Below are 118,620 nucleotides of genomic sequence, written 5' to 3' on the forward strand. Positions count from 1 at the left end.
TCAGAATAAACATAAACCATTTAGTAGTTAACTTACCTTTACAATGTAATACAGATGACCGAATGACTTTGATAAGATAACATCATGGTCATCATTATCACGGGTAGTAAGGTCGTCATATCGAGGAGCGTTTAGTACAGTGATTTTGTCATAGTTTGGATAAGTTTGACATGGTTAATTTATGTTACGTTTCTAAACTATTGCCTCTGTTCTATTCACACAAGCAGATGAAGAGCAAATAAGATGTTTGAATCTGTATTGGATGTCAAACGATCTACATTGGAATTGTTGTTTCACGAAATTAATGCAGAATAAGCAAGATATCGGAATTGCTATGGTTTTGTTAAGCGATTAACATGGTTCGGTTAAGAGTCTAGAAATTCGTCATGGTTTTGGTCAAGTTTGTCATGGTTTAGATCGAAATAAATACATATGTGTTTCACTTTAATACTGAAAATTTGTTTGATAGCGCCTGTTATTGAACGAAGTTACACTATATATTAACTGCCTAAGAAGAAAAAAAGCCAAATTTATTGGGTGTAATTGTCAAAGCGTAAATTAAACATGTCATGTTACTTTTCGTAAGTTTTCTACAATATAATTTTAAAAGTCACTGCTCTTTCAAACTAGCTCTCGATATAATTATACAAATCAATACATAGCGCTGCTTCTGTTTCACATAGAATCTTTTCTCTGTATGTCCATGCTAGATTCTGCCAAGGATATTGTGAGCGGCATCACTAGTCAAATAGCTAAAGACTTCTACTTTAAAGTTGCAAATTCTTGTTTTTACATTTTTCCTAGAAATTTATACATTTGTTTGTTTTTCTTTATTTCAAATTTTGAACCAGTTTATGATGAATAAAAGGAGATGTGGGGTTATAGGTCCATGATACAGTAACCCTGCTACAAAACTAACCAAAAGATATTGAGAGGCCATCATAAGTCTTCAACCATTTATGAAACAGAATCGTTACGCGTGACATGAACACCAGTTTTAAAACATAATGGTTTTAAAACTATATGTGAATTAACAATAAAAAAATACTTTCAAAGATCGAATTTAAAATATGAAAGATCACAATTTCGATTTGGATTTAAGCCGACATAACGTTCAAGTTTATCAATTATTATTACGAATCAATAAAAATCTTTGTAATCAGTGTATGTAATGTGCGAATCCTGAAATGCCATTTTCACTGTATCCGTGATGAATTTCTTATGTAGAATGATAAATAAACAGACGACAAATTCACGATTTTTGAATAAAATAAGATATAATATACAATACGTACTGTTTTTATAAATTCATGATAACAGTATTTCATGCGGACCCTACAGCCATCCAGATGTAAAATTGATACACCGATTGATAAATATTAAGAATAGTTAACGAACAGAGCGTACAAGAGTTTTAAAAGTAGCAGTCAAGTTTCATTTGTAGAAAAATGTACCTTTTAACATGATTAATAATGTAGTATAACTTAAAATAGGGTTTGTTGTTCAGCTTGTTGATATTGAATCAAATTCCACTTTGTTGTTTTTGTGATGCGATTCATGTTAACTGTTGAATAATAATTTCATTTTCACTGAAGAGCGATTCATTACTGTTGTGTATGCGATGCATTTTCACAGAAAAATTTTAATTAATTTTCATCGTAATTTAGCCGACTCTCTAACATAATTTATAAAGTCAGAAGGATTGATTATATATGCATACTTTGTGAGTGTGAAAGTATGAGGTAATATATCAATGCCGTAAAAATGGCATGTATTGCTCATTGTTGAAACCCGTATTTTTGCACAATTTCTGTGTCATTTAGGTCTCTTGTAGAAAGTTGTCTTATTGGCAATCATACCACATCTTCTTTTTTATATTGTCAATATTCTCTGATAATTTGTTCAGACCCAGATCTATATGTAAGATTAAATATATCCTTTCCTATGACACGCGGTCGCCATCATTTTATACATAAAATTTGGACAGCTAAAGTAGCTACCATTTGATTTTCTGATGGGGGACGGATAGGGCTTTGGATTTTGTTTACATTGAGACAAAGTAAAATGTATTTTTTGTCCATGCAAAATAACCTGAAAATTTTCAAGGCAAAGTAACTTGTTTTTTTACCAGGGCCAATCAAAAACATTTTTTTTCACGTAGTGATCAAAACCTGCTAGGAGGGTTTGGGTAAGTTGGTTATACCCGTGCATATTCAAGTGATCATCTACGACCAGCTTGCTTTTTAAATATCATCAGTATTAAAGTAAATTTTAAGACTATTTACAGTTGTTGCATTTCGAATTATCATATAAAATAATAATGAAAAATCATCGCACCTGCAAAAATTCCACATCAGAAATGATTGCACTTTCAGTGATAATTCATCGCAATTATAGTTAAAATGAATAGCATCCATACAACGATATTATGGATTCAGCTGCTTTAATTACACCTTTTGGGACTTTAATCTTGTGACTATACATTAGAAAGTTATATTCTTATTTAATTGTGTTAAAACATTCATTTAAATCAATTATTTCGTACTTTCAAAAAGTAAACAAACGCAGTTTTTCCCGTCATATCCGAAAATATCCGAATGTTTACATTTTTGCATTGATTGTCATCAAACACACTTAACACCGTCATGTCAAATGTATCCAAACTATGACAAAATCACTGTACTAAACGCTCCTCGATAAGACGACCTTACTACCCGTGATTATACGTCGCTCAGGTTAAAAATGCAGTTTTTAGATATATGGGCACATAGGCCACCGTAGTAATTTTGAGTAGTATGGTCTCTTATTAAGTAAGCAATAAACGTGGTTGTTAAATGTGATATATGCTTTTTTGTGCTTCTTTGTTAAATATTTGTTTGTTTTTGTTCTGATGAAGATTGTGACGCGTTGTACACTGCTGCACCCCTATTTTGATATTTTTGCCTATTATGTCTGTTTGGTTTTTTTTCACGCATCGTTTTCAAATTAATGGGATTCGATGCGACTGTCATACAAGTGATAGGTTTAAAGCTATAAAACCAGGTTTAATCCACCATTGTTTACACAAGTCAGGAATATGACAATTAATGTCCATTCGTTTCATGTGCTTTAGATTTTGCCATTTGACCTGGGACCTACGGTTTTGAATTTTTCTCAAAGTTTAGTATTATTTGTGATTTTAACTTTCTCCTTTGCTGTATACTTAATTTGTACTTTTTTTTTTATATCAAATCGCGTTGACATTTTTGAGAATTCGTGTTCTTTAAATTGATTAATGTGCTTTCCTTCGAGTCATTCACAATAAGCATATTTGTCGTAATAATTTCACTAAGAGTTCTTTTAATATATAAATATTCAAGGACAACTTCACATGGAAAACAAAGTCCTTAAACTTCATCCTCCGCTATCTTTATAACATGAAGATAGCCTATGATACATTCATCTGTGCTAGCAACTTGATATAGCTAAGTGTTTTATCATTGGACTTGAACCTATAAAAAGCTATGTTGGTAATAATTTTTGGATATATCTAAAATAATAAATAATACAGCAACATCATCCGTTTTTTTTTCTAAAAATCAATAGACAACGTGAAGGGACTTTTATTTATATGATAAAAAGTAAGAATGTAACCTCTGACCGCGTAAATGCTTGACTTGGTTAATATCAATCTACAAAACATTGTCTTTAAAATCTAAGGTATGTTTAGGACATACACATTGCTCCCTGTATTTCCTATGATCGATAATATGTTGAGGAATAATTTCCGACAATTTGAAAATCCAAAGCTACTTAGAATTATTTAAAGAGCTATAAACTAAAAGGACCAAAAAGTATAGCCAAAGCTGGGCAAGGAATCAGAGCTTTGTATGAGGGGGACATATTCCTAAATTTTAAATACTTTTCAAAATGTAGCAGTAAATTCTAATAATACAAAATCCTCAGATTTTTTTTCCAATTTTTTGTTGTAAAGATATTTTTTGTTAAAGTTTCATTAGTACTTCAACTTATTTCATTCTGTTTTCGGAAAGAAATCTGTGTATAACTGAGAAATTATTACACCAGGGTTTTCGATATCAAAACTAGCCAAATCATTTACTAAATTTTATCATGGACGAAAAGAGCGCATGCAAACAGGGAAAGTCGAACATTTGAAACCTCCGAAAAAAACTTCCTATTTTTCAGACACCAAAAACACCTGGACAAATTACAAAAAAATCACTAGAGAATGTCAGGCTTAATGTGAACAACAATGTCATACTAGCAGGAGACTTCAATTGTCCCGACTTCATATGGGACACAGCTCTTTGACCAGACAGAGAGGAACTAGTTGACATAGCGAAAACACACAACCTTACACAAATACACACATTATCAACTCGTAAAGGTAATCTTCTAAACCTTGTGTTTGTAACAAACATAACAGTAGTTAAATCTTCAATCAATGAACCAGTTATATCAGATCATTGTATGATCATCATCGACCTAAAAACAAAGGTCAAACAAAAACGCTAGCCAAGGAAATGCTACAAATATAAGAAAGCAAAACGGGATCACATCAAAACAGACCTGAAACACACATAGAAGAGGCCATTGGCACTATTACTTCATTTTGTATATCTGCATAAACCTTACAATAATTCCATAACCAAATAAAGTGTTGGAATCTGTTTCTCTAATTAATTTATTATTAAATAATATACATGCAAACTCTTTTCAAGTGATCTGCAAAAATGTGTTCTTTTATGGGAAGTCATCAGGCATAGTCACCTTTTCCGTGACACCACAATAGAAAATTCAGAGGAAAGCAAATGAACTTGACGTCATTATCGGATTTTGACCAATGAATAAAGGCAACAGTAGTTTACCGCAGTTCAAAACGATCGAGAGAAGACAAATCCAGATTACAAACTAAAACCATGGGCAAAATAGAAATTATAAGAGGAAAATAATGAAATAACAGAACACAGAAGTGCAACAAAAAACAAACAACCATGCAACATTCATAGAAACGAACTGTTAGATTATATCTGCCATATAATATTCCTGACTTGGTTATTGAACCATACATTGCTTAAATAACAAAATAAAAACATATTCGGTAAAGAGGAAATCGAGTAAGAATTACTCTAAATATCAGCACCACCTTTTTTAATTCTACAAATACTGTAAACCAACTTAATTTCGCGTGCTAATTATTTTCGCGTGATTCGCGAGTAGAAAAATAACGCGAATATAAATCGTCGCGAATAAATAAAACTTTGATCTTTGCTTATTATAATACATCCAGTAAATTGACAATCTCAAAATTAAATAGCCGCGAAGTGGTCTAGAAATGGTAATACGCGATATAAAGTATCCTCGAAAATAAGTTGTAGGAAGCATATTTTTATTCTTCCCTCGTCAGTATTCAAACTCATATGCTATTGGGATATCGAGGCAACACCGTCTGCATCATTCTAGACCACTCGGCAAACTAAACTGACCTTATAATTCAGCTTTCGGTGACCTCTTTCATCATTTCTTCGTTTTTAGAATCTAGAGTTGTTACACAGTACATGATACAATATGCATGTTATATACATGATAACTCTTATGCACTTCAGTTGATGCTGTTTCACACATTGGCGTATAGACCAACGTAAATCTTCGTCAGCAAAAAAAACAGACATACGCTAACATACGTTACTTGAACACCCGATAAACGCTCATGTACGCTTCTCTTACGTCCTAAATATGCTAAAAGCTCGTTTAGCACACGATACAGATATGATTGACAAGTTAAATTGGTCCAAAATTACTAACCCATTAGCAGAATAGATGGTATTTGACCACACCCGCGTACGTCGGTGATATACGCTGATGTGTAACTCCGGTATTAGATGGTTAAGAGGTCTAGAGCGCTTGACACAATACAGGCCATGTTGCCTCGATATACCATTGTTGTGCTAATATTTAGAGTAATTATGAATGTAATATGTGTATTAGCCGTGCATCAGCTTCACATGTGATCCAAAAGATGAATATGTCAAAGAGCTGAGACTTGTTTAGACGTACTTATATAATATATAATTAATTCGTCTAAACACCAACCTAACAATGTTAGATCTGTTAAATGTTTTTTTTTGTAATTGCCTCGCCGGGATCCGAACTCATGCTACCGAGATATCGTGGCACCAAATCGCTGTGTACAATGCCCAACACGCTAGACCACTTTACCACATATGCTCTACTTATATATTATATACCGGGATACATATATTTAAGGACAACATAACATGAATAATCAAGTCTATTTAACTTACACAGCCTTCATTACAAAAAGATACCATTTTAATAATTACTTTTATCTGACCTAGTCACTTTAGACAACAAAGTAATTTATCCTTGGACTTGAACCGATACAAAAAATAAGACATATGAAACGATTACATCTGATTAACATAGAAGTTATAAATAAATACTTTATCTTTTTTTTAAATAAGTGTCATTAATGATTTGTTGCGTTTACTTTTTTGTCATTTAAAAGTAAAATTACAAAGATACTAAACTCCGAGGAAAATTCAACACGAAAAGTCCTTACTCAAATAGGCAAAATCAAAAGCTCAACCACATCAAACCACTGGATACCTTATCACTGCTTTTGTACGGCAATAAGAATCGCTGAATATTTTTGTTTTCCTAGTTAAATTGCCAAAATCTTGATTTTTTGTTGATAAATATACATTTGAAAAAAATATAAAATTACAAGAAGTAATACAGCACATGAACTTATTCTTAAAAACAATTAATAAACAACTTCGTATAACATTTTATTCATATTGTTCAAAAGTAACACTTTCACCTCAGACCTACTTAATTTTTAAGCGTGATTTGTTATTATCGATCTACAAATAATTGTAATCACAACTAATATATATAGGAAGATGTGTTATGAGAGCCAATGAGACAACTCTCCATCCAAATCCAAATCACAATTTATCGGATCAAATTAAACTAGTATAGGTTAAGCTACGGCCTTCAACAAGGAGACTTGGCTCACACCGAACAGCAAGCTATAAAGGGCCACAAAAAAATTAATAGTGTAAAACCATTCAATCGGGAAAACCAACGGTCTAATCTATATAAAAAACGAGAAACGTGGAACATCAGATTCCTAACTTAGGACAGGTACAAACAACTAAAGCGAGTTTAAATGTTTTAATGGTACCAAACCTGCATCACAACATAGAAAGACACACTATAAACTATCAATTGGAATGGCTTATCTCAATCAAAAGACGTAGTAACACAAATGAAAATACATTGAACGAATAAACTTGATCTATGAGATAATGCAAATACAAAGTTAATAAAAATTAGGGATGAATAATTGTTGTTTGTTCTTCCTTTCTCAACAATCTTTTCAGGCAAATTTCTGACGTAACACACATACGTTTGTGTCGGACTTTCTTTTTTTTTCCCCATATATTTGTAGTGAAGATCTTTTTTGGTTCAACATACTCCGACTTATTTCATATGTTTCGGTATTGAAGTTTTTCTTTCAACATTCTTTTCTGTTTCAAATTTCCTTCAATTTTAATTACATGTCAGTGTTCCTCTAATCCATGCAAACTCCTAATGTTTTTGTGTCATATAGACAAAGCATCATCCCTAGACTTCTTCGGTCCCTGCAGTAAAACCATTGCTTACTTATTCTTAATTAGTGGATGTATTTCTGTGCAAGATGCAATAACTCTCAACCATGTTCGATCGAAATTTGGACATTTAATTTACCTCCTCGTGAAGGAAAAGGACCATTCCAACAAATTCTGAAGGTACTTGAGTGGTTTGTTGCAAGGCAAACATTCTGTAGGTATCCAACATTACCTCATGTTTTTTTGGATTCTAACGTTCTTCTCTTTTAATCGCTTGCAGATTCTACCATTTGTATTGACTCTTGAGTTGTTCTCGGCCTTAATATGCATGAAGTAATTTCAAATGAATACTAAGCAAGCCACTGATTGGTTTATAAAAAGGTCACTGAAGAAAGTGATTTGAAATTTCCCCTGAAACAATTTACAACAGCAACTTACAAGATAGTTATTCTATTTTCCTGATTTCATTGTTATATCAGATTAAGAAAACATTCTTTTCCATTTTTGTTTAAATTTCATTCTTTGCTTGTTACCTGAATAAACATGTCCCATTAAAAAGAAGCCACTAGTGAAATAAGTACGTTGACAAAGATATCATTAGCTTGATTTGGCACAACTTTTTGGAATATTTGGTCTTTAATATTCTTTAAAAAAGCAATTGGTTTGACATTCCAACCTTTCTGGTTCAAGAACCACAGAAGAGTCTCGGTTAAAGGAACACCTAAGGGAGTATAAGATAATAAGTCTGGTATTCACATTTGTTTTTACATAAAACAATATTTAAGTAAAGCTTAGGTGTTCTATTTATTAAAATTGTGTATGTGAAATGTTATTTTATTGTTAATGCTTTATAGACAACCGAGTGTGATTTGTATATCACTACCGTCAAGATCCGTCATTGTACTTATGTGGTGATACTGACTTAAGGTTTGTAGGTTGTACTGTCGTGGAAAGCTTCTGGAACTTTATTCTCGTATATATCCATAATCATGTATTTGTGTTTCATGATATTGTATCAAAACTCTGAAATAAACAAATATAAGTTTACCATGTTTACACTTTTCTATCTGCACACAACTAAATAAGTATGACATCGCAATCGATTACTTTTACACATATGCTCTATTATGATTTGGCATTTGCCATTTCCTTCAAAAATTTTGATATGTGTAAAGCAGATATACTAGTGCTTTTCACACAGACAAACCAAAAATTAAAAAAAAGATAAATAATAAATAGTGAAAAATTTAGCCTCCTTCCCAATACAAACCCACACAAGTCCGTTATGATGCACTAAATAGAATACCGTATGTTAACACCAAGATATTACTGGGTTGCTTTGTAATCGACAAATACACCACATCTTTTTTTTTCACGCAAATTTGTTTTGTTTTACAATGTTCTTTTTATAATCAGCAAATACCGTTATTTCTTGCCTATATTGCTAAATAATAGCCATCTTTTTCAAGTGTCCTGTCTTAACTGATTTATATGGCAAGAGACTATATAAAATATAAAATTTCACTGTAATAAATTTGATAGTTTAGAAAACTTTCAATTAATTAAAAGTATAAAATTGAGAATGGAAATTGGGAATGTGTGAAAGGGGCAACAACCCGACCATAGAGCAGACCATAGTGTATGTTAATTAACTTTTTAATTTTCCAGATGATATTATTCAGTATATTATCGTTCAGTTGTATGTGCACAAATGTATCTTAATTAATTTATTATGCTATGATAATCATTGTGAAATTGTTAGATTGTAGTATACTAGTATGCTCATTGAAGGTCTATGATTGGTTAATCAAATCTGTGATCTATTGTTCACGTATTTCACTGAGGTCGATGTTTATAAGCTATAGCGCTACCATCAAGCATAAATACCTAGACAAAGGCAGTCTTAGTTCTTTACAGAAAAACTTCAGGAACTGACGAGAATATCCTGGATTGTTTTTCTCATTGAACCTGTCACAAGTCATCATATCTATAAATGCCATGGGATCACTACTCCCATTGTGGCTCATTCTATCTCCTCTGGTGATACTGACGTAAATATTCTGAAAATATTAATAGCTCAGAGCTAATTTTCGTTCTAAATTTCACATTGATATAAGGTCCAAAGTGGGGTTTTTGTCTTGTTTTTATGGTCTTTTGTAGAGGGTTGATTTCTCGTTTTATTCATGTTTAATTTCTAATCTAATATTGGTCGTAGCAGATTTACTTGACCGTTGAAATGAGAAATATTAAAGGTAAACAATAGAACTAGTTTCCACCAAATAATGCTATATACATCAAGAAGTTTAGACTTAATAATCCTTCCAGGAATAACTTTACTATCCAAAGCTTTGTCGGAATTCAAATCGTAGTCCTCTGATAGGCGTGTGCTTTTATCGTTCTGCTTAATGTCAAGATTGCTGTCACATTTAGGAATATTTAACATTATTTAATGTGTAGATGGATTGCTGCCTCGCTGAGGTGTATCTGAAAATGTTGGAATGTACAAATGTATTACCGTCTATTTGCGGTGAATAACACATTGTTGAATATGTCGATGAATTACTTAAGGTGTATCACACTGTGTTGAATGCTTAAATGGATAACCGTCTAATTGAGGTGAATCCCACATCTGTTTGATTTAAGAATTGAATGCGTCTTTTTGTAAATTTATTGGGATGCAAAGACGTTGACTGTTGGTACAATCTACATGAAGCGTAAAGTTCTAAAAATGTGCACACGGTCAACGCTTTCCTATAAAATTACCAAAGAAGAACTAAAAACTTTTAATTGCTTATATTTTGCTTGACTCACGAAAACGTGATTTCTATCAAGTTTTTCTTTTATTTACATGTGCACGTTATGGTGGAATTAGGCTCGTATCATCAAGTAAAGTTACATATCATTATGAAAAGAAGGTAAATTTCAGTGTGACGCAAGATTGCTGTTAGCCAATCAAATTCACGAATTATAATTCAAACATGTATTGTCATTATTTTCATGTATTGAACATGTTTGCGATATAGAATAAAAATGGTCTGTACTGAATTTTTATTATTCTGAACTACTAAAATAAAAGCATACTCATATGCCTGTTCTTAATATCGAACTTCCTAAGTGGTCGTCTATTACTGTGGATTCATTATTATTCGTTGGATACCAATTTTTGTGGATTTCGTGGGAATAGGTAAACCACAAAATTACATGTTCTATGAATGGCAGATTTTTTATACGCTTGTTTGCAGATCTTGGCTGCACCACGAAATTGAATACCAACGAACATACAAGTTTCCCTTTATCCACAAAAGTTTGTACCCATGAAAACAAATGAATCCTTACTGTCAATGTGTGCTTTGATGGTAGCAGAATCGACATATTGTATAGAAAGTAGCGTGGATGAATGCATCTAAAGATGTCTCTGATATTGTTTTACTGTTCTCTCGATATTGTCCTATCCAACAAATATACATAAATATTACCTCTGTTGAATAGTTCACAACCTCGGATACCTTCACCGCCACTGTATGTTCAAACCCAGCAGGAATATCCTCATCTTTTAAGTTTGTGTGGATGATTATTTTTGGCATGATGATAACTTTTCACTGTAAGAATACACAGGTTTCATAAAATATGGCAGTGAAAATATAACCATTGCCAGCATGTCAAGATATAGATATTCTTTTGACAGAAGAATGGGGTGTTTATTACTTATTACTTTCCTACTACAAAACTTTGAATATTTCGAAAAACTAAGGATTTTCTTATCCCAGGAATAGATTACCTTAGCCGTATTTGGCACAACTTTTTGGCATTTAGGGTTCTCAATGCTCTTCAATTTTGTACTTATATATATAAGTATAACTATTTGGATCTGAGCGTCACTGATGAGTCTTATGTGGACGAAACGCGCGTCTGTCGTATTAAATTATAATCCTGGTACCTTTGATACTTATTACCACATATTTACATACAAGCCGACATTGTTTGACTAAATTTAAACCAAAAGCTTACAGTTTGACAATTTCTCTTCTAGACTTCAGAATAAGCATAAACCATTTACACGTACAGTGTTAACTTACCTTTACAATGTAAGACAGATGACCGAATGACTTTGATAAGATACAAACCGCTATCTTTATAACATGATAACTATAATGCATTCATCTGTGCTAGCCACTTGATATAACTAAGTGTTTTATGATTGGACTTGAACCTATTAAAAGAAATGATGGAAATAATTTTTAGATATATCTAAAAAAAAAAAAATAATACAGCAACATCATCAGATTTTTCTAAGAATTAATAGACAACGTGATGAGGGAATTTTATTTATATGATAAAAAGTACGAATGTAACCTATGACCGCGTAAAACGCGTGATTTGGTTAATATCAATCTACAAAACATTGTCTTTAAAATATAAGGTATGTTAAGTACATACACATTGCTCTCTGTATTTCCTATCTCGATAATATGTTGAGGAATAATTTCCGACAATTTGAAAATCCAAAGCTACTTAGAATTATTAAGAGCTATAAACCAAAAAAGATCAAAAAGTATAGCCGTTCTGGGCAAGGAATCAGAGCTTTGCATGAGGGTGATATATTCCTAAATTTTTAAATAATTTTCAAGAGCAAATTCAAATACTAGTAATACAAAATCCCAAGATTTTTTCCATTCTTTTGTTGTAAAGATCTTTTTGGTTAAAGTTTCATTAGTACTTCAACTTATTTCATTATGTTTTCGGAAAGAAATCTCTGTATAACTGAGAAATTATTACGATATGTTTTATCGGTTTACGATATCACAAACTAGCCAAATCATTTACTAAATTTTATCACGGACGAAAAGAGCGCATGCAAACAGGGAAAGTCGAACATTTTAAACCTCCGAAAAAAACTTTCGATTTTTCAGAGACCAAAAACACCTGAATAAATTACAAATAAATCACTAGAGAATGTCAGACCCAATGGGAACAACAATGTCATGCTAGCAGGAGACTTCAATTGTCCCGACTTCATATGGGACACAGCTCTTGGACCAGACAGAGAGGAACTAGTTGACATAGCGAAAACACACAACCTTAAACAAATACACACAGTATCAACTCGAAAAGGTAATCTTCTAAACCTGGTATTTGTAACAAACCTAACAGTAGTTTAATCTTCAATCAATGAACCAGTTATATCAGATCCTGGTATGATCATCATCGACCTGGAAACAAAGGTCCAACAAAACCGCTAGCCAAGAAAATGCTACAAATATAAGAAAGCAAAACGGGATCACATCAAAACAGACCTGAAACACACATAGAAGAGGTCAAAGAAAAACATCAACAAGGAGCAGATGTACAACAGCTTTGGGACACTTTCAAAAATCAGCTTCAAAACCACTGTGCTTAAACGGCTGTGGGTAACTTAAGTTACCCACAGCCCAAGATGGCGGACTCTAAACTCGTTGATATTTAATTCATACAAAATGTACCTTTTGCGACGTTTTTCATGCAGAATGTAAATATTTATAGAATTATTGAATAAAGAAATGACTAACAATTACCATAAATTTGTTAATATAGAGTTCACTAAAGCGCAAGGTCAACTTTAAAAAATGCATAAGATGTCCGTAACTTTTTGATCGAAACTAAGCAGACTGTCCGTAACTTTATTTTTAGATGTGGGTAACTTTTGATTTAAAATTTTAAGAATTATAATTTCAACAATTAGAAGACAATTAACATCATAATTTGTAACCTTCGCGGCCGTTTATACTACTCATTCACCACCAAATGTGATTTTATTAACGCATCATACTTACACCACAGACTTTTATGTGGGGTTTGTGGTACTCCATCCTGGTTATGGTTTGAACTTTTATTTACTGATGTGCGTCTTATCGACGTTTTTCGCTTGTCAGACCAAGGCTTTTCCATACTCTTTAATGATTTGAGTTTAATTATATGTGTGCGATTTACCTTCTCAACTGTTTCTTTCTATGTGTATTTTGATGAATACTCTTTGACGCGGCTCGGTATTTATACATCCCACCAGTTAGTTATAGTGTTAATTTTTTGAATATGTTACCTAGTATGTATTTTTTCTCTCTTTCTATGTTATCAGGGGTTGTTAGACTATTAAATTACCCTGTTGTCCTACGTAGTTATTTATATTTTTATATACTATGTCGAATTGTTACACTATGTTGACTGCTCTTTTCCTTTTATTGTCACTGACTTTTACCTATTGTGTCTTTTAGTTTTATTCAGTTTAATGAGATTTAATGCAACTTGCATACAAATGAAAAATGCAGCTAGCTGTAAAACTAGGTTTATTCATTTATACAAAATGTCCTTTTTTTAAGTTTTCCCATTTACTGTAAATCTTGGCCAGGGTGCCGCAATATCACCGTGCGCAACGTCCCAGTGTGTTCAGATTGACACCCCTTTTTTTTTTTACTGTCAATGCTGATGGGATTTGTTTTTGTGGGGATGAGAGAAAAGTGTTTTTGGCTTTTTCAAAAAGACGGAAAAAGTTTGTGCACTTAAGTCTCGTATAGTCTATCCACTGCATGCCTGGGCAATTTGGGTTCCCCTCCAAAATCCCGGATTCACGCTACCCTTGTCGTTGCTGGCAGAAAATCAGTAAGTGTATACATGCTACATGTATATGTAAAAAAATACTTGTGTAGCCTACTTGTTCAAAAATAAAAACGAACAATGATGTTTCAACAGTTTATCTGCTATGATCGGAAACAACCCTCCGAACTAGGCGATTCGGGTACCCCGACGTTATACAAAATGAGACCCGAGTTTTGCGGATTTATCGTGATTTTTTTCATATTTTTCCCAATTTTGTCTTCCATCGATACAATGAATTATATCATACTAGACATCTACTTCGTTTTGTGAATATGTTTTCGATGCAATCTCTATCATCAGTTTAACATTACATCCGCGTATGTCGATTCTTTGAAAGTTACGGACATCTCTATTGGTATGATGAAAAAAGTTACGGACAAGTTGTTTTGAAGTTACGGACAGCCTAAGTGTTTTTTTAAATCGTGCTGTGATCGTTTATTTTGTAGAATTTAATCACCTTTCCAGTTTAATGGTTTCCCTAAACGATTAATACAACTTTTAAATTCAGTTGTTTAATTGATGCATTCGTGGTATTGTTATTCTATAGAAGAAAAGTATCTAACCGACGCAAGGCGGCTCCATCTTGGGCTGTGGGTAACTTAAGTTACCCACAGCCGTTTAAGCACAGTGAAAACAGAATGAACACAAACATCCCTCATAAAGAAATAAGATTGAGAAACGACATCCCATGGATAAAACATAAAGAGTGAAAAATGCTGAAAAATAACCCAGAGCCTATAAAAACATCTCAGGAAAGCAGAATACGAATACGTCATTCAAAAAATCTTCGAAGGCCTGAACATCAACGATTGAAACCCGTCAAATCAAAACGTCAAGACTCTGGAGGAATAGCACCGTTATAAAAGGGTCCAAACCTTATCAGCGACAATGAAGAAGGTAGCTGAACTCCTAGAATAATTCTAGTCAGTCTTTACGACAACATCAGACAACAACCTAACAACAACAAGAATAAGAGCCAAAAATAACATAACACCAATAACAATAGACCGAGAAAGACTGGAAAAACTCTTAAAAACAACCAATTTAAACAAGTCATCTGGATCAGACAACATCCCAAACTGCATACTAAAAGAATGCTGAACAACCAGTACTAATCCTGCAAATTATAATGCAATGCTCGCTCGACACATGAGAACTACCAAAAAACTGGAGATATGAAAACATATCCAGCATCTTTAAAAAAAGAGACAAACACCTCATAGAGAACTACAGACCTGAATCTTAAACATCCGTCACCAGCAAATTTTTTGAACATATCATATGCAGGCACATCCTCAAACTTCTGGAGAAAAACAAAATCCTAACCAACCAGAATCATGGATTTAGATCAGGATATTCATGATCTCACTACTAACATCAATGACTTCTTACAAGAGCATGAAAAGGGACATTAGATAGATGGAGCATTACTAAATTTCTCCAAAGCCTTTGATACAGTACCGCACAACAAGCTACTACACAAACTAGACGTATACGGAATCAAATAAAACACACACAAATGATTATCCAACTTCCGGACCGCCAGATCAATGCGTACTGAAGTGTAAGGAGAAATATCGGGAGAAACAACAGTTTTCTCTGGGGAGCCTCATGACAACGTCTTGGGTCCAATCTTGTTTATTTATCACATAAATGACCTGCTAGACAGCGTAACATCTTCAGTTAGACTCTGTACAGACGATTGCTTTTTATACAGGACAATTAAGAACGACAAAGACCATCAAAAGCTGCACTCAAATTTGGAACAACTTGACATTTGGGCCGACACATGGTGGATGCAATTCAAATGGTATGTCTTATCCATAAAAAAAATAAAAAGATTCTACACTCTGAATAAACACATCTTACAAGAGGTACAAGTCAATCCATACCTAGGATTCCAAAAATCCACATTAACTACATTAGCAAGAAAGCCAACGCCGCAGGATTCATAACAAACATGAGACGAAGCTAGAAATGGAGACGCTAAAGGAAAGAAAGACACAGCTTTCGTCTGATCCTGATATACAAAGGGGTTAACGGTAGGTGCCGGCTCTGACAGCCGACTTTTTTTTTTTATGGCAGTGGCTATTTGACCGGCACCGGCAAAATAGCAAATTTGCTATTTAGCAAGCTCTGATTAATTTATATCTCACTGGAATTAACATGTAAGAATAATATCAACAGAGATTATATGTTGTTCAGAGCATTACACATTTTTTGGAGTCATGGGAAGAAGTGTATGGATCTTGAAGTTCTAGAATCTGTTTCTGTGTAAAGTACAAGTTCTAGTGCAGTAGTGGCAATGAACACGAACAAACAGACGTGCATGTTAATGAGGATATTGAAAACATCAATGATGATATAAATGTAGCAGACAATACGGAAAATGATACTGATAATGTTCATATATTCGAAAATTCATGAAAACAAGTTTCGCAAGAAGAAGAACGAGATACAGCTCAACAAGAAGAACACCTACTGGATTCCAATTGTTGTGGATCGCGTGTTTCGCATATATCACTTCCACCAATATCAAGAAACGTGGAAGGCCAAAAGGTTTGACCCAAACTGGCATCGGTCTTCCAAAAAAGTGTACGCGAAAAAGCAATTGTGTGCCTTTTTTTATCACTCCAGTAAGACAAAGAAGAACAATCAGAGCCAAAACATTTGATATCTGTGAAACAAACATTTTAATTGAACGGCACGTAATAAACAACAAAAAAGGGCTTAAAGTGCCAGACAGCAATACAAATACTCATTTTTTGTAGAAACAATCGTCAAATGGAAGCAGTTGCCAGTTAAGGTAGTAAAGGGTTATTCTGAAGAGACTTTTAAGACCGCTCTACAGGAACACTGCCCATAACAACGGCGCTCTTCTCAATTGTGTAAAAAGGCCTATGTAGGATTCTACACGTACCAATACAGATACAGATCGGTGCAAGGATTTCATTAGTAAATATAAATCAACATGCAGACATCTTATACGTTCAGGTATTTTACATCCAACTTTTATGGTAATATTCTTTACAAAGCACGAAAATGTCGACATTCACCCCACAAGCTAGCCAAACCTTTAAACAGACTTATTCACAAGGGATAGTTACGATACTGTTGTCGGGTCATTAAGAATTGCATATTTTGGTATTAACATTGATTCACTCAGAGTTTTTTGCATCGGAAATTAACACATTCATTTTAAAACCAGTAGTTTGCATGACACGGGTTATGTTCTTATATTTTTTTATGATGGTATGACACTAAATCCCTAACGGGAGTATTGTGATTGATTGTCATATTAAGAAGAAATTATCTTCTTGCTTAAGTTTCTTTTGTTACGTATTCTGACCTCAGACTTCTTTTAAACTGAGTTTTACATATGGGCGTTTTTCAATAAAAACGTGATTTCTTGTCCCAGCCACTTTTAAAATAATGTCTTTGATCTTTACAAGTAATTTTTTGTGCAGTCAGTACATTGAATTAGATTTAACATTTTCAAGCAAAGAAACAGTCTATTTTTTTAGAGGGATTAATAAGATATTGATTCCTGAATGGTCCAAAACAACCAAAATGGCATGTCCCTAGACCGCCTGTTCAACATTCATACTCTAAAATATCGTAAACAAATGTAGAAATAAATGTTAGTTTTACTTAATATAAGTTCTTTAATAATTCAAAAGTATGTTTAGAGCCAACATATTTTAATAAATAGTTTTTAACATAGGATTTTTAATTTCAGAAGGTGTGTGCCTGACAAAATGTCCACTACGAAACGAAGTTTTTAAAATTTGCTAATAAACAGTTTATAAATGTAATTAGATATAAACATTAGGATCTTACAAAAAAAGGATACTTTTGTAACGGCAGTTTAATTTTTGGTAAGAAAAATTGATCACATCAAATGGACCAGAGTGTTACCGTATTTTTTGTTAATGTCCACTACGAAACGGGTCAAATCTCCTTCAGTATCTGGTTTTAAAATTATGAAAAAAATATCAATGTAAAGCTTAATACATGCGTTGATGAATACAATCAGTCTTGTAACTATTGATATATAGGGATTGTGGGGAAAAAATAAAACATGTGAATATGTCCCCTACGAAACGGTCACCTACGAAACGTGTACAAGTATGGGAGAAAAACGTTTCGTAGTGGACACTACCACTACCATGCAGTCTTATTTTACTCTTTATATTATATTATATTTTAATTATATTCGTGCAAAACAAATAACAAGGGTTAGTTTCATGTAATTTTTAGTATGTTTTTATTAACATAATATAGGGTTGATGTCAACTACGAAACGGTTTTGTCAACTACGAAACGCATCAAAATGTCCACTACGTAACATGAGTTGTACCTTCATATGTGAAGTACTGTCTAATCTTTTTAGATAAAAAATGGTTCTCCAATTCAGAAAAAAATGAGATCTTTCTAGTATATAAGGTAAACAAACTGGAATGTCTACAGGAGACATTTAAAATTGCAATAAGATGTGTGTTTAGAAGCAGTTTCGTAGTACACAAATGTCCCCTACGAAACAGTACACAAATTATGAAAATAATATCATTTTAAAGAGAAGTTAAGATTGCACTTTTTGTTTACAAACAGGTCTATAATAGAGGTATTCAAAATAATTCTTGAAATAAAATTTTAGACAAGTTGATTTTCCATTTTTTTTAGGTCTGAAAGTCACGCTTTTATTGAAAAACGCCCATATATGTGAATTGCTGTGTTTTTCTTTATTTTATATTAGCTAGAGGTAGAGGGGAGGGTTGAGATCTCACAAAACATGTTAAACCACGCTACATGTTTGCGTCTGTCCCAAGCCGTTAGCCTCTGGCCTTTGTTAGTCTTGTATTTCTAATTTTAGTTCAATTATATGTTTTGGAGTTTAGTATGACGTCCATTTTCACTGAACTAGTTCACATTTTTATTTAGGGCCATCTGAGGCCCACTTCCAGGTGTGGTATTTTCTCACTGCTTTGAAGACCCATTCGTGGCTCTTTTGTCGAGTTGTTGTCTCTTTGACATATTCCCCGTTTCCATTATAAAGTTGATTTAGGTACTGCTTGTACATTTTTTTTTGGGGAGGATGACAATAGTGGTAAAAATAACATCTTAACATAAACAGTCACACAAGAAAGTCATCTGTGAAAACATTACTGGCCCATATCACTCCAATTCAGACACATAGAGAGATGCAAAATACTGCCACTTATAGGAAGTAGCGACCACGACATAGTATTAGTGGACATATCAGCAAATATCAACAAACCGATACAACAGAGAAAAATATACCTATGGAAGAAAGCAGACAAAGAGTATAGGGAAACATCTTAACAGCCAATTTGATACTTTCAAAAAGACAAATTTTGATGATATTAACAACATGTGGACATCAATAAAACAAATAATAAAGGAATCCATGGGGAAATACGTACCAACAAAAACATCACTTGCTAGACAGAGCCATCCTTAGATGAATACCCAACTAAGACATTAAAGCTAACAGAAAAAAGAGCTAACTCCAAAGCTAAACTCAACAACTCACCAAAGGACTGGAAACGGTAAAAAAACCCATCAAATCTGAACTTCAACGAGTCTAGACGAGTATATACAAAATGCATGCAATATATAGTCAGTGGTTATTTATACAAGAACCCAAAAAGATTTTGGTCATACATAAAGAGTAGGAAACAGGATTCCTCAGGTATAACAACCCTAAAAAATAAAGATGGATACCTACACAGCGACACACAAACAAAAGCTGCTATACTAAACAGCCAATTCCACTCAGTATACACCCAAGAAGACCTAAACAACATGCCAGATAAAGGACCAAGTCAACATCCAACAATGAGACCAATAAAAATCAGTCAGAAAGGTGTAACATTACTACTTCGAGGACTAAGACCGTTTAAGGCACTGGCCCAGATGACATACCAGCCTTCATCCTAAAGAATACTGCTGATCAACTATCACCTTACCTGACTAGACTGTACCAACTGTCAATGGACCAGGGGTCAGTACCAGAAGATTGGAGGACAGCCAACATAGTCCCAGTCCTTAAGAAAGGGGAAAAACATACAGCTGCAAACTAACGTCCAGTGTCCTTACATTCATCTCATGTAAGCTGCTATAGCACATAGTTCACAGTTCTATCATTGACCACTTTGACCAAAACAACATACTCTGCGACGAACAACATGGGTTTAAAACCAAACGTCATGCGAGGCCCATCTGGTAATAACTATAAATGAAATAACTAAGAACATGGCGGACGTCGACCAGACAGACATCATCTTGTTAGATTTCGCAAAGGCCTTTGACAAGGTTCCACATGCCAGACTTCTTCGTAAAATGAATTATTACAGGGTAAGAGGTTTCCAGCTTGAATGTCTAACAGAACTGTGTGTGATTCTCGAAAACCATAAGCCTCAAAAACACTTGGCTTCTTATGGAGAAATTTTGGTAGGTGTATTCCAGCAACAGATGCCACAGCCTACTCTACGCTCGTAAGACCAATCCTGGAATATGCCTCCCCAGTATGGGATCCTCACCAAATCACCACCATACGCGACATAGAGCAGGTACAAAGACGAGCAGCTCGCTTTGTTTATAGTTACTACCAGGACAACTCTCCTGGATGTGTTACTAAGTTACTGGAGCAACTTCGGTGGGAATCGCTGCAGCACAGACGATGATACAGAGCCTGGTGCTGTGTTACAAGACTCAACACCAGTTCATTGCCATTGATCCAGCCAAATACTACACAACAGGGGACAGTAGGACCAGGGGCAACCACAAACTTAGACAAACTAGAGTGAAGAGGGATGTCTACTGCCACTCATTCTTCCCAAAAACAACTAGAGAATGGAATAAAATCCCCCGAATCTGTAGTGGAGTCCGGATCTCTAGAGGACTTCAGGGCCAGAGTGAATTCCTTCCCCTGGACCCAGCCACATCTGAAATAGACAGCAGGATAACCAGTGTACATAGATGTAATTAAGATCAATATTTTATTGTTATTACCATCCAGTTCTTTTCCTGGACTTTTACTTTTGGCTAGAGGAGTGGCCTCCTGTCTGTTTGATATGCGCTCAAGTCAATTACACTTTACTACCGAGTTCGACTCGTAACAGGAAGAAGAAGAATTCCTATGCAGTAAACAAGTCAAACTGGGATATCATAAATCAAGTTTTAACACTAAAAACTGACCTGTTAGCAATTGATAAACAGGTTATCACAGAGAAATTCTTGCTTTTTTAAAATTACGAAAATGCAAAAGTTGAAAATAGCAACTTTTTACATGTAAGTTTTGCAAATATTCAAAGTCAATGAACCATTACTAGTTTTAAAAATCACCTTATCACAAAATAATACATGATTCTAAGCAAAAGTTTCAAAGTCAATAGACAATAACTGAGGGGGCGGGGTAAAATAATCTCCATAGTAATGAGATGTGCCAATGCTTATACAACTGCAAACCAAATATCTTTGACTTACCACTAGTGGTTCACCATAAACCTAAGCAAACTAATACATTGTTAACCGTCGATGAAAACAGCATACATATGTCTCGCTTTTTGGCTTCATCATGGGAGACAAAAAACTGATCAATATAGCCACAACCTTATATCAATTAAAATCAACTGCATCTACTAATGACTAAATATCTATCACGTAAATTAACCTTTGTATGGCATTTGGTCGCTGGTGGAGAATTGTCTCATTGGCAATCATACCACTTTTTTTTTTATTTCTTTATGTAGGTTCTAATATTAAAGTCGAATTTCATTGTTTTTTGATAGAATTACTGTTAATTCAGAAATTATTGCGTGCATTTATTATTGCGATTTTGTCATTTTAGACTTCAATGCGATTTTAATTTTTAATTCATATAAAATATTTCTAAATGCAAGTTTAAATTATTGAGTTTACAACTCTGTCGCATTTTTCGCATTAATAACCAGATGCTCCGCAGGGCGTAGCTTTATACGACCGCAGAGGTTGAACCCTGAACAGTTGGGGCAAGTATGGACACAACATTCAAGCTGGATTCAGCTCTAAATTTGGATTGTGATTAAATAGTTGATACAGCATAGGTTTCTGACACAGAATGAATGTGTTCTAATGAACTTAAAATTTTTGTTTTCTCTTAGAGCAATTCACTATGCTGTTGAATATTAATCCTCTCAAGATTTAAGTTGATTCTGGACAAAGAAAGATAACTCCAATTAAAAAAAAATCTTGCTATTGCACAATATTTTGCAATTAGATATTTCTTGCTTACTATTCTGGACAAAGAAAGATAACTCTAATTAAAAAAAAATAATTGCTATTTCACAATACTGTGCAATTAGATATTTCTTGCCATTGCGCAATACTGTGCAATTGAAAAGACTTGCTATTGCACAATACTTAATATAATAATTTTAGATCCTGATTTGGACCAACTTGAAAACTGGGCCCATAATAAAAAATCTAAGTACATTTTTGGATTCAGCATATCAAAGAACCCCAAGATTTCAATTTTTGTTAAAATCAGACTAAGTTTAATTTTGGACCCTTTGGACTTTAGTGTAGACCAATTTGAAAACAGGACCAAAAATGAAGAATCTACATACACAGTTAGATTTGGTATATCAAAGAACCCCATTTATTCAATTTTTGATGAAATCAAACAAAGTTTAATTTTGGACCCCGATTTGGACCAACTTGAAAACTGGGCCAATAATCAAGAATCTAAGTACATTTTTAGATTCAGCATATCAAAGAACCTAACTGATTCATTTTTTGTCAAAATCAAACTAAGTTTAATTTTGGACCCTTTGGACCTTAATGTAGACCAATTTGAAAACGGGACCAAAAGTTAAGAATCTACATACACAGTCATGACAGTTAGATTCGGCATATCAAAGAACCCCAATTATTCAATTTTGATGAAATCAAACAAAGTTTAATTTTGGACCCTTTGGGCCCCTTATTCTGTTGGGACCAAAACTCCAAAAATCAATACCAACCTTCCTTTTATGGTCATAAACCTTGTGTTTAAATTTCATAGATTTCTATTTACTTATACTAACGTTATGGTGCGAAAACCAAGAAAAATGCTTATTTGGGTCCCTTTTTGGCCCCTAATTCCTAAACTGTTGGGACCTAAACTCCCAAAATCAATACCAACCTTCCTTTTGTAGTCATTAACATTGTGTTTAAATTTCATTGATTTCTATTTACTTAAACTAAAGTTATAGTGCGAAAACCAAGAAAATGCTTATTTGGGCCCTTTTTGGCCCCTAATTCCTAAAATGTTGGGACCAAAACTCCCAAAATCAATACCAACCTTCCTTTTGTGGTCATAAACCTTGTGTTAAAATTTCATAGATTTCCATTCACTTTTACTAAAGTTAGAGTGCGAAAACTAAAAGTATTCGGACGACGACGACGACGACGCCAACGTGATAGCAATATACGACGAAAAATTTTTCAAATTTTGCGGTCGTATAAAAACCTCGCAATAATTTCTGAATTTACAGTTTACTTTCAAGTCTGATATCGATGGAGCTGACAAACGTATAATATATATCTGGTGTGAACTAATTTTTTTATTCATGCCTTAATGCAACTGCACAAAAATTACCAATAATGTTCATGCCATTTAAAAGTATTTAACAATGGCGCGCATTTATTATTTCAATTTTGTCATTTTAGACTAAAGAGTGATTTAAATTTTTGCTATATTGAGAAAAATCCTGTTTAATTCTAAAATTATTTCAAAATGCGAGTTGAAATTATTGCAATTATAACCCTGTCGCATTTTACGCAATAATAAAAACATGGCAATAATTTCTGAATTCACAGTAAGTTGAAATTAAACTAACAACGCCATGGCTTAACAAGAAAAAGACCAACAGAAAAATAAAAGAATACAGAACACAACATAGAAATTGAATGTTGAATGTTTGAACTTTCTTTTTTGAAACAGACTTTTTCCACAAAATCCTATAATCCTATACACCAAATATTGGATAAGCATGTTTTGCATTCTGCAACAATCTTCACCACAGGTAACAAAAATCCAACTCTCTTTTGCAAATGTAATGTATATGATAGTACATTTGTAATTAGGAAGAAACAAATGTGAAATAAATTATGAAAAAACATTGAGTAATATGTGTAATATATTGAATAAAATGTTTAGGGACAATGTAAAAATGATGTATATACAAATTCATAAAACAAACAATAAACAAATAACTTTCAACATTATATAACACATCTATTTCTAATACTTCTTACAATAAGGAACATACATCATGTTGACATAAATTGAGCAAATAAAATATATCATCCCATAGTAGCATGTTAGTATTATTCAAATCTTAGAAACACAATTGATTGGCAGAATTTTTGCTGATATCTGTATATTTAGATCTAGATATATAACTCATTTGTAACTTTGTTGATCTATAGCAAAATTTTATTTACAATATGCGGATAAATTCATAATAAAATAAGTAGACATTGACTTAATAGAAGAGATAATTCTACAGAACAGTTATATACAGTATACTTAACTACTTTAAATTGAATTTCATAGGAGTAAATGAACAAGTATAATGGCCCATTTTTGTCTTTTTATTAACTAAAAATATTATGTAAAAAAATTCCAATTTTTTTTTGGAACCCCAAATTCAAATGTTGAAAGAAGTTTTCTATAGGCTGATAAGCAGTTTGGCAAAACCACAAAATTAAATATCCAAGAAAAATGGGACCCACCAAAACAAATGAATCCACAGTACCCTAGTAATAAGTTATTTAAGAGATCATAGGCGGATCTAGGGGGGCCCCCCTTTTGTGGGAAAAATTTGGTTGATTATATAGGGAAACATTGAAGCATGACTGGAGCGCCCCCCCCCCCTAGGTCAGTCAGCGGGCCCCCCTTAGGAAAAGTTCTGGATCCGCCACTGCAGATAGAATAATAACTTCACTTGACAATTTAATAAAAACATTTTATCATTTGTTGGTCCAACTAATAATATGACATACTACCTTAGGTCTGTACCATGTCTCAATATAGAATTCATTTTACATCTATGATGACTGCAGTTTGACTTCAAATAAACACACGAAATGTTTTCAGAAATTTTACCACATACTATATCATTTTTCTAACAGTTTATATAACTGCAAAAACTGCAACAGAATAGTTAAATAGTTGCCAAAAAAAAAAATTGCACTTTAAAATTTTATAGATTTATTTGTATGTAGCATTTACTGAAATAGCAATTTTGAATCGATTTTTTTTACCCATTCTTCAAAAATCACAATAATCAATCAAAACAACAATTTCTGAATTTACATTATACATAGAGAATTAACAAAAAAATAATTAAGGAAAATTTGCTTCAATACAAAAATGACAAAAAAGCATTACAAAATGTACTACCATTTGAAAGCATAACAATAAGTTAATTTTTGCTTAAACATTAAGGCATGGTGACAAAAAGATGACAAAAACCCAATTTTATATCAGCTGGTATATTTATTTATAGCAGGTATTATAATTAAGAATTCATAGTTCAGATAAAAAAAAACAAGCAAAACTATTGATATTGTTCAAAACAACAGACAAATAACACATAATGGAATTTATCAAGTTAAGCAGACAGTTAAAACATTTCTGTGGATGAATAATTCATTGGACTAAAGGATAATAAATAAATCTCCAACTAAACATGATAAAACTTTTTTCCAATCTTTTAAACTTATTAATTTTTAGGGTTTGAACTTAAAAATGATGAAGCAAAATGGTTTACTTTAGCTATAGGGATATAAAGTTTATCATCAATAATAATTAAATATCAGATAAGTTAAAAGATACCAATATTTTGTCCTTCCTTAACCTTATTGCAAAATAAATAAATCGTTCAATAATAATAATTATATACAAAAACATATTTACCTATACTTCATTTCATATGAAACCAGATGCTCCGCAGGGCGTAGCTTTATACGACCGCAGAGGTTGAACCCTGAACAGTTGGGGCAAGTATGGACACAACACTCAAGCTGGATTCAGCTCTAAATTTGGATTGTGATTAAATAGTTGACACAGCATAGGTTTCTGACACAGAATGAATGTGTTCTAATGAACTTAAAATTTTTGTTTTCTCTTAGAGCAATTCACTATGCTGTTGAATATTAATCCTCTCAAAAAAATGTTTGAAGAAATTTTCTTTTTTATTTATGAAATTTCAAATGAGAAAAATTGAACCCAATTTTTTTAATCACATTCCCCTTTCCCTTATTCCAAAACTAATCTCAATTAAAATTTCTAATGGAGTTTGCAACAATAACTACTCATTTAAATACATCATAAAATATTAAGATGTAAAAAAAACTGCTTGTTATCACTGAATGGTAAAGATTATTTTAATTTATCAGTTGGTAGTAAAAAGTGAATATACATTGTATATTGTATATAACAAAGATTTAAGTTGATTCTGGACAAAGAAAGATAACTCCAATTAAAAAAAATCTTGCTATTGCACAATATTTTGCAATTAGATATTTCTTGCTTACTATTCTGGACAAAGAAAGATAACTCTAATTAAAAAAAAATTTGCTATTTCACAATATTGTGCAATTAGATATTTCTTGCCATTGCGCAATACTGTGCAATTGAAAAGACTTGCTATTGCACAATACTTAATATAATAATTTTGGATCCTGATTTGGACCAACTTGAAAACTGGGCCCATAATAAAAAATCTAAGTACATTTTTGGATTCAGCATTTCAAAGAACCCCAAGATTTCAATTTTTGTTAAAATCAGACTAAGTTTAATTTTGGACCCTTTGGACTTTAGTGTAGACCAATTTGAAAACAGGACCAAAAATGAAGAATCTACATACACAGTTAGATTTGGTATATCAAAGAACCCCATTTATTCAATTTTTGATGAAATCAAACAAAGTTTAATTTTGGACCCCGATTTGGACCAACTTGAAAACTGGGCCAATAATCAAGAATCTAAGTACATTTTTAGATTCAGCATATCAAAGAACCTAACTGATTCATTTTTTGTCAAAATCAAACTAAGTTTAATTTTGGACCCTTTGGACCTTAATGTAGACCAATTTGAAAACGGGACCAAAGGTTAAGAATCTACATACACATTCATGACAGTTAGATTCGGCATATCAAAGAACCCCAATTATTCAATTTTGATGAAATCAAACAAAGTTTAATTTTGGACCCTTTGGGCCCCTTATTCTGTTGGGACCAAAACTCCCAAAATCAATACCAACCTTCCTTTTATGGTCATAAACCTTGTGTTTAAATTTCATAGATTTCTATTTACTTATACTAACGTTATGGTGCGAAAACCAAGAAAAATGCTTATTTGGGTCCCTTTTTGGCCCCTAATTCCTAAACTGTTGGGACCTAAACTCCTAAAATCAATACCAACCTTCCTTTTGTAGTCATTAACATTGTGTTTAAATTTCATTGATTTCTATTTACTTAAACTAAAGTTATTGTGCGAAAACCAAGAATAATGCTTATTTGGGCCCTTTTTTGGCCCCTAATTCCTAAACTGTTGAAACCAAAACTCCCAAAATCAATCCCAACCGTTCTTTTGTGGTCATAAACCTTGTGTCAAAATTTCATAGATTTCTATTAACTTAAACTAAAGTTATAGTGCGAAAACCAAGAAAATGCTTATTTGGGCCCTTTTTGGCCCCTAATTCCTAAAATGTTGGGACCAAAACTCCCAAAATCAATACCAACCTTCCTTTTGTGGTCATAAACCTTGTGTTCAAATTTCATAGATTTCCATTCACTTTTACTAAAGTTAGAGTGCGAAAACTAAAAGTATTCGGACGCAGGACGACGACGACGACGACGACGCCGACGCCAACGTGATAGCAATATACGACGAAAAATTTTTCAAATTTTGCGGTCGTATAAAAATCTATGTTAAAAGGAAACAAGCCGTAATATGAAATCTTAATATTAAAATAAGGGGATGCCTGGTATAGTTGTCAATGAATCAACTATACCCCTTATATTAAAGGGTGAGTATGTAGACATTTATAAGCCTATTATAAATGTTTAAATCTGATGACATCAATTTTTGGAGCTACTGTCACTTAAGCTAGTATCCTCTCCACCATTGACAGTATCTTTACTTTGTGAGGAAGCCTTGGCACGTCTATTCCTGATAAAAGCCATACCATGAGTTCGTAAATGTGATTTGACTGCAGCCTCATTTTCAAATACTTTAGAACATACTCTACACTCCAATGGATTGAGAGGTTCTGCATCCTCTTCCACATCCACTTCGTCACTTTCACTTTCACTTATCAGACCTTTTCTGATTTCACTGTCATCCATTAACGCTTCAGGTAATTCAGATATATCATTTTCTTTACAATACTTTTCAAAATCTCTGATCTTATGTACCATAAACAAATGTTTGTTTAAAGAAGGCATTACAGCAAAATTAAGCCCACATTCTAAACACTGAACGGAATTCTCCAATTTATGTTCTGTTAAATGAGTTACAAAGCTTGTTCTTTCATTGCTGGTGAATGAACATTTTGCACACGTGAAGAGCGCTTCACCATCCACCCGTAACTTTTTGAATGGACCAGAATTGTCCAGTTCACCATGCTTACGTTTGACAGATTCATTTGCTGCATCTGATTCTGAAACAGTGTCAATTAAATCAGTATCTTTTACCACAGTGTCAGAGTCTGGGGTTTTATGTCGGGAATTTTTATGTTTCATGGATAAATGTTTTTCAAGTCTTTCTTTAGAGTAAAACATCTTCTTGATTCCCCGTTTTTTACAGACATGGCATGACAGTTGTACTTTCCTCCCTTCATGGGTCACCATTATATGTTTTCTCAACATTTCCTGTGACTGGTATGTTGAGCTACATAAATGACAGGGATAGATTCCTGTATCGCTGTGATGTTCTTTGTGGTGTTTAGCTAGATCTGTTTTGTTGAAGCAAGAAAAGCCACAGACATCACATGGGTATTCTATACAGGGAAGTACTTGTTTCTTCTTTCTTACCCTTTTCTTTTTTGTATCCTTCACATCTGTTTGTGTTTCAACCTTCTGTGGACAAACTCTTTGATGTTCATGTACTGCTGCTAAGGTAGAGAACTCCTGAAGCTGACACATATAACAGATCAAATCTCCTTTAGTCTGATGATATAACAGATGACCTTGTAAAGATTTACGAGATGTCTCTTCTTTAGAACATAATGAACATATAAATGGACCACTATCCTCCTCCACCTCAGATTGAATGGTACCTTTCTTCACCAGCCTTTTGTCTTTCATTGCTTCAAAGTGTTTAATGGTTGCTGCCTTGGTTGGATCTGGGTTGATACAGTAATGTGTCTTATTTCCACCATTACCATAGAAAATAATGAGTCCACATGTGCGACATTTGTAGTTTGTCATATGTTGTTCTGATGCCTTGACAGAATGCATCAACAGCTCATGCTTTAGGATTTCAGAAAGATGTTCGAAATATTTTCCACAATCTTGACATTTACAAGTGTACATCTTATTGGCGCTACTATTTGGCTTGTCAACTATGCTACCATGTTTGTTTCTTGTGTGTACTTTTATTTCTGTGCGTGTTTTGAACCATTCCTTGCAAAATCTACAACGGTACTCCACAATACTTTTGATTTTTGCCTCGTTCACATGTTTTGTTATGTGTATATCCAACACAGATTTATCATCCATCACTGAATCACACAAATGACATCGATAAATCACCTTGTAGCTTCTTTTAGTGCCTAAATTTTCATGAGTTGCTAAATGTTTCTGAAATGATTGTGGTAGTTTGAAAGCCATTGGACAATGCTGACATTTGTAATACTGTTCTAACTTTTCTGATAGATGTAACTGATAATCCTGGAGAGAAGTACATATTACATCATTCTCACATTTTGTACATTTGATTTTCCTCATACGACAGGTGTGGAAACAGGTGTAATACACATGATAGGCAAAGGACTCTTTGGGATTAGACATCTTGTCGTCTACGTACAATGTTGAGAAACTTTTACCACATTCTGGACAAATGTATGGTTCCTTGTCGTCGTGGATTCGCTTGTGTGCTCTTGCTGAACAAATAGTTGGATGTAGTTTCTTACATGTAGTGCACGAGTACTGTGTACACATTTCCTCGTTATCATAGCCAAAATGTTTATACACTTGTTTATAAATACCTCCACACTCATGGCATCTATGAAATCCTTCTTCCTTCTTTATCGTAGTACTTTTTACTGGTTTTGACAGTGACTGGTCTTTTGCAGGACAATGAACAAGTACTGTTTTTTTCAGGACTTCTTTTGGTTTGACCACTGACTGATTCACCTTTGGTCTTGTTGGAAGTGACTCTGGTTTTGTATCTATATCATCAAGCCATTTGAACAAGTAGTTCATGTTTGAACCATGGTCCAATGTTGTTATGGAAATTGAGTCAGACTTTATATGAATAGGCACAGCTTGTGACTTGTCAATATTCAAATGATTTCTCAAATGCCCTAAAAACTGACATTTGTTGAAGAAGATCTTTGTTGATTTACATTCTTCACATCTGTAGCTTAAAGACATACTTGTTCTTGATCTATGAACTTTCAAGCTAGACTCGAATAGGAATGTATCTCCACATTCATAGCAAATGTTTTTGCACTTTTCTTCTGCAATAATAGATTTTAAATTATCTGGAACTGGTGGTGGTTTATAGTTAGGTATTGGGTTTTTCCTGGCTATCAGTTCTGTTATGGCACTTAACCCAACTGTGTCGATATTGATTGTAGTTTTAGATAATGGCAACTGTTGTGAGGCAGCTTTAGAAGTACTTGTTGATGGACCTACTTTGGTTACTGTAAACACTGAAGACGCTGGAACATTTAATGTCTTTCCGTTAGACACTACAGTTAAAGTTTGAACCTGGGTGGCTACAGGTCCTGGTTTAGATTGAACAGGTTGTCCTTGTCTGGAATGTACAACTTGTACACTGGGTACAGGAGGTACAGGATATAACAAACTAGAAGATGACACAACAATTGTTGGTGGTGCCTGTGGCTGCAGCATTACCCTTGGTCCTGCCTGTATAACATTAGTAACATTACTTCTTGGCAGCATGCTGGGCTGTATCTGTAGAGGAGTGATGGACACATTATCATTGGGATAGGAATTACAGCTCATATCTACAGGTGGTGTAGGCTTTGGTCTTCTGTTTGAATGTGGTCTCCCTGTTGTGCTTTTTCTAGCTATATTGTGTATTCTTGGCCTTACTAGATTATCGACTTGTCTTGACAAATGCTCAAGACTGTTTGATGTTGAAATTGCTGGTGGCATTGGACTGGCCATCATATTGGATTTATTGTTATAAGTATCAACTGGTTCCTGTTTTATTCTGATACCTGCAGGTGGATGGAATGTTCCAGATGTTGAAACTGTTGACAATGGTGTATTACTTTTATCAGTTGGACTAGAATTTGTAGTCGATGTTTCAGAGTTTGTTGGAGCTAAAATATCTAGAATATCCCCAGATTCTTCCATTGGTCCCAAACTAAAACTGTTTTCGGTTTTAATTGCAACTGTTGGTAAACTTGTAGTTGCATCTGACTGACTTGCAGGTATTAAAGCCTGCATAAATGACCTGTCCCCTTCAGTCCTAAGTGGTGAAATAATTTCTGGCTCATTGGTTTTGTTTGCAGTGTCAACTGTTACTTGGCTACTAACTGAAGAAGATGACTGAAGACCTGGTGTTGGACTTTTGCTATGATCAGGTTCATTTTCATTGCTGTGTTGATCTGGTAGTTCAGCATTAATTTCTGTGGTTTCTTTACCATCTAAACTTTCTTCCAGTGAAATAACAGTGGTTTTATTTAAAGAAATCTCACTATTCTGAACTTCCACTGCTTGAATTTCTTCTGACGTCTTAGGCATTTCTTTATCAATCTGAGTTTGCTCATCCACGTCTGACATTTTCTCCTTAGAATATGCAATGTCCATTCTATGATCAGAATCTTGGATAAAAGTATCATCTTTTTCAGAATTTGAGGTATTCTCATGTGTAATTTCTGCTCTCAGCACAGAAAAAATATTATCTCTGTCTTTCTTTTGAGCTGTAATAGATTTTGAAGAATCAATTTTTCTGATTACATTTGAGATTTTTTGTAAAAAGTTGCTACTGGAAGGTTCAGCAGTGATGTCCTGTTTAGAATGAGTTCCCTGAGAGGCTGGTTCAGAATGGGGGTCCTGTGAGTCAGGTTCCATTAGCTGATCATCATCATCAGCTTGTTTTTGAGTACTTTGATCTCCTGTAACTTCATGTTCCCTGCAATCTTCATTGCTATCCCCTTGAATTTCTATAGAGAAGTCCATAACATCATCATCTGTAGTTATCTCCCTTTTTGAGTCAGACATCTTGTACTCAGAAGATGCCGGGTTCACTGATGGTTGTAACTCATTTGTTATTGGCTGATTCTCTAAATGTTTCTGTGTACATGAGTTATCTCCCATGGAAGGAGTTTCAAAGCTACTATTAAACTGACCTGTTTCTTGGAGTTTGTCCCAAATATTCTCATTTTGTTTTGATTTAATGTTTGGTTCTTCCTCATTTTGATTATCTGAGCTTGAAACTGTCTGATCTGAAATTTGCTTTTCCTCCACATTCGGCAGACTGACATTATTTGGACTGCAACTCGTGGAGGCATTTGGTTCATCCTCACTGCTTTGATAACTCTCTTCAGAGTCATTTATATCATTTGCTCTATCAAAATTAGTAGAATCTGCTATTTGTCTGGATTCCTGGACATCCAACTTGTTATCAGTTGTTACATGTGCTTGATCATTCATAGAAAACTCATCGGCACAATCATCTCCAACCTGAAATAAATTAAGAACATCCATTATGTATTGGTATAATTTCTCATTAGTTGTTGGGTGTTTACAGTTACATATATAAACACAATTTAATTTTATTTTATTTACTGTAATATTATAATTGTAAGATTTAAAATGAGGGTTTTTGTGTAATTTACCCAAGGAAATACAAGTGTTGACAGAAAAAAACAAGAATTATATCACAGACAAAATTTAATATTTTTCTCAGTTTTTCTTTTGATTATCTCCCTTTGATTAAAGTATTTATCTTCTTTTCATTAAGTATTTCAAACATCTAATTTCTGTATTGCTGTTATGTGATACATTCTACAAATAAAATATCAATCCTTAATTGTTTATAAAAGATGACTTTTTAAAAACTATTTCTTACAATTCAAGCAGTTATGAAATTAAAAATCATTGATGAACATACTGAAAGACAAAAAAAAAAGTAAAAAATAATTAAAACTATAACTTCTAAAAGAATAGAGTAAATTCCTCAACACTCTTCCTTTTGTACCAAGTTAAAAAAAAAAGAAAGACTGTTAATTACATGAAGCACACCAAAATAAACAATTAAAAAAATCACAATGCTTGATTTTTTAATATTTTTTCAAATTTTGCTTTGATTATTGTGTGATGATTTTCCATATCAAGCTTTTCAAATTTACAAGTGATGGTTTTTTTTCAGTCAAAAAAAAATAATTAAAGGGAATGTATGAGGTCATAAGCCTTTGTCTTGACAGTATCTAGTAAAACAGAGATATACAGAATATTAATAATCATTCAAACTTTGGATGTTTCTCTGCTTCATTTGATGACATTTGAAAAACCATCAATAATAGTATTAAAATTAAACATGTCAATATTACAGTCACTGTGATTGGTTTTTTTTATTAGGTTACTGTTATAGGTTACTGTTCTTTCAAGAAGTGTAGACTACTGTTCTTTCAAGAAGTGTAGAAAGAAGTGTAGAAAAAACCTGCAAATAATCTTGCAATCAGGGTTTCCCCTGGGTCAATTATTTTTTTCGCCACCTCTTTCGCCAAAACAATATAGTTTTCGCCACTTTTTTTTTTTTTCGCCAAGTAACATAAATATATTTTTCCTGTTGTGCCCTTTTGTACTAAGAAGTAATTTTTACAACAAAACAAAACTTTTATCACATGAAATTGATCCCTCATTTCATGTGTAGTCATTACATTGAAGGGTTACTCTCATTCGAGGGGTTGTTCCCAGCCTTTTGGATAGATTTTTTCATAACGAAAGTTTTCTATTCTTCACCATCGTAAATGAAAAAGTTGAGACGTACAACTATGCTTGAAACACGTGCATGTGTCACTCAAACGACTTTATTAAAGTCAAAGGATAAAAAAATTAAAGTTTTAAATCTGAGCTTTTCTTGCTTTTGAACAATTTTCGTCACAACAACAGCTTTCTTTTCAAAACTATCTTTAAAGGGAGAGATGTCAAAAGTTTGCTTCAAACACGTGTGTCGCAAATATGTAAATAAATTCTGTATGTGACATTTATAGCGGAAGCCATTTGACCATATCATTTTGTGAAACAATTCAATCAACACCTTTATTTTAAATTAGTCCTTTGTTGTCAATAGCTATAAAATGCAATCAGCTGATTATTGATTTTCTGTCTAAATCTTAATGAGGTCAAAGTGAATTCCGAGTATTGTCTGATCGGGTAAAGTCCGAGAAACTAAAAAAAAAGTAAATAAACAAGATGGAGGAAAATAAATCGGTTTATATATTTCTTTCGCCAAATTCTTTCGCAAATGACGAATTTTTATCGCCACAATTATTATTTTTTCGCAAATTGCGAAAATGGCGACCGCCAGCGGAAACCCTGCTTGCAATTATCAAGGGAGATAATTTATTTGATGACAATACCTGATTATCCTCCTGTACGTGACAATTATCTCCCTTTGCAACTTCCATTGATGAGGATTCTTCACTTGAACTAAATAGGTTTATCTGAAAGAAATAAGTAATCATTACAGGTCTTATTCATATCAGAATTTTAGGTTGATAAATAAAGTTCTTGTTTTAAATTTCACATAATCAGTAAAGGTAAAACGAAATGAGTATCTGATATTTATAATGATATGGATATTATTGAACCAATGCATGCATACATGTACATGTTTAACTAAGGCTGCACAAAATCAATATCTCTTTCTTAGGAATAGTCCAACTGATATTTCATTACAAAAATATTTTTTTTATTAATTCTTTTTTTTGCCCAACAACTTACTAAATGTTAGATTTCCAAGAACATTTCCGGTGCAAACCAACAAACGAATCAGGATTTTTTAGTTCAAGTTCAACTCAAAATAAGGAGTTTAATAAAATATGTTGAATTTGTTTAAAGAAATTCAAAAGTGCCAATGCCAAACACTAAACTTTGTATGCAGAACATGAATACAATTGGATTTCTGTTTGAAAGTTAACAACAACACGTAGGTGAAGTTGAGGTTCACTCATAAAATCAGTAAACTGAGTTATTGTTGGAATGTCAAGTAATTTATCTGATTCAATAATCAAAGTGCTTCAGGGTTAAGATTGCTTTAATTTATCAGTGGAATTAAAATTAAATATTGCAATGTATAAATTATTGGTTGTAGTTGATTCAGTTAACAATCTGGTCAAAGGAAGATAACTCCAATTTTTCAAAGATGACTTGAACAATAACATCATTAATATTTTTAGAACTAAGAACAGATATTAGATTCCTGCACCTTGCAAAAGTTCTGAGATTTTCTTGACAAGTATTACACCATTTTGTAACTTGAATATATGAGCATATACATGTATTTCATTGATAAATTTCTCTAATGTTCATGAATAGGATGTATTTAGGACATGTGGATTTTTGACCATTATTTATTCTTTGGGGCCCTATATATGTTCTTCATAGGAGTCTAGAGTTCTATTTATGGTAAGAATTTGTTTTCATTGCAAGGGTACGGTACTGCTACATGTAAGTTTATCAGGAAAAGGGGCTATATAGGGAATTGATCTCTTGGAGTAAATAATCTTGAGATAAATGATAGGTTTATTTGGCAGTAAATAATGTACAAATTTAAAGAGCAATTTGGATGGTTTGCAATTTACTTTAAAAAAAAATGTCAGAAATAGAGAAAATGAAAATGTATATAAAAGAGTAATCTCAGAGGAGATACACTATAACTTTTTAAAATATTATTATACTCCATTATACATGCACTCACTCACATGGGTAACATGAATAAAGTGTCTGTTTTATATTACCTCATTCTTGTCTTGAATGTCTCTCTGTAAAAGGGGACTTTCTTGTGCTACTGTTCTGTCACTCTACAAATACATGTGATACAATAGATAACTGGGATATGTACATGTTGAATATAACATTGATCATCTTCAGTTTATATATATGAAAACTTCATAAACATGAAAATTATTTCATGCACTTATCAGCTTATCATAAATTAGTTTCAAGGTTCAATTTATTTTCTGCTTTGAAGATGATGTCTGATGTTCTAACCATTCAGGCATATTCTACTATTCCCTCATTTTAGTTCATGGTTAATAGTGCTTTGCACAATTGCCATAAAAAATTAGTAGAAAATTCAAAATGAAATTTCTTAGAACTAAATGTGTAAAAAATGTCAAATAACATCTAATTATATTCATTGATAGCCAGTCTAGGGATAATTACTGAGCTGATAGTTTGATAAGTTATACCTCTGATTGTCCTCAGTATACTGAGCTGATAATTTGATAAGTTATACCTCTGATTGTCCTCAGTATACTGAGCTGATAATTTGATAAGTTATACCTCTGATTGTCCTCAGTATACTGAGCTGATAATTTGATAAGTTATACCTCTGATTGTCCTCAGTATACTGAGCTGATAATTTGATAAGTTATACCTCTGATTGTCCTCAGTATACTGAGCTGATAATTTGATAAGTTATTCATACCTCTGATTGTCTTCAGTATACTGAGCTGATAATTTGATAAGTTATACCTCTGATTGTCCTCAGTATACTGAGCTGATAATTTGATAAGTTATACCTCTGATTGTCCTCAGTATACTGAACTGATAATTTGATAAGTTATACCTATGATCGTCCTCAGTGTACTGAGCTGATAATTTGATAAGTTATACCTCTGATTGTCCTCAGTATACTGAGCTGATAATTTGATAAGTTATACCTCTGATTGTCCTCAGTATACTGAACTGATAATTTGATAAGCTATACCTCTGATTGTCCTCAGTATACTGAGCTGATAATTTGATAAGTTATACCTCTGATTGTCCTTCTGTATACTGAGCTGATAATTTGACAAGTTATACCCTTGATTGTCCTCAGTATACTGAACTGATAATTTGATAAGTTATACCTCGGATTGTCCTCAGTATACTGAACAGATAATTTGATAAGTTATACCTCTGATCATCCTCAGTATACTGAGCTGATAATTTGATAAGTTATACCTCTGATTCTCCTCAGTATACTGAACTGATAATTTGATAAGTTATACCTCTGATTGTCCTCAGTATACTGAACTGATAATTTGATAAGTTATACCTTATTGTCCTCAGTATACTGAACTGATAATTTGACAAGTTATACCCTTGATTGTCCTCAGAACACTGAGCTGATAATTTGATAAGTTATACCTCTGATTGTCCTCAGTATACTGAGCTGATAATTTGATAAGTTATACCCTTGATTGTCCTCAGTATACTGAGCTGATAATTTGACAAGTTATACCTCTGATTGTCCTCAGTATACTGAGCTGATAATTTGACAAGTTATACCCTTGATTGTCCTCAGTATACTGAGCTGATAATTTGATAAGTTATACCTCTGATTGTCCTCAGTATACTGAACTGATAATTTGACAAGTTATACCTCTGATTGTCCTCAGTATACTGAGCTGATTATTTGATAAGTTATACCTCATTGTCCTCAGTACACTGAGCTGATAATTTGACAAGTTATACCCTTGATTGTCCTCAGTACACTGAGCTGATAATTTGATAAGTTATACCTCTGATTGAAGTGATTGTCCTCAGTATACTGAACTGATAATTTGATAAGTTATACCTCTGATTCTCCTCAGTATACTGAGCTGATAATTTGACAAGTTATTCCTCTGATTGTCCTCAGTATACTGAGCTGATAATTTGACAAGTTATACCTCTGATTGTCCTCAGTATACTGAGCTGATAATTTGACAAGTTATACCCTTGATTGTCCTCAGTATACTGAGCTGATAATTTGATAAGTTATACCTCATTGTCCTCGGTATTCACAGGATTACTTCCTTCAATGGTTGTGTCATCTGTAACAGGTACAACAGATCCATCCTGAAACTCCATATCAGTAACTACCTCCTTCTCAGGATCACCTCCATCATTGGGGCTTTCATCATTGGCAGGTCTAGGGGATCCATCTAATTCATCAAGACACTCCATACCATTACCAACCTCCAAGTCCATTTTACCTGCAGAAGTTAATGGCAAAGTCTCTATGTTTGTTTCATCTGATTGTGTTGTATCATCTGGTTTCTCTGTACTTTCAGAGTTCCTAGAATCAGTAATGGAATGGCTGTTTTCTACAAAGTCTGTTGTACGCTGGTCAGACATGTTTTCTTCAGCTCTTTCCATTTCACAGTTTGGGGAACGATTTACTAAAGTCTCCTGTTCAATTGTTGGGCTGTTTATTTCCATTTCTACAAACTCATCCTTCAATTAATATTTCTCTTTAACTGTTCTGTTTACCATTCATTAAATAGTTTCATTTTATTTTAGATACATGTAGGTCCTGTAAAAATAAAAACATATAGATCTTCGAATTTACTTTAATAGTGCTACAGAAAGAATCCTACAAATAATAATTATATTTATATATTACTTTATTTTTTAGCATTTCTTCACATCATAATTTGCTTATATATATATTATTGATACAATGTACATGTGACAGACAACAACCATGACAAGTGAATACATGAAAAAAATGTAGTTCATCATCAAAGTTTATTTGAACAAAATACTGTGAATTCACTTATTTTCGTGGGTACCAATTTACATGGATTGAGGTCTAGGTAAACTTGAATGTTTGCAGATATTTAATGTATTGGTCATGCCGAGGTCTGCATACATGCCTCTGCATACTGTAAATTCAGAAATTATTGCGATATTTTTATTATTGCGAAAAATGGGACAGATTTATAATCGCAATATTAATTTACACTCACATTTTGACATTTTTTATATGAATTTAACTGAATTTTGGTCAATATTGAAAACATTAAAATCGCATATTAGTGTAAAATGACAATATTGCAATAATTGCATGCAATAATTTCTGAATTAAAAGTAATTAATTATTTGTTGGACAATTTAAGTACCAACAAAATCCACAAAAATTGGAATCTAATGAACAATAATGAATTGACAGTAATTTAATTTTAGAATGGATCTTGAAGCTAGCACTCCTTTAACCATGTTAACATGTTTAATGATTTAACATAACAATATATCATACATGCATTTATACGAAGATATATCCGAGCTCCAGATAAGAATTCCCAAATTATGGTTTCTATATATACCCATTATATTTTACGTAATTGAGCGAAATAGTTTTTTTTCAATTGCATTTTTAATTCCAATTCACCCCTCAAGCAAATATAAATAAAAATAATGCACAGAAAATGATTAGAAGTATAAACAGGTTGGGAACAAACCCCTATATGGTGATTATACCTGTATAGAGGGATAATCCTTCTTTAGAGGGTAAAAATTATCCCTCTATAGAGGGGTATTTTTGTTTGCACTGGATTTAAAGCAAATTAGGGCAGAATGGCATTCTCTTCTTATTATGGCAGTAACCTGGAATAGTTGATGCACCAATTGATGTACTTAATTTAATATGCACATGCCCAGTTTGATGCTTATCTGACTAAATATAAAATCTATTGTCAACCATGATTGAAAGCTGTGATGATCAGGTAAATTTGTGAGCCAAAATTTGTTCCTGTGACAAAAGTTCCAGTGGAACTAATATCACAGGAATATCACAGGAAATATGTTCTGGGAGAACTTTTTTCATAGATAATTTCAATATAATTTGTTCCATCTCTATGAAATAAGTTCCACACTTTACCTGGTGAAATGTGTTCCTAATACTTAGTGAAATAGGTTCCAGGTTTATGAGATTTGTTCCTTACCTGGTGAAATAAGTTCTGGGTTTGTGAAATTTGTTCCTCACCTGGTAGAATAAGTTCCTAGTCTGTGAAATATGTTCCACTGGTTAAACAGGTTATCTTAATATACTGAACATTTGTCATCAATGAGTTTAAAGTTTATCGTTCAAGTGCATTATAAAAATAAGTATAATATATTGATAATATAACAAATGAAAAATGTAAATCATCCAATAAGAACCTTGTGGACTATAGCAAATGTTTAATTATAAACGTAAAAAGCATCAAAATAACAGTCCCACTTTGAGCCAGAAAAGAGTAGGATAAGAGAAATCTTTCAGAAAAAATTAAAGTCAAAGATGAACATGTAGAACATATGAACGAATTTGAAAAGGACAAAATAACTGATTAATGTTTCCAAAAGACACGAAGAAACAAAAGACACACTCTTTTGAAACTGTTCCATGACAAGTACAATGTACATGTATGACTAGAAACAGGGCCATGACAGTTAACAGGAACCAAGGAGGAATACCACATATAACATAGATACAAATTATGCTAAATTACCATCGCTTTATCCTGTAGAACTTTACAGTCATCCCTTCAATTGCACATGTATCCAATGCCAGCACACTCAGTCAGTGATCTGGAAGGTTTTTTTAACTATGGGCCCAGGGCCCCTCAAAAATGAATTCAATGGGCCATTTTAAAAAATAATGGGCCATGTTGTCAAATGAGTGGGCCCTTTGAATTGACTTCTGTAAAAAAAAAAAAAAAAAAAAGTATCAGTATATTTTGGCAAAGAGGTGTTGGTACTTACCTTTATGATTTTAAATAAAATCATTGATATTGTTCCTGTGATTTTGTAATTTCAATTTCAATGAATATACAATAACTTCTTCCAATCCCAACAATACATTGTAATTAAGTTAACCTTTATTTACAATGTTTAAACTGGTACTGTTGCCTTGTTCATGTTCATGGGGTTTTTTTTGTACATTAAATTTGGGTCTTCGTCGATACCATACTTATTCCAGACGTTCCGTATCAGAGGACATTTCAGGCATTTCCTCTGCACTTCTTGTATTATTAAAACGTCATCACGGTGACAAGAATAACAGTATAGAGTACCATTAATTCATAGAACAAAACAACAAATCGCTGAAGTCATGTTTGCAAAATGTCAAAACGAGCCAAAGACCAAAAAATGACAAGGACAATAAAGCGTCTTTTATGGAGACAAAAACTATATTCCTAAAAAGTCTTTCTGGTTCTTTAATCGAAATAATAACAAGCTAAACTACATGAGATTATTATTAGAGTTAGATCTCGTCTGTACTAGCCAAATTTCACAAATGTAAAGTTGTTTACAAAAAAATATATATCATGAATGATGCTTAATTACGTTTTTCGGGTTATCAGTTAGACCGCATGGTTCTATTATTACAATAGGAAAACACCCGAGATGTTACATCGCATGGTTCTATTATCATAGGGAAACACCCGAGACGTCCCAAAAATATATAGGTGCTCCTATTATTGGAGGAACATTACGCAGTTGTGTACATACACATGGCGCACGGAACACGATCGGAAATTCATTTGATGATATCTAAACGTTTCGAAACGAAGTGAAAAATATTGTGCGCCACGTGGGCGCTTACATTTGTCACTGTATGCGCCATTTATTGTCAATATGCGCTATAGGCGCAGGGCGCACGTCCTTCCCAATCACTGCTCAGTACAGCATTTAGCTTGATTTATAAAATTTAAGTGTAACAAGAAAATGTTTCGCTGTGCAATATGTTGCAAAGGTACTTTATTTCAGTGAAAATAGGTTTGAGAAGAACTTATTTATTGATTTCTTTGAAATATGTACATATTGGTCTTAAACTAATATCACAGGAACTTATTTAAAACTTTTAATATTAACTGGCACAAAATTCATGGAGCTATGATATTTGTTCCGGAACTTATTTCATATTTGGTCAAAAAATTTGTTCCGGAACAAATTTTACAGTGCTGGAACATATTTTCTGTGATATAAGTTCCGGCAGAACATATTTCCTATGAAATTTGTTCCAAATGTCACGCCAGATCTTTTTTTTTGTTACAAATTCTACTCACTTATGCCTCACTGAACAGAATTTCTATTGTTAGATTTAACATGAACTATTCCTTTTGTTGTTAATCAGGTGTTCAGATAGGTATACAATAGATTGCAAGTTTTGTCACTTTAGCAGAAAACTGGTTATCCCAATTTTTAGTAAAGTGCATATGTTGATGCATATAATGCTAGAGATTATAGCCAATAGAACTAGAAAATGCCATTCTGCCCTAATTTGCTTTAAATCCAGTGCAAACAAAAATACCCCTCTATAGAGGGATAATTTTTACCCTCTAACAGTCTTCACGCTGAGTGGCAGCCCAGGCAGCCCAGGCTGGTAAAATTGCTCTCGGGCCTGTAAAAATCATATCTACAGGCCAACAGAATCTAACTAAAAATTTTCAAAAATTGAGCTCCGGGCCTGTAGATTTTGCAGTTCATTGTGAAGACTGCTCTAAAGAAGGATTATCCCTCTATACAGGTATAATCACCATATAGGGGGTTTGTTCCCAACCTGATAAACTTGAAAACATGTTTATTTATTTGCATTAATGTTTTTTTTTTTAAACTGCATGCGCAATAGTCAATGGGTATTTTTGAATATTATTTTTTTATGTCGCACGCTCCACAAGTTTTCAATGCATGAATAAAATTACAACTAGAAAAAATTCAAATGCGCACCACATATTAGTTTCTGGAAAAAAAACCATTTATATTTATCTAATATAAAATGTTGAGGGAGCATGCTGAATGAATTATAAGTTATATTTATTCATACATGTCATAAGGACTGCCTGAAAAAAAACCCAGTATAATTGCTGTTGCCAGGCTTTTGCAATGTCAGAGTATAATCTTTATTTTAATATGCATTCTATGCACGAATTTATTTTGTTATGCAGATGTAGGATATAATTCAACTTGAACTTGTTTTCGCAGTAAACAGGTTTTGTTCAATCAATATATTATCAAAATGGCCGTCGAGTTATCTTCCGGATCAATAACAAAAACTGTGTCACTTAAATGTCGACGATTCAATGTGTAATTTCGGATGGCAATTAATTATGTATTATTGCAATAGTGCATCAGTTTTGGAATGTTGTTGTCGATAGTATCTTACCATGTGTTACGTTATTGATGTTTTGAAAGTATGTTGACCAGTTGGAGAAAAATCATCCTCTTTTTTTTTCGATCAGCATGTCACGTGATCTATCCCACAATTCTCAAAAACCGCTTACAAGCAAGGTAAACATGTGAAATGAAAGTACAAAATAACTTATTTGGCTTGTACAAATTATATCGATAAGGTTAATATAAATTTATAAATATTACAAATGTTGAAAATCTATACATAGGCAAAATATTAGAACTAACATTTCCATATAAACCTACCTCCCCCTTTTTCTACCCTTAGCATTTGCTTAGTGATTACAAAACAATTTACTGACATACTGCACACAATTGCCCATAGATTATACAATTTATGTCAGATTGGCATAAAAGATTTTTTACATTCTGCATTAAAAGCATTGTCTGATCATGAGATGCACAATAATGTTAGTCAGAAAAATATATTCATGAATGACATTTAGAAAGAACCTTATTAAGTTATTATACTGCGAAATATAGTCATTTCGTTCCCTATCCATTCCTTACCCAACAACAAACATTTCATCCCTGACCATTTTGTACTAGATCTGCTTACCCTTTCTGAGCAACTGAGATCACCCCTAGTTTTTGGTAGGGTTCGTGTTTTTTATTCTTTAGTTTTCTATGTTGTCATGTCATGTGTACTATTGTTTGTCTGTTTGTCCTTTTCATTTTAAGCCATCATGCGTTATCAGTTTATTTTCGATTTAGGAGTTTGACTGTCCCTCTTTTTCATATACATGTACCTGATGGAATATTTTATGTTCACCATTTCCTTCCAGTTACATGAATTATGATGTATTAAATTTCTATGTATGCTATTTCGTTACTTTATTAATTATATTTAAAAGTTCAAACATGTATATATGCCATACTGCACCTCATGAATAATTTATATGCATGTGGACCATTTTGTACCTTATGGATAACAGTTATATATACATGGCTCCTTCTTAAGTGAATATCAGCTTGTGTCCCTTTTCACTGCATTTTCTGGCAAAAACAAGTTCATAACAATAAAAACAGTTACAGATAAATTTTCCTCTTAAGGTTAATCTACCTTATATTTTTAGAGTTGAAAAATTTAATAAGGAATTAACATACACCTCGATCTATCTTCAAAATTGCATAGATAAGTCTGTAAGGTTTTAAGGTTGCGGATCTGGAACTCAATATTGTTGACATGCAACTTTCTTGTACGTCATTCATTTATGTATAGTGCTCTTGATAGATTATCACATCTATAATATCCAAAAGGTTTGACAAAGTAATGAGAGGGTAAGCATTAAAATAACAAAAATACTGAACTCTGAGGAAAATTAAGAATGAAAATCCTGTAATTATTGAAATGGCAAAAATCAAAAGCTCAAACACATCAAACCAATGGATGAAAACTGTCATATACCTGACTTGGCAGGGGTGGATCCAAAGGGGGGGGAGGGGGGGTTTCAGGGGGTTGGAACCCCCCCCTTTTTTTTGGACGATCAATGCATTTGAATGGGGACATGTAATTGGAACCCCCCCTTTGTCCTGGGTTAGGAACCTTCCTTTTCAAAATGGCTGAATCCGCCCCTGCTTGGTTCAGGTATTTACATATACTATGTAGAAAATGGTGGAATTGAACCTGATTTTATAGCTATCTATAACTTAACCTGTCACTTGTATGACAGTTGCACAAAATTCTATTATGTTGACAACGACGTCACATGTGAACAAAACAAAGAAACATAGTAGGTAAAAATGTCAAACTTGAGAACAGCAGTCAACATTACACCTTTCTATCCTGATCTAAAGGATTTTAGTTCTGATATCCACCTATTTTCTATCCTGATCTAAAGGATTTTAGTTCTGAGATCCACCTATTTTCTATCCTGATCTAAAGGATTTTAGTTCTAAGATCCAACTATTTTCTATCCTGATCTAAAGGATTTTAGTTCTGAGATCCAACTATTTTCTATCCTGATCTAAAGTATTTTAGGTCTGAGATAAACCTATTTTCTATCCTGATTGTGGCACCATGAATCATAAATATCCTAATAAAGTGGTTGATTTAAAGAAATGAAGACAATATATTGATCAGCTGATCTATCTGTGTTCGAAAGCCAATGCATTGCTTCTAGACAAGGAGAACTGAAGATAGATTAAGGGTGGTCCAAAAGTAACGGTCTAAAGTGGCTGCAATGATATGCTTGACTAATATGTTATCAATCTTCTATGTATTTGCTTATTAAAAGATGCAGTTATTTAAGGTCATTTATGTTTGACATAATGTTATAATTCTTAATTGATAAAATTGAGAATGGAAATGTGGAATGTGACAAAGAGACCATTTCAATATATCATGTTTATCAGATTTGATAAATCACTAAATTAATACATTATGTTGGTATGGTTGATTAAAATACCTAAAAATACAAACAGGAAGTTAAAAAAAATGTCAAGCAGGTATGAACTGAAATCCACATTTCTAGGATCAAGATTACCCATAAAATATCAAAATGATTTAATAAAAATCAGTGACAAGTAAACCAGCTTATTTCTGGCAATTGAAATTATTATAAAATCAAAAGTTTAAAAAAAGTTGTGCTGGAGTTGTTCCCCCCTTTTCATTCACTTATTTATACTATACATTGTTTGATATTGCTATGTTACAACAGTGATGATTATAAGCAATTTCAGCCAAACACTATTTGTAGTGGAGGTGTTCCCCTTTGTTTCTTTTATTGTGGCTTCAGTTTACATGTTATAATGTTCAGAAGGAGATGTCCTAGCCACATAAACATCATATAAAACAAATTTATAATCATTTTTTTTTATAACCAGATCTGTGGTTCAGATGCTTATACAAATAATACACATTTAGGGATACATTCATGTTTTTAAACACCTGTTGCCAAACAGTGGTAAACTTTACCAACAGATAGATGACAAATTTCCCTTTTATATGTAATCATTAACATCAAACATGAGCTTATTTTCAGATATCATTTTATCTTAAACGTTTTATGATCAATGAAGTAAATACATTGACATGAAATATAATCAGTGTTGGGATTCAAGAAAATTCTTTTTTTTTGTTGCTGATTAGACCAATTTAGGATGCAATAAATATGAATAATTTGCTGATAAATTGTATCTGAGGATTAAATTTAAGTACAGTTTGTTTTTATATATTTTGGTGATTTTTTTTAGATGTTTACTGGATTACAATAAAGACACATGTTCAGTTTATGTTCTATATAAATGCATTAATTTCATCATAAGAACGGACCATCACACTGAATACATTAATATGGTAGGTATAGATAAAAATATTACTTCAAAAATTAGTGATTGCTTAGCAAGATACAAATTAAACTAGATTATGTTCAACAGTCAGAGCTCAGACATAAATTAGTCTGAATCTGCTTTTGACTCATAGAGGTCTAAATTTGTAAGTTTTAGGATTTGTCTCCCTTTAATGCAAGACAAAATACGACTTTTAATAAGTCAAATATTATTAAGCAAGAAATAATTGACCAGAATCAAAAAGTTGCAAATATCGACTCCTACAAGTCGATAAGTTACCAAAATTGGTTAACTTCAAGACCCACGCATATTTATAAAAAGGTCATGCATCTAAATCAAATAATGACAACATTGTAAGCCAATGCTTTGTCTTCTAAAGAAAAATATGAATGAGAGTCTAAAAAATCGGAGATAATGTTAGTTAGCCTTACAATGCAACCACCTGGAACCACACTTAATGAGGTAGAACATCTGTGTTTAGTAAGGATGTTCAATTAGATAATTAAATATAGATAGCTCAAGTCCTTGTGAACTCTCAGACAGGTTTTTGCTGTCATAGTTGGTGTACTTTGGCCACCAAGTCAAATTAAGTTTTTTCATCAACATAAATAGACCTAAACAAGTCTGTCATTTTGTGACTTAGATAAGTCTGAAATTAAAAACACATTTTTATAATAAATACATGTTTTGACCTCTTTAAGTCAAAAACAGAAATAGACTTGTTTATGTCTGAGCTCTGACTGTTCAAAGGGAAATGACTCAAAAAATAATTTCAGATTAAAAAAAAAATTTCAGTTATGTCCCTTTGATTAATTTATTATATGTTTGGAGACATTGTTTTGTTTTGTCTGTATATCTGTTCCACAATATAGGAATAAATATTTTGTTATCAATCTACTGTATATTATAAATTTTATTAGTTTGATTAGTATGTGAAGCTGAGCAAGACCGTACTGTAATATTAAAATATTGTAAATTCAGAAATTATTGTGAAGTTTTTATTATTGCGAAAAATGCAACAGAGTTGTAAACGCAATGATTTGAATTCGCATTTTGAAATATTTTATATGAATTAAACAGGATTTTTCTCAAAATTGTAAAAATTAAAATCGCATTTAAAGTCATATGAAATTAGAGACTGGTGAAAAATAATGTTTATTAAATTCTTGAACCAATGCATGTATATTTCATAAACTTAGTCTTCAATGCAGGATTTTATCATTTTTAACGCAAACATGATCGTTAATTTTTTTTTCTCTCTGTCTGTTATGATACGAAAATATGGCGGCTAATTATTTGTCGTGTTTTGAAGCCGAAGTTTACCGATTGTCACCTTACAGTAAACAATCAACAAAAAAGCATGGATATTGAACACATGTATAACATGTACATGTACAATCAGATTATAGTTTATATCAATTAGAGCTCATGTGTATTGCGATCACCAGAATTTTATGAGACAGGTCAAGCTAAGGTCACTTTGCATACAGAAATATGTCGGAGAAATGATTCCTGGAAGCAAGCAATTAAAAAGTAAACTTTATCTAAATGTGGAAAAATCAAAGAATTTTCTTCAGAAAAAAGTATATGTACATAGGTTTTTTATCACTGTTTTTTTGTTTTTTTATGCATTGTAAAGCGCTTAGAGTAAATGTTTATTTAGATAAGCGCTATATAAGCACTGTAAATAATAATATTGGTTTGATAATGAAAACTATCAATTTAGTTATAAACAAGAATGTGTCCCCAGTACACGGATGCCCCACTCGCACTATCATTTTCTATGTTCAGTGGACCGTAAAATTGGGGTCAGAACTCTAATTTGACATTAAAATTAGAAAGATCATATAATAAGGAACATATATACTAAGTTTCAAGTTGATTGGACTTCAACTTCATCAAAAACTACCTCGACCAAAAACTTTAACCTGAAGCCGGACGAACGAACGGAAGGACGGACGAACGAACGAACGAACGAACGGAGCCACAGACCAGAAAACATAATGCCCCTCTACTATCGTAGGTGGGGCATAAAAACAAGAATGTGTCCCCAGTACACGGATGCCCCACTCGCACTATCATTTTCTATGTTCAGTGGACCGTGAAATTGGGGTCAGAACTCTAATTTGACATTAAAATTAGAAAGATCATATAATAAGGAACATATATACTAAGTTTCAAGTTGATTGGACTTCAACTTCATCAAAAACTACCTCGACCAAAAACTTTAACCTGAAGCGGGACGAACGAACGGACGGACGGACGGACGAACGAATGAACGAACGAACGAACGAACGGAGCCACAGACCAGAAAACATAATGCCCCTCTACTATCGTAGGTGGGGCATAAAAACATATGCATCATTTTTTTTAAATTTAAGGTTTCATATGACTAAGTCTAAAATTGCAAAATCGCAATAATATGCACACAATAATTTCTGAATTTACAGTCAATAAAACAAATTTAGCATATAAACCATTCAAATCAAATGTTTAGGAAATCTCCTTTAAGAATACAGAATCTAATGAGCCTAAACCACCCTGAACACTTGGTGAAGGTGAAGGTCAATTGAATGAAAAATTTTACTAAATGAGATACACTTATGATTTTCTGTTAGAAATCTGGTTAAATAGCCAATATGCATTTAAACATGACCTAATTAAAAATCAATTGACAATTGGTATAACGAATACACAATTATATTTTTACACAAAGATCCACTTTAAGAAAACTGATTTATGATAAACAACAAATTTCAGAGAGGTGATTATTCTTAAGATCCTGTCCATGACCGTTTCAAGCAATTCTTTTATAATAAATACTCAGATATTAAAATTACAAAATGCTATGTATTTCTCTGTATAGCAATATTTGTCAAAAAATAATTGAAAAACCCACATACATTTGAGCTTAAAGAATTCTCGGTGTGTTGAAGACCCATTGGTGGTCTTGAGCGGTTTTCTTCTCTTTGGTTGGGTTGTTATATCTGTGACCCATTCTCCATTTTCATTCTTAATTTCTTTTTTTTACATATTAGTTGTTCACAGTGTATGAATTTTACTGTAAATTATTATGGTTTTTTTTTCCAGGTGATTGAATTAAACATATTGAAATGTAAATCTTGAAATCATTGACCAGTCATGTGACCAATTATAAAAACAGAATTAATGTTTCCTGGCACAACATCATCTACAATGAACATTTATCCAAGGTATATATTATATAAAGATGGCCACAATGAATGTTGACTCCATTTTCCCATACTAGTACATTTGTACTTCACTTATCTTATTCAATATCTGGTAGAAAAATTTCAATACACATGATGGTTACCATATATAATGATATTTGACTTGCCCTTACCAAAAAGTGCTAACATGTTGCACATAAGTTGCACATATGATGCTCACGTTAGAAACTAACATGATTGCACACAAGTTTTTTAACATGCAAATTAGGTGAGCATTTTGTGAGCAAAAAAATTGCACATATGAAACTAACCTAATTTGCATGTTAAAAACCTCACGTGCAACTGCTCATATGAGCTTTTGTTTCACATGTGCATTTTATTAGATTGCTCATATGAGCAGTTGCACACATGAATATTATAGTTGACCAAAACAAAATGGCTGCTTCAAAATAGGAATATTTTTCAAATTTAAATGAAAATCTTAAATATCAGTTGAAAAAAAAATAACTACATCATGTTAAAAGAGTTATTCTTTAATTATTGTCAGTTAATTATGATTTTCATATCATTTGGTCTTTTTTTTATTTAAACAATAATCATGATAATGACTAAAAACATAACATAACATTATAAAACTAATAGAGGGACTTGCAAGTTTAGTACATAATGAATGTCTTTGATTAATAAGTACTGTATTTCAAAAAGTTTTAAAAGGAAAAATCTTTATACATGTAGTACTAATTTTGAAGCAACCTGCATATATATTCCCATAAAGGACTTAAAATTGTAATATATTTCAAAATCTGACACAAAAATGAACATAATGAAATAGAAATGATATAACTTATAAATAATTAACCACAGCCACACTGGTTTTATCAGATTTCAACAATGTTATTTTCTTCAAATAGCACAATGTAGGACTTAACATTTTTCATATCCATCTCCCTCCAATTATTGCATGCTTTTCATGAATTTGAATTTACAGGAAGTACATGACTGGGCATGTCATTTTGAAAAAGCTCATATGAGCAATGATGTACTAGGTTAGTTTTAAATGGTTAGAAGAATGGAAAAACCTTTCAAGGTACAAAACTAACATAAAACTAACATGGAGGATAAAAGCTCACCTGAGGTTTGAATTGCACACGTGAGCATTATGTTAGATTTTTGTGGGCACATATGAACTACCAAACTGCACATATGAGCAACCTGATTTGCGTACAATTCTTACTTGCATCTCATGTGCTTCACATGTGAAACTTGTGTGCTTTTGTTAGCAATTTCTGTATGGGTGAAAGAATAAAAAATCTGTGGCTAAGAGTGGGAAGGATATGTTGCTCTAAATGTCATTTAAGCTTAATAATTCATAGTTAAAAAAAAAGGAAAAATTAAAAGACATTTAGCATTGCTAAACTAGTAAACTTAACATGAGTAGATTGAAATAGGAGTAGTATGAGAACATTATTCTAAAAAAAGGTTTTCTTATATGAGATTGTTACAGTGTACTATAACAAAATATTTTCTCTATGAAAACCCCATTTTGTTTTATGGAATGGTCAGGAACTACAATATACGTATTTCTGAAATCATAATTGAATTTAAATCCCAATATATATTAAATTTTTTATTTATTATCAGTATGTTGCTTTTTATACAAACGCAAAAATTGAAAATTTTTTGGTTGTATATATTGGTATCACGTTGGCGTCGTCGTCGTCCGAATACTTTTAGTTTTCGCACTCTAACTTTAGTAAAAAGGAATAAAAATCTATGAAATTTTAACACAAGGTTTATGACTACAAAAAGAAGGTTGGGATTGATTTTGGGAGTTTTGGTCCTGGCATTTTAGGAATTAGGGTCCAAAAAGGACCCAAATAAGCATTTTCTTTTTTTTTTTTTTATTTTTATTATTTATAACTTCCAATTTACAACATAATATACACAAATATAATAGCAATATATAATATATAAATCTATAGATATTATCTAATCAATACATCTTTCTATTAGGAAGCAATTTTTTTTTTTTTTTTTTTTTTAAATATACAAATATAAGATAAAGAGTAAAGCAGTTTGAACACCGGAGAGAGAGAGATAGAAAGAGAAAGAGAGCGAGAGAGAATAGTGTGGTGAGTTTTCAATATAATTCATCTAGAAATTGAATTCTATTTTAGTATAGTAAATACAGCATTTTCATTTATAACATGTATATACATTTTTGTACTTAACTAAGCATGCTAAGTAATATATCAAAAGCATTCCATTCTCTGAGAAACTGATGTTCACATTTGTTTTTCATAGCAATATTTTTGTCCATTGCATACACATATTTTATCTTTTCTTTTACTGAGTTTATTGTCAGTTGTTTTTTAAAACATCTGGAATTATAAATATATTGCTTTATGGTAAGAAAAATAGTATTTTCTGCATTGCCTTTTGATATTTTTGCAGTGTTACCAAACAAAAAAACTTCTTTTTTAAAAAGTACACTAATTCCATTGGTTAGAAACCAATTTTCAATCTGTTCTAATAATAATTGTGTATGTTCACATTCCCAAAATAAATGTTCTAATGTTTCAATTTCTCTATTACAAAATGTACAATTTGGATTATCATAAATCTTAATTTTATGAAGAAATTTGTTTGTAGCTAAGATTCGATGATTGAATCTAAACTGTAGCCACTGTAACTTAGTATTATTTGTGACAACAAATGGCAGTTTATAAATTTTTTTCCAATGATTTTGATCAAAGCCAAAAATTTCAGTCCATCTTAACTGACTAGTGGGAACACTTCCATTTTTATTCAAAACAATATACATATCTTTAGATCCTTTTGAACTTTTAACAAGTCTTTTAATAGCAGATGGAATTAAAGGTAGTTCTAATTTGTGATTTTTTCCCACAAATGATTTTGATGCTTGATGTATAGCAGATATAATACTATTATATCTCATGAAATTCACATTTATCTGATACATTTCTTCTATCTTTTGATGAGAGAAAAAGGTCCCATCTTCATTTACAATATCATTTATAAATCTTATACCATTTTCAAACCAGTCTTTATAAAAAATAGGTTTATTTGCTACCTTTATATTATTGTTAAGCCAGATTGGACTAGCAAGAAAGCATTCCCAACTGTCATATTCATCTTTTTCTCTAAGAAGTTGCCATGCTTTCAGAACATCTAGCCAAAATTTATTTTTGATATGTTGCTGTAATTTTTGGATATAAACACTTCCACAACCATAAAATTTTTCAAGTTCTACATGAACATTTGACAAAAAAACATTCTGCCATTTGTTGTCTGTTTTAAATAATCTCCTTATCCATGTACACTTCAGTGCTAAAATAAATGCACTAAGATTTATCATTTTGAGTCCACCATCTTCAATATCATTTTGTAAAACATCTCTCTTAATTCTATCAATTGGTGAACTCCATATAAAATTGTACATAAGTTGAATAACATTTTTTAAAATATCATCACTTGGATTTGGTAAGGATATAAACAAATGATTTAAAATAGGCAATATCAATGTCTTTACTACAGTAATTCTACCAATAACAGTAAGATTTCGTTTTGACCATTGTCTTATTACACATTTAATTTGTACAATTTTTTCATCATAATTAATTTTTACAATTCTATCAAGATTAACATCAAAGCTTATACCTAGTACCTTAAAACATGTTTCTCCCCATGTAAGGTTTCTATTTTGGCATAATACCTCATTACTATACTTTTTATTTCCTATCCAAATAACTTGTGTTTTAGAAAAATTAATATTTAAACCAGATATATTTCCAAACCAATCTAATTCATTTAATGCTTCATTCAGAGATTCTTCTTTACCATCTAAAATAAGAGATGTGTCATCAGCAAATTGTGAAAGTTTGTGCTCAACTGGCGTAATTGTAATACCATTTATCTTATCATTATTTCGTATTTTTAATGCTAATATCTCAGCACAGAGAATAAAAATATAAGGCGACAAGGGATCACCTTGTCTACAGCCTCGTTCTATAGAAAAAAATTCTGATAGATGTCCTCCCTGGTTTACAGCTGATTTGATATTGTTATAAAAAACTTTAACCCAATTAATTATTGATTCTCCAAAATTGAACAACTTCAAGACACTGGTTAAAAATTCCCAAGAAATCGAATCAAATGCCTTTTCGAAATCTATGAGCAGCAAAAGTCCTGGAATATCTTTTTCCTCAGTAAATTGCATAATATCATAAATTAAACGAAGATTTTCTCCAATATATCTCCCACTTATAAATCCAGTTTGATCGAAATCTATCAGTTTATCTAAAACTGTTTTAAAGCGTTTTGCTATAACTCCAGAGCCAATTTTATATACTGTATTTAATAAAGATATAGGTCGCCAATTTTTTAAGAAATGTCTAGGCTTATTTCCCTTCGGCAGGCATGTAATGATTCCTTGTTTTTGCGTAACAGATAGTTCACCAATCTCAGTACTGTAGTTCAAGGAGTTTACAACAAAAATTTTCAAATCTTTCCAAAAAAATTTAAAGAACTCTGTGGAGAAACCATCAGATCCTGGTGTTTTATTATTTTTCATATTTTTCAATATCAAACCAGCTTCTTCAATTGTTATTTCACCTTCAAGATTTTTTTTTTCTCATCATCAGTTAGTTTTTTTAATTTTATATCTTTCAATCCTTCTTTAAGTTTACTGAATTTATCTCCCTTTGACTTGTCTTTATTCTTGTACAAATTTTCATAAAAAGATTTTACTTCTTTTAAAATATCTTTTTGTTTTGAAATTACATCTCCATTTTCTTTTACTACTTTTGGTATTATCTTATTTGTAAAATTTTTTGATTCTAGCCCACAAAAATAGCTAGTAGGTTTTTCACCCTCTTCTACCCATTGTATTCTTGATCGAATTATCTTCCCTTTAATTTTTTCTTTTCTTATATTTTCTAATTCACATTTTTTATTTTCCAAAATCTGTATTGAACCTTCATCTACCTTTTCTTCCAAAATAAGAATTTCATTTCTAAGATCTTTCTCTTGTTTTTCTTTTACCTTTTTCTTATAACTTGAATAAGATATAGTTTTACCTCTAATTTCCATCAACATTGTCTCAAGAAATAAGTGACTATTAATATTAAAATGGAGATCTTCATTATTCATGTCTTCAATTCTATCTATATCATAAATTACATATTGTTTTTTAACTTCTACTATTTTTTCTTTAACAATCTTTATATATTTTGGATCATACAATAATGAATTATTAAATTTCCACAATCCTCTACCTCGATCAAAAGGATTAAATTCTAGATTTAATACAACCATAGAATGATCAGAGCGATAGCTAGGCTCGATATTACAATTTTTCAAACAGCATAGTAAATCTTCAGATAAAAGAAAAAAATCTAGCCTTGCTTGTTTAAAGGGGGTTCTTTTTCTCCATGTGAAACGCTTCAAATCTGGGTAAAGTTCACGGAAAGGGTCAATGAGACACCTTTCCTGAATGATTTCTAAAACTTTCTCCCGAGCATTTGGGTTATTTACATGTAAATAATTATAATAGTCTATATCAGGGTTGAGAACAAGATTAAAATCACCACATATCATATAGCTATCATTACCAAAATCATCTATAATTGACATAATTTGATCATAAAAAATAGGAGTATCTATATTTGGTCCATAAATAGTTACAAATGTAAAATGTAAAGTATCAACAACTAAGTCTAATACTAAATAATTACCACCAACATCTTTTTTTTCTTTTAGGACCTTAAACTCAAAGTTGTTATTAAACATAACTGCTACACCTCTTGAATTTGAGCTATAAGATGAAAAATAACTATCATATCCCCACATAGCTCTTATATTATTTTCATTTTCACATAAGAAATGAGTATCTTGTAAACAGTAAATATTGTAATTCTTTGTTCTTAAATAGTTAAAAACATCTCTTCTTTTAACACTATCTCCTAAACCTTGACAATTAACAGTTAATACTTTCAGGGCACACATGATATGATGTCAGTAAATACACTAGCACATAATATGACCTTAAAAAAATCTAACAGTAATATCTGATTATTCTCAATGTGTGTAAAAATACTAAAGAAAAACATTTCACCAACATAAAGATGCATAAAAATGATAAACAGGATAACTCACCATAAACTAAACCAAAACAAAATGTAATGGAATGATATTGCAGAAATGCAATAATTAATAAAAAGAATAAAGGACTGGAAAGAAAAAGAAAGAGATAAAAACAAGAATTTAGCATCAAAATGGCAGACATTTTTGATTGAATTAATGTCAAAACAAAATTCTAGTTTTTTGCAGTATAATTGTTCTTTCAATTTTATATATCCTGTATATGATTTATCAGTTATGACATAGTCAACTATTTTACAAAGTGGAGACAACTTTTATAGTATTAAGATTTGTCCCATGAAAATAAGAATGGCACTTTTAACATGTTTAAAAAATAGATCAAAGTTCATCAAGACATAATGTACATGTAACAATGAGAGTCAAGTACTAAGTTAACTACTTATTTCCTTTGTCTCAATCTAAGAAAAATGTCATCAAATATATTGAACTTCAGCTGTAGACCATCAGATATCCTTCCATATACACCACAGTTGAAGTACCATACGTCGCTGAACCATTCAGTCTCATTTAGTCTTTTCATCAGTTCAATGTTCCTTTTGGAAATGTCATCATAAAATCTTACATGGTCTTGTAAATTCTTCTTTTCTCGCATCACTCTTCGTTTGACATCACTACTGAATAGTCTCACAATAAGAGGTTTTGGTCCTAATTTGTCAGATGGAATTCTATGGATGGCGACAACATCTCTTTCCTCAAGTTCAACATTCATGTCCCTTTTCACTTTACTAATAAAGTCCGCACGCAGATCTTGTCGCTCTCGCCATGGAAAGTTTATAACTCTTATGTTGTTTTTGCGAGAATATTGTTCATTGTAGTTGCTGCTGGTAATAGCTTCTCTTGTCAGTTGTTCATTTTGGTGTAGTTCTTTCTTTGTTGCAGATAGGCTTTTCATAGCTACCTCCGCTTTCTCCCTCAAGTTCTCATTTTCTATTGATAATGCATCTATTTTCTCTTGCATTTCCTCTATTACTTCTGATACTTTTTTATCAATTTTTGTCTCTATGGATGAAGTAAATTCTTTAAATAAATTCTTCACTATAGTAGTTACAATGACTTCCAGATCACTTGACTTAACAAGGTCTTTTGTTGCATTTTCAAGGTCTATCTTTTTTAATCCACCCTCCAGGTTTTGTTTAATTTCTTCTATGTCCCTTTGTATACTAATTATACCAGTCAGATCAACACTTGTATTTGATTCATTTGACACTTCAGAGTGAGTCCTTTTTGGTTGTTTATTAGGTTTTTCAGTTTTTTCTTTGTCAACTTTATCTAATTTGGCAGCTAGTAAAGTCTGAACAGTGTTTCCACATTTTCCACTTTTCACAGATTTGTTACTTGTAAGGCTATTGCCTCCAGGCATGTTGAATTAAATCCTTTGTTATCAAGTAAATATAATCAATAATAGGTGAACACTTGAATCCAAAAAAATGGTTTTCTGTAAATATCACAAAAGTTCCACCAAATTTTTCTCATAAGTTGGCATCCAATGATTCAGCAAAATGTTATCTATAAGTCTATCCACTTTTCATCATGCAACAATTCATATAAAACACAAAAAACTGCAAAAAACTGGGAGCTGACTTTTTACAGTGTTTTCAACTCGGCGGCCATCTTAATCATCTTCTTGGTTTTCGCACTATAACTTTAGTTTAAGTAAATAGAAATCTATGAAATTTTGACACAAGGTTTATGACATCAAAAGGAAGGTTGGGATTGATTTTGGGAGTTGAGGTCCCAGCAGTTTAGGAATAAGGGGCCCAAATAAGCATTATTCTTGGTTTTCGCACCATAACTTTAGTATAAGTTAATAGAAATCTATGAAATTTAAACACAAGGTTTATGAACATAAAAGGAAGGTTCGGTTTGATTTTGAGAGTTTTGGTTCCAACAGTTTAGGAATAAGGGGCCCAAAGGGTCCAAAATTGAACTTTGTTTGATTTCATCAAAAATTGAATAATTGGGGTTCTTTAATATGCCGGATCTAACTGTGTATGTAGATTCTTAATTTTTGGTCCCGTTTTCAAATTGGTCTACATTAAGGTCCAAAGGGTCGAAAATTAAACTTAGTTTGATTTTAACAAAAATTGAATCCTTTGGGTTCTTTGATATGCTGAATCTAAAAATGTACTTAGATGTTTGATTATTGGCCCAGTTTTCAAGTTGGTCCAAATCAGGGTCCAAAATTAAACTTTGTTTGATTTCATCAAAAATTGAATAATTGGGGTTCTTTGATATGCCAAATCTAACTGTGTATGTAGATTCTTAATATTTGGACCCGTTTTAAAATTGGTCTACATTAAAGTCCAAAGGGTCCAAAATTAAACTAATTCTTGGGCTTTTTTGATATGCTGAATCTAAACATGTACTTAGATTTTTGATTATGGGCCCAGTTTTCAAGTTGGTTCAAATCAGGATCCAAAATTATTATATTAAGTATTGTGCAATAGCAAGAACTTTTCAATTGCACAGTATTCAGCAATAGCAAGAAATTGCACAGTATTGTGGGGGTTAAATTTTTCTCATTTCAGATTTCATAAATAAAAAGAAAATTTCTTCAACATTTTTTTGGGAGGACTAATATTCAACAGCATAGTGAATTGCTCAAAAGCAAAAAAAATATTTTAAGTTCATTAGACCACATTCATTCTGTGTCAGAAACCTATGCTGTGTCAACTACTTAATCACAATCCAAATTTAGAGCTGAATCCAGCTTGAATGTTGTGTCCATACTTGCCCCAACCTTTAAGGGTTCAACCTCTGCGATCGTGTAAAGCTGCGCCCTGCAGAGCATCTGGTTGTAATATATTTTAACAATGTATTTGCAGAAATCTTAATTGATATTAGTGAATAATATCCAATTAAAGTCCAGCAGTCCACTCAAGAGAATTATATTAAATATTAATAAGAAAATTTGTAAATAAAAATGTTTAAATTAGAGGTTAAAAATTATATGTCAAAAGCTGAAAAAAGAAGGAAATCATGAAAAACAAGTAAAACTGTGAGCTACTTCTCACTGATGATACCCCTGCCGAAATATTTTGGAAGGTTTTGAGTGATGAATCTGAAAATGCACCACACAGTATAGCTGACTTATATAAACCCTGAAACCAAATTTCAGAAATCCTTGTATTGTAGTTTCTGAGAAAAATGGGACGAAAATATTCATGGGCCAGACGGATTGATGGACCGACGGATGGACTGACAGATGCTTGAACAAAAAGCTATATGCTTTCTGAAAAGACAGGTTAGCATTTTGTTGATTTCCAAAATAGTTTTATTTCCAGCTAAAATCACCCTGCCCTGTATTCTTGTCAATTCACTTTTCAAAGAACCTTAGTTACCTCATTGATTGAAATTGCATTTGTTCTCACCCTAAATCTATAGACATGATGTATTTTCCATTGAAAATTAAACAAACAACAAAAATTAATTTAGACATTGCCTGGTTCATTATTTGTTTTTCTGTGTCATCTCTGATGTTTTTATCTTCTTTATTTTCTTCAGATAAGAGTAAACAAGAGGAAGTCATTAATACATTGACAGGAACTTTAATCAGAGGATATCATCAGTATAGTAGAGTTTTTAAATTTCAATGATATAAAAAAAAAATCACGATTCTGAATGGATACTGGTTCTTATGTTGACAGAACTACACCATTATTTTGGGTACTTAGAAAATATTACTGTAGACATGTTAAATAAAGTATTATATGAAATAATAATTATTCATATGTAATGACAGGGAATTCATCTAAAACAATTAAAAAAACAAAGCAGAACTGAAAATGTATATGCTACCAGAGAGAAAACTTGGTGCATGTAACTTCAGTCATCTATATTATTTGTATACACAAACTGATATAAAAATGTTTATCTCAGATGTATCTATTTATTTATAAGATGAACTAATATAACAAAAATGTTTACTCTCAAAGAATGAACGTTTGAAAAAGTGGAAATTCCTGCAAATAAAATTATCATTCAGTTAATACCATGCAAAAAATGATTATTAGACGCTGCTCCTTATTATGACTTGACAGAAATTTTAGACACTTGAATAAAGGCAACAGTAGTATAACGCTGTTCGCAAGTCATAAATCGATGAGAAAAAAACAAATCCAAGTTACAAACTAAAACTGATTCAAAACTGAGGGAAATACATCAAATATAAAAGGAAAGCAATAAAACAACAGAAACACTAAAGTGCAACAAAAAACAAAACGATTATGCAACATACAGCTAAAAGAACTATAAGATAACAATTGCCTTTTTTTCTGACTTGGTACAGGTCATTTTAAGAAAAAATGGTGGGTTAAACCTGCTTATGTGGCTAGCCAAACCTTCTGCGTTTATGGCAATGTAAAATATAACACTAAAATGACAACATAACATGACGGGACTACAATACAAATAAATGGAAGAACATACAAGACAGAGAAATACACAAATAAACAAAACAATAGAACATTACGACATGCTAATAGTTACCAGGCTTATATTGTAATACACCAAATGTGTGTTTCGTCTACATAAGACTCATCAGTGATGTTCAGGTCAAAATAGTAAAGAAAACCAAACAAAGATGAAGAGCATTGATGACCTTAAATTCCAAAAAGTAGTACCAAATACATCTAAAGTTATCTGCCTGGGATAAGAAAATCATAAAAACATTCTTATCTTGGTTTGATAAGCTTAAGATAAGAAATGACAACAATGATGCTATATTGCCATTGGTTCCCAGATTTTACCTTCACTATGAATCAGTTTTTTTTGTATGTCTGTCATCCATTGTCTAAACTTTTTTATAAACTGCATAATTAGGGTGAAACAAAGTTAAGAGCCAGTCTGCCATAAAACCATGCAAAATCTCAAATTTCGTCCAAATTGGTAGTAATAACTTTGCAACATTATATATATTTCCAAAATCTTTGGGTATTTAGGAGTTAAGATAAAAAAAAAAATTTGATTAATTCACACTATTTTCCATTTAACAGCCTTATTTGCATATTTGTGAATTATAAAAAAATAATGCAAAAAAATCACCAAAATTTAGGTACTTTTTAAAGGTCTGAATAATTGATATATCTCTTAAATATAGCATTATCTTGTTATATTTTGCAAAGAACATTATAAAAAAAAAAGAAAAAATGCATTTTGACATACTTTTTACCTTTTGGCAGGTTGCCAGAGAGATTCGTGCAACAGATGTATTAGATAACTTGCATGTAGTACATGTACTCAGTAGGTGTTTTCTCTCAAGATCATATTTATTTTTTTAAACTTTTAGGATTTTTTTAAAGGTGCATATCAGTTCTAAGACAAGTAAAAAAATTTAGCCCGGCAAATAATGGGAAGTTAGAAAAAAATGCCCCCAAATATCTATAAAATGCACTATTGTAATAGTTTTTGGCCCTTAACATTTTAACTAAAACTGATCAAAGTAGACTTATATTTCGGACAATAACTTTAGTTTAAGTGTATAGATCTTTATGATTTTTAATCAGAAGGTTCAATACCACAAAAGGAAGCTTTGGAACGATTTTGGGGATGATGGTCCCTAACGTTTAGGAATTAAGGGCCCAAAAGGGGCCCAAAACAAGCATTTTATAGTTAAAGGATAATAACTTGTGTATAAGTATTTCAATTGCTCTGATATTGTATCATAATGTTAAAAACAACAAGTAGAAGGTTTGGATTCCTTTAAATGGGTCATGGAATCAAAGTTGGGAATAAAGGGCCAAAAAGGGGCCCAAAACAAGCATTTTTCTTATTTCAAGACGATAACTTGTGTGTAATTGTATGGATCTCTTTCAAACTGTACCACAATACTCCATATAACAAAGGGGAGGCTGGGATTTAGTTTTGGATTAATGACCCAAAATATGTAGGAATAAGGGGCTAAAAAAGGGCCGAAAAGAAGCACATTTCTAGTTTCCGAACAATAACTTGGGTTTAAGTACATGTATATGGATATCTCTGTAATTGTACTACAAGGTTCTATACTAAAAAGGAAAGGATGGGATTGTTTTTAAGGGTTATTGCTGAAAGGGGGGTTTCAATAAGTTTGGGGGGGGGGTGGATTTGTTAAAAAAAATTAAGGGATTTCTTTCTTTTTTTTTATTTTTCAAATTTCAAATTTTGAAAATTTTCAAGAAGAAATCTTCAATTGCACAGTATTGTGCAATAGATTTGTTGATCTTTGGCCACATTTATTTTGTAACAAAAACCTTTTTTTTGTCAAAAATTCAATCACAATTCAAATTCAGACAGCATCAAGCTTGAACATTGTGACCATTATTTAATTAGCCCCTACTGTTCAGAGTCCACCCACTGCGGTTGTATAAAGCTGCGCCCTGCGGAGCACCTGGTTTTCACATACTTTCAATTGATGACAGTCTTTTAAAAAGCTTGTTATATGAAACAGAGTTGTGAACATACTTGTACTTCAAAAAATCTTCCTCTTTGAAACTTTTGATTGGAATGCAACCAATTATAGGGCCAATCACTCTTTGAGTGTCTTGATTAGAAAGTTGTGTCTATTAGAATGTATGTAAAAAAAATGTGGCCATTTTTTTTTATCTACGAAAAAAGATTATGTTTGCATATATAATGTGCCATATAAAAGTTTTTGATTTATATCTCAGATTAAATCAAGATAAAAGAAAGACATTTAAGGTAACCCTACTTCTTCAAAAATCGAAAGCTTTTCCAAAATTATCTTGAATGTTCCCTCTCCAAAGAGCATCTCTTTCGTGTTTGTTGATACTTTGAGATTTTGATTTTCAGTCCCCTAACGGCTAACGTCTAAGTGGACTTAGGTTTGCATTGCGTGTCTGTCAGTCTGTCTATCTGTCAGTTCGGCAAATCAGACTTTTTGTGCTTGTAGATTTTGATTTGATTTATCATGACAAGTTACAGGTCAAATTCATTATTCACGCTTTAAGCTTTTCTCTTTGTTCATTTGAAGCCCTTTCTCTAGAATTAAATTTTTGATGAAATACTTATTCATTAGAAGACTTCTGTTCAAACGGAAATAACTCATTTTTTTAAAGACAAAATGACATTTTGAATGTTTTTTCTTTTCTTTGGTATTTAGTGATTCAATTTTTTCCAGTCTGATAACTGTGTGCAGAGTTGTTGTCTTTGGACATAGAAAATTCACTGAGATAGTCAGAATTCAACAAGTTTTTACGTTTTGCTGGAAGATTTTGTCTAGATATTTTTATGTAGTTTACATTATGACAAATTATAGATCAAATTTTTGTTCCATTACAATGAATTTGTAACGGGTTGGGGACTATGTATTGCCATGTATTACTCGCAGAATGCTTGTTTTTATCAAAAAATGTTCAACTCTGATGCTGCAAAATTGTTTAATATTTAGTTAAAATAGATATTGATGACTTTATTATGTTAAACTTTTTTTTAGATCTATCATACTTTTACTCTTTTTTGCTAATACCTTCATCATGTTCATTCATGACTAAAAACTTGTATTTAGACCATTTTGCACGTTTTTCTTTACGGTAGACCACAATAATATTACATGTATATGAACAGTAAAATCTTACCATTTTAATGACAATATAAAAAAGATGATGTGGTATGATTGCCAATGAGACAACTGTCTACAATTAAGAGACCAAAATGACACAGACATTAACAACTATAGGTTACTGTACGGCCTTCAACAATGAGGAAAGCCAATACTGCATAGTCAGCTATAAAAGGCCCCGATAAGACAATGTAAAACAATTCAAATGAGAAAACTAACGGCCTTAAGTATATAAAAAATGAACGAAAAACAAATATGTTACACATAAACAAACGACTTCCACTGAATTACAGGCTCCTGACTTGGGACAGGCACATACATAAATAATGTGGCGGGGTTAAACATGTAAGCGGGATCCAAACCCTCCCCCTAACCAGGGACAGTGGTATAACAGTAAATCATAAGAACGAACTATCAAAATCAGTTGAAAATGGCTTAACTCATCCGATAGACAAAAATACAAGTGGACGTGGTAGGGTAATTGTATGTTTGCTCAACAGTTTATGAGTCTTATGTAGATGAAACGCGCGTCTGGCGTACTAAATTATAATCCTGGTACCATTGATAACTAATTAACCATTTATCTGTGTATATTTGTTTTTATAAAACCGCAAAAATTGAAAAAAATTGGTCCTATATTGGTATGACGTTGTCGTTGTCATCGTCGTCGTCATCCAAAGACATTTGGTTTTCGCACTATAACTTTAGTATAAGTAAATAGAAATCTATGAAATTTCAATACAAGGTTTATGACCATAAAAGAAAGGTTGGGATTGATTTTGGGAGTTTTGGTCCCAACAGTTTAGGAATTAGGGGCCAAAAAGGGTCCAAAATTAAACTGTTTGCTTTCATAAAAAAATGAATTATTGGGGTTCTTTGATATGCCAAATCTTACAGTGAATTTAGATTCTTAATTTTTGGTCCTGTTTTCAAATTGGTTTACATCAAGGTCCAGAGGGTCCAAAATTAAACTTAGTTTGATTTTAACAAAAATTTTATTCTTGGGGTTCTTTGATATGCTGAATCTAAAAATGTACTAAGATTTAAAAGATTTAAGTATTATGGGCCCAGTTTTCAAGTTGGTCCAAATCGGGGTCCAAAATTAAATTTTGTTTGATTTCAACAAAATTGAATATATGGGGTTCTTCAATATGCTGAATCTAACCATGTATTTAGTTTTTTAAAATTTGGGACCGGTTATCCAATTGGTCCAAATTGAGGTCTTAAGGGTCTAAAATTGAAAATTATTTGATTTCATCAAAAAATTGAATTCTTGGGGTTCTATGATATGCTGAATATAACCATGCATTTAGATTTTGGATATTGGACCATAATAGGTAAATGTTAAATTAAACTTTTTTAAGTTTTTAAGTTTAAGTTCTTAGACCACACTCATTGTGTTATGTCAACTATTTAATCCCAAACCAAATTCAGAGCTATATCAAGCTTAAATGTTCTGTCCATACTTGCCCCAAATGTTCAGGGTTCAATCTCTGCGGTCGTATAAAGCTGCGCCCTGCGGAGTATCTGGTTATTACATGTGGTTATGAAATAAATTTTATTGCAATTTGAAATATTTGTGTTTGTCTCAGCTGGTAGTAATAGGCCAACTATATTTTACATGTCTTATTCCCAAGCCTCAAATTGCTAGAGATTACATTCTAGGAGGAAACTTAACATTACTGTTATGTCCACTGTTCTCCCAAAATTGACATAGGGATAACTATCTGGTTCATGTCAGCGTCACAAAGTTTCAGTTGCAGTTTTATCAGGAACTTCTAGGAGTAGTCTCTTTATATTTGGCATAAAGCTGTATCCTAATATAGAAAATATAGCACTTTTCTAGGTAAGAGGCACAATTCTATGAAATTCACAAAACTATTAAATTTTCGTCTTTTCTGGAAATAAATTACATGAATGTACAAGGCTTTCACATTTATGATTCATTATCAAATACAACATGTTTTAAAAATTTAAGACTCAATTGTGGCCACTTTGAATTTAGACAAAAAGCGTCTAAAAACTAGACTATTATAAAATGCTAAATTTGTGAAGAACTCATGGTGATATTACCTGATGAGTGTGCATAGTATTGTAAATAAAACAGCCCATTTTTAAGTTACTAAAGTTATTTTCTTTTGAATAGGTTAATATTTTAAACATATTGTAAAAATGCTCAGTTTAGGGTAAAAAAATGCAAAAAAGCGGTCTCCCCAGGTTTACTACTTTAGTATGTTTTCTAATTTAAACTTAGTTGAACTTGGTTTATTCAATTAATATAACCAGTTAACATTAGTTCAGTCATTATTTTTCTTATATTTTGACTATCACATACTTTTGAAAAGTTTCTATTGAAACAGATCAAAAAATCCAAAAATCGGCAAAATGGCCATCACGCCTATCTTTAATTATTATTTTATCGTAATAAGGTATCATTTGCCGAGCACCATGTTCTAGCATTTTGTAGATGAATATATAAGCTTCATGAAATATTACATTTTATTGAAAATAAAACATGATCTTACAAGATTCAAGCCTTTAAAAATATACAAATTTTGCTGAATCGGCACTTTTTCAAAACCATGCAATTTCAACCTGTCAGTAGGGGTATTGAGAAATCTCACAACTTTTTGAATTATCATAATTTCCTTTCATTTTAAGTTGTTTGTTAAGATATATGTTATCATTAAGCTAAATTTTTTCTATAAAACAAAACAAAAAATCAGGTCAAAATACCCTAAAATAGGCTTAAAATGGCCATTTGTCAGTACAGAAATGGACAATTTTCGAATGTTCGGCATACACAAATAATGGCTGAATATTTTTTCAAAATATTTTGCACAAATAGTTATTACATATAAGGTATCTCAAATACAAAATATCAGCCTGATTGGAATATTTTGGATTTGGACCATTTTGCATGGTTTTATCACAGACTGGCTCTTAACAGAGTAAATTGCCAAAAAAAGATCATCATGACAATTTTTATCTGCCTAAAACATTCTGGAAAAACCTGAAGACCCTGTAATGCAAGTTTTTATACGACCGCAAAAATTTTAATTTTTTGGTCGTATATTGCTATCACGTTGGCGTCGTCGTCGTCGTCTGAATACTTTTAGTTTTCGCACTCTAACTTAAGTAAAAGTGAATAGAAATCAATGAAATTTTAACACAAGGTTTATGACCACAAAAGGAAGGTTGGGATTGATTTTGGGAGTTTTGGTCCCAACATTTTAGGAATTAGGGGCCAAAAAGGGCTCAAATAAGCATTTTCTTGGTTTTTGCACTATAACTTTAGTTTAAGTGAATAGAAATCTATGAAATTTTGACACAAGGTTTATGACCACAAAAGGAAGGTTGGGATTGATTTTGGGAGTTTTGGTTCCAACAGTTTAGGAATTAAGGGCCAAAAAAGGGCCCAAATAAGCATTATTCTTGGTTTTCGCACAATAACTTTAGTATAAGTAAATAGAAATCAATGAAATTTTAACACAAGGTTTATGACCACAAAAGGAAGGTTGGGATTGATTTTTGGAGTTGAGGTCACAACAGTTTATGAATTAGGGGCCAAAAAGGGGCCCAAATAAGCATTATTTTTGGTTTTTGCACCATAACTTTAGTATAAGTAAATAGAAATCTATGAAATTTAAACACAAGGTTTATGACCATAAAAGGAAGGTTGGGTTTGATTTTGGGAGTTTTGGTCCTAACAGTTTAGGAATATGGGGCCCAAAGGGTCCAAAATTGAACTTTGTGTGATTTCATCATAAATTGAATAATTGGGGTTCTTTGATATGCTGAATCTAACTATGTATGTAGATTCTTAATTTTTGGTCCCGTTTTCAAATTGGTCTACATTAAGGTCCAAAGGGTCCAAAATTAAACTAAGTTTGATTTTAACAAAAATTGAATCCTTGGGGTTCTTTGATATGCTGAATTTTAAAATGTACTTAGATTTTTAATTATTGGCCTAGTTTTCAAGTTGGTCCAAATAGGGGTCCAAAATTAAACTTTGTTTGATTTCATCAAAAATTGAATAAATGGGTTCTTTGATATGCCAAATCTAACTGTGTATGTAGATTCTTAATTTTTGGTCCAGTTTTCAAATTGGTCTACATTAAGGTCCAAAGTGTCCAAAATTAAACTAAGTTTGATTTTAACAAAAATTAAATTCTTGGGCTTATTTGATATGCTTTATCTAAATATGTACTTTGATTTTTGATTATGGGCCCAGTTTTCAAGTTGGTCCAAATCAGGATTCCATATCAAGTATTGTGCAATAGCAAGAAATTGTCAATTGCACAGTATTGTACAATAGCAAGAAATATCTAATTGCACAATATTGTGCAATAGCAATTAATATTCAATTGGAGTTATCTTTCTTTGTATAGAATAGTAGTTGATAATATATGTTGGAAATTTGCCAGATATGACTATGATGTCATTTTCTATTTTTATTTGCCAATAACTTTATGTAAATAACTTCATTGGAAATTTGCCAATATAAAATGTTGCTGATGAACCTTTTTTCCTTATCTTATCTAAAATGTTTTTAGATAATGTATGTTGGACATTTGCCAGACATGACTATGATGTCATTTTCTATTTTTATTTGCCAATAACTTTATGTAAATAACTTCATTGGAAATTTGCCAATATAAAATGTTGCTGATGAAGTTTTTTTTATTGTTTTATACAATAAACAATGTATATTCACTTTTACTACCAACCAATCTTTACCATTCAGTGATAACAAGCACTTTATTTTACATTTTAATATTTTATGATGTATTTAAAAGAGTAGTTATTGTTGCAAACTCCATTAGAAATTTGAATTGATATAAGTTTTGGAAAAAGGGAAACGGGGATGTGAAAAAAAGGGGTGGTTTAAATTTTTCTCATTTCAGATTTCATAAATAAAAAGAAAATTTCTTCAAACATTTTTTTGAGAGGATTAATATTCAACAGCATAGTGAATTGCTCAAAGGCAAAAACAAACTTTTAAGTTCATTAGACCACATTCATTCTGTGTCAGAAACCTATGCTGTGTCAACTATTTAATTTTAGATTTAAAAAGTTTGAAGAAGAAATCTTTAATTGATTTGTAAAATCTTGACATCTGTTTTGTGTAAAAAAAACCATGTAATGTCAAAAATTTGATCACAATCCAAATTCAGAGCTGTATCACGCTTGAATGTTTTGTCCATACTTGCCCCAACTGTTCAGGGTTCGACCTCTGCGGTCGTATAAAGCTGCGCCCTGCGGAGCACCTGGTTAACAATTGTCACAATTTTTATACGCCTGTTTATGGGACTTATTACGGCTGTCTATCCGTCGTCAACATGTAATGCTTTAACCCATTTGAACCAAACTTAGGTGAATTGTTTACATCAGCTCTCTTGCAACTTTTATAAATTTAACAATTCACGCTTTCAAGTTATAGGGTTTTATTGATAAAAAAAGGGAGATTGTCCAGTTTCTTGACAATATTAAACTCAAAAATGATTTAAGCAGTTTTCGTGAAACTTTGGTGAATTGTTTATATCTATTGACATAAGCTTCCTTTCGACTTTCATTAATTTTGGACTTCACGATTTAGAGTTATTGGGTTTGATTGATTTAAAAAGAAAGGGATTTTCCAGTTTTGGACAATAACTCAAAAAGAGTTTTCATCAGATTTTTGAAGCTTTGGTGACTGTTTTGTACTTTTAAAAATAATCTTTTAACTTTTTATGCCCCCACTGTAGCGGAGGGGGCATTAAGTTTTACCCTTGGCTGTATGTCCGTCCGTCCGTCTGTACGTCGACAATATGTGGGACATTAACTCAAAAATGCTTTACATTTACATAAAACTTTAGTGAATTATTCAAAGAACTTTATATCTATTGCATGAGCTTCTTTTCAAATTTAATAAATTTAAGATTTTACGTTTCCAAGTTATGGGATTATATTCATTAAAAAAAGGGGGAATTTTCCAGTTTTCGGACAACAACTCGAAAATGCTTTCGGTAGTTCTCATGAACCTTTGATGAAATGTTTATATTTATTGACGCTCCCTTTCGATTTTTTATAGATTTTAAATTTTACATTTCCTAGTTATGGGATTTTATTCCTAACAAAGGGGGATTTCCCAGTTTACAGACAATACCTTTACAGTGCTTTGAGCAGTTTTCATTAAACTTTGGTGTCTGGTTTATATCTATTAAAATAATCCCCTTAGTTTTTCATAAATTTCTGACATTGAAAAGTTATTAAACTTTATTCTTAGAAAACGTGATGGGCGTATATCATGCGCTCGTGGCACAGCTGTTTATTGTGGGTTGGTCTATTTCTCATATATTATAAGCAATAGGGCCACAAAATTTGGTGAATGGAAAGATTTCCGGTGAACAAATTCGGCTGGCAAGTTTTTAAAATGTACCTCGACCTCATTTTCATGGTTCATTGGGCAAGTTTAAGTCTTTTTGTGACTTGGTCTATTTCTTAGATATTATCAGCAATTGATCAATTACATTTAGTGTCCCGAACAATTGTGTGTCGTACATGTCCGTCTGGTAGCGTTCAAATGGATAGACCTTATTTTCATGGTTCATTGTTCAATGATAAATGTTCGTAATGATACTTTAAGCAAACTATATGGTATCTATAATTATTGTTTGGTGTATATGTCTGTCTAGTAGACGTCATTTGTCCTATACCTCATTTTCATGGTTCTTTTGTCAATGTTTATATTTGTGGTTTGATCTGTTTTACAGATTTCATTAGAAACAGGACAGCTATATTTGGTGTATTGAATCATTGTTAGGTGTAAATGTCTGTCTGGCATGGTTCATCTGATCGTGACCTCATATGCATAGAACTTTGATAATGTGTAAGTTTCATATTACAAACCGTTTCAACTTGAAAATTTAATGATACGTCAAAATTTCCAAGTGAATTGTCAATACCTAATTCGTTTATCAAGCAGTTAATGTAATGAGTTTTACATACAAAAACGATGTTGTTTGGGGCTTTATCTGCGGGGACAACAAAATATGTGTCAAAGATAAAATAAGTGTTTTGCAGCAGTTGGGTCATTAAAGATTGAAGTAGCATGGGCATTGATAGAACCATTCAGTTTCTTAATTCTGATTAGTATCAACGACCTCACGGTCGTAATCCATTTGGAAAGAGTGTCTACGTCTTCCTTCTCGCGCTTAGCCCATTGCCTGGCATAATCCTTGACTGAATCCATCAACATTTTGAATTTGTATTTCCAATTGATGGATTTAGGCTCACGATATTTTGGATCTTTCGATAATGCATTTCGCAGGGAAGTGTTATTGACAATGTTGAGGTCACCGGTAATAACGTGGCCAGCCGGATTATTTGCGAATTGGGAACTAGAACAAGTGCAATCAGGAGGTTTAGACTTGAAGTCGTCAATATTGAGATCCTGCAAAACGTGTTTGTAATTGAAAATTTTAGTTGCAATAGGTTTGGTATAGGTATAAGAAATGATTGGTACAGACTGATCTTTGAAATAAGGAGGTATTTTCGATTGAACTAATTTATGATGAAGGATATTGCCAAAGATGACGCCATCGAGACCTTTGTTAACAAAGGAAAGATTAAGAAAAAATCTTTTCTCTTTTTCATCTTTTCCAATGCGGACTGGTTTGAAAAGTGTGTGACTTGCAATATCCGAAAAGCGAAATGATAGCTGTAAGTTTGTATTGGTTTGCATGAGGGTTTGTAACAGTGGTTTCCGAACATAAATTAAACAGAGAATGAAGTTTTGAAAGGGGTAATGCATAACGTTTCGTGCGAATGTGATGAATACCTTGCGGCTTTTGTATAAATGGCAGCAGATCATTAATAGAGACATCATGCAGAGTAGGTGATGAATAATGACGATGACCATGACTGCATCTACGTCGAGAAGAAGAGTTTAAAATATTCATCACATTCACCAAGCTACACGAAGGACTAGATAGAAAACCTATACCATCATTTTTTTCATTGCAACCATATGGTGTCGCAGTTCCCAATTGTCTAATCCAGTAGTCTTCTTTTTGAGTACGGAGAGGCGTTGCAAGATGAGGATTGTTAGTGCTGTGGTATATTTTTTTTCGATAATGCATACTGTCATAGAAACGATGGAATGATCGGGCTGATTTAAAAAAAATGCTGGTAAAGAATGTCGTTTGCATTGAGGTTAATGTCTGATCTATGAACGCTCATAAGTTTGTTTAGCCTTCCTTTCGTTTTATCGACGTATACCAATCCGCAAAGGTTACACTCTAATCCGTAGACGACATTTATCGACTTACAATTCAGATCACCGTAACTTCTGGTAAAATATGACTTCTTAGTAAAATTGCTAGTGAATTCAGCATATGTAATTAAAAATTTTTATTTAAAGTTTTGCAGCCTTTTGTCTCACATTTCGAAATGCGACAGTGTTGTTCCATCAAAATCCAAAATGTCTTTAAGGAAAACTGAACATGGCTGTATATATATATGTGTAATATTGCTATTGTCACTAGTATATGATGATCTGAATGAGTCATGTTTGAGATATTTGTCATGTCTGGTGATGAGGGGACACCTGTCGTATCAGACGACACCGTGTCCATTGTGACGTTTGTTTTTGACCTTTTCATACTGGGCGACGTCCGAGCCAGTATCCTGTTTGATCTTCGTAAATTCATGCAATTTTGCTACTGAGCGGATGATGACATCGGGGACATAATGTCCACCAGCAGAGACATCGACCCAGTGGTTATAAAAGAGGGACGAAAGATATCAGAGGGACAGTCAAACTCATAAATCGAAAATAAACTGACAACGCCATGGCTAAAAATGAAAAAGACAAACAGACAAACAATAGTACACATGACACAACATAGAACACTAAAGAATAAGCAAGACGACTCCCACCAAAAACTAGGGGTGATATCAGGTGCTCCGGAAGGGTAAGCAGATCCGGGTCCACATGTGGCACCCGTCGTGTTGCTCATGTTATAACAAATCCGGTAAATAGTCTTAATTCGGTAGGTCACATTAATGACTATAACTTGTGTGTTAGTGTATGGATCTTTCTGAAATTTTACCACAAGGTTCCATACCAAAAAAGGAAGGTTTTATTGATTTTGGGGGTTATGGCCAAAACTGTTTAGGAATGAGGGGCCAAAAAGGGACCAAAACAATACCTTTCTAATACTTTGTATAAATAAATTGCTTATTTCTTGACCAATTTCAAGGGGGTTCTATTCTTGAATTCTTGGGGTTCTTTAAATATGCTGAATCTAACCGTGTATGAAGTTTTTGGATTTTTTTTAATTGATCCACGTGAGGTTTAAATGGTCCAAAATAAAACTTTGTTTGGTTTCATAAACAAATGAATTCTTAGGTTTAATTTATATGCCGAATCTAAACATGTATTTAGATTTTTGATTATGGGCCCAGTTTTCAAGTTGGTCAAAATTGGGGTTAACTTTGTTTGATTTCAATAAAAAATGAATGTATGGGGTTCTTTGATATGCTAAATCTAAACATTTGTTTAGATTTTTTATTTTTTTGGCCCTGTTACCAAATTGGTCCACATACAGGTCAAAAGGGTTCAAAATTAAACTTTGTTTGATTTCATCAAAAATTGAAATCTTGGGATTCTGTTATATGCTGAACCAATCCATGCATGTATTTAGGTTTTGAATATTGGACCTTAAAAGGTAAAAAAAAATTAAGTTCACTAGACCACATTCATTCTGTGTCAGAAACCTATGCTGTGTCAAATATTTCATCACAATCCAAATACAGAGCTGTATCAAGCTTGAATGGTGTGTCCATATTGGCCCCAATTGTAGAGTTCGACCTCTGCGGTCGTATCAAGCTGCGCATTTTATTCTAGGTTGAAATCAACAAAAATATTTCGATATTAAAACAGCTTTTATTTAGTTCAGAATGTATATGTGACAGTGGCTTAAACAACTCCAAAGGAGTTTATAATGAATGTCTGCCGCTAGTCTGTTATCATTCACAAATATGATTGTGCTATAATCAAGGGCAATATAACATAAATATTAAGGCAAATGGGTCATATGTATCACTTCGTTAAAAAATCAGATAAGCTTGAAGGTTGCCTCACATGTAAAACCGGTAAGCTTTTCTTTTGCTGTCATGCTAATTTCCGTATTTCCGAAAATATATTCGACTTCTACAGAACGCTCCTCTTCTGAAGGACACGGGATATCAATCCCTGCCTTTCCAATCAAATGACAACCTTCTTCATCGACATAAGTGGGGTCTTTCTTGTGTGATGCATAAATCTTAATGGGCATGTGATCCTGATTTGGTCGCATAGTAATGTAACCTTGTCTAACTTTATGCCCAACTGGAACGGATTTGTCTTTTTCAATGATCATACCAAAAACATTTACGCAACGCTCTTCGCCATTTACACTTCTTTTCCGAGAAAGCGTGTGAAGTTCGTGATTGAAAGGCTGACTGAGATCTGTGCCATAAGAAAACCGCATAACACGAGACGCAATGTAATCTGGCTTGTGTCCAAAAAGAACCGCCCCTTTCATTACTGACAGACCCGATTCTTCTGGTATTATAATGCGTTTGTTTGAAAATTCTTTCTTCATGGCTGCTTGTATTAGTGGACACTCTGCAAATCCTCCAACTAAGAGAAGCAGTGGGACATCATGCGCAGTAGGCTTTCTTAGGATATCTTTTACTAAATTGATAATACTATTAATGGTCTTTTGAAATAAATTTTTCATTACATCTGCATCAACTCTAAGTTTGTCCCCTCGAAGTGTGATTTGGTTGGCGAATGGCGATGCCTCTATCATTGAACTAAGACTTTCGTTTTGATGTTTTTCGCACAGCGTATTAATGGTAGCACAAGGAATAGTTAAGTTAACTTTGCCTGATGTTGTGGACTCTATTTTTCGCTTGACTGTTTCAAATTCTCTAAGCAAATCTAAATAGGCGGATGGATCCTCTTGTTTCAGAAGATTAATCAGGGGTGCACCTAAAATCTTTACCATCATCTGAATGAAGGCATTATCAACAGAAGTTCCTCCGCAGTCCCCACCACTAGCATGGCAAAGCTCTTTGAGATGGCCTCCATCGAGTTTTTCGTGCACTGTTATATCGGCTGTGCCACCTGGAAATATAAAATGATATGAAGGACGTGACAAAATAATACGATTGCGTCAACTGACCATTACGAACACATATACTACATGGATATTATATATCAGAAGATGTTTGTCGTCAAAAGCTCAGTGTCTTTACTATAACTCTTTTAGTATTAGTATCTTTTTCAGTAGTATTCAATGCATAGTTCAAGTCTTACTAAAATACATAAATGTAAATAAAAATACTACAAATGAAATTTAAGTCCCAGTTAAATTAAATTCGATATTTCATATTTGAATAAGTCTTGTATTTTTGACTTCTAAGCTGTGACGAAAAAATATAATGAAACCAAACTACTATACCATACCTCCTAAATCAATAACCATATACTTTTGTCCTGTTTCTGTCATACTAAACCCTTCAGCGGCACCCTTCAATTTCTCTGTTGGTAAGTACTGACAGTGTATTGATGCTGCTTCAGGCTCAAGGGCAATAAAAAGTTTTTTGTCATCGATTCCTGCCTATAAAAACATAAGATGATGACTAAATGTATAGTTGTTAACCTTCCGTATTTAAAAGTGAAAATAAACTGCAGTAGGATGCGGCAAATACAGCTCTCAATATAAAAAAACCCGTAAGGGTCAGGCGCGGATCCAGAAGGGGGGGAGGGGTTCCTGGGGTTGGAACCCCCCTTTTTTGGACGATCAATGCATTTGAATTGGGACTTGTAATTGGAACCCCTCCTTTGTCTTGGGTTAGGAACCCTCCTTTTAAAAATGGCTGTATCCGCCCCTGAGGGTTCCGCGGACCCCAGTGTCTTGCCTACTTTATGAAGCTTATAAATATTTTAGGAACTTTAACTGCAGATTGTATGTAATGTTAACTGGAAGGAAAAATCTTCCATATATAAATAACATAGGGAAAAACAGGAAATATATTTTTACAAAATTTCATTCAAGATACTAGCATTTTATCATAAATAAAGGCAACAGTAGTATACCGCTGTTCAAAACTCATAAATCCATGGACAAAAAACAAAATCGGGATAACAAACTAAAACCGAGGGAAACGCATTAAATATAAGAGGAGAACAACGACATAACACTAAAATGTAACACATATAGACAAAATCCCACGAGAATAACAAATATAACATATATATATAACATCAAAACCAAATACATGAATTTGGGATAGACAAGTACCGTGACACGTCTTATCGCAATGTGAATTTACACTCAAAAATAAGAGAAAACAAACGACACAACGTTATAATGTAATACACACAGAAACGAACTATAATATAACAATGACCATATTCCTGACTTGGTACAGGGCATTTTTAAAGGAAAAAATGGTGGGTTGAACCTGGTTTTGTGGCATGCCAAACCTCGCACTTTTATGGCCATGTGAAATATAACATCAAAATGACAACACAGGACTACAATATGAATAAATTGGAGAACACAATTGACAAAGAATCACACGAACAACAGCCAACAAAAGGCAACAAGTTCAAAATTTTAATACGCCAGAAGTGTATTTTGTCCACACAAGACCTATGTGTGACGCACAGATACAAAAGTTTGAAAGCTGAAACGAGTACAAAGTTGAACAGCATCGAGGACCAAAAGATCAAAAAGGTTGTGCCAAAAACGGCAAGGGTTTTCTGTTAAGTTACCAGAAAATCCCTATAATTTAGAGTAATTTATACTTTTGCAAACAGTAAATTTAATAAAATGAATATTCAAAAGATGTACATGATAAAGCTGAAGTATTAACTAATTACAGGAAACAACTGAAATACATTTACATAACCAGACATTTGAAACACAAAAGTAGACACATCCGAATACGTTTAAACCTCTACGCCAAGTGACGTCCTATTTGAAACTGAAAAATGACGAAAAAATGACGTCATAAACAAGCTTCTGTCCAACTTTGGTAGAAATCCAGAATAGTTTAAGAAAGTTATTAAAACTTTAAAAACTTAAACCACAGAGTAAACGAAATGTTAACTGGCAGGAAAACTAAGTTCATTTATAAGTAAAATAGGCAAAAAAGGATTATTTTTTTTCAAAATTTGCATCTAGATACCATCTTTTGATCATAAACAAGTTTCTGTCCATGTTGAGTAGAAATCCAGGATAGTTAAGGAAAGTTTTTAAATTTCAGAAACTTTAACCGCAGAGTGAATGTAAATGTTATCTGGCGGAAAATTAAGTGTGTTTATAAGTAAAATACGGATAAACAGGATTTTCTTTTACCAAATTTATTTCGTGTCACTATATTATGATCATAAACAAGCTTCTGTCTAAGTTTGGTAGAAATCCAGGATAGTTTAAGAAAGTCCTTCAAATTTCAAAAACTTTAACCACAAAGTGAATGTAATGTCAACTGGCAGAAAACTACGTCCATTTATAAGTAATTTAAAATACGACCGGATTTTTTTATAACAAAATTAATTTCTAGGTACTGTCTTATGATCATAAACAAACTACTGTCAAAGTTTGTTAGTAATCCAGGATAGTTTAATAAAGTTATTAAAATTTCAAAAACTTTACAGTCGACGACGGAATATAGGATCGCTATGTCTCGCTTTTTCGACAAAAGTCGAAGGATCGACAAAAAATGTGGAATAAATGCAAATGAAACAACTCCCCACTCAATTGAAAAGAATTTGAACATTTATAGGTCACCGTACGAACTACACTTATGACTAAAACCCATGCAGAATGATAGCTTATTGTACATGCAACATTTTTTTATTATTCATGGTTCCGTTTGATCAAAGTGTTTATATTGATTTATCATGTCTTAAACTAGTTTAATAAATTTGAAAACTACCTTATGTGGATTTAGACATGAGATAAATCAATAAACGTTCTAAAAAAAACCAACACATAGTGCAAAAACTGCGCTTTTATTTAAGATTATCTTAACCATGAACATGGAAGAAGATGTGGTTTTCAGACGCTTTAGTTAATTTCTCATCAGTTTTCACAACAAATATGAAAGCGCTTTTTTCAAATAAGGGCAACAGTAGGCAACTCCCTCAGGCAAAGTTGACTTTAGATGAATTTGGCTATCAAATTTAGGTATTTTTGTCATATAGCTCACCAACGGTTTCGGTACTTTATCATACATCCTCGGATTTCAATGTTTGGCTTTGAGCATTCCTGATGAAGGTCAATCCAGAAAACCGCTTCGGACGCATTGAAATTATTAAACGTGTTGTTTTCAATTTTTTATAGAATACTGGTGTTCAAAAGTCATGAACCGATTAAGAAGAAACAAACCCGGGTTACACACCATTTGCACACCGAATCCGAGGGAAACACATCAACTACAAGATAAAAACAAATGAACAACAGGAACACCGAAGTGCAACAACACAAACACCAAATACATAGACACGAATTATTTGATATAACTGACATATACCTAAATTGGTACAGGACATTTTCATAAAAAAAATGTTTGTTGAACTTGGTTCAATGGCTAGCCAAACCTCCCGCTTTATGACAATTAAAAAAAAACCCGAACAAACACATAACATCATAGTCGACAAAATGACATTGTGTATTCAAAGTTACAACAATATTTCCTGTTAGATGAATCAATCCAATTAATTTGAAAATTTATAGCTAGGAATTTAGTTTTTTTTAAAGTCATTGTTGTGAATACTTTTTATTGGCCCGCCAAAAAGGGATCGATACTTTATAGTCGTACCCTTAGCCTTCGTTTAATCATTCTTTCATTCATTCATTCCACAACGAACATTTATACTTTTTTTTTCTAAAAGCCTTCACACATTAAGCTCATTTTTAGTATGTGAGTCTACTATGATGAGTTACACTTCGACTGCACGCTTGGTTCCGCTCATGTGATTTTGCTGACATTATGGGAAAACCCGTTATACAGACTTTATTTAAACGCCTTCAAGTATTTAGTTGAATTTATAGTATGCGAATCTAATATCATGAGTTACAGATCGAGGTTAGATTTGCTTTTGCTCCACTGATTTTTGCCGAAATTACGGGCTTTTTGACATTGAAATTATCTTGAAAATAAGTTATACGGACTCTCATTCCCAAAATTTCACTCCTTACAATTGTTTCAAGTTTTTTTTGCCAGTGGTGCCCCAATACGTATCGTTCTGACACGTCTAGTTTCACGCGCTCGTACGGATGATTTCAAATCACAGCAGCATTTTAAACTCAAAGCAGAAATCCTGTATCAAGGAAATTATGATACGCAAGCGCTGAATTTCGTATTCACTTGGAAATATTAACTTATTTTTTGTATAAATATACCACAGTCATAAAAAATATCCCATACGTGAACATTTAATTGATGGTACAAAAACAAACTGTAATTTAGCAATGAGATATATTTAAGTTACCTTTTCTGCACCCTTTCTCATGAACTGTTTAGCGCTGTCAGGCCAAATAGCTGGAACTGTGAGGATCCACTTAATTTCATGAGGTTTGACACCAGTCCCCTCAGTATCCAATAATTTCAACAAATGGTCCTTCAGTGCTTTGATAGATTGGCCGAACACATCTATTGCCATTAAACTTTTTCCAGTCACGTCTTCAAGTCTCATCTCTTCACTTAAATCCTGATATATTTCAAAAACATAATTTGCATATGACCAAATAGTTATAAAAGGTACCAGGATTATAATTTAATACGCCAGACGCGCGTTTCGTCTACATACGACTCATCAGTGACGCTCATATCAAACCAGTTAAAAAGCCAAACAAATACAAAGTTGAAGAGCATTGAGGACCCAACATTACAAAAAGTTGTGCCAAACACAACACACTATTATAACGTTTAAAAATACATTTATATAATGCAGGTTCACGTTGTAGCATGTTAATGTATGAATTACTATTCTAACAGCATTGGAGTATTTGCCTTGTGCAATATTCATACATAATTTGAGGCATTTTTTTTAATTATTAGCATCGCTTTGCATGAAGTAAACACAGACATTTTAAAGGGGTACTTGCTACGTCATATATAAAAAAAAATCCAAATTATGATTTGTTTTGTTCAATCATTAATGGAACTGAAAAAGTGAAATAATAATTGATCGTTTTTAGCAGCCAGTATGGTTCATTTTTTTTTAATTAAGCAATGAAACATTGATAATGAAATATCCACTTGCAAGTGAATAATCCGACCTCATTTAATCCATATTCATGTCAACTTCAATATAACCCTTTAGCTAGAAATTGATAACGCATGCATTGTGCGTATTTGGTTATTTAAAGGAAAAGAATTTCAACATTGAAAGTGAAACAGAGGTAAATCATTTGAGTGACTGATCCTATCTAAAAAAAAAATCCTTCTGATACAGGTAAAACGATGATTAACATATCTTTTTTACAGCGGATGACCGTGAGGGTATTCCGGTGTATTGCTATCGCCTAGAATTCAAATACGTAATATTCGTTTTGGGTTTTTAACCTATCTATAAACATGATGAATACGTAGACATCATCAAATGTAAACTAAAATTCCTTATCACTTGTTATAAATTCATTTCTTCAATGAATACTCATCAAATACTTTTTAAAGAAGATAAATTAATAATATTAAAATGTTTTGTTATATGTATATAAATATAACTAAAAAAATCATTTATATCAATAAACACGCATGCGGAAGAATATCTCAAGAACGTTTGCAATCTCAAGAACCGATAACTCTGCATATATGATTAAACATGTTTTGCGGGAAAATACGAATGCCTACTCAAATCCATTATATTAGAAAAATCGAATTATTATAGAAGAGTGACGTGTCCACAATGCACTTGTACTGCATTATTATCAATATAGTAGAATATATTGATATACAAATGCATGAAAATTATATATAAATGTAACTGTAATGTACAAGTATTAATATCATGCTCTTCAACTTTGTACTTGTTTGGATTTATAAATATTTTGATATGAGCGTCACTGATGAGTCTAATGTAGACGAAACGCGCGTCTGGCGTACTAAATAATAGTCCTGGTACCTTTGATAACTAATTTTTTATAACAATAAACCAGAGTATACTGATTTGTATCATTACAATATAATATTCATTACGGTGAGGATGAATTCCCTGTCATTAATTTATCATTCACGCACAAACTAGTCCTAGACAAGTGAAATTATCAGACATAGAAAAGTATAATTGCACGAAATTTCTTTCTATTTATATCTATATTTATGTTTGCATCGCTATATGACCATCGGAAGTGTTCGGATATCAACAAGATGGCATCAAGACTAAACTAAACACGAAACGAAGCAACATATTATCGCGCCCATTGCCCTGTAAAGTGCTTATTTTAAGCTTTTTTTTAAATTTGGATAATTGTTTCACATGGTTGAAAATCAAATATAAGAATTTGAGTCAAATCGGTTTTACATGAATTTGACAGCTAAAATGTCCCTTTAACTCATTGTATAATAAATCTAGTATCCATTGAACTTTTATCGGTGAGTTATATGTTACAATATAATTAAAATTCTATTTCTTGTAAGGTTATTTTTTTTATACCTTAGCCTGATATAATCTCATTTTAAATCTTGTGAAGTAATAGTGATCGTGATGTTTCTCGTCTAGTACAAGTTCTGCATAATCGTTCTCAGCTTCAAATCCGAAGGAAACAAGTTCCTTTTTCTCGTTTAGGAGTAGACATGTTGGTGTTTTAAGGGAAAGTAGTTGTCTCCCTCCAGCATTCCAAGCTTGATTAGCATGTATCTTCAGTGGATCAAGTTTAAAGTTGGCTATTGTTGAAAAGGCATATCCAGAATATGTCGTACCAAAGTCTATAGCTGCTACTAGTAGATGGTCAGACATGGTAACTGTTGATAAATAAGTAACACTCATTATTCATGACTTTCTAATTCCAAATTGAAAATATAGAATATTAACATTTGGATGAATTGAAAATGAAGAAATATAGTCAACGTAAGCGGTTCTAACTTTAAGCCTTGATTAAAAAGGGAAGAAATCAAATTATTTAGAAAAAGCTCAAAGAACATACAATGTAATATATTGTAACCAACTGATATGAAATCATGCCACCCTGCACTCCAATATCGACTGTACTTTTGGTTGATTAATACAAATACGCCATGAAAGTAAGACATGGTATTGTCGAAATTAATAGACACTGTGGCAAACAGAACGAATACAAGCTTTTAAAGACATCCATAATATAAAAGAATAATGCCAATTAAGAATATCAAAGCTTCCTTTGTTTCCAAAATCAAGGTCAACTGAGATCTACAGTGCAAATCGTTTTATGGTATTCACCAACAATATTTACGTGAAAAGTCAATACAGCAAACACTATTCCAACTACGAATGGACATAACATCAAACCTTTAGGAAAGTACGACTTTAGTTGAATTCGAAGGATGAAAAAAGTTTTATGAACCTTTATGTTTAACACATACAATATACACGCATACCAAATACAAATGTAATAAAGTAAATGAGAAACGAAATATAATCAATACTATAACAGAATTTTTCATATATATATAGAACAGGTATTTGTTGAACAAGGAAGTTTCACCAAAGACGAATTCTGAGAAACATTATATTGATCATTTAAATAGACAATAAACTTATTAATAATCCTTAACACATAACAACATTTAACAATTCATTGAATATTGAAGAATTCAAAATGTAAAATCGATATACCGCTTAGTCCATTTTAATAAATATCCTTACGAAATTGACACGAGAGTTCAGTGAAAGAAAAGTTATAATATTAAATCTTTCATACCTTAAAATATTAATTGTAGCCATCTTCTCATTTAACAGCGGTATACTTCTGTTGCCTTTACTTTTAAGATGATACAAATGTGAATGAATGTACATCCAGATAATAATAAATTAGATGCAATCTGAAGAAAATAGAATATTTTTACATGCATACCTTTATTCCTGTCAGTGTTCAATAAAATGGGTTCTTGTCTTGTCTTGTCAGCCAAACTCCACAGATATCATGCGCAGTAGAATACAAAATGTATCTACTTTCGGTTCGGATTCCTTTGCGAACTGAGTGTCAAAAAATAGTCAAATCCAACTTAAGCGTATTAAAAAGTACTATTGGAGAAATCAATATGAGTTGTTATTTATCAAAATTATTAAAGTAATTAATAACTTAGGTATATTTTTTTTTAAATCTGCAGAAAAACTATTAGTTTTTTTTAGTGTATATCATTCATATATTGTGTAACCATGGTAACTCAATATATCCCACGTTATAAATTATAGCAAATGTTTTAAAAGTAAAATCACAAAAATACGGAACTCCGAGGAAAATTCAAAACGGAAAGATCCTAATCCCACTAATTTAATAACATTTTATCAAATTATATTGCTATTATAAAGTCTGACATTTATGAAAATTGAGATAAAATAAGAATGCATACAGTTAGAATGTACTTCATGTTTTTGTCTAAGCCTGAAATCTGTGGTTTTTGTAGTCCAAATAATTATGACGTCTTGAAAGGCTATTATAATTTTTTTCTTTGATGCCTTACTTCGACGTAAGGCGTCAACGAAAAAAATTATAATAGCCTTTCAAGACGTCATAATTATTTGGACTATGGTTTTTGTTGGTTGCCTTGTGCCATATTTGTTATTTGTTCATTGTTTTGAATTACAAAGTCGTTTTGTTCATCAATAAAGGCAACAGTAATATATCGCTGTTCAAAAGGTCATAAATCGGCAGAAAGAAAACAAATCCGGGTAACAAACTTAAACCGAGAGAGATACATGAGCTTTTAGAGGAACACAACGGAACAACAGAAACCACTGAGATGCAACAAAAAAACAAATGTCAATATACATAGAAATCAAGATTTACGTTTTATCTTGGAGAAAAATCTTGATTGAATGGGCGACGGATTGTAAAAATAGTTTGTCAGGAGATTTTTTTTCAAATCATATGATTTTCAAAAATTCAAACTGTGTTAAAAGAAGTGTTTAGTATGAATCAAAATGGTTCAGCATTACAAAAAGAATAGCGATTGATTCAAATGTCAAATGTTGGTGTAATATATCAATATAAAACTGGTAGGCAAAGGGAAGTTAAGACTCCTTCAAATTTTTGTATCAGTCTTTTCGAAATTCTATGAGTTTAGAGATGCAGATGGTTTAATTCGCATTAAAAAAATGCGAAAACATAAATTAGCAACAACAAAAAATAACTCCAAGGATAAATCAAAACGGAATATCCCTCAAAATCATGCCAAAATCAAACTCATACACACCAAACAAATTGAAATGGACTGTTATATATTCCTGACATGGTACAGGTATTTCCTTATGCAGAACATGATGTAAGAAAAATCCTAGGCTGTTGCACGTTAAAAGACAATTGAATTATGCTCTTGACATGGTATGGTATCCTTTGATAATGGTATAGTAATCCTCATCATCGTATCATATGGTATCCTTATTTATTGAATAGTAACCCTCATAATGGTAATAATTCTCCTACAACATGGTATGATATCCTTCATCATGTTAATCATGGTCTGCCATTCCCAATCATGATATTAATACTCTTACATGGTATGGTATATATAAAATCATGGTGTAGCATTCCTCATCATGGTACTAATACTATAACATGGTATGGTATATCTAACATTATGATTTTGCATTCCTTATCATGGTATTTATATCCTCTGACATGGTATGGTATCCTTCATCATGACTTGGCAATCCGCATCATGGTATTAATACTATGACATTGTATGGCATATCTAGCATCATGGGTTGGCATTACTTATCATGTAAATAATGCCTAGTCATGGTATGGTATATCTAACATGATAATGGTTTGGCATTCCTCATCATGGAATTAATGCTATGACATTGTATGGTATCCTTTATCATGGTTCGGCATTCCGCATCATTGGATTAATGCCCTGACGTGGTATGGTTTATCTAACATCAAGGTGGTATTAACTCTCCTACATGGTATGGTATATCTAACATCAAGGTGGTATTAACTCTCCTACATGGTATGGTATATCTGACATCATGGCTTTGCATTCCAGATCATGGAATGAATGCCCTGACATGGTACGGTATATATAACAACATGGTTTTGCATTCCTCATCACGGTTTTATTTACCTGACATTGTATGGTATCCTTCATTATGGTTTGGCATTCCTTATCATGGTATTGATGCTGTGACATGGTATGGTATCCTTTATCATGGTTCGGCATTCCGCATCATGGGATTAATACCCTGACGTGGTATGGTATATCTAACAATATGGATTTGCATTCCAGATCATTTTTTAGACGACAAAATAATTGTATTTTTGTTCCATCAGTCTTATTTAAAATCAAATGCCTAAAAAGTAATACATGATTCGCTTGTGGACTTCGTAATAGTGTATCGTTACAGTTATCTGTTTAGCTATTACATTTTTAAAGATTATTTACACCGTCCGTCGTTGACCAATTGATGATAACATAAATCAAGCTTGTCTCTTTAAAAATAACAAAAAATGGATAAAGACAGCTTTGCGTAGGGGGATAATTCATGTGATATAATTTTGGTAAGTTTACAGAAATAGAAGGTCCATAATGCATTAATCGAGTAAAAATGGAACAATTTCAGAAAACTTTAATGATTGGTTTAAGAGGTGTTGGAAATACCTGATGGGTACCCCCATATAATGCAATGTTAAGTCCGTATCTTATATAAAGTAACTCCATAAAAAAGATTTTTACTAAAATTCGAAATAGACGGTGCACAATACAGTCATTATCATTTATGATAAGGAAACCGAATAAGATTAGTTAATAGTTATATTAGTGACGGATTAAAAAAAGGGGGATCCAACAGTTTGAAACCCTTTTTTTAAATATCAATGCATTTGTATGGGAACATATATATTTGGAATCCCCTTTTCTCCTGGATTGGACCCCTCTCCATTTAAAAATGGCCGGAACCCCCAATGTATATTAAGTGGTTTATGAGGAGATGCGCTTACAAAACCGGCGAAACATATTGTACCGGTCCAACGGACGAACGGAAAGACGGATTTCTTTATCACTGTAACCCCCGCTTGACAAAGTGGTGTACAATTGAGTGTCAAAGAGACAGCTCTACATCTTAAACAAAGTGAAGGATCAATTATAGGCTACAGTACGGCCTCGAATGTGTGTAAATACATGCATTTTTATATAACAACTATATCTGTGTGTTTGTATAATTTTTAGAATAATGGAGGACATTTCTGAAACTTATATACTAGTATACATCAAACCTTCCTCTTATTTTAGCAACATTTAAACATCCTTATACTTAATGTTGTAAGTCGATCGCGAGTACACCCTATCAAGCTAAAACATGTTTCATAAGTTTTCAGGATGTGAATGTATTGAAATATATTTGTGTTATTTAGAAAAATGCACCCTTCTAATGTATCGTAAATAACTTTGAAATCACCACTAGAATACAGTGACATAAAGACTGATTATACAGTTTTAAAATATACAAGCGAGACTGATCGTACAGTGAGAAATTCAAACAAGTGTAATTTTCTTATTTCTGGCTTTAAAGATCTGGTTGAAACTTTTACCACAACTTGAAATATACTTCATTTAGTTAATTAAGTCAGGTTTTTACGTTAATTTGTACACTAAGAGGGTAAACAGATTGTTTTTAGGTTCGCCGACTGATTTTTCTTAGTGATGCACTTGAAAATCTCTTGATTAAGGCAAAGATACGAATAATGAATGTGCGGAATTTAATTCTAAACCATTTGAGAATATCGATGTCGGCTGAATAAATCATTAAGCAATGTACAGATGATCAACTTACCGTTTAATTCAGTATACCCATCAAATTTAAAATGTGATCCAAAAAGTTCTCGCTTCGAAAATCGCGACTTCCGGATAGCGTACAGAATAGTATCTACACTGTAATTACTATTATAGTGTGTTGGATTTTTGGACAGTTTAATAAAATTCACATTGATTAGAGGTTCGTATTATATTGGCGGAACTGTATAGACTAAAGTAATGTAAAATGAAGGTGATACGAGGTTTTAAGATGCATGCAGACGTATCGGGTATAAGTTTTATCTGTACAGCTGGTTACATATACATGACTGATATATAAGCGTTAACTCTTCACTGGAATGATTGTAAGATTTGGAGTTGAATGTTGTTAATGAAAACATATGACATAAATTAATTTTCTACTGCCAATTCAAGTCTCTCCTTACTATCCCTAAAACATAAAGTTTTGGTATTACAGTTTACCTTAATGAACCTTCTCTTTATTAGAAAAACAAACAAAATATGGTAAGAATTGCTTGTACAGTGTGTTACCAAGCAAGAGAAAACAATCCGAGAATGAATGCTGTTTTAAGTACTAGTAACTGTTTGATAAGGACGTCCCAGTTTACAGTCCGAATTATCGTGAGACCCAAACTTCTATCACGATTACATCAATAAGACATATCAATAATCACGTGAAAATGTCTACTTTAGCTTGCACTATGGTAAAAAAAAATTGTTTGATTTTAGACTGTCTTCAGTTAATCATTTGGATGTGTGCATCCATAAAATGACGACAACTATTTTGCAAACTATTTTAACAAGAAACTTTACAAAATGTAAACTTGAAGTGGATGGACGGACGGACGGACGGACGGACTACCAGATCAGGAAAACAGAATTCCCCTTACAACCGTATGCAGGACATTAATGAAAAGTCTGGTCATAAATGACAGAATATGGTCAATTCTGCTAGTAACTGATATACAGACGACAGTACGTAGCAGCTTTGAAAGTTTCAAGTTTGGATTGTAATATTTTTCTCTCTCATTTTTACACCAAACAAGAATTTAACAATGTGAAATTCCTGGTCCTAAAGCTTAGACACATTTGAGCCTCCCATGTAACTGGAAATTTGTTCTAGGCAACAAATGAACGAAGATACCAAATATTTATTGTAGAGTCATAAAGAATCTATTTTAAGTTGATCTAACATTTGCCTACATCAAAGTCATCAGCTACATCAGTAGATTAGCAATATTAGTGGCTTCAATTTACCAATTAATACCCTTTGTCTAACCAGAATTCAGCTAGCCCCAGATAGTTTTGCTTAAATCAGTCATTCCGTCCTTCCGCAACGAACATTTACATGGACTCTTTTTCTAAACTTTTTTAAATGTTGACCTGATTCTTAGTATGTGAGACTACGATGAGAAATTACAGATGGACTCGCTCTACTAATTTTTTCCGAATGTATTGGCTTCTAACTTTTAACATTTCAGGAAAATAGCAGTTATACAGACTTTTTCTGAATGCATTCACATATTGAGCTTATTTTTAGTATGTGAGTTTTTTATGATGTGTTACAGACCAATTTAACGTTTTGTTCCGCTCCACTGATCTTTGTCCGTCATTCCGTAATTCCGTCATTCCGTTATTCCGCAACAAACCATTATACTGAGTTTTTTTTCTAAACGCCTTAAGATATTGGGCTGATTTTTGATATATGAGTTAACCATGATGAGTTACAGTTCTAGTTAAAGTTTCGTTCCTCTCCGCTAATTTTTGCCGAAATTACGGGCTTTGGACTTTGATAAATTGTTGAAAATCACAGTTATACGGAATTATTTTCCAAACGCTTTCAGATATTGGTTTGATTTTTATGTCAATAAATACGTTACCATCATAAATTCTGAGTACATCCATCTGCGCAAGTCTGACAGGCGGAAAACCCCAAATAAAAATATCATCCAATGAGAAGAGGGATGACCAAGCAGTGCCCGTATAACCATGTCTTTATATCATCCATTTAATTTCCGCCTGCGCATCGAGACACACGTGTTACAACTTACAGAAAACTTTAAGTTTTTGTTTTTTCAATAGTGAATATTGTAGGTATCCCCATACCATTGTTTATTTGACATTTTTTTTTGTTACAATATTGTTGTTTATAAGTATTTAACTTCATACTTCTTTAATTATGGAGTTTAATGCTCAGTCCTTACGAGGCCATTACAGGTAATGATGTTTTTTTAGACGGTTCGTTACCCTTTCCTGTGACCGTAACAACGGTAGGGCAGGGAATCCCTCCTAATAGTAGTCAACTAACCGACGTTTTTACTTCGGTGACTTCTAAGACCGGTCAACAGACCCTGAATGCAGGTTCTGTCGGTTATCATGGAGGTGTCCCTACCATTACCACTGTTACGCACACTTTTTCTAGACCAGTTGACACCACAGGGTCCATTTCATCTTACCCTGGTACCTATGGGTTTAAACTTACCTGGTTCTAGAGCACCAGCGTCCTATTGTGGCTTCACTTTACCTGCTTCGGCTAGTAATGCCATGTCGTGGTGTAGACCTCCTTGGTCTCAGGGTTATCCTTATTCAGGCTTTCCTGGTCAGGGGTTTCATGGTCAAGGGTTTCCAGGTCAAGGTTTTCCTAATCAGGTTTTTCATAGTCAGGTTCCTAGTCAGCCCTTTCCAGGTTTCTGGCCTTATTGTGGACCAACACCAGTTATTGTTCCTCAGAGTACTACACCTAATCTGTCAGCTCCTGCTCCTCCTTTAGCAGTGTCTAGTAGTTGTAGTAGTGTATCTGTACCTACTGCTCTGCCTATCTCTTCTGTTAGGCATCAGTTTAATCAGGTAGCTGACTCTGGCCCCTCCTTACATGGGTTCAAGAGTATTTTGGACGAGTTTCGTCAGTCTATTTCTTCTGAATTCACTTCTTTCTCAAACCGCCTGGGTACGCTAGAGAACATTGCCAATAAGTCAAATTCCCCAGTGATTTCACTCCGTCAAGATCATGATATTGGAAGTGATCTGGAGGACAGTGATGAGGAAGAACGCTTTTCAGTTGCCCCAGGCAGCCAAGAAGAAGGTTTTACTTCTGATGTAGATGACAATTCAGTTCAGGTCTCTCAGAATGTTTCGCAACATTCTGTTCCTGTATCTATCTCTTCATCTGTTATTGGTCAGTCTTCTACCAATTCCAGAGGCTGAAGATGCTCCTTCCACTTTGAAGGATCTCAGAGATTCTGTTCTTACAATCATGAGAGAAGTCAACAAGGTGACATTTCAGTCTCCTCCAAGACCCAAGAAACTAACCTCTACTTTCGAGGCTTCATGTGGTTTGTCGGTAGACGATACTAAAGCTCATACTAGTTTTCCACAATCTAACCATATGTCTAACTCTCTGCAGATCATTAATGATAGGATTGTGGCTAATGAGTCCCAATTTTCCTCAGTTAGTGGATTTGGTCTTGCCTCCTTTACGGGGCAATTCCGCTCTAAGGACTATGACATTTTTTACTCTACCTCGGGTAAACTGGTACCCAAATGTGACAAGGTTTTTTCATCTACTATTGCTTCTAAACCCACTGATGGACTGCGTCTTACTCAGTCTGTTTGGTCAAAAACGGAGAACCTTCTTAGAAACGCATCTCATGTGTTAGGCACTGCTGAACACTTTTTATCAGCAGTTGCTCCAGTTCTTAAAGACTCTTCTCTTCCACCAGAGGTAAAACCATTTCTATTACAGGTACACAAGGCTTTGGGTGCCTCCCAATTGTTGATTGTGGGTTCCATCGCCAACTGCACCTTATCCAAAAGATCTGAAATTTTGGATAAGGCAAAGGTGTCAGATAATCTTAAGGAGGCTTTAATCAAGTCTCCATTGGATGAGAAGATTTTTCGGGTTACCACTTGATGAGGTACAGAAGCATCTCAATCAAACTCCAGCCCCAGTGAAGGTAAATGTATCTCTTTCTGGAAATAATTCTAAACAAGGTAGTTATTCCTCCGCTCAAGAGAAGAGGAGGAAAATCACTAACGATGGAGGTAATAAACCTAAGAAATCTTCAATCCCTAGGTCTAAACAGTTTTAAGAGAGATGGCAAGAGGGCCAATCCCTCTTCCTATGAATTTGCCCCCTCGTACGCTACTGTCAGAACCCAATCCAGAGATGTACTACAAAACTCCTCTTTCTCAATTGCCAGTAGGGGGAGGTTAACTCATTTTCTAAAAAAAATGGATAAGTATTACCTCAGATTGTTGGGTTCTGTCAGTAATTCGAGGGGGGTTGACTCTTAAATTCAAAGAACAACCACCTCTTTCTCCTGTTCCTATCCCACTGTCCAATACTCAAGATCCACAGAAGTTTCTTCTTCTGTCAACAGAAGTAGAGACTCTTTTGACAAAGAGGGCAGTGGAGGAAGTCCCTGTATCTTCAATAGATCCAGGTTTCTATTCTCGTCTCTTCCTTGTATCGAAGAAGACCGGAGGAATGAGACCGGTCATAGATTTGTCTATCCTCGACTCTTATATGAATATTCCCCATTTCAAAATGGAGACGAATCGTTCAATAAGAGCTTCTATTCTTCCAGGGATGTGGACAACATCCCTGGATCTTACAGACGCGTATTTTCACGTTCCAGTTTGCCATTCATACCGCAAATTTCTTCCGTTTGTTTGGAACAAAAGGGTTTACCAATTCAGGGCTCTCCCTTTTGGTCTGTCAACTGCACCACTAGCCTTTACCGAACTCATGCAGGTAGCAATTGCTCACCTTCATTCACAGGCTATTCAGATTCATTCTTACCTGGACGACTCGCTGATCAAGGAACTTTCTCCCGAGAAACTCTATCTCAATACCGATGTAGTCAGATTGTTTCTCTCTCTGGGGTTTCTCATTTCTTGGAAAAAGTCGGACCTCATTCCGTCTCAGGACTTTATTTTCCTCGGCGAACATTACCTTACTCGTCAGTGCATAGTTCGACCTCCTCATGAAAAGTTTCAGAATCTTTGTTAAAAAATTCGTCTGTTTCTATCTAAAAAAACAATTACTGCTCGCCAGTTTTCACAACTGCTAGGTCTCTTGAATTCACTAGCGGATGTTGTTCCACTTGGTCGCCTGCACATTTGACCTCTTCAATTTTATCTACATCAACATTGGCTCCCAGCTACACAGATTTGGGAATTTCCAGTTCCAATCATTTATCAGGAGTTGTTTCCTCATTTGGTTTGGTGGACTTCTCAAGCAAACGTTTTGAGAGGCCAACTTCTGTACTCTCCAGTTCCAAATCAGACTCTGTTCACAGATGCCTCCAACCTCGGTTGGGGAGCTTATCTGGAAGGTCTTTCAGTGTCAGGAGTGTGGACTCTAGATCTTTTGAAGGAACACATCAACATACTAGAAATGAAGGCAGTACTTCTTGCACTGTCTCATTTTCAGTCCCTACTGCAGAACAAATCTCTGGTTCTAGCAACGGACAACACCACTGTGGTGGCTTATTTGCGAAACCAAGGGGGAACTCATTGTTACGAGCTGTATCTTTTAGCAAGAGAAATCCTCCTTCTTTGCAATCACCTTCATCTACAGATTGTAGTTCGTCATGTCCCAGGGGAACTCAATGTGTTAGCAGATGCTCTGTCAAGAACACTTACCCCTGGCAGTCAATACAGAGTGGGAACTTCTCCAATCAGTATTTCAGGCAATAACACTTCAGTGGGGGTCTCCTCATGTAGACCTGTTTGCAACAAGCCTCAATTACAAAGTTCAAGTGTTCATGTCTCCTGTACCAGATCCGAAAGCTTACGCAGTAGATTGCATGAGTGTTCCTTTGGACGGGATGTTCGCTTACGCCTTCCCACCGTTCAGATTTCTGTCACAAGTTCTTCGGAAGATCTCAGCAGAGCAAGGGTTGATCATTCTTATTGCTCCAGCTTGGCCCAAACAAGCCTGGTTTCCAGATCTTCTTCACCTGTCTTGTGCTCGTCCACTGGTTCTATCAGTACGACACAATCTTCTGTTCCAGTTCAAGGACAAGATACTTCATCCCAATCCAGAGAAGCTACATCTGTTCGCGTGGCTTCTCTCAGGAATAGCTTCCAGGAGAGAGGTTTTTCTGAATGCGCAGCCAGACATCTCTCCAGAGCAGTTAGAGAATCCACTAACATCGTCTATGATGCCAAGTGGACTATCTTCAGTAGTTGGTGTAGTGAGAAGGAAATTGATCCTTTCAAAATTTCTGTACAACAACTAGCAGACTTTCTGATCCACCTTTTTGAAGAGAAAGGATTATCTCCCTCTACTATTAAAGGCTATAGATCAGCTATTTCTAGGAAAATTCAACTGTCTGGAGGTACAGACTTTGGTAATAATGAATTCATTTTTCTTTTAGTTAAGAATTTCACTCTTGAACGCCCTAGACAGAGAGTTTTAATCCCGTCTTGGAATTTGAGTGTTGTTTTATCAGCTTTAAAAACCCATCCTTTTGAACCTGCTGAAAAGGTTGACATCTAGTTTTTATCGTATAAGTGTTGTTTTCTTCTTGCCTTGGCCTCTGGTAGAAGAAGAAGTGAAATTCATGCTTTTTCCACTGCTGATTTCTGCCTTCGTTTTAATAGGGATAAGTCATATGTTACCCTATTAACAGATCCAGCTTTTTTAGCCAAAAATCAAATTCCGGGTAGAGGGTCAGAACCGATAGTGATTCCAGCTCTTCCTGATGCTTCAAGTTCTAAAGTACTCTGTCCTATCCGAGTCTTACTTTTATATCTTCAGAGAACTCGAAGTCTCCGCACCTCCTCAAATTCCAGGTTATTTATTCCTATTAGCAAAGGAAAACAAGATTTGTCTGCTAAAACCATTTCAACTTGGATCTGTAAAACTATTCAATTAGCTTACAGTTTTTCTAATGAAGAACTTCTGAATAGTATGCATGTTAAAGCCCATGATGTAAGAGCTATTTCTACCTCCTGGGCCCTGTTTAATAATGCTTCTTTAGAGGAAGTCTTATCTGCAGGTTTCTAGAGAACTGAAAATTCTTTCATTTCTCACTATCTGCAATCTTTAGCTACTCAAGCTCAGAGTTTGTACTCCTTAGGACCTTTAGTTTCCGCACAAAGAGTTGTTTTTCCTCCTGCATCTTCTGGTTCAGGGGATTTAGCTTTGTGTTAGATTCTGTATTTTACTCAGAATTTATGATGGTAACGTATTTATTGACATAAAATTGTACATTTTTAAAGTAAAATGAGATTTTATTAATTAAATATTTACCATCATAAATTAAAGGTCCCTCCCAACCTCCCCTTCATCCCCTGGTTTTTTTCCTATGGCTATTTGCTTACGTTAGGAAATTAAATGGATGATATAAAGGCATGGTTATACGGGCACTGCTTGGTCATCCCTCTTCTCATTGGATGATATTTTTATTTGGGGTTTTCCGCCTGTCAGACTTGCGCAGATGGGTGTAATCAGAATTTATGATGCTAAGTATTTATTTAATAAAATCTCATTTTACTTTAAAAATGTACAATTTTGGCATGTGAGTTAACCAAGATGAGTTACAGATCAAGTGTAAGTTTTGTTCCGCCCGGCTAATTTTTGCCTCAATTACGGGATATGGACTTTGATAAATTGTTGAAAATCACAGTTATACGGGTTTTTTTTCAAAATGCCTTCAGATATTGGGCTGATTTTTTGTATTTGAGTTAACCATGACAAGTTAAAGATCAAGTAAAAGTTTCGTTCCGCTCCGCTAATTTTTGCCGAAAATACGGGCTTTAGACTTTGATAAATTGTTGAAAAACACATTTATACGAAAAACAATCAAAACGCTTTCAGATATTGGTTTGAATTTTGGCATGTGAGTTAACCAAGATGAGGTACAGATCAATTGTAAGTTTTGTTCCGCCCGGCTAATTTTTGAAGAAATTACGGGATAATGACTTTGATAAATTGTTGAAAATCACAGTTATACTGTGGTTTTTTTATAAATGCCTTCAGGTACTGGCTTTATTTTTTGTTTTGAGTTAACCATGATGAGTTACAGATCAAGTTAAAGTTTCGTTCCGCTCCGCTAATTTTTGCCGAAAATAGGGCTTCGGACTTGTTGAAAATCACACTTTTATACGAAAAAAATATCTAAATGCTTTCTGAAATTGGTATGAATTTTTTACATGTGAATTAACCCAGATGAGTTACAGATCAAGTGTAAGTTTTGTTCCACTGAGCTTATTTTTGCTGTAATTTCGGGCTTTGGATAATTTTTTGAAAATCACAGTTATACGGACCTTTTTTCTAAATGCTTTCAGATATTGCGCTGATTTTTAGTATGTGAGCTTACCATGATGAGTTACAGAACAATTTTAAGTTTCTTTCCGCTCCACTAATTTTTGCCAAAATTAAAGGTTTACAACTTTGAAAATTGTTGAAAATGACAGTTATACATATGTATTTTTCAATACGCCTCCAGATTTTGAGCTGATTTTTTATATGTTAGACTACAATCATGTTTGTATCCACATATGTGTTATTGAAATTGCAGATTTTTCAACTTTTTGAGACGGGGCCATTCGTGTCGCTTTGAAATATCTAGTTTGGAAATAACAGTTATACACTGGACTTTCATTTTAAAATTTCCTCTCCTAAAATCTTTATTTGCCAGCTGTGCCATTCGTATCGTTCTGACATATATAGTCAGTTTGCTATTAAAAATTATGGCATTTGCAAGCTAAGTAAACGGTTATCGACATTGGAACTTACAATATGGCAATATTGACCATAATTGCATTTCATTTCAACACTGGAACATGTGGAATTGTCGTCAGCTAGGTTAAGAGATTACCTCGACCTCAATTGAGATTTGTTATTAGATCTATAAGCATTGAGGATACCTACACTCCTTTTTTCTGGACACGGTTATCGGATGGTTTAAATTATGATCGAAAATAAAAGGATATATGCAGGAAATGTTAATGGGACAAAGTCGCACACAATACGAAGAAAAAATGAAATTATCAATGAACAGGGCTTTTATTCCTGTTCTTCGTCTTGACAGTTGATAAAATTGAGAAAAGAAATGGGGAATGTGTCAAAGCGACAACAACCCGACCATAGAGCAGACAACAGCCGAAGGCCACCAATGGGTCTTCAATGTAGCGAGAATTCCCGCACCCGTATGTGTCCTTCAGCTGGCCCCTAAAAATAAGTATACTAGTACAGTGATAATGGACGTCATACTAAACTCCGAATTATACACAAGAAACTAAAATTAAAAATCATACAAGACGAACAAAGGCCAGAGGCTCCTGACTTGGGACAGGCGCAAAATTGAGGCGGGGTTAAACATGTTTATGAGATCTCAACCCTCCCCCTATATCTCTAGCCAATGTAGAAAAGTAAACGCATATCAATACGCACATTTAAATTCAGTTCAAGAGAAGTCCGAGTCCGATGTCAAAAGATGTAACAAAAGAAAATAAATAAAATGACAATAATACATAAATAACAACAGACTACTAGCAGTTAACTGACATGTCAGCTCCAGACCTCAATTAAACTGATTGAAAGATTATGTCTTCATCATATGAATATCAGGCACAATCCCTCCCGTTAGGGGTTTAGTATCATACTATGATAAGATATATGAGAAGAACATAACCCGTGTCATGCCAATAACTGTTTAAAAAAATGTGTTTAGTTCCGATGCAAAGACCCTATAAGTGAAGCAATATTAAAGCCAAAATATGCAATCTTTAATGACCTGACAACAGTATCGTAACTATATCCCTTCTTAATAAGTCTGTTTAAAGGTTTTGTAAGCTTTTGAGGTGAATACTGACATTTTTGTGCTTTGTAAAGAATATTACCATAAAAGATTGGATGTGAAATACCTGAACGTATAAGATGTCTGCATGTTGAGTTATATTTACGAATTATTTCCTTATACCGGTGATAAAATTTAGTAAATGTTTTGACCAGTTTGTGATATCGAAATCCCTGGTGTAATAATTTTTCAGTAATACATAAATTTCTCTCGCTAAAATCTAAAACGTTGTTATATACACGAGCGAATCGTACAAGTTGAGATATATAAACACCATAAGATGGTGACAAGGGAACGTCACCATCTAAAAATGGATAATTAACGATAGGAAATGAAAAATCATCCTATTTTATCATAAAATTTTGTATTAAGCTTCCTGTTAATGATATAGATATCAAGTGAAGATCAAGGAAAGGGCAGTGGTCATTGTTAGTATTAGCTTTATTTAAAGTAAGTTCAACAGGATAAATTTCTTTAGTATACATACTGAAGTCGTCATTATTGAGAGCCAATATATGATCAAAATATCTAAAAGTATTGTTAAATTTTTGTATCAAATGTTGTTTCGATGGGTCTTTGTTAATTTTAGTCATAAATTGTAACTCATAACAATACAAAAACAGGTCCGCAATAAGTGGTGCACAGTTAGTCCCCATTGGAATTCCAATAGCTTGACAAATATACGGAATCTCCAAAGCGAACTAAAATGTTATATGATGTAGGGTCTTCAACAATGAACGAATCATACATGCAGAATGAGCGGGTATTGGTAATAACCATGCAGACGGAGATATATCATATATGAGCGTTAGCTCTTTGTCAAAGTGTAGATCAGAATTCGAGTTCAATTTTATAAATGAAAACATATAACATCAATTTGCCAGTTCAAGTCCCCTCAAATCAATCCTTAATTAACCTTCTCTTTCAAAGACACGTATATATAGGAAGCTGGGGGATCTGGTCATGTGAACCGTTCTGTTTAACATGTTTAAGTTAAAGTTTGGTCTATTGGAATCACCACAGAAAACAACACAACAAACGGTGAAACCTCAGTAATTTACACTTCAATCATCTTATTTAATTACTTTTAAAAATGAATTAATCTTTTCAAGTGGTACTGTTTGACGCTTCCAGTCCGAATTCAGTGAATTCTCTGTGCACTCTACCGTATGTGGTATGTAGTATGGATATGTCGTTTCATATAAGTGTATGAATAAGAGCACAAGAGTACATTAGGTAAAATAAACTTATTTGAACATCGAATAATTTTACTTTAAAAAAAAGGCAGAATCTTAACTTCAGTGGGGGTCTGTGCCGCTGAAAAGTGCTAGTGATTTTTTTATCGGCCTTATCCCATTCACAATTGGTTTAAGATAGAATTCATCTGTGAATGACAGTATAAACAATATGGCTAATGATTACCAAAACAAAGGGGGGAAAGCCAACATTAGGCACTGTTTTAGGAAGGCTGCAATGGCTATTTTGCTATTTTGCCGGAATCCGGCCATAAAATCTAGCTATTTTGCCGGCTCTGATTAAATGTCTGAATTCCAGCCGGCAAAATAGCATATTTCTATACAAATTGCTATTTTACCGACAACGGCAGTACACTGAACTTGTTACCTGCGCTGGAAAATAGAAAATATTCTAACTGTTGCGTACACTCATGATAGGTAAGCCGCGGAAGCCAACCTAAAAAATATTCTTATAGAAACATGTGCAATTTAGAGTAGTCAATTATTTCAAAAGCAAAGTTGCAGATGTAACATTTTTTTCATTTTTGAACATGTTGAAGCTCATATGATTGATTTTTTTTGTATTGTATAATGTGCTATCAAATTAATGATGCAATGAAATCTTTAACTATTTTTTTTTATAAATACTGTTCAAAATCGAGGAGATTTCATTCTTACTGAACTATGTCAATTATTATAATAATTATGTAAATCTCAGTATAAAATTTGCTGGCCCGGTGCCTGTAAAATATTCATTTCCATGGAAATATTCAATCTATGTTTACCGTATTCTAATCAGAGCCTGAAAAATTATATATTTTTCTATTTTTCGTGGGTGTTTTAAAAATCCTTTTTTAAGGACGTCACAGTTTACAGGCCGAATTGTGGTGGGGCCCATACCTCTGGAATTAATATTTTTTTCGTCTTTTAAAGGTAAAAAAATCTGCCAGGACAGAAGCCTTTTACGTTAGAAATTTTGTTGAAATTTGTTCAAAATCAAAATATAAAGTTTAATATCTTCTTTAAAATAAAATTCTGGTAAACAAATTTTAGTTCATTTAAAAGTTTGAAATTTATAAGCTTTATGAAAATATAAAATAATATGGACATTTATTTCCTTAACGCCTAAAACAATTGCCAGGACAGTAGCCTACTCCGTTAAATTTCTGAATTAATTGCAGAAATTAACAACGCAATTATTTTTTTTTAAAATATAATATTGGAATAGTTTCTTTTATAAGTAAAAGCTAGACCCAATCATAAAATTAAAAAAAAAAAAAGTGAATAAAAAAATTTGCCAGGACAGTTACTTATTATGTCTCAACTTGTGGACAAATGTGTTTCAAATCAAAATCGAAAGTTGAATAGATTATTACTTTTTGTTGTTATAATTCGTTGTTAAGTTTTAGCATTAAATTTTGGGAAAAGATAAAAATATTCATTCGATAATAGATGAATTTCATAAAAAGTGTCCCATGAGTCGTCCTATAGCTTAATATTTAGTTGGCACGTGCTAAACTTAACGATCTGTCATCGAATCTGTGTATTTGTATATTCTGTTATGTCAACCGTAAAGTGAGTGTGTGGTAATGAAGATATTTAGCTTTAATTTTAGGAAAACTAATGGATTTTATATTTAAAGATAAAATTTAATACAATAGATTGTGGGATATTCGCAATTGCAAATGCTCTATAATTTTGTTTTTACAAGTTTTTCAGGTTGGGTACATCTGAGACTACTATAACACATTGTTATAGTAGTCTCAGGGTACATGTAGAACAACTAGAACTAGTATATATTATCAGAGACATATAAGTCTCTGATATTATCTCGTGATTTTTTGTTGTTGAAAAAGGTTAACTAGTGTTGTGGAATGTACTGAATTGTGACTGTGCATGGCAAATTTGATTCATTAGAAAACATGTAAAGGTGTAAATTGCAAAAAGAAGTTAAAAAATGCAACATTTGGAAACTCTTGAGTTTTATGTAAGAGGATAAAAAAAAAGTGACACTTTCCTGTGCTCTAAACACATTACTTATTAGTGAATAAACCGGCACCTTTTGAGTATTTGACACCAATCAGTGACTTTGAAATTTTTATTACTGTCAAAACATAATTCCGATATGTATCTTCTGCCTTTGATACAATGAATAGAAATCGAATTAAATCAACAAATAGTGTTTTAATAACCACACCAATATAATTATGTTTTTTAGAAATATTCACTTTAATGACTCTATCACGGATAAATTTCTAATTGAAAACTTTGAATAGAATAAAACAAATCTTTGAGAATTCTTCACTTCTTCCTACAATGTATGTAATAGCCTGGTAAATTTGTTTTTAATTTGTAGTTTCATTTTTAATGATTTAGTCCTAATTATCATTTATAAAAAAAGCCAGATAAGTTAATAAATATACTATTTTATTTATGATAAAAAAATAATGTTTATTACGCACTGAAACCCGGACCGGACCGGACTCCGGACCCGGACTTTGGTATGAAACCCGGACCCGGACCCGGACTGGCCGCCGGACCCGGACTGAATGCCGGACCCGGACTGTGGGTTTTTTACCACTTTGATTTTTTAAAGATTACTGTCATATAATAAGTTACAGTGTATATAAATTAAAAACAATCCATATTCCGAGCGTAAAATTGAACAAAAAAGAGTAAAGTAAAGTAAGAAAGAGATATATAATAATTCCTTTGTCGTTATTGTTTTATGGAAATTAATAAAATCTTTTTATTATCAATGAAAGCAAATTAAATTCTTTTCATAGGAAGAGTAAAGCGCAATAGTTTGAAACATTTGAGATTATATTTTTTTTGTGTATTGTTTTCTTCTACAGTAGACATTAAGGGAAAAATAGAATTCCTACTTTTCTAAATAATTCGCCGGAGTGTTTATATTTCTCTAAGAAACTGTATAAATAGATTTTGAATTTATTAGGACTTTTCTGTCTTATGACTTTTAAAATGCCTTACGTCTATAAATAGTATATGACGGTTAATTTCTCCCTCTTCGTAAACATTTATCGAAATTTACGAATTTAGTCTAAACTTGTGCTTTAGAAATTGATTGATATATCATTCTAGGGTAAAATTCTTTCTGGAAAGGAGTCAAAATTGTCAAAAATTGTCTATAACTTATGTTTTCAATTGTCATTTGTAAATGGAGACAAATTTGTATGGTTAGATAACATAAAAAATATTTTGAATGAATGTGGCTTAACATATTAGGAATTCACAAACTTTTATTAATTTGAATTGGCTACGTCTTACAGTTAGTAGAAACCTAAAAGATCAATTTGAACAGAATTGGCACTTACTGTTAGAAGAAAGTATTTAAAGATAATTTTAGTTCTGAAGCTTATTTAGATATTTTTGATAACAAAAATCTTGTAGAATTTTGCAGATTTAGAACGACGAATCATAAATTACCCATTGAAAATGGTAGAAAGTTAAACACCAGCAGACAAAATAGAAACTGTACTCTGTGTAAAAACAATGAACTTTATTATGGAATGCCAATTTTTTTTAAAGGAGAGGAAAAATTACATAGAAAAGTATAGCTACACAAAGCCAAATATTTTAAAGTATAAATTATTAATGTCATCAAAAAAGAAGGTAAAGTTGATTAAACTCTGCAAATTTATCAAAACTATAAATAAATCTGTGTGAACTCCTGGCTTTATCTGGTGTGACGCCACCCCTTTACTTGCTCATTTGATTGTCATCACAAAGTCTATTAAAATAATTCAACAATCCAATGTTTCACGCAAAAGGTGTCAAAGACTACACTAGCAATCATAATCAAGAATGTATATCAGTTAGATTTAAAGGGGCATTAGCTCCGAGATATAATGAAATAATAAATAAAAATGTTCAATATAGTGAAATAATTTTATTTCAGCAGCCATTGTCAAAATAAACTAAGATACATCGCTTATGAATTATTCACTCGTAATCTCCGTATCAGTAGTATTCCTTTGGTAAGATATACAGAAATAATCTTGTGTTATATATAATGAGTGGCAAAAGTTTACAAGGCCGTATACGTTAACCGGGATTTTTTTTACCCCCAAGATGGTTTTCTGAATAAAATCTTCTGCGGCTCCTGATTGGATGATACAAAGTTGGAGTTGCTCCAATAAAATTTAAGCGGCGATAGATCATCCATGTAATACACAATCTTGAACAGGTGAGTCCGGACTGTGACCTGACATGACCCCGGACTAGCTTGAAGTTTACTATACCTGCGTGTATTGCATTACGACGACTAACTGTATGTAAACTGTTTATTGTCGTAAAGTATATTGACGGGACATTTGATCAAGCATGTAATACATAAGAAAGTTATAAGAAATTTATCCGACATTTAACGAAAAAATGAAATGTATTAGGCGAGTCCGGATGGTGACCTGAAGTAACCCCGGACTAGGTGTATTCGCAAACTATAGACATCGATAGAGATGTAAAACTTCACACATTATTTGATGAGACGAACTTATTCATTTTTATTCAATCAACTTTTCCCTTATTGTATTGTCGTCGGAAACATTAATAAAAGACGTTTACCTTAGAATCAACAAATTAATATTAGGCGAGTCCGGACTGTGACCTGATATAACCCCGGACCAGGAGTATACGGATTGTATATAAGTATACTGAATTATTTGTTTAATTGAAAGATTTTTTTCCCCTTTTTGCTTTTTACTTTTCCTTTATTCATTTCTCTATTTCTTTAGTTATTCGATTGTCATCGGAAAAATCAATAAACGACACTTAAGCGGCGTTCAACAATGTAATACACATTCTTGAACAGGTGAGTCCGGACTGTGACCTGACATGACCCCGGACTAGCTTGAAGTTTACTATACCTGCGTGTATTGCATTACGACGACTAACTGTATGTAAACTGTTTATTGTCGTAAAGTATATTGACGGGACATTTGATCAAGCATGTAATACATAAGAAAGTTATAAGAAATTTATCCGACATTTAACGAAAAAATGAAATGTATTAGGCGAGTCCGGATGGTGACCTGAAGTAACCCCGGACTAGGTGTATTCGCAAACTATAGACATCGATAGAGATGTAAAACTTCACACATTATTTGATGAGACGAACTTATTCATTTTTATTCATTCAACTTTTTGCTTATCAAATTGTCATCGAAAAAATTACCAAAAGACTTTTATCCGAGAAGCAACGAAATAATACTAGGCGAGTCCGGACCGTGACCTGAAATAACCCCGGACTGGGAGTATACGAGTTATATATACATATAAAGTATTAAGTGTTTAATTGAAAGATTGTATTTCCATTTTTCCTTTTTCTTTTTTCTTCATTTATTTCTCTATTTCTGTAGTTATTTGTCTATGATCGGAATGATCAATAAAAGACACTAAAGCAGCAATCAACCATGCAATACACAATCTTGAACAAGTGAGTCCGGCCTGTGACCTGACATGACCCCACACTAGCTTGAAGTTTTCTATACCTGTGTGTAATAAATTAATTTTGATTTCAAACATCATAGATGAATATTATAGGACAGACAAGGAACAACCAATGAAATGCATATTCTATGTTTTTAATAAAACTTGGGTCAATCGGTTGTGTATGAAAGCTCCAAGTGATTGTACAGTAGATGTGCAAGCGATTGTACAGTCAATAAACATATCTGACATAGAGAAAAGGAATACATTTGGAATTCTTCGGGGACAATGGCTTTGAAACTTTCAGACAGATGAGACTATATATCAGAAAAGGTACACGTGAAAAGTCTGGTAGAAACGATTGTTTTTTCGATGTTTATTTGACATTTTTGATCGCTGTTGTGAGACAGTTTCAATCGTTTTACTCGGAGCTCCACCATTCTAAGAAAAGCGTTTGGATGAAAATATCTTTTTTTTTATTATCTAATTGGTTCATATTTACATAGAAAATGATTTAGATACCAAAATTTGAAGCAGAAACGTCATTGTAATATTAGAGTTCATCAAAGTTTCCATCAAGCAACTTATTTTTCAAATGTCGGAGCTATGCTTGTTAGCCGGTCTCCCAAATGACAAAAAAATTAGAAAACTGTTAGCACTTAGATGTTATATCCATAGAACATATTTTATTTTGAACAGACGAAATTACTGTTGAACAAAACACAATCCTTTTCAGAAATGTACATAGTTATATTCGCCATACAAAAAGATTCTTTGATTAATATTACTGTATTTTAAAGTGTACTCGTATCCAGCTATTATTGTGTAAACATAATATATTTATTGTATATATTTTTCAAACTATACTGAAATATATAATTGCTGTCATCTTGAAACTTTGTAGATTGTACTTATTTGGAGAGGATTATCTTAAGTTGTTATAACTGGAATCCAATACTATTGTATACCTAGACAATAAAATATGTTTAAACTAATGAGAAAACCGTACAGTTTCGTCCCCACACTGTGTTTCCGTTCTCGTACGTACATGAAGGTTTGACTTTACCAAATGTTAGGAAACTTATACACAATGCTTAGTACCACAACACAGAGATAAGTTCGAATTTTGGTAGCGTCACTGAAACCGTTCTGGATCCCGGAGTTGTTATACTCCGTTACAAATGAATAATGAAAATGATATATGATATGCAAGCGGGTGCATCGTCTGTGTCCCATGGACACATTCCCCATTTACTCTGAAACATGTTTACTTCTTACTCAGTCGGAAACCCGGTTGAAATAGAACAAAAGAATCGAAGCTCTTTGTTAGAGAAGGCGAGAACTGTTTACTGTAATGTTTACTATAGTGACACATTTTTTAAAAGTTAATAGAAACAAACAAAATTACAATTTTCTTCTCAATTACGAAGTGTTTTATTTTAAAAACACCATTTGCATAAGTTTTCAATTTATTTAGTACATAGTTGAGCAGAACAATTAGATATCAAGTCGACGACAATCATGGGTATCTTTCAAGTTGGGTGTAGAAAATGCATAATCTCCGATTTTTAAAATAAAATTACCACGAACCGAAAACATATCAATCTATTAGTTCAGTAATTTTCGTGTCTGCCCTTCCATTGTGTGATTCAAGAAAGAAAAAAAAATGGGTAACAAGTGTATCGAAAAGAGAAAATCGAGTGCACCTTTTTATGTTAGGGCGTGTTTGAGTTGAATATTTTGTCTTGATATCGTACAAAGCAAGAATATTTCATACATCGTCTCGCTTCAGATTCTATCATTTTTATATTTCAAAGCTACAGGTTGACTTTAAAACATAAAAAAATCACAGTACTAAAAGATGAAATATATGGGTCAAGTGATATACTCACTAATGAATCACAAAAGCTATTTTTTTACTAAAAGTACTTGACGACAGTCTTTTAAGTTGGATGATGAAAATGCATATCTTCGAAAAATTAAATGTTTGTGTGTGTGATAACTAGGGTTTATAGTCTTCAACCACTAAAAAAATCTAGTCTGCCCTTCCACGAAATATTAAATTAGAATTTTTTTAAATGTTTATGAATTTTCGAAAATTCCACCTGACAACCGATCAGACAATAGTTTTAAGTTGAATCAATGCAGACTAGATCGTTAACTGATGCTCATTAGCTAGTTGATACATTTGTCTTTTAAAATACAACTGACATATAAGGATCGTAAAGGTGCAATGTGGATAAATTTATCGGTTTCCAAGAGCAAAATTGGTAGCGCGTCATCCCTACAATGGCTTCAATTTCTACGATTGTGAAAATGAACTGGCGTAATGGGGAGATAATTTTGACGAAGTAGAATCCTGACTGTTACTGCTGCTGCATAAGTATTTCGCAATTTAATATATGTAGTAGCTTGTCGCTTGCCTATTTTGTCAAAAAACACAAATATTGACGGATGGGATCCATAAACAGTTCATTGTAATTATTGTAGAATGCCTCTGCTCCATTAGTTGTACGTCTTTCGGTAGATGGGATTTTAGCACTTACGGATGGTGAAACCAACGCACTATCATCAAATATTTGTCTATCGTTATTATGTATGATACAAATGTGTCACAAGTAAACTGGTGCAAATAATTTCCGAATATTGGCGCAATTGATATATTTGAAAGAAAAAATGGCGCAAATGATACCCTTGAAAAACATTAACTGTCACAAAAGGACTACTGCCAACTATAGTCAGTCGTTTTTAAACTGTTTTTTTTTCTAAGTTTATGATTCAAATACATGTATGGGACTATAAATAAGATTATTTTTTTTAAATCATTTCATAGTTCAACAGTTTTCAAAATATCATTTTGTTCATAACACTTTTATGTAATACATTTGTTTATGATTCGGTCCTTCCCTAATTTGATTATCAGTATGACCATGGAAGTAATATTACTTCCATGGTATGACTAACGGAATTATTGCCAGAGTTATTGTGAGGTGACATGACCAGGTATTCTAGTGATTTCCTGTCGGACTTTAAAACACATATAGTACACAATTACGTAATGCGTGTTCATGCATCGCGTCACTGCTGCCCATATAAACTACTGTCACGGTATATATCAGTATATGGGGCCGGTTATACAGGTCTGATTAATTTTCATAATTATTATACATGTAATGCATCTTGTTTATTTCTGCCAAAATTAACTTCCTTCTGAATAATTTTAATAAAAAACGAAAAAAATAATTCTAAGAAAATCCACTTTCTCCCGATTATTTATAAAAAAAAAATATGTCCATGTTTTTTAAAGTCATTTGTAAACATTCATACTGTATGTATGATTTTTTTTAAAAGTAATTACACAACTGTAAATTGAAGATACAGAATCATTGCAAGGCTAACTTGCATGCTTGTCTTCTCTTCTAGACTATATAAGAGTAAGAGGAAAATTTGATTATCTTATCATTATTATAATGTACTGTGTTACAGTTCTCAAAAAATTATCTTCCTTCTCCTGATTAAAAAAAGAAAAGGTGATTCTAAGAAAATTCATAAATTTTACCCAGTCCGGGTCCGGCATGTAGTCCGGGTCCGGCGTCCTGTCCGGGTCCGGGTTTCATACCAAAGTCCGGGTCCGGGGTCCGGTCCGGTCCGGGCTTCAGTACGTACCCCATTTCATGGTACCCGTTTATTTCTGCCATTTATAAAACATGTATATTAGGCTAATGTCCAGCTGATAATTCAAACGGAGTAGGCTACTGTCCTGGCAGATTTTTTGTCGTTTATGAATTAAATGCCCATATCATTTTATATTTTCTCAAAGCGTATGTTCTAAACTTTTAAATGAACTAACATTTGTTTACCAGAAATTTATTTTGAAGAAGATATTAAACTTTATATTTTTGTTTTGAACAAATTTCAACAAAATTTCTAACATAAAATTCTTCTGTCCTGGCAGATTTTTTTACCTTTAAAAGACGAAAAAAATATTAATTCATAGGTTTTTAAAAAGATTATTCCATAATCTTTATAATCATACAAAAATAGTATGCCAGACAGTTGTACTGAAGAAAATATAACAATTATAGGTAAACTCTTCTCGACAATTTCAGCCATTTGTTTCTTAAAATTTAGCGGAGTAGGCTACTGTCCTGGCAGATTTTTTGGGTTTCAATGACATAAAAGTTCATATAATTTTATATTTTCATAAAGCTTATATTCTAAACTTCCCAATGAATTAACATTTGTTTACAAGACATTTATTTTGAAGAAGATTTTTAACTTTGTATTTGTATTTTGAAATAATTTCAACAAAATTTCCAACGTGAAAGGCTACTGTCCTGGCAGATTTTTTTACCTTTAAAAGATGAAAAAAATATTAAATTATAGATTTTTAGAATGAATATTTCATAATCTTTATAATCGTACAAAAATATTATGCCAGACAGTTGTTTTGGGAAAAATATTTCAATTATAAGTAAACTTTTCTCGGCAATTTCAGCCATTTGTTTTGGATAAAATTAAACTGTCCTGGCAGATTTTTTTTAACTTAGTTATTTTTTATTTTTATATTTTTTGCAAATAATATAAGTAAATACCATGTTCTTTATTATGCAATTTAAATTTTAACAATATGTTGAGTAAAACAAAAGTTACAGATAAAAACGTATCGGAAATAACTGTCCTGGTTTTATCTGTCTGGTTTTTAGACCTTCCCCGAGACCTCTACCCCACCTACCTCGAGTACATTCATAAAATTGAGAATGTAAACATGTTTACAATCAACACATGTGACAATCTGTCAATGGGAAAACCGATTTATATTTGTTTTCTAAACGGATGTATCGAAGTTCATAGGTATAAATACGCCGTAGAATAGATTAGTAATATATAATTTAGTAAGAAATTTCATGGTGAGTAGAGCCAAGGATTTGTATAGTTAGAGCCTACTATCAGTGAATTCAGTTTAAATTTTTTTTTTATTATGTTAACTGACTTATTGTGCTGCGTATTTCAAGACAAAACATAACATTGTATAGTATATGTTTTGTCTTGAAGTCGTGATTAAACTGTTATTTGTATACAAAAAACTTATAGATAATTAGTCCAAATATTTACTTAGACTTTCAAGCTATAGCTATAATTGAGTAATTTTGATCGAAATTGAAACTGGGTCAGTTCGCCCTGATTCACATTTGCCCTAGTACCTGTTGGCCCTGATACCTGTTCGCCCAGGGTCCATTCGCTCTGATTTTTTTTTCAAGCATTGTCTAGTTGCATAATGTTTAATTATTATTTGAACAGAAAATGTTACAGTTTGTTTAAAATTCACAGAATATTTGTATTGAGTAATTTTGATCGAACTGAAACTGGGTCTGTTAGCCCTAATTCACATTCGCCCTAGTACCTGTTTGCCCTGATACCTGTTCGCCCAGGGTCCATTCGCCCTGATTTTTTTCTTCAAGCGTTGTCTAGTTGCATAATGTTTAATAATAATTTGAACAGAAAATGTTAGAATTTGTTAATAATTCACGGAATATTTGTATTGCCGCAACCTATAACGAATTTATCCCAGATCTTAGTCTAAATCTGGCTATTTTTAGAGAAATTCGGCCACAAAGTTTCTTTTATTGAAATTTGGGATTTTGACATATTTTTAAGGGGGTGTAGGGTACTACTACATGTACCTTTGGTAGAACCCTACAGGAAGACAAATATAAGACATTTTTAATCTAAAGACAGAGAAAGTGAAATGGGTGGAATTTGGCCCTCAAAGTTGTGAGAGTTACATCATAGACAGTGTGACGTCAACGTGGGTCATTTGCATAGCTAGGTCAGTAGTCCCATTCATTGACAATGTGGCTGAATAGTGATGCATTTACTAAAATGAGTGCAAATAATCGACATAATAAGATAAAATCGTTAGTGGATTAAGAATCTAATTATATAGACATCATGGATAATCTACTGAATTCGATATTTTATAAGGAACAACCATGGAACTAAAGAAAACGTGCAAGAATTTCCCAGATGTAATGGGTAGCAACGTCCAGAGATTATGGCAGTCTGCACCGTTAGCCACTAGTCAGATGCCCCAGACTAGTAAAAATTGATTCGGACTAGTGAAAATTTTCAAAATTTTATATAGTCCTATAAGGACAAGTTTTGATATTTAGTGTCCCCACTAGTAGATGAAAAAGTTTTTGGCTCAGACTGATTATGGGTCAGGGGCTATGGGTTTTGTAATGATGTGCATTAACCAATCAAAATCCTAGAAATATACTAAGTAGGGGATAAATTATTATTTTCCCTTTGAAATGCATAGCAGAATACTGGAATACAATTGTACTTATCTTAATTGATATTTGTTAACAAAATAATTGTATTCAGTCAATTGCTCGCAGTCAATTTATGCAGTATAATTGAGACGTAGTCTCTGATTTAAATAAACTTGTAAATCCTTTTCAATTTCCAAGTCTGTTTTATTTTTTTCTACTGAAAAAAATTGCAATGTCTCAGACCTAGCAATGGTGACAAATATTTTCATATACATTTCAAATTTTATGTTAAGAAACATTACAATGTCAAGGTAATTTAGGCGCTTAACTGTTTGGAAAGATAACATTGATTTTAAGTGTTCTGCTCACCTGTGATTCAGATCACCCATTATGGCCAACTCGACACCATGCAAGCACCAGTATTCTATTAAGATTGAATACATGGAGATCAGTTTTTTATACGACCGCAAAAATTTAAATTTTTCGTCGTATATTGTTATCACGTTGGCGTTACGTCGTCGTCGTCCGAATACTTTTAGTTTTCGCACTCTAACTTTAGTAAAAGTGAATAGAAATCGATGAAATTTTGACACAAGGTTTATGACCACAAAGGGAAGGTTGGGATTGATTTTTGGGAGTTTTGGTTCCAACATTTTAGGAATTAGGGGCCAAAAAGGGCCCAAATAAGCATTTTCTTGGTTTTCGCACTATAACTTTAGTTTAAGTGATAGAAATCTATGAAATTTTGACACAAGGTTTATGACCACAAAAGAAAAGTTGGGAATGATTTTGGGAGTTTTGGTTCCAACAGTTTAGGAATTAGGGGCCAAAAAAGGGCCCAAATAAGCATTATTCTTGGTTTTCGCACAATAACTTTAGTATACATGTAAGTGAATAAATGGAATAGAAATCAGTGAAATTTAAACACAAGGTTTATGACCACAAAAGAAAGGTTGGGATTGAATTTGGGAGTTGAGGTCCCAACAGTTTAGGAATTAGGGGCCAAAAAGGGGCCCAAATAAGCATTATTCTTGGTTTTCGCACCATAACTTAAGTGTAAGTAAATAGAAATCTATGAAATTTAAACACAAGGTTTATGACCATAAAAGGAAGGGGTTTGATTTTGGGAGTTTTGGTCCCAACAGTTTAGGAATAAGGGGCCCAAAGGGTCCAAAATTGAACTTTGTTTGATTTCATCAAAAATGGAATAATTGGGGTTCTTTGATATGCTAAATCTAACTGTGTATGTAGATTCGTAATTTTTGGTCCCGTTTTCAAATTAGTCTACATTAAGGTCCAAAGGGTCCAAAATTAAACTTAGTTTGATTTTAACAAAAATTGAATCCTTTGGGTTCTTTAATATGTTGAATCTAAAAATGTACTTAGATTTTTGATTATTGGCCCAGTTTTCAAGTTGGTCCAAATCAGGGTCCAAAATTAAACTTTGTTTGATTTCATCAAAAATTGAATAATTGGGGTTCTTTGATATGCCAAATCTAACTGTGTATGTAGATTCTTAATTTTTGGTCCCGTTTTCAAATTGGTCTACATTAAAGTCCAAAGGGTCCAAAATTAAACTAAATTTGATTTTAACAAAAATTGAATTCTTGGGCTTTTTTGATATGCTGAATCTAAAAATGTACTTAGATTTTTGTTTATGGACCCAGTTTTCAAGTTGGTTCAAATCAGGATCCAAAATTATTATATTAAGTATTGTGCAATAGCAAGAAATTTTCAATTGCACAGTATTCAGCAATAGCAAGAAATCTTCAATTGCACAGTATTGTGCAATAGCAAGAAATTTTCAATTGCTCAGTATTGCGCAATAGCAAAAAATCTTCAATTGAATAGTATTGTGCAATAGCAAATATTTTCAATTGCACAGTATTGCGCAATAGCCAGAAATATCTAATTGCACAATATTGTGCAATAGCAAGAAATTTTCAATTGATTGGAGTTATCTTTTTTTGTCAAGAATAGTAGTTGAGTCAACTTAAATCATTGTTTTATACAATATACAATGTATATTCACTTTTACTACCAACTGATAAATTAAAGCAATCTTTACCATTCAGTGATAACAAGCACCTTTTGTTACATTTTAATATTTTATGATGTATTTAAATGAGTAGTTATTGTTGCAAACTCCATTAGATATTTGAATTGAGATCAGTTTTGGAAAAAGGGAAAGGGGGATGTGAAAAAAAAATGGTAGGGGGGGGGGTTGAATTTTTCTCATTTCAGATTTCATAAATAAAAAGAAAATTTCTTTAAACATTTTTTTGAGAGGATTAATATTCAACAGCATAGTGAATTGCTCAAAGGCAAAAAAAAAAAATTTAATTAAGTTCATTAGACCACATTCATTCTGTGTCAGAAACCTATGCTGTGTCAACTATTTAATCACAATCCAAATTTAGAGCTGTATCCAGCTTGAATGTTGTGTCCATACTTGCCCCAACCGTTCAGGGTTAAACCTCTGCGGTCGTATAAAGCTGCGCCCTGCGGAGCATCTGGTTTTATATTTAATTACAAAAAATGTACATAAAAAAATAAAATTATAGATATAAAATGTGCTTGATTTATAATCCTGCTTGTGTACTGTAGATCTATGAGAATTTCAAGATTTACTCAATTAACTTTTAAAAATAATGTTTCAAATAGTCTTCTAAGTCTAAAAAAAACTTTGATAGCTTTATTTCATGGTGTAGCATCACTATTCCTCATGGAAGAATACTTTAAAACCCATTCAAGGCGTATGATGCCTCAAGGCATCACCTGGGTACCATTGTATGATGCCTGAAAGCATCCCTCTGCTACGGCTGCGATATTCCTGAATGCATCATGGACAATGAAAAATATAGTCATCGACTTACAAATATATTCTGATTAGTTAACTGATAATATTTCAATTTATTTACAGGCAATTTATCAGATAGTTTAGATTGACCGATCTTATTGTTTACACACACAATGGCCATGATGGCTGACAGAAAATTTCTGTATGGACTTATTATAGAAGGAAAAGATACCACAGGTACAATATGTAATAATGGAAAGCTTAGCATTTCAAGACTCTTCCTGTGTCTAGATTGGCACATGTGAGGGGGGTAGGAGTGGTCGTTCCTTTCTCTAAAATCTGGGGCTCAAAAACATGAAATTCTGAGTTCCCGAAATTTAAAAAAAAATCCTGACATCCCAAAATTTGAGAAAAAAATAATCCTGGATGCCAAAAGGATCAATCCAGAAATCCTGAGCTTAAAAACACCTGATGCAGATGTCCCGAAAAAGGTCCTGCCCTGCTTACATGTAGGATACTCAAATTTGAACATTGACATCTGTATGATCAGAACTATTGAACAAAGTGTTAAGTTTAAACAAATACCTTACTTTTACTGACTGAATATCTCAGGCAAAAATTATTTATTAAGCCATTATAAAATTTTATCTGAGAAAAAAAAAAAGATTTGTATTTGTCTGAATTGTTTTAGCTAGGAATGTACTGATTGCTGCATCATCAATTGTCATGAATTGGGGACAAGAGAATTTTGAAAAAATGAATAGTAAATTCCACAATAAATCCCAAAATTTCCAAAGGTTGTCCTCTATTAAATAGTTAATCTAAACAACAAAATAAGCAACTTAACTTATAAGCATTTGCGTACAGTACACTCCTTAAATTTTGATACATGACTGTTTTATGTGGCCTTTGTAGATTAATTATAGGTGACACTATAATTATCATGATAATATTACAATATCAAATTTTCCCTTATTTCAGGAATCTGAGGATTACCATTTTTAAATACATATAGAAATGAATAATGCCTTGATAGTAAATAAATGAAAGGAACCTATAGAAACTCCATTTTTATTTAAATCAGCCAATGAGACAAACTTTTCAATTAAATTGCAGTGCCTCTGAAGGAATCTAAGGTCCATGTAACAGTCCAGGGACTTATAGCAAATGTAGATAGTCAACTCACCTATAGTAATGACACACACGAAGCCTTACAAACAAGCTTTATCTTCCCAATGGATGACATGTCAGCTGTTTACAAGTTTGAAGCTGATGTCAACAATAAACATATCATAGCAGAGTGTCAGGATAAACAAAAGGTAACGCACAGCAGAAAGTCGGGATAAACAAAAGGTAACACGCAACAGAAAGTCGGGGAAAAAAAACAAAAGAAAACATACATGTACATCAGAAAGTCAGAATAAACAAGATGGTAAAACACATCAGAAAGTCAGAATAAACAAGATGGGAAATTACATCAGAAAGTCAGAATAAACAAGATGGTAAAACACATCAGAAAGTCAGAATAAACAAGATGGTAAAACACATCAGAAAGTCAGTATAAACAAGATGGTAAAACACATCAGAAAGTCAGAATAAACAAGATGGTAAAACACATCAGAAAGTCAGAATAAACAAGATTGTAAAACACAACAGAAAGTCAGAATAAACAAGATGGTAAAACACATCAGAAAGTCAGTATAAACAAGATGGTAAAACACATCAGAAAGTCAGAATAAACAAGATTGTAAAACACAACAGAAAGTCAGAATAAACAAGATTGTAAAACACAACAGAAAGTCAGAATAAACAAGATTGTAAAACACAACAGAAAGTCAGAATAAACAAGATTGTAAAACACAACAGAAAGTTAGAATGAATAAAATGTAAAGCACAGCAGAATGTCAGGCATAACAAAAGGTAAAACACAGCAGAAGGGCGGGATAAACACAACAGAAAGTCAGGATAAATAAAAGGTATTACACAACAAATGTCAGGATAAACAAAAGGTAACACAAGAGAATGACTGTATAAACCAACAGTTACACACAGCAGAATGTTGAGTTAAACATAAGGCAATCAAGATGAGAATTGAACTAACCTGCAACTTATTAGTTCAAATCTTAAGAAAATTAGTAGAGGATGGTGTAATTTAAAGTTGGTTTTTATGGCCCTCGGCATATATTATATACCAATCAGAATATCTGAAATAGTGAATTTTGAACTGGAAGCTTTTTAATATTTTTCTGTTTCTGATTTACAGGCTAAAGAGACTTATAGTGAAGCAATATCAAGTGGCCACACGGCCATGTTGTTATCTGAAGATGATGCATCAGGTGATATATTTGAATGCAAACTTGGCAACTTGCCAGCAGGAGAGAAGGCACTATTGACCATTTCATATGTTGTAGAATTATCTGTAGAAACAGACGGGAAAGTGAGGTTTACATTACCCACAGTGCTGACTCCAAGATACTCTCCAGGTTAGAGATTTAAACTATGCGATTGTCAGGTATTGTCACATATTTCCACCCTAAAATAAGCTCAAATATTTCTCATACTGTTGGTATTTTCTAAACTGAAACACCAAAAGAGGTATAGTTTAGTTTGAATCAACCTAAAGTAAACTGATCTTATTTTAAATGAGAATGCAGAGATCGGTTTTAACTAGTATGATTGAATCAAAAATAATATATGCGCATGTATAGGGGCAAAACTTTATCAATGGTTTGTTGTTTAAACCATATTTCTCTGTAAACAGACCTTTGTGTCCATGCACGTAAAAAACTTCGATGTAGCATAAATTTGCGAAATCTTTGTCTTCTTTTCTTATGTTGATTTTTTTCTTCTCACTGAGAAACTGCAGTATTTCATCGTCCAACTGAATCTTTTCTTCAGGGTTTTTTCAAAATTGATAACTGCAATAAACCCAGTATCAAAGTTTAAACTTGTGATTCAATAAGAGAAACAATTATAACTTCATCCAATTGTTTTTTTCTAGTGTGTATCAGTGTATTAGCACATGAATTTACTTAATAAGTTCTATTTATATGCAATGTTTACAGTTTTGCGGATAAAAATGTCAGAATGATTGCGTTTTTTTATTGTAGTGTGAACGCACTGGTTCAGATTAGACGAACGATAGAGATTGTTTTGATTAGAGATAATATGAACGCTAACTGGTTTTATTTAGATCAATTCAAATTAGATCACTTATAAAAAAAATTCTAGGGTGAATGGGATCTTAGTTTATACCATATTATACCTGAAATATCAAAAAGTAATTACTAACCATTATCTTTATTTGCCATAAAAAAAAGTAAACCTTCATAGCAATTTATTTGAACTTAGAATTTATATAAATCCAGTTTCATAGTCCAAAATTTATATACGATCTGGGTAAACTTATCAATCCTTTAAATAAACTTATTCTGAAAGGTTACCTTTTCAGCACTGTAATTAAATAGAATAATAGAATGTTTTTATCGGTGTAAATCTCGACTTTTTTTATCAGTGAACTAAAACCATACTAAATATGACACATATGTACTTTATCGGTAGTACAGTACAATCTGTTGATACTTATTGTTTGGCATTGCACAAGGTCATGTTTTTCTCTGACTGTTATTGCGAACCTTTAAAATTCTATATATATATTATTTTTGTTTTATTATCTTAATTACAGTTGTTGGTCACTATGTAGAACCTGGAAGTGAGTCCAGTCCTGGTCAAGTGGACATTAGAACTCCATGTAGATTTACTTTTAGTGCTGCTGTGTCCGGTTGTTACAATATCAAGTCTGTTAGCAGTCCTAACGACAAACTTAATGTCAAGGTCAATGAAGATAAATCATCTGCATCGGTGAGCATAATTTTTGTCATTTTTATGCCCCATTTATGGCCATTATGTTTTCTTATTTGTGCATACTTTTCGTTCATCTGTTTGTCTGTTTGTTCGTCAGTTCGTCCGTCAGTCCGTCAGTCTTTTGACCATCCCGCTTCAGGTTAAAGTTTTTGATGGAGTTGAAGTCCAATCAACTTGAAACTTAGTATATATGTTCCTTATGATATGATCTTTCTAATTTTAATAAGAGTTTTTTTTCCCCATTTTCAATGTCTACTGAACATAGAAAATGATAATGCGGATGGGGCATCCGTGTACTACATGTACTAGGGACACTTTCTTGTTCTTTTATCAAACAAATTCGAAATTTGTGTATGGAAAGCTAATATATATAGGTTCACAAATTTAAATCATACATATACAATACATTATTATATTATTTATTGTTTAGATTGATTTGGCAGAGGAGTTCAAGTTTGACCATGATTTGAGTTTTGATATAATCTATGATAATATTAATGAACCAGAGATCATTTTAGAATTAGGAAATAAGGAAAAAGGTAAGTAATATTAAAACAGACTTGCACTGTGGATATGGTTAAGTTTTCTTTACAACTTGAATGATATTTTTGAAATAATTTAATTTTGGATGTAACGCGTCTTCTGATTGGCTGACGTTATTTTGTTATGAGCCCATCTAGACATAATGGTTTTCTATGGTTTAAAATGGAATTTAGAATTAAATTATAAGAAATGACTGTAATATTTGTTCTGTCTATTTGAAATAACATAAAAAATGTGGTGCACACTGTTAAATAACCCGCTACGCGCATTATTCAGTGTGCACCAAATTTGTTATTTTATTTCTTCATTATAAGACAGAGAAAATATTACAGTCATTCCTTAAATAAATCAAATCAAATTCAAATTATTTTATTGGTGTAAATTCCTATACAGAAATGATACCAGCCGATATTTACAAAATACAAATACAAATACAAAAATAAACAAACAAACAAACAAACAAACAAAAACATATTTTCTCAATGATAAGAGATACATATTTTATATTTACATTGCGTGGAGGTGTTATTCATACAATATTATTAATTGAAGCTATTACAATCAGCTTTAATACTATAAAAGCTATTAACAACATTATGTTTGCTTTAAATGAATGTTGAAATCATACGTATCGCTTATTCAAGCTACACACACAGTACTAATGTCCGTATCATTACTTTTCAAAATGAAACTAAATTTATCTGTTCACACATATTAACAAAAGATGGAACTATATCACTTAAGTTTCAAAAGAGTACATTTCTATTAAGTTCTAACGCTTTACATTGAATGAGGAAATGGAACTCATCTTCAATTCCATCCTTGCAAATTGGACAAATTCTCTGTTCTAAAGGTGTTCTAGTATATCTACCAACTTCTATTAGTTATTTGCTATTACTAATTCTGATTTTTACCATTTTAGAAATAACACTTTTGTTATGAAATATGAATGTTCTTTTGTATAACATTTCACTTAAAATCTTAAAAAAACATGTTATTTTTGTTGATTTTTGAATTTTAGGAACTATTTTTTTGGTAGTTTTCTTTATAAAAAAAACCCCAACAAAGGTTATGGTTTCAGTATCATACTGAGTGGAATGGTCTTATAATTTCTGTTTTCAGAACTTCTGGAATTATTTTTATTTAGGTTAATTGTGATTAATGTTGACGATATCAATATGAATGCTCTACACGTTAAATCAACAAAAATTAACCTTTGACCAACGAAATTTGATTCTTTTTACAGACGGCTTGCTGAAGGAAGATTTATTAATGTTGAACTTTTATCCTGATTTAAAACAAGGCGAAGATACTGAAGACAGCAAAAGGGAATTTATCTTTGTAATCGATAGATCAGGTATGTACATAGACAATTATGGAGTGTGATAAATAATAATGGGATTAATTTTACAGACTTGCAACAACATTATATATACATATATGGGTGATTGTTTTTTGACTTTTGGTGTTATAAGGACGCTTTTAAGCACCGCATTTAGGCTATTTGTTGCGGTCAATTTTTATTGGTGGAGGAAGCCAGAGTGCCCATAGATCACCACTGACCTCGATAGGAAAACTGACAATCCTAGTCAATTATAAGATTGGAGGCTAGTGCACCTGCACGAGCGGAGTCATATGTGTGTGTTTACAGTTTGGCTCTTAGAAATAATAAGGTTTGGGAAAGTTTTATTAAAGAAATTTTTATAAAAATGTTTAGGTCATCACTCAAAAATGACTGAAGTACACAGC

The 118,620-nt window shown here is 32.7% G+C and overlaps 5 protein-coding genes and 1 long non-coding RNA gene across 17 annotated transcripts in view; 2 read left to right on the forward strand and 4 right to left on the reverse strand.

Annotated features, from left to right (window-relative positions):
* Positions 1-88, reverse strand: part of LOC139519377 (MIF-like protein mif-2) — a 3,285-nt gene extending 3,197 nt beyond the window's left edge. The window contains exon 1 of the mRNA XM_071311389.1: positions 37-88. The gene's annotated coding sequence lies outside the window, so the exon portion shown is untranslated. The remainder of the gene's footprint in view (positions 1-36) is intronic.
* Positions 89-8,422: 8,334 nt separating this feature from the next.
* Positions 8,423-11,820, reverse strand: LOC139519378 (MIF-like protein mif-2). 3 transcript variants are annotated; one of them, XM_071311390.1, is made up of 4 exons: positions 11,714-11,820; positions 11,114-11,236; positions 9,525-9,697; positions 8,423-8,660 (listed from the first exon to the last, which is right to left on the reverse strand). In XM_071311390.1, the coding sequence occupies exons 2-4, from the start codon at positions 11,219-11,221 to the stop codon at positions 8,603-8,605; spliced, it is 339 nt and encodes a 112-aa protein (XP_071167491.1). In that variant the 5' UTR covers positions 11,222-11,236; positions 11,714-11,820; the 3' UTR covers positions 8,423-8,602. The 3 variants fall into 3 exon arrangements, with proteins under 3 accessions (XP_071167491.1, XP_071167492.1, XP_071167493.1); XM_071311391.1 differs by having other exon boundaries at positions 11,701-11,729; XM_071311392.1 differs by lacking the exon at positions 11,714-11,820 and adding an exon at positions 11,646-11,681.
* Positions 11,821-28,248: 16,428 nt separating this feature from the next.
* LOC139519393 (zinc finger protein 532-like) lies at positions 28,249-43,752 on the reverse strand. Its single transcript, XM_071311440.1, has 5 exons — positions 43,648-43,752; positions 38,502-39,033; positions 36,488-36,550; positions 35,108-35,191; positions 28,249-33,206 (listed from the first exon to the last, which is right to left on the reverse strand). The coding sequence occupies exons 2-5, from the start codon at positions 38,937-38,939 to the stop codon at positions 28,404-28,406; spliced, it is 5,388 nt and encodes a 1,795-aa protein (XP_071167541.1). The 5' UTR covers positions 38,940-39,033; positions 43,648-43,752; the 3' UTR covers positions 28,249-28,403.
* LOC139519394 (uncharacterized) lies at positions 43,389-60,216 on the forward strand. 3 transcript variants are annotated; one of them, XR_011663579.1, is made up of 5 exons: positions 43,389-43,675; positions 46,869-46,971; positions 50,055-50,176; positions 59,474-59,582; positions 59,843-60,216. It is a non-coding gene; the product is annotated as an uncharacterized lncRNA (long non-coding RNA). The 3 variants fall into 3 exon arrangements; XR_011663578.1 differs by having other exon boundaries at positions 43,392-43,834; XR_011663577.1 differs by having other exon boundaries at positions 43,393-43,772.
* A 13,588-nt stretch (positions 60,217-73,804) lies between these two features.
* LOC139519380 (heat shock 70 kDa protein 12B-like) lies at positions 73,805-83,177 on the reverse strand. 2 transcript variants are annotated; one of them, XM_071311393.1, is made up of 5 exons: positions 82,994-83,177; positions 81,598-81,905; positions 79,432-79,650; positions 75,394-75,547; positions 73,805-75,051 (listed from the first exon to the last, which is right to left on the reverse strand). In XM_071311393.1, the coding sequence occupies exons 2-5, from the start codon at positions 81,898-81,900 to the stop codon at positions 73,997-73,999; spliced, it is 1,731 nt and encodes a 576-aa protein (XP_071167494.1). In that variant the 5' UTR covers positions 81,901-81,905; positions 82,994-83,177; the 3' UTR covers positions 73,805-73,996. The 2 variants fall into 2 exon arrangements, with proteins under 2 accessions (XP_071167494.1, XP_071167495.1); XM_071311394.1 differs by lacking the exon at positions 82,994-83,177 and adding an exon at positions 82,841-82,988.
* A 24,915-nt stretch (positions 83,178-108,092) lies between these two features.
* The window catches only part of LOC139519395 (von Willebrand factor A domain-containing protein 5A-like), a 40,714-nt gene continuing 30,186 nt past the window's right edge, over positions 108,093-118,620 (forward strand). For 3 of the 7 annotated variants that reach the window (XM_071311441.1, XM_071311446.1, XM_071311444.1), the window contains exons 1-7: positions 108,101-108,299; positions 112,588-112,701; positions 113,581-113,783; positions 114,728-114,947; positions 116,150-116,325; positions 116,759-116,867; positions 118,118-118,228. In XM_071311441.1, the coding sequence (XP_071167542.1) occupies positions 112,638-112,701; positions 113,581-113,783; positions 114,728-114,947; positions 116,150-116,325; positions 116,759-116,867; positions 118,118-118,228 (883 nt within the window). In that variant the 5' untranslated portion in view covers positions 108,101-108,299; positions 112,588-112,637. Of the gene's footprint in view, positions 108,300-112,587; positions 112,702-113,580; positions 113,784-114,727; positions 114,948-116,149; positions 116,326-116,758; positions 116,868-118,117; positions 118,229-118,620 lie in introns of all 7 variants that reach the window. The other 4 variants (XM_071311443.1, XM_071311447.1, XM_071311445.1 and 1 more) reach the window with 3 other exon arrangements.

The sequence above is a fragment of the Mytilus edulis genome, chromosome 4, assembly GCF_963676685.1.
Source record: "Mytilus edulis chromosome 4, xbMytEdul2.2, whole genome shotgun sequence".
Lineage (NCBI taxonomy): Eukaryota > Metazoa > Mollusca > Bivalvia > Mytilida > Mytilidae > Mytilus > Mytilus edulis.

Coding starts and splice junctions, on each gene's coding strand:
- LOC139519378 (XM_071311390.1), bottom strand. CDS start 11,221: ATGCCAAAAATAATCATCCACACAAACTTAAAAGATGAGGATATTCCT. Junction 9,698..11,113: donor TTGTGAACTATTCAACAGAG/GTAATATTTATG, acceptor TAATATTTTCAG/AATATTTACGTCAGTATCAC. Junction 8,661..9,524: donor CTAAGACTGCCTTTGTCTAG/GTATTTATGCTT, acceptor TGTTTATTTCAG/AGTTTTGATACAATATCATG.
- LOC139519393 (XM_071311440.1), bottom strand. CDS start 38,939: ATGGAAATAAACAGCCCAACAATTGAACAGGAGACTTTAGTAAATCGT. Junction 35,192..36,487: donor ACATTCAAGACAAGAATGAG/GTAATATAAAAC, acceptor TATTTCTTTCAG/ATAAACCTATTTAGTTCAAG. Junction 33,207..35,107: donor ACGTACAGGAGGATAATCAG/GTATTGTCATCA, acceptor AATTTATTTCAG/GTTGGAGATGATTGTGCCGA.
- LOC139519380 (XM_071311393.1), bottom strand. CDS start 81,900: ATGTCTGACCATCTACTAGTAGCAGCTATAGACTTTGGTACGACATAT. Junction 75,548..79,431: donor TGAGAAAGGGTGCAGAAAAG/GTAACTTAAATA, acceptor ATGTTTTTATAG/GCAGGAATCGATGACAAAAA. Junction 75,052..75,393: donor TATGGTTATTGATTTAGGAG/GTATGGTATAGT, acceptor TTATATTTCCAG/GTGGCACAGCCGATATAACA.